This window comes from Aythya ferina, assembly GCF_964211825.1.
Source record: "Aythya ferina genome assembly, chromosome: 1".
NCBI lineage: Eukaryota > Metazoa > Chordata > Aves > Anseriformes > Anatidae > Aythya > Aythya ferina.
In genome coordinates, this window is record NC_140296.1 from 87,653,566 (window position 1) to 87,797,744 (window position 144,179).

At 36.6% G+C, this 144,179-nt stretch overlaps 2 long non-coding RNA genes across 2 annotated transcripts; one reads left to right on the plus strand and one right to left on the minus strand.

The window, feature by feature from the left end:
• The first annotated feature begins 60,216 nt into the window (after positions 1-60,216).
• LOC311439260 lies at positions 60,217-95,267 on the plus strand. The gene is made up of 2 exons (XR_014694626.1): positions 60,217-60,556; positions 93,788-95,267. It is a non-coding gene; the product is annotated as an uncharacterized lncRNA (long non-coding RNA).
• Positions 93,948-106,677, minus strand: LOC311439264. The gene is made up of 2 exons (XR_014694627.1): positions 106,407-106,677; positions 93,948-95,161 (listed from the first exon to the last, which is right to left on the minus strand). It is a non-coding gene; the product is annotated as an uncharacterized lncRNA (long non-coding RNA).
• Between the last annotated feature and the right edge of the window lie 37,502 nt (positions 106,678-144,179).

A 144,179-nucleotide genomic window follows, 5' to 3' on the forward strand; every position in this document is an offset into this window, starting at 1 on the left:
GGAGGACCATGTTACATTTTTTTAGTTTAGTTTAGTTTTGGTTTGGTTTGGTTTAGTTTGGTTTGGTTTGGTTTGGTTTTGGACTAAGCTACTACCCGCATGGTAATATAAAGCTGCATACAAAGATTCAGAAAAAATCTAACAAGGTCATTTTATGGGTGATAAGTGTCTACATCCTCTCTTAAAAACTGCTTATCTGTCACTCTCTACTGTGTAGTGGATGCTTTATGTTTCAGCAGCAATTTGAAATTAGGAGCAGTGGCCAAATGAAAGGACAGAGAATGAAAAATGCTCAACCAGTGCTGGCCTGCAGCCAACCTCCTCCTAAAACCTTTGTGCCATTACACTTATGAGAGGCACTCTCCCAACTGACCTCACCCTACTGCTGTGTCCTTGCCAAAAACATGTGGTCCTGATGCTTCAAAGGCAAACCATCTGTACCCAGCAGATGTGCAAACTGTTGGCACACCTGCAGTCAGGCATAGTACACCCTCCAGCTTCACTGAGATCGAGGACTGTGTTTCACAGGAACCCTGCAACCTCATGCTGTTATTCTGTTGGATAAGTGACCAGAAAGGTCTTGCCCTGCCCAGAACAAGGCTTCTTCCTCTCCAGGAAATCTATTTTCCCCTATATTTTTCAATGGGCTGTGAAAAAAAGACTGTGTGGGGTTGTAAGTGCATTTCTCTGATGATGGAGTAAGCATCATGCCCTGGAGGCTGATGTCTACGCTGAAAAAGGTCTAACAAAATAATGTTGATATGACCTGTTTGGGAAGCAGCTTGTGCAACATTATCATCTTTTCAGAGCTAGCACCACAAATAAAATTCTTTCTACCAGAAGGCTTCAAGCTAATATCACGTGAGGCTCAGTCTGCTGTCAGATGCATTATGCACATGCAACTGTAAGCAGACTTTCAAAGAAAGAGCAATGAGTAACTTTGGTAACCAATCTGTAACATTCTAATCTCCCCTACTGCAAATATCAATTTGCTTTTCAAACAGAAAATAAAACCAAATTGCTTATTTCCACGTTTATTATCCCTCTATGAGGTAAACACAGAACACATGCATGTTGAGGGATAAGATGATCTCAGAATACATCTGGCACATATATGCTGGTATTTTTCTTCATTCTTGCCATTAATTGTTGATAGAACATATGAAGTTGTCATCAAGCTGGAAATTAAAATGTCTCTGAATGTCCTCTTAAAGTTTTATATGGAAAAGTTTGGTACTAAACCACCATTTTCCCAGCTTAGTTTTTTTGTGGAGTCTGCCAAGGAGTTAGGAAATGACATCTGACATCTACTTTTTATTATCATTATATGTACATCTATTATTTTCCTTAGTATACAGATGCTTTTCTTTTTGAATGTTAATTAAATTAGTGAAATGGAGTTGTGGACACTGCATGTGTAACTAAGGAGTGGTGACAGGCAGATAACACCTGGATAGCATTCTGCAGTTTTACTTACCTCCCCGTACATGGCAGGATGGTAATGTAGGTACGCATGTAGTGGTGTATTGTACCTATTCATCATTTAGGTCTCATGTAGTTCAACCTTTCAGCTTCATCTCATGTTTGTCTTCGTTAAAGAAAAACATGAAATGGGGCTGATGAAAATAAAATTAGTAATATAATGATCACCCTTCTCAGTGGTAACAGTTACACCATTTCAATACAGCTGGGTGAAGGGAGATAGATATTGACAATCAGTCAATGCAACTTCCCGAACAACTGCACTGCAAGAGTTCTCATTTCACCCTGTTGCTACCATTACATCGGCTCTATAGTGTTTTATTTCTCATCGAATATCCTTTCTGCTATCAACTGGTATATTTTAACAGCTTTCCATATTTCCGGTGAGGAAATTAGCAAATAGGTTCTCACTCTGAAAATGTGGTGATGCATGGAGTCAGCTTTAGCAAATGCAGATCCTAACTCTGTTTTCTGAACTAATCTTAGGCAAGAATACAGTGCTAATCAGAAGATGGGATGAAGAAGAATATACACCACACTGATAGTGGTTTACAATAAACTCAGTATTCATGAGGTGACTAACTCCCTACTACATCTCTGCTCACCTCTGACACAGAAGGTCCCTGAAATCACCACTGGTGTTAAATAATTGTGTCATATGATTTGCTTTACCCCTCTGAGAACAGTGTTTGTAAAAAAGCAAATCTTTGTAGGATCCACTCCAGAATAAGGACAAAACAACCACAACCTAAATCCACTCAAATATTGCTTTATTTGAATTCATTTTAAATTAAATTTAAATAATGTATAGCATTAATTTTAAATGCTTTTTGGATATGATGTGAAATTCTAAAATTTTACTGTTTTAGTCTCAAACTATGCTGAAAAATATAACTAATTTTTTCATGCAGTGGAAAATTTAAAAGGTGTTTATATGAAACCATTGCAGTGACATTACCAAAATGTTTTTCTTAGCTACCATTTGGATATATTTCATAGTGACAAAAATTACAATACAATATACCCAAGGAAACATTTTAGCAATACCAGAATGAAATATTTTGACATTGGTAGAGTGAAAAGAGAAAGTTTCAAATGAGAAAGTCAAAAATAATTGCTCTGAAACTCATAAAATCAGAAAATCTGCTCTGACAAAACATTTTCATTTAGACAAAACAATATTTTCTGTCATGATATTGTTCTCTTGACTTTTTTTTTTCAATAAGCCCTAGGAATTATTTGCTTATTTTTTAAAAAGTAATGAAAGCCATATAAGTGGGTCTAAAAGCTTTGAGCTTTGATGTTAAGGTGAATGTCTGTTTCCAAAGAATACAAATAAAATCATACAACTTTTCCTCTCTCTCCTCCCACACCTATGCTTTCACAGACTAATGCTTAGCTTATTTTATGACCCATTTTCTCTGTATCCCAATGGCCACAATCTTACCCACAACCAAAGGAATGCCAGTGACAAATGTCATCCCACAGACCACTTGCTTGCTCTACGGACTGCTTTGCTGTGCCCAGGCAGACACCAGGTACGTTCTCCACTGCGCCTGGCTCTTGGTACCTCAGCATCCCACACACCTCCTGAAAGCCACCTCAGCAAGGAGGGAGGCAGGGGCCTCCTATCCACCAGATAGGAGGATTGCACAGTCTTTGTGTTAGTATGTCAAGATTACTCACAAGTTGACTATATATACACAAGGAGACCTCAGGAATCCAGGGAGTCATTTAGAGAATCATTGTCTGGAAGATCATTTTGGTTCATAATGTGGGCTTAAGCTTTCAGACTTCTTTTATTCAACAAAGAAAAAAAAATCAAACAGAGAAATAACTTTGCTTTCCTTACATTCAGGTCAATGTATTTTTAGAAACACAAATGTTTTAAAATGCACCAGTCTCACATGTCAATTAATGTCATCCTCTTTGACGATAATTAAAACAAACTAGCAAACATTGTTCCCCCAGGAAAATAACAAGAAAATACAAGGAATATATGAAGACAAAAGTGAAGATTAGCAGATATTTCTGTGCAAAACTTAAGACATACAGCTCTCTCAAATAATCAACCATGTGTCCAGGTCCATGAAATTAAAGGAATTAGTATTAAAGGCAGATGTTTCACAGGTGCAGATGGTAAATCACTTTAATGTAGCAATGTAAATTTGTAGTAATAGGAGATCTGTCCCAACATAAGTAAACTAAACAGGTTCCTAAATCCTTGCAGGACTGAGATTCAATGTTGCAACACTATTAGTATGGTTTTCTATGCTCTTTCTTTTTACCCTGTCAGTGGAAGGATGAAAGCCATCTAGAACAGTGGAAACAGAAGCAATGAACTTATTTTGCATGTCCTCTTCATCAGAAATGTGTCCCTTGTTAGTGTTAATCTGGAGAGTTTCTATTCAGACAACTTGCAACACTGACTTGGATGCAACTCCTGCCTGGATAAGGGTGACTTTTGTTAATGTCATAGCACAAACTGTAATGCAAACCTAGAGCATCATGGAGCCCTCTGGAGTGAGCTTTCAGTGTCCACATCTGCTGGGACACAAGAAAGAAACTGTACCAGGAGTGAAGTGGTTTGTAACACATAATATCATAGAATCATGGAATGTCTTAAGTTGGAAGGGACCTTAAAGACCATCTAGTTCTAAGCCCTTTGCATAGGCCAGGACGTCACCCACTAGATCAGGTTGCTCAGGACCTCATCTAACCTGGTCTTGAACACCTCCAGGAATGGGGCATCCATAGCTTCTCTGGGGAACCCGTTCCAGTGCCTCACCACCCTCTGAGTGAAGAATTTTCTCCTAAGCTTTAATCTAAATCTCCCCTCTTTTAGTTTAAAACCATTCCCCCTTGTCCTGTCATTATCTGATTGAGTCACTCTCCATCTTTTTTGTAAGTCCCCTCTAAGTACTGAAAAGCCACAGTGAGGTCACCCAGGAGCCTTCTCTTCTCCAGGCTGAACAGTCCCAGCTCTCTCAGCCTTTCTTCATGGGTGAGGTGCTCCAGCCCCTCTCTCTCCATCTTTGTGGCCCTCCTCTGGACCTGCTCTAACACTTCCACATCCTTCTTGTGCTGAGGGCTCCAGAACTGGATGCAGCAGTCCAAGTGGGGCCTCACCAGGACTGACTAAAGGGAAACAATCACCTCCCTAGACCTGCTGTTCAATTCCTCTTTTGATGCAGCCCAGGATGCAATTGGCCTTCTGGGCCGTGTTTATGCCTGACTGATGTTCATGCATTGGCATTTGAAGGAATATTGTCCTAATATGCATAAATGTTTTAATTCAGTTTCACAACAGGAAAAAAAAAAAAGTTAATTTTTGAGGAATGAAGTGCATTTCCCATGTTTTTAACATAACAGTCTCACATTTGGCTTGATTCTGAAGCATTTTGATCAAGCTGAAATAATTAAAAACAAAGAGTTATTATTTCTTGACTGTTGTGGCAGAATGAGCATCATTGCCACAAAGTATCTTTTTTAATTTTCAAGATAATAATAATGCAAACATTTATATGTATAAAAATAACATAACCTCTGTTAGATTTTCAGATGAAACATAAATTAACCCAGAAGGTAGACCTTCTGCACAAAGTCTCTATTTCTCCATGTGTAGATCTGGCTTAAAACTAACCATACCTTTCCCAGCCCTGGAGTGGTGCCAGGGGAACCACATTGCCTACATTTTGCTATCCAAACCCTTTAAAGCTAGTGCTGCACTATAACAGATTGCCCCTTACAAACTATTTCAGTGAGTCAGCTGGAAAAGTTATCAGGCGGAAAAGGTAGGGTTCTTTTCTAACATATTTTGTTTGTATCACAGCCACATAAAATTAACAGGGGAATCAGAGGTATCTGAATATATATATATATACAGAACTCAGTAAAATTGCTTTTTTAAACACAATCCTTTTTTCTTCTAGTCTGATTTTTGCTCCAGTCCTTCAGTGAATACTGAGTAGATGGAGTCAGTTGGCCAGTTGGAATCAAGAGGGACAGAAGGGAAAAGAGAGCTGCACCAAAATGCAGTTTATTAGCTCCTTTGCTATTTTTGGTTGACCTCATTAGAATTTCTGCTTCATTCATAAAGGCTTTGCTTCAGCAAAGTGTTCAGGGCCATACTAACAATAAACATTTATCTCAATGAATAAATTATATTGTAGTTAAATATGTGCTTTACTGTTTTCCTGAATGGGTGTTTTAACACTTTATTTTTTCTAATTAAAAGAAAAAAATAATGTAAGAGGGAAAAATGCAGTCATGTAATTCCACAATTACTATGTTGCACAACTCCAACAATAATGCTTAATTTAATCTTATCTACTACACTAAAAAACTTGCAGAACCTTCTAGTGACGGAGTCAATAAATCTTAAAATTGTAGGTAAATACTTGTTACAGATGTTCAAAACTAATTAATGATAAATAAACATTTCATTTACATAATTTATTTTAAATTCACATAATTCTTTCTCTATAGTGTCTATTCATGTAAAAAATATAAAGTTCAGCTCATTTGAATTATCCATTAGAAGAAGAACAGGGCAGAGAGAAAAAGAGAGAAAAGGAGAGAAATGGAGAGAGAAAGAAAAGAGTATACATTTTTCTTCTCAGTTTATTCAAATATAACCAAATAACTTAATTTACAGTTTGGAAAAATACCATTTACACTGAAAGGAACTATGGCATGTTTAATACCGAAGTGAATTTTTAAAACAAATGTAAGGGAATAATTACAGATCTGTGGTGAGACTCATCTTGTAGCTTTAGATAAAGAGTATTTAATATCATTACTGGGAATAAAAAATAAAAAAAATAAAAAAAAAAAAAAAAGGACATTCTTGCACTCCTTTAAGCCTCAGAACTTATTTTTTGACATTAGAATACCTCAGTGTGGCATTGCTAGCTTGGAAAAAGACAGAGAGCTTGACTTCAGCTCCTAGCAGGTGAGAAATTAACAGTAATAGTAGGTTCATTGAAATGGTCTTACTGGCTCAGAACTCCATTCACTTTTGCAGCATCCTGTCTCCAGCAATGACCAGGAATTAATTTTTAGAAACAGGGCAAACACACAGCAATCTTCCTCCTCACACCAGACCAAAAATCCATGGCTTGTGAACATCCAATGTTAGAATTTAGATTTTATTTTTAATATTTTATGATGGTTTTATCATCCAGTAATCTGTCTAATTTCACTTGGAAGCTACCAGGTAAGAGCTCCACAGCTTCATGTGGCATTATACTCCATAGCTTCAACTGTGTACCCTCATTTGTTTATTTGGTCTGTAGCTTTTCTTCCAAGTCCTCTTAATTCTTGAATTATGAGAAACAGCAATCAGTTTCCTCTCTGCCTTCTCAGTTTCACTCAGTTTCACTTGTGATTTTATGGTTCTGTCAAAAAAAAAAAAAAAAAGTGTCTCTTCTCCAGGCTGAAGTGTCCTTGTCTGTCTAGTCTTTTCTCTGGGAGCTGTTCTGTACCTTTTTTCATCAGAATTACTCTTCTCTGTATTTCTTCTGTTATGTCCTTGTAGAAGCAGACAGACAGGATTGCCAACAATATTCAAGATCCATCTACATAAAGTAAGTGCCATTATGTTTTTCAGTTTTGTTTTCACTTTTTCTAATAATTCCTAAACATTCAGTTTTCTGTTTTGACCATCATTGATTACTGAGCTAACACATTCACCAGTCCAGTTATAAGACTCCTGATATGTCTTTCCTCAGGGGAATTGGGTAGTTTAGAACCCTTCACTGTAAATGTAAATTACATTTTACATGGATATCATATCTTTTGCCTTTATTTGCTGGTGTTCTCATCTATACTACTGAGTTTTAACACACCCAGTAACTCAGTATTGACAGTTTTGTTGAGAATTGTATGAAGAACTTTTTCAGCCTTTGATGTTTCAGTACGAAAAGAAAAGAAAAGAAAAGAAAAGAAAAGAAAAGAAAAGAAAAGAAAAGAAAAGAAAAGAAAAGAAAAGAAAAGAAAAGAAAAGAAAAGAAAAGAAAAGAAAAGAAAAGAAAAGAAACCACTGTAATTTCACTTTTCAGTCTTTCTCTATATGATTTATGTGCATATTAAAAAATACAGGGCCTAACAACAATATGGGACTCCAAGAGTGATTTCTCTGTACTGATAAAGCTGACTATTTATACCTAGCCTTTCTGTCATGTTTTTTGAGTATTTAATTGCTCATGAGAAAATCTTAGAAAGAAACAATGATTGGATTTCCTTGATGAGCTGTTGAAAGTTTTTCGAAATACAAACATAGACTATCAACTGATTATTGATGCTTTAAAGGAATCCTAATGGATGAGCAAGACCAAGCTTCTCTATACAAAATTCACATTGATTTTTCTCAATTATATCATATTTTTCCATGTACTTACTGATTGTCTTCTGCATTTTATATTCTACTAACATGTCTGATTGGTAGTCTTCAGATCACCATGGGAACCTTTTCCAAAATTTAGTGGTTTTTTTTTTTTTTTTTTTTTTCCTTTTTCCTTGGTACCCAGCCCATTTAAAGAGAAAGTTAAGAAAACACTGTTAGTGGCATGCTATTTTTAAATAGTTTGATGCCCTATAGAACTTTGAAAATTTGTTCCTATGATATTAGCTTTTCCTGCTTTTATTCTATAAGATAGAGCCTCCAAAATGTCTTCCATTAAGTTTCTATCATGTTCTCCTCAAAAAACAAAAATGCAATGAACTGATTCTTCTTCACTCAGCTTTTACTTGGTTTCTTTCACTAATAGTTCTCAAGCTACTTCTCAAAAGAGATAAGTGCCATTCCTATTGTACAGAGGAGGAAAAAAATATTAAAAATAAAAAAAAAAATAAAAATTGAGAGATGAAGGACTAGATTCCATAACGGACTGACAGCAGAAAGTGCATAAATACCTCATCTCCTCTGATCTCACCCTGAGGTTTTTTAGCACAGGCCTACTTTGATATGAATGTCCAGAAACTGTTTAACATGTCATTGAGCCTGAATAGATGTACACTCCATCACTGGACGTAGAACCCATCACCTGGCTCCCTGTCTTAATACCATGATTGGAAGGTTTTACCTCCATCACATCTGAGCCTATCTTAAATGGCTCTTTTAGAATAATTAAATACAAAAGCAGGATTTACTTGTGTTTACCACAGACTAAAAGAGATGGCTGAAAAGAAGTCCAAGACAAGAGCAATTCTAATATATGCAGCTATTATTTCATAAATAATTGTAATCCAGAATTGGTCCATGCATATAAAGACACTTAAATGTGTTTCATGACTCCTGAAATAACTTTGCAGGTCACATAACAAATGTGACCTGCTATGCACGCACCTGAGGGCAACAACAGAGCATCTTTTGTTATATCTTCCGGATGGCTATGCCTTGTGCTTCATCTTCACTTTTGTACACTAAGTAATGAGCACACACCTCATCATAAATAAATACTTTCTTGTCTTGTATAAGTAGACTCCAGGAATTCTGTAACTGGCAAACAAGGAAGGCAAGTAAGGCTAACCAGGAATAGCAAAATACCAATGCATCCTCTTTAATTATATGCTACAATGAGTTCATTTTTGTTTGTTTGTTTGTTTGTTTTCAGGTGTGTTCTGTTGTTGTTGTTTGTTTGTTTGTTTTGTTTTGTTTTGTTTTGCCATTCATGCCTGATTAATCACATAAAGAGGGGGCTGAGACCTCGGACAGTCTATTCATTATCCTAAAGGTTATTATAGCTGGTGCTCTTATTAATCAGATCTTAACACGAGAGATGTAAGATCATCCATTGTCATTCAGAAAACCAGAGCTCAAGGAGATTACCTAGGCAAGTGCAGTTCATACTGCAAGGTCAGTTTTCTGGCTGGTAATAGTCCTATTAACTTGGAAGTGAATATTAACAGCCTGCAGTACTGGGTCATCTTCATTCTGTCTTTATTATACAGAGATTAACAAGTATGTACAAGTGTGTAGCATTAATACCAGAATTAAATGGAAGCATGTAAATTGGAAAGATTATTGTTAAGTGTTTAGAGGAAAGAAAAAAAAATAAAATTTAGTTCCAGATATCATTTAACAAAAACTGAATATAAGCCCTTGAAAAAAATTGCTTGAATGCAAGGTAATGATTTTGAAGTAGAAATTAAAAATTATCATTTAACTTCAAAAATAAGAAAGTAGAAATATTAATTGAATTTCCTTTGTCAGGAGTCCCTGTTAGTCTTGCTTAACTGCAGTAGTTAAACAGTGACTCTCTGAACTATGGCCAGGTCATTGTGAATATCCTGAATAGATTGTGGCAAGTGCAAACAATTTTCTGAGATGTTGAGTTTCCTAGTCTCATGGGCTTAGGTAACAGATAGTTGCTCGGTCATTCTGTGCAGATAAACTCTCTAGAAATGATCAGAGCAGAACTTTAGGCACTTAATAAACTTTACAGCTGAAAACTGAAGAGCTCTTAGCCCTCTGCTACCCAAGCAGTTTCTGCAGATTGCTGTCATAGACCTTGGTGTATACATTCTTCTTGTGTTGCTCTTCAAGTATTGCTCTGTAAGATTTCTTTTTCTTTGGAGTCATAGAAGATGCTCTGCTATAATTTATGTTCTATGTATTGTGTTAATAAAAATGTTAAGCAGAGCTGACATCAGTGGTGGCTGCAGTCCATGAGAGAATTTGTGGTCAAGGGAGCTCATATTTATTTATTTATTTTGTGACTTAATGTTTCTAGTATGGTATGTCCAGAGGAGTTTTTACACGTTTTCAAACAGATGGGTATGATTTGTCACAGCTGGGTTTATCCTACTGATTGCACAGCTTGGAAAAGTTCTGACTGGGTTGGGGTAAAATGAGTCATAGTTTCCTAAAATCATTTGTCACTGTTATAAAACTAAAGAACAATTGCTCCTGATTGGCAATTTCTGCTCAAAAAAGACATTTGCTTTGAAGGAGAAAGACTGCTGCAGATAAAAACGCTAGGGTCCATTTAAGAATTGCTTTATTTGAAGAAGCTTGGTCTATATTTTAGTAAATGGGAAACCTCTGTCTATTCCCCCAAAACCAAAATGGTTGTCTTCAGGTGGTCCTGTAAGACCTGTGGAATAATTCTGTGGAACTATTCCAGTGCCAGAGAATAAACACTGGAAAAAAAAATATTGAAAAAGTAACATTTTTACAGTAATACTTGGATTTGGCCAAAATATCTTCTTTGTCTTCATGAATAAAAGAGTACAGTAACAAAAATCTATTGAAGAGAAGGAAGGAAACACTCTGTATGTCTAGACTTACACCTCTGAATTCATACAATTTGTGCAAATCTTACCTGATACTTTCCTATGACTGCTGGGCTATGTCTGCTCTTGCATCGGTATCTTGGAGTGAAAGATGAAATGTGCAAAGAAACCAAGTGCAGGTGCCATATCTGAAGAGAGCTAGACCATGCTTAAGACTAGTCAGAATGGAGTTACGGTAGGAGACACCCATGGACTAAATTCCACTCCCTGCTGTTTCTTCAGAGGGTAAGTCAGGCTCCTATTGAGACTAAGCAGAAAGGAAAAATCTCCTGCATAGATGGCCATTGTTAGCAAGCTCCTGCTCTACAGAAGTTGCTACTTGCAATGCAAATTTCTTCTTCTTAATCCTGAATAAATTTTGCTGCACTTCCTCTACAGTTGTTCAGTCTTTCTCCTTAGGGAACTACAGCTAGAGTCCTCCCCTTACAAATTAAAATGATGATGTTACATAAATTAAAAAAAAAAAAAATAAATCTGGCAATGATTTGTTATCAGCTTTTCTGTCAAATAACTAATGACCCCTCTTAAGGTTCCCCTCCTTCACTCTGAAGAGGCTGGCCACCCATGTCTTTTTCATGTGGCATCCTAACAGCAAGATGTAACTCATGAATATTATTCTGAAATCAGAGTATTAATATAACACTGCTTGCAAGACAGATTCTACTTTCTCCTGCACTGCAGAACCTTGAAGAAGGGTATCATTACTGTGCATTTCTCTGTTTTTATACTTCAGTAGATTCTTGCTCAGACAGTCATGTTTGGTTGCTTTAAAATACAAGATTTATTATTTGATCAAGCAATCTATAGAAACCAGGATTTCATATGCATAAATTCATGTTTTTGTTTTTTTTTTTTTTATCTGTAACACATCAGCATCTGCACATCAAAAGCTGAACCACGCTGCACTTCTTACCAAAGGGAAAGAAAGTATACTGATATGTTTATGCAACAAATCCACATCTTTCTATTGCTGTCTTGATTAAAAGAGCACCAGTACTTTAGGCTTAATTTAAGCCTTGGTCTTAAAGATTCTGGTAAATGATATTGGTCTAGAGCATTCCACTGTGTAAACTATGATCAAATCAAAATGAGGAAAAGTAATTCTGTGGTTTTCTGAAACTAGTGTTTTGAGGGATTTTGTTTGTCTGATTGGGTTGATTTTTTTTCTCCATTAAACTAGTGACTCCCATCCTCAAATCTAGGATCTATGTTCATACAAGTCCACATAGTCCATATGAGGTTTAGGGCCCTATTAAACATATTTTGGCAGATAACAGCAGAACAACAACCCCATCCCACTCTGTCCCCCCAGGACATCCTGGGCCCAGCATTTATCCTCTCATCAGTGCTATTCTGGACTTATATTACTAAGGGCATTTAAAGCTGTAGTTGCTTATAATGGCCTTGGTCACATGGGATCTATTCAAAAAATAATTCAGGCCTTAACTATATTATGTTTTTCCAGATAATATTGGAATAATTTGCAGTAAAAAAAAAAAAAAAAAAAAAAAAGAGAGAGAGAGAGAGAAATTTAATGTTCTCAGATCCCTATTAAGTCACACACCCTTGCTCTCACATGGATCTAAATTTTCACAGGATGCAAAATGTGTTAGAGAAAAGTCACATAAGTTTTCTTGTGTATGTCTTTTGGGGTTGATATGAGCCATTATTATGATTTATTTGTTATTTGTTGTGTGCTGACAGGATGTTTGACTTTTTGCAAACAAGATGGATGATGTTACCATTATGTGACCTTGCAACCTACACTAGTAAGTTAACACAAGGAGCCAGGGACCCCAGCTTAATGGTATGCTTGCAGACTTGGGATGCCTCTGAATTGTTTGTGTTATTGCTCAAAGTCAATAGGTAGTTTTGTGATTAGAAGTAATCAGTTTCGTGGTGCTGTCAAATTGCTAAAATGCTTCTCACAATTACTTCCTGGGACAAGCTCCTACCTGAGAAGGATTTAGATTTTGCAGAGGTTTTCTATCACTAAGTCAAGAAACTTCTAATCAAGCTGTCATGTTAACGCAATTATATTGTATTTTAAACTGCATATATATATATATATATGTATTTATCATATCATTTTATCTGATTTTCTTTTTCTGTAGGATGTAAACATGCATAGCTTATCATCGTGCAGGGTTCAGTATGCTTGCTGTGAGAAGAAAGGTCCAAACTTGTAACCACTTCCCTTTCAACAGACCTGTAATGCTCAAATGACCTGGAAGTGATATTACTGGAGCTCTGAAAGTAGCCTCAGTCCTTGTGGGTGGTATGAAATGGTAAAGACCACAGAGATGAAATATCATGATATACTCTTTTATCATTCCACATCTTCTTATAGAACAGGAGACCAATGATCATTCATAAGGTCTTAAGTATAAACCTAAAATGAAACATAAAGAGGTTTCCAATACATCTGAAATATATAAATGAACATAAAAGTGTTTAAAATATCTCTTTTATATGATGTGATATATGAAGCAAGTATTCTTTCAGTATATATATTAAAAAAAAAAAAAAGTTAAGTAAAATAAGATATTTCTGTGGTGAATGTTTTATCCTAGTATTCACAGAACAATACAAGGTATAGTTTAAACTTTCTTTGTACTGATGTAGCTCACTGAAACTAATGATTGTGCCAGAGAACAATGAGGTCAAAATGTGATCAATAGATAATAAAAAACTATTGTGTTTCACTTAAAGCAGTATTTCTCTGCTAGTTTTTCTTCTGTTTAAGGTTGAGCATAGTTTCTACCATTATAGAAATGGGAACAAGTACAGTTATGATTTAGTATCATTTTGATGTTTACTTTCCTAGTCTTGATATAACTTTGTGCAATATCTTCATAACACATGCCTTATCTGGTTTCTTTTTCCAACAAAATGACCCTTCAAATTACCATTTCTCTGGAAGAAGAATTCATCAGGAGCCAGAGTACCATGTTCCCTACATGAAGGTCCAAGTCTTTGCATTTGGAAGCTTGATAGTCCATTGTTGATTTATTCAATATATCTTAATATTAATATTATCTTAATATTAAACTCAGCTGACATCTTCCTGTACTATCAATATCAAATAGATGCTTATAGTTTCAGAGTTTTTCAATAGTTTAATCAATTAGAAAAAAAAAAAAGGTTGTTAGATGGAGGTAATGACACGCATAGTGGAGCACCTTAATATATATAAACTTGTGCATTTCCAGCTAATCAATTAGGCACTGCTTCTTCCTTTTTTTTTTTTTTTTTTTTTTTTTTTCTCTGACTGTTAATGACTGCCATATTAAATATATTAAATAAAGTCTTAAATAGCTTGCTAGGATGCTCACTGGTCTCTAGCAGGCAGACTGAGTGTCTGCCAGCTCCTTTGCTATTACTTCTTAAGGTCTTTAGCTGTCTGAACAGCTGGATAACTGCATATAGCACTGGCAAGCAGCCATTATCCCCTCCAAACCCCAATTAAAACCGCTGTCACAGAGCTAAGAAAGCACAGGCTGCAGCTTTATTTTATGCAAAGATCGATGGCAGTCATTTTTTAAAAAATGATACAGCAGTATGGTAGATGTCTGAACAAATATTTTTCTATTTGCAACTGGTTAACGAACAGCCAACAATAGTCCCCAATGCCTTTGTCATTGTATTTTTTGCCAGATAACTGACATTAATGCTTTTCAGTCTGTAGACTGTGCAGCAGTTTCTTGCACATAGCTGATGTTTGGAATTTCAGGTACGTTTATTGGAACTGGAAAAAGAGTCCCAACGTGTTGGTTTTTTGTTTGTTTGTTTTGTCTCTTGTTAGGAAAAGTAGAGCTCTCGGGAGGTAAAGAGGCATCTTTAGGGTATGATTCACCAAGCCTATGTTATTATGGGATGAATCACCCCCTAAAAGTGCCTATTGATTACAGAAGGAGCCCAAATGATTGACTAATCTAGACACAGATTTCAAACAGTTGGACTAAGGTGATTCCTTCTTTTAAGATATCTTTCTGACAGACAATTATATACAACTGTAATGGTAGAGCTGTTAATGGTTACCACAGACACACCATGATATTGCATAACACTGTACACCTTTTGTCAGGGCCTGAATTTAACTAAAAATGTCTTTAATCCTGTCTCAATCAATAAAAGTAATATATGAAAAAATATCTAAATTTTATGAGCAGCATATATGTATATATTCCTTTGCTTTAACATTGTCTTTATTTTTCATAAGCTCTGCTTTCTTATCTGCCCTTGACAGTGCATGAGTCATATTCTAACCCGTTAGAAAAGTTTTATTCTGTGGAAAAATGCTACAGTCTGCATTGTCATTATTCTTTTGATTATATTTTAATATTCATATGTCTCTATGTCCAAACCACTTCCTTTGGCTCCTCTGATGCTGACAAAACTTTAAAGAACCTTAATATTGTTTAATCTAAAGTATCTTTCTTTTACCTAAGCCATTAAGATGACATCCTTCAAAACAATTCAAATAAATCAAAGATTAGTTGTTTCAGAATGCATGTTCTCTTTCTTTTCTGAATAGGTAGAACAACTATTTACACTACTTAGAATATCCTTCCCATTGCCTTTTACAGGAGCACATACATTTACCTATGACATGTTACTTATCAGAAGGTCTTTAAAATCTTCAGCCTCGCAGTTTTCTAGTAATGCCGTGAATAACTACTGCAGTAATTGTTGCACTGTGCCGATGGCCATAATAGAGTGGCCATTTTGAGTCTGCTGTAACTCAACATAAGCAGAATCAAGCAAGTGGTAGAGGAAGTTATTTTCTATAACATCACTAGTGTGACATCATCACACCCTGTTGTGAAGTGACTGTGTCACGACCCGGGTCAAGAGACGAGAGTAGCCACTTTGTGGGCATTCTAGTATCTGACAGCAACCCAGAACTACCTCCACAATTTTTTTCCAGTATCCTATAGTAACACAAATTACCTCCATGAGTAATATAGACATATCTATCATTAAAACAAACAAACAAACAAACAAACAAAACACGTATATTTTTAGTTCTGCTCCATTGTGTTATCACCATTTTGCCTCATAAAGCACCAGAATAAGCATTCACAGAACATGTCTGTGAAGAGAATAACAACAACAAAAAGGCATGCCTCTTGTGTGTGGACTACAAACACTATGAACATGGCACTGTTTCTGCTTCTCAATAGGATGTCAGTATGATTCATTGAATGCTGACTTTCTACCCATTGGAGAGGCCTCATTCTTATTGTCTGCTGTACTTGTTCGAGAAAAGATCCTTTAATAGTTTCTACAAACTTTTATATTCTGTTTCTTATCCTGTCTGTTTGGTATGGTACTTAATCTCTTCTGCTATATCTTTCACAGTTGTCTGTGTCTTGTGAGAAAGGTAAGTTGCTTGCCTTTTAGTTTTGTTCTTTTAATGCTTTTATTGAGAAACATGCCCTATGAATGAAGTAATCAATGATGCAGTCTTTTGAGATTAGTTATAAACACCTTCTATCACCATTCATTTTCAGGTAATTAACTTTGTAGCCAGACCTTCTCCCCGAAATACTTCAAAGCAATTTTCCATGCTTTATGTGTGACAAGAGAATGACCCTTTGGAAGTGAAAAGTTTAGCCAAGAACATTATCTGTTTTTCAGTATTAACATATTAGGAGATACTTAACGAGAGTGATGAAATGAGAAGAAACAGTACAGCTAGACTATAATGTGAACAGACTTCAGTGAAGCATTTTTTTTTTAATGTTCCAAAAAATGGTTTGTGTTACTAGCAACAAAGAGAAAAAATCACATTTTTCATTTTATGGAGAAGTTTTATCTTTTCAAATGTATTTAAGTGCTAAACTGGAACAAAAACAAAAACAGTGTTAAAATATTCTTATGGCCAAAACAGTAAAAAGTAGTTTGATAATATTAGTTATTATAACATTAGTTTGTTATTCCTTTATATAAATATCTTGTCTTTTTTTTTTTTTTTTTTTTTTTTTTTTTTTTTCTCTGTACTATCAGTATAAATAATAATGGCATATAATGAAATAAGGATATATTTCCATGCAAAAAAAAATATATATATTTGTCTCTGTTTAGAACTGATACAGTATTTCCTAACCTAGGATCTTTTTCTGGGAAGGAAATGTGGGAAGGAAATTCCACAAGACCAGACCTTTAGGGCAGCTTTCTGTTCCTTTTGTTTTTATTCAGACTGAAACCACTGTCAGAAGCAGAAGGGGTAATTCAGACCTTCATCAACAAATAAAAAGATGAAAGTTAAGAAAATAAGAGAAAATATGAAAAAACAAGTATACATGTTCTTTGAAATCTCAGGAGAGGGGGATATTTTGGACAAATGCTTCAAGAGTGGGTGTGGGATGCTGAGCTGAAATGCTTTCTGTTAACCATCTCTAATTTCATTTCCTACCTCACATTGTGATCCAGGAAGTCTGTTTTTCAGCATGAGTCATTTTGTCACATTCCAGATCTGAAATGAATAAAGCTATTAACATTTATGATGTGTTGCAGTTTTGCCATATCTTGCAAATGTCTATTTTTCGTAACTGTTGTCATTGTCAGGAGTAACAGCTGACAGTGTAAGAATATATGCCTGTTCTCAATATAGAGAAAAATAATAATAGTACCCTCTACCCACTTCATAATAAGAGCTCTTTCCAGTTTAATATTGGCTAAAATATAATTTAATCAAAGTAGGGGCTCAGAAATGTTAGTAGAGCCATTCCATAAATGTTTATGAATGAAATTTATTTATGGGGTTTCGGCTGGATCTGAGCATCAGAATATCCCGTGTGTTTTTTGTTTGTTTGTTTGTTTGTTTTTTGTTTTTGTTTTTTTTGGATACAACCTGTAGGAAAGCTTAATCCAAGAAGGTATTACAACTAGTGAAAGAAAACATGAACTAAGCTAACATAACTTCTCAGAAGAAATTATCTTGGAAGGATGCAATCTTAAAAGTAGAAAGCTACATGAAAAGACAATGCCAAATGCAGTCATTTATGATTAAAATTAACCTTCCCCAAAATTCCATACTTATATACGTACACAGTTATCTGCATACTTATGCAGTTATCTTTTTAACAGTGTTAATTTTTAACAGTATAATCATGATACTATGAATGCTTGAATTTTACAAAGCTTGAGGCTTTGGTGATATCAGCTCAAGTGTATTTCTATATCTACATGACAAGATCTGCCATAATCAGCCCTTCTCCTTCCTTCAGCCCCCTCCCCCCCAAAAAAAAAAAAAAAAAAAATCAGACAATCAAACCTCCTCTGCCAACCCCCACTTGTATCTACAATTTTCTTTATAAAATCTTCAAGCAGTATAATTGGAGGCATGCAAGCAAACATGATTTAGATTGGCATACTCATACCTGTCAACTGTTCATAACTGATTTCCATATCTACCTACAAGTTGGCAATTTCATCAGTATAGCAGTACGTATACCTTAACTGGAACCAATTGTCTTGATGCCTTCTATAATTTTTTGTATCACAGATATCATTTAATTAATATATATATAATTGTGTTTCTTAGCCAGTTAGAATACTTCTTCATTACAAGCATTCATTTCTCACATAGGGCTGACTCCAAGTGTGCATCATTTTTTATTTATTTTTTAATCACATCACAGAAAGATGGTGTGCTTTATGTGGCCAAATGGTAATGTCAGGTCTTTATTTATTTATTTATTTGTTTATTTTTACCCCCCCTCCATCCCCACCTCCATCCCTGTGCCTCCCCCTCCTCCTCGGAGAAGGAGATTGCCTAAACTAAGTGGATCCAAAGACATGAAAGATGTGATTGACTAATTGGAAAATTAATTACACAAGAAAGTGAAGGTAATGTTACTTCTTCACAGCAGTCAAAAGTCAAATAGCTCATACAACATTTAATCATTTCAAAAGCAAACTTAATACAATTCCTGCTCTCAAATCATAGAAGAAGTAGATCAAGTTGTTGGTATTAAGATATATCAAGTTTTTTTCAATGTTAATTGGTTAATTGATTTTTGCTGTTTTGTTGTTGTTGTTGTTGTTGTTTGTTTTTTGCAGGGTTTCTTAAGAACAGAACAATCAAGAACATGTAAGGTTATGGAGAAGAGAGAAAAGGAGACGAACATTTTAAGCTGAAGTTAAAAGCTTGTTGACCAGAGAAAATGGAAGAATCACTAAAAGATTAAATAATGATTAGCTTAAGAAGAAAGTAACTTCAGTTTTCATGATAGTAGGACTGAGAGGAGTTGAAAATACAAAGGAGAAATTCCATTTTTATGTCAAAGAGAAGGTCTGTCCAAGCCTAAATTGAAAAGAAGAGGAATCTGCTGCCTTGGTGTGTGACAGGTGAAGACATTGTACCACCAGCAGATGTCCACAGGAGGAGAGCAGAGGCAGAGCATGGTGTTCCACACATTTAATAATCACATGTTATTGCTAGGAGTCTCTTAGTGTTGTGTTCGCACATTCTGAGCCTTCCTCTACTCTGTAGTCTCTTCTTGTAATACTAGATTGATATGAGTGACACAGATGTTTCATTAACTGTCCAAAGTTCATCTTACCCTAAGGCACTACTGTATATCATTCAGATCTTGCTATAAAAGACTAGTCCTTAATTGCATAATAAATATAGTACTCAAAGCTATAAGTACCTGCATCAGCACGATTAATATTAGAATATTTTGTTTATACTTTAAAGTATAATTTCCATGCTTTTTGGACATAAGAATAGCTTTTAACTCAAGAGAATGTTTGCCAAGATAGCCTAATGTACTGCCAGATGACAAGAGTACAATACACCTGATACACAGCAAAAGTGCACCTATATTACAGAGATACAAATAGTTATAGCAAATGCAATGTAGCAGAACATCTGGAGTGCACCATTATAAATGAATGGATTTTAATGAGTGGTTTTGTTTACAGCATCAATAAATTATTAGTTTACTTCAGAAATTTCATATTCTGTTAAGATCAATACAAAACATTGTTTCTTTACTTGCCACTTTATAGGTAATCATGTTAAATTCTATCATTAGTGAATGATTCTTAATGAAGTATGATTACTTCCTACACCTGTAAATGAATATAGATAGGATATCTTACCTCATTGCACTTTGCCAAGCAACCTATGGTCAGTGAATTAACTGATAGAAGGTAATTGGTGCTAGTACTCTCACAGAGATGCTACTCTGTGTTATACCTGCTTGACAATCACAATGCCATGGATGTGGCAAGTGAAAACACAACTTGCATCTTCTCTGCTGATTTGCCTGAGACCCTCCTACAGGTCTCATGCTGAATAACTTCATCATCCAAATAGAACAGATGGGGTCTTTTCATCACTGCTGACCTCTCTTAGGTGGCCTATCTGTTTCCAGAAGTCTATTACAACTAGTGTGTTATTTAGATAGATTAAGCCTTTACCTTACTGTTACCAAACTGTAAACCTCTACTCCTAACTACTTTACTTTTAAGCTGTCCTCTGTGGTCTGCTAAATAGAAAACTTCATAAAATGCAAAGCTAATAAGATAGATGAAATGCCTTCTGGGGATTTTTGTGATCTGTCAAAATTCAGCATATGTACAGGACAGATGATAAATATAAATATGTAAAAGGGTTTGAAGAAGAAAAGAGGTCTATTTATTTAGCAAAGATGGAAATGTTAATAAATTTTGCTGCATGGGAGCATTATCTACCATGGATAGCTAGGGCTCAGGCTTGCACAACTAAGAGTGATAAATGAGACTCAGCTACAAAATAATTGTTAGGTTATGAATGTCCCTAGAATTCATGTATGGGTTTGACAATATTAAATCTATCTCAATTTCTTATTAAATCATGTATATACACAAGAAGGGAGAGCACAAGTCCTCACAAAAGTCTTTGAATACAAGCTATTTCTATTTGCAATCAATGTCAACGAACTCATTGCTGTAACAATAGTATTCTTAAACTCCACTAGCAGTGTTACGTTCTGAGACGACTTTCCTCATTCATTCTAAACCTAGGATTTTCTGCACTTTTCTTAATAATCCTTCAGTTGAAGTGGAAGCAGCAAACAACCATCTATCTGCCCTGTAAGGCCACACGGGGATTTTTATCTCTGTTTCTCCCAGATCTACAGCCACCAATCACCAAGTGGGATTAACCAAATACTACTGACCACTAACAACTAGATATAACAGGGGAGATATAAATATCTACCAATGCTGTATTAGTTGCTTTATCCCAATTAGTACTGTAGGCATTAAATATTCATTAGGTAAGTGTTCAAAATTGCCAGGGTTTTGAAATCTGAGTTTTCTTTAAATGATCCATATGTGGTATTGGGAGTGTCCCAGTTTGTACTTTAAAAAATTAAATCCCACAATGCTTATTGACATTCTTAAGGCTATGTTCTCATTTTATCATTTACCTGGTTTAGAAATAAATGCTTGAACTTCATCTTTCAACTCATGAGGTGAATCTGGCCATCATTAAGCATATTCTTTTTCTAGTCTAAATATAAATCTGTTTCTGGTGCAGCTTGGTCTAGTTTTAAAAAATTATGCTTTTTCATGTGCTCTCTTACTAGTGCTTGTTAGTACTGCTAGAGTTGGAGAAGCCTTCATCCTTGAGCGGTTAAACTGACAGGAAGCAGAATATGTGCTAATACCACCTCTGAGACTGCAATTTATAATTTTTATATCTGACTTAACTTGCTAGACTAAGAAATGGATCCAAGTCAAATGGTAAGTTGGAGAGCCAAGATAGCCTGGGTCTTTTTAGAAACATTATATTTCCTGGCTTCAAGACGCAGTGGGAACTTTGAAGACATGGCATATGTAGAAAGCTTTCAAATATTTAAATGTATGTTTCATCCTTCAGGGAATGAGCTATTTTGTGGTTAATGAAAGCCTATTGGCAGAGACCTGACATTGTAGTCTGTTTGCTATAGAATATCACTTTGGCAAATAAAATCCTTTTCACAGGACGGTCTCCTAGTCATCCAACTCCATCTTAGAAATCAGGTACTTAATGATCTCTCCCAGCTACTGAGTTTTAAGATTAAGGGCTGCCACTACTTTTTTAGTGACAGCTGACATGTCTTATATGAAGTTTTTATGTGTTTAGCATCTTCAGCCTCAATCCATTGTGCTAATAGAGTCAAATTTACCAATACTTTGTTATTAAACAGCTGTGCTATGGTTCTCTCAAGCTCCATTAAATGAAAGCACATCCATTTGTCAGAACTGGGACTGAGTAATTTAAAAGAAAAAGCATAAACAGTTAGCAGCTGAGATCAGAAAATCTTCAGTCTTTTCTGTGATGGTCTCATGATGTTTAACATAGTCATGTTTTGTTATGGACTCTAAAAGTGCTTCGTCTTCACCTTCCTGTCACGATGACCTGAAGACAATGGAAACCAGCATCTTGACCTTTTCATGTTTAAAATTCTTATCACATGCTGGAACATTTTTGCTTCCCCAGTTAATGAACAATGGGACAGAAAATCTGAGAGACTGACTAACAATGGAAGTAACAGAAATATATATATATATATATATATTTATATATAACAACTTGGAAAACAGAATGCATTTTTTGTACATGTTGCAGTTGAATTTCAACTCCGATTCCCCAGTTCTCTAAATAAATACATTGGTTTGGATCATTATCCGCTTGGGAGAAAGTAATAAAAATACACTGCTACTTGACTTATAGAAAGGAAAATATTACAAATTATAAACTGAGCACAGCTGGGCAATATCCTGGTGGGAACAATTATTTCAGCATTATGAAAGACAGAAGACTACAAATTCTGAAGGGAAGGAAAGCAATAACCTTTCTTCACTAGAAAAGTCTTGCTCAGTAAGTCTTGCCTGAGAAATGGGTGGTAACACAGATTGATATATCAAGCTGCAAACACCATAATTAATGTGAGTGACATATCTCTAGACTTCAGGGAATCAGCTGCCGTTAAAGGTATTTTGTCCTGTAGGAGATGGTAACTGAGGTTGGGGCTTTGAATGAATACTTTGCTCAAGGCATTCAATATCACCTTGGTAAGTACAATTCCCTTGCCATACAGCCTTTCACAAAACCTCTTTTATGCTTCCAATCATAGCCATCAGAAACTAGAAGTGGTACTGAGGGGAAAATATCATATTAATTCAGAGTCTCATCGTCTAATGTCTCACTATACATTTAAATGGATTCCTAATCTTTAGCGACATAGCCTTGCTATTGTGAATACATATTTTTTTAATATTTATTTTTAAATGGTTAGGGAGAACAAAAAAAAGTGCAGTAAGAAAAACATCATAGACAGTGATATTACTAATCTAGCTAAATTAGTATTACTACAAAATTACCATACCAAAAGTCAAGCTTTAACTCATACAGTACTGTAATTTTTTTTTCTGTAGTATGTGCTTCCATTGAGTAATAAAGTATTTCAGATTGCCTCAGTAGATGTGTTCCAGCAAAATTAAAAAGATCTCTGAGTACTTAGGCTATCTGCAGTCTTTCTCTCTCTCTTTTTTTTTTTTTTTTTTTTTTAATAACCTCTACTGTGACATAGCTTGGATACGAACTAATTCACTCCTAAGTATATTACATAAAATGAATATACACCTGTAGAAACACTCCTGGAAATTAATGTTTTAAAATGGAAAAGAAAACTTTAATCAAGGGGAAAGAAAGTACTTTCTCTGATTCATGGATACATAAAAACCTCAAATAACTAGAATCTTAAGCAGTATTAGCAGTATTCTGTATGTAACATACATTCCTCACAGTTCTGACAGATAATGTGTTTGGACTCTATGTAAAGGTCTACCTGTTTTTTGTCTTTGCTTAGAAACATAAATGTCAAAACATAGTATATCTGACTTCTCCTTGGATAACCATCCATGTCCAGTGTTACTTGTTTTGATGCAGGTAAGCATTTCTTAGCTAGCTATGCACTATAATTCAAATATACATTCAGATATAGATAGTATAATAATCTAATGTTTTGAGCAAGCAAGCAAGTGAAATAGTTGATTTACAGTCCCCTGAGAATATCCATGACAAGTGAAGTATGGAATAAGTAGAATATGTGTCTGTGTTGTAGGGTTTTCATACTTAAAATATAAAATCAGTGATACAGTATATCACGTTTCTTAAAGTACTTTATTGTTGTTGAAAGTAGATTGAAGCCGCCAGTTAAGCTGCAACTAGGGAGGGATTTCCTATATTCATTCTCCAATAACAAGTTAACATTGAGAATATAAGAAATACAGGAAATAACAATCACCAAAAGCTTTCAGCACAGGGCACAGCATTTGATGCTGAGATGTGGGAAACCCAATTTGCATCAGTGCCTTTCATTCAGCTAGTTCCTCCTTCCAGGATAGTTTGAGCTGTTTATCCACTATCAGAAGCTTTCACATTCTTGGCCATAGAACTTGAAATTCCGGCTCTTCAGTGAGATTCAGGCTTTCTCCTATTTGTCTTCTATCCCATGAAACCTGTCATAATAGTGACAACCTAAACATCAGTGTAAAATGTGTCCTTCTGTCTCCTCCTTCAAGGACCTTCAGTCTTGATACACGTGTTTAAGCCTCAGGTGAGGAGTAACTACTACTCCTAGGGTAGGAGGCTGTTCTTACATACAACTTCACAAAAGGACTGCACCATATCTTTTGGTTGCTTTTCTTTGGAAGACAGATAAATGGAGTAGAGCTTGCTAGCATTCCTTGTCATTTTCCTGGATATTTAGGAACTTCTTAGGGGTAGGATACTGGCTGACAAGGTTAGTATGGACTAGCATTGCCTGTTGCCTCAGGGAATTGAATTTATTCTGTTTCTGATGTCAACTGCTGGTGGAGTTGAGGGAAGACTGGTGGAGGAATGAGAACTGGTAGAGGACTGGTAGCTTCTACTAGTCCTTTCTGCGTTGTCTCATGTGGTAGGGTTGCTCCTCACAGCTGGGTTGTGAAAAAATGTCTTTTGGCTTTACTTTTCAAGTGTGAGGGGGAAAATGTAGTTGCTAGACCTGGTTCATCTGTCACATTCTTTTATTCCTTAATTCCACCCTGCTGGAAGAAGGATGAGAGTAAGAAACAGCTGGGACCATACGTTCATTTCCATCCTGTGTTTTGGCATGGCAGAAAACAAAACAGAACAAAAAACAAACAAACAAACAAAACACCACCTTGCTCTCCATCTAGGTTTCAGATTTTATGAGTGCCTTTTGCAATCACCAACTTCAACCCTGAAGGCCAGAACAAAATCTGCAATGACTTTCAACTTTAATTCATGAAGGTGCCCTCAGCTCATGAAGGCACCCTTCGAAGGTGTCCACAGATATTCATCCTGCACCGGAGGAATAGAGGAATTCTGTAGAAGGAAGAAGGAAGCAAACTATTTAATAGAAAGGGGAGAAGAAAGATCTAAAGTGAGTTCAACCCAACTCAAGGGAGAGAAATATATTTCTAACTTAAGTACACTGAATCTATGTGAGCTACATGGAGCTTTGTATTTGGCTTCACTGTCTATAAGCTTACTTTTGAAAGACTGAATTATTTCTCATATTTCTTAATAATTCAGTGGCTAACATATATATTATTTCACTAAGATAAACACACTGGATCCCACTCTTTCTTACTGGTAACTTCAATAAATTCTATGGATCTTATTCATGTTTACATCATGACACTGAACTGAAACAAATTATGACTATAACAGTGACTGCAGGTTAGGTAGCTTGTGTGCTTCAGAACACTGACTATGGTAGGTTAAAAAGGTTTTGGAGGTGACTTAAATTTCTCACTTAAAATTCCAGCTTGAAATTTTTGGAAGTGAAAAGTTTTGGAGGTGACTTAAATTTCTCACTTAATACTATGAAAAAGAACACCTTCATCTTCTGCCAACAGATATGGCAATGGTTAGTTGGCTGCCTGACCAGAAGTATTGCAGTCTAGATTTTTTATTATATGTTGTGTATTTCGTCTTCCTTTCTTCCTCTCTTCAAAATTTGTAAAGAAGAAACTGCAAAGAAAAACAGGTCTGTTTAAAAACAACAACAACAACAACAACAACAACAACAACAACAACAAAAAACTACCTGAATATTATTTTACCTATTATTATATTTATTTACTTTTGTTTTTGCTTGTTTCTGTGTTTGCTTGGTTTCCCTCTTGTTTGCTGATTAATCCACTTTATTTTCAATTCTGCTAACTTAAGGTGAATGCCTGGAACAGGCAATGTATGCTTTTTCTTTTTCTTGGTGTGGAGACCAGCCACAGAGCTGCTTCATAATAACATATGAAAACTCCTCTAAATCACCTATGGTAACCTAGCAAGCATTAAAAACAGCATTTTTTTCCCTTGATCTAACATTATGTTGCTTCCAGAAATTCTTTATGCTGGAAATCAGAGGCCAGATGGAATCTAATGGCAGAACTGGCTTCTGTAGAGCAGGGAAGCACTGAATTCCCAGCTCTGCACTGGTCAAACCTGATTACCCATAATCTGTTCATGCCAGGCACCACTGACACAAGACAACACTATAGGAAGATTGGAGCTGAGGGAAAGAAATCACTTCCCTGAAGTTGTATGAATCCTAATGAGCAGCTGTATACTTAAAGTTAAGTCTGTCTGGTGGGCAGGTAAGGAGCAAAGGCAACATTATCCTAACATGCTCTTCATTATTTTGTGAGAGCCTCTTGCGTGCTTTCAACTTAGTAATGTGTCTGCTTGGATCTGAACTTCGGTTAGGAGACTTGAATTTCTCTTGGGTAATCATGGGGAAGATATTATAGATGCTGTGGTAATATGTGTACACTTCAGTGGGTTAAAGACTGCTGAATTACTATTTAAACATTATCTGGGCTCTTTCTCCATTTCTAAACCATGCTACAGAACAGAGTGTAGGAACTGAATGGAAGGAGCACTTCAGGGGGAAAAAAAGAGAGAGAGAGAGAGAGAGAGAGATTAAGATAATAATGGTTGTGGAAATGAACCTGAATAGCAGAATCTTCAAGTAGCACATATGGAAAATACTGTTGATGGCAATGAAACTAAGAGTAGAAATGTCAGCAAGGAAAATGAGCAAAACTGAAGAGGTAAGAAGGGGAGTTGGCTGAAGAAGCATCTGTGAAAGAGTTGCAAAACCATTGATTGGTAAATTCACTATCTATTGGACATTGGTGGGTGTGGAAATTACTAATGAAATTGCTTTTTTTTAATATATTTTTTATACTTTTTTTTTTTTTTTATGCTGAAATTAATTACAATCACAAAGCCATTACTGTGAAAGTAACATGTGGATGTGACATTTTATTTTCCTGTTAATTCCACAGAAATTGGCAGGGATTCAAATCAAAATAAAATAAAATAAAATAAAATTAGATTCAAGGTCTTAACTTACATTGTTGCTTAGATGTCAGTGATTTTTTTGTTTGTTTGTTTCCACTGAACTGTAGATGTCACAGTTTTTCATGTGTTCATGCTAATTGCATTACAACCTACACTGGAGAAAGTTGCTTGCAAACCTCATCCATGATGCATTTTTCAGTCAGTGAGACTTAGGTAAGCTGTGTCTCTCCCCCAACCCCCCAGACAGACGATCTGAAAGATTTATGCAGAAATCATCCGTACATTGGCCTTTTTTTTTTTTTTTTCCCTCAAAACTTCCAAAAGGATATAGTCCAGGGAAGTGGACTATAAACTACAAAAAAAGAGACTGACAGCAAAAGACGAGCCAGTAACACAAGAGGAAAGGAAAGTTTATCTAATTTCTTGCAGTTCTTGATTAGTCTTAATAAAGTTACTGAGATGTGAAATCATTTTACTGATATCTGACTATACTTCCCCCTGGTTTCTCTCATTTTCCAGCTCTTTGTAAGAGGATTTGTGTTTCCATTTTATGTTTGTACTGGACTCACAATTGGGTTTCAGATCCTGAGTGTGGGCTCCTAGAGGGTGTTGAAAATTTGAATTAAAAATTGTCAGTGATGATGATGATGATAATAATAATAATAATAACATTATTAATGAATAATGTTGCAATGTTAGAACACTTAAAGAAATAATCAGAATGTATTCAAAAGGTACAAAACACTCACATATTACATACCTGTCTTTTTAGAAAACCGGCATCCCTAGAGGAGAAGAGTAGAGATCAGGTTAGACATGAGCACCTCCCCTCTTTCATCATTCTAGAAACTTATAAATGCAAAAAACCTTCTAAACACTAACAAACAAACAAACAAACAAACCCTTAAACAGCACAGCTGTAACCCAGCTCTCACATATATATATGTGATAATATATATATATATATAATATATATTATAAATATATATAATAATTTGGCATATATATATACCAGATATATCTATCTGGTGTATGTAAGTATATGCCAAATTATTTCTATGGAAGTATCTCTACCACTGTATGCAATCAAGTTTGTGAACTGGCTTTCAAGGGTTCTTGAGTGTGCATTACTAAATAGAACCTAGTGAATATGTGGGCAGGTGTATCTTAAATAAATAAACCTGGAATAGCTAAACTTATTTAAACAGTGTTACTTGATGCCAGAGACCTCACTTGTAAGCTGTGTGGAAAGTTGGTGATACAGTAACTGGAAAGTAAGTAAGTTTATCCATGAAAACACTGTGAAGCCCATTCTCTGAGAACGTTAGAAGTGTTTTCTATACATTCATTTTCTTTATATAATCAGGTGACACCACATGGAGGAAATAGGGTGTCCACATTTTTAAAGTGTACATCCAGACGGTGTCCCTAGATTGTCTCAGGGACTAACACAAAACCCATTTTTCAAGAAGAAAAGAAAGCTATTGTTTTCTTTCTTTGTGTCAATCATTTGATCTTCTTGTAAGCAGATAAATCCTTTGGTCAGTAGCATTGGCCCATGCATCACAGAAACACATTAACAGCAAACAGTACCTTCCAGCTCTTCAATCTGGGCACCAGTGAAGACTGTGATATATAGTATGTAAAGACAGACATGAAAAATTAAAGAAAGAAAGATGGCCAATCCTTCTTATGACTGATGTTTTATAGCTTCTATTTCATTTCTCTGCTTGACCTGTGATCTCTCTTTTAAAGTTTCTCTCTCTACACTAAACAAAACCATAATTCGTAAACTGTATGAAAGAGAGTGCCCTGACTTCAGATACCTAAAAGGCCACTTACATGTCTCAGATCAGTTAAAATGAACTTTTAATTTCTATTTTATTTGTTAAAGTCCTAAACCATATTTTCAAATTAATCTACATTAATGGCTCACCAGATTCATATATAGTATGCATTTAGAGTACGGAAACAACACAATGACAGCTTTTTATAAAGAATTATTTTGTTGGATCTCAAAAAATACTTGTTATTATGATTTTGATTTTATCCAATACAATGACTGGTAATCTTAATTAGTTATAAACTTCAAAACTCAGTGTGTAGTTTCACTTTTTTTCTCAGTGATGTTTATATCCCTTTCCATGTCCTTTCTCTACTTGCTTCCAGAAGGAGTAGCGGCCTTTTCTTCCAGGCCAGAAAACCATACAGACTTTGCAACATGCTATAAAAACACGTTGATTCCACATCAAAGGCTAACATACTTTAGACTAAATATAGTCCTGCATAGAACAGAAGGATGCAAGTTCCAGCATCTCTGCTATGGTCACTGTGGTGGAACTGCCCTTCCATATCATAAGATTTCAAAAGACCTAAATTTAATTTTCAAATATCTTTTATAGTTTTAATTATGGCAGATATTCCTGGCATCTTTCAACATTATCATTAAGGCATTAACATTCTTGCTTCATCTAACGTAACTCAGTATTAGTCTGTACTATGAGAAACACGTTTCACTTACATTTTATTTTATTTTATTTTAAATCCTGCAAGCTTGAGCAAGACAGACTAGCAAATTGTTAACTATTTCTTCTTTACTTTCACCTGTGAATAATCAATATTCAGAATTCCTTCCGCTTTTTCTCACACCTGTAACTCTTTCTTATTTATTTATTTATTTATTTATTTATTTATTTATTTATTTTTTCTCCCTTGTACTTTAGAGTAGTTCCTTCAGTGAAAAGGTATAAAGGTATATATTTTTATGGAGCCTGTTTTCCTGAGGTGCTCACCATTTACAGTCTGTGCTTCGTAGCCCATACTGCAGGTTTTCCATATATAAGTAACATGGATATGTACTCTTTTCCTTACCTGGTCATTTGTTTTCACAACATTTTTAGAACTTAATATATCTGAGATCACCAGATTTGGTAGGAACAGGTTAATGATTTTAACTAATAACACAAAAGTGTTACTATGAATGTGTAACACAAAAGTGTTACTGTGAATACACACCCACAGTTTGAGGAAAGAAGTTTCTTTCCTCAGGAAAAACATTAGCAAATACAAATGTATGTTGGCCTCGGGACTAGGTGATTCTCACTTTTCAAGTAACAAAAGTAAAAATATTGCCTTCCCTTACCTAGCAAGCCTGAAGCTGTGCAGCCCAATCCTGTTTCATTTTGTACCACATCAGCTGGACCCTCTAGAGCTTAATGCTAGTCAAAGGACCTCCATCTGGAAGCAGCAGGGTGTTCTCAGCTCTGATACTGTGCCCACCTTGGGGTAACAGCTGACTGGTTTGCTTAGTTGTTGAAGAAATTGATTATTCTTTTTATTCTTTGAAAAGACAGTGGGTAACTTTAGGTTTGGGCCATTATATTATTTCTAGCTTGGTTTCCTAAGAACACAAAGACCACAGTGTCTTTCAGTTCCTTGATAATGGCTCTATAGTCCATCTCCAGAGTGGTACAAGTTTAAGGACCTGTCTCTCTCAGCAGATTGTATTAATCGAACACTATAAACATAAAGCTGACTTTAACTCCCATATTTATAACTTTTCCCCCCACTGTGCTCTGATTGCTTCGGGTTTTTTGGCATAACTCAGCATGACCTGCCAGATGGCTTGCTCACAAAGATAATTTCATCTATATTTCCAGTCAGCTTCTGAGATTTTTCCCATGAAAACCATGTTTTACTTCTGAATATTTCTGGGCCTGTCCTGTTAACTTCCTATATGAAAAAAAATAAAAATAAGCACTGCTAAAATTTCTTAATTCCTCCTCCCCCCAAGACAAAACACAATGCAATATTTTGCATCATTCAGGTTACATAAGTAAATTGCACAGAGGTCTCTTTAGCAGCCAATCAATATGTGCTTCTTTTTTAAAAACACTAGCAACTAAGGGCTTATAAAACTTCACTTACCTCTAAATCTGCTTCTTCAGAGAAATAAAATATGTTTTTTTTTTTTTGTTTTTTTTTTTTTTTTTTTTCTAGAAAACTTAACATGTTTTTTACTTCTGCCAGGATTTCTGCCTGCTTTTTCTTAGAACTCACTTCCCTCTAAAGATTCTTTCACATTTACTTCTCTTTGAAAAGATAAATACTGTCCTTTAGCTGTATAGATTTTTTTTTTCATGATTGGAAAACTATGTTTGCAGTTTCATATGAATAGTTTTCTGGGCCACAGGAGAAGTATTTGGAAAGTGGTTGCTCCACAGTTTTGAATTTAGTCTCAAAATATGGCTTTTGAAGGTTTTAGTCTTCTTCTTTTATAAATATAAAATTACTTAGTATAGCTTATACATGCAACCTTATCATGTTTTTCTCAAATTCCGCTTTCAAATATACACACATGATCAGTATAGAATTGGGAGCAAGTTATTGAGAAAACAACTGGAAGAAGCAAAGAAGCAAGAGAAAATTCCTGTCAAACATCCTAAATGCTGCACTACTATTTTTTATTTTTTTTTTTTTTTGGGTTGGGCAGGATGTGTGTAAACTAAATCAGTCTGCTCAGAAACCTTGGAAAGAGACAAGCAGTTTCTAGAAGACAGGTTTGGAGTCTTCTACTTCTTTGATGTGCCTGTAAACTTGCTGAAGCTCAATGAGCTCTTCTAACATTTCAAATTTGCCAGTGGATGTCTTGTAAGTGTATCTTTACTCGCTTTCAAATTGGTACTCTGCAATAGATTTCATTGGTCTATCAGAAAATTCACGTTTGATTTTGTTAGGCACTCTTTCTTTCTAGAAGAGACAGCATGAAATATTGGGGGAGGGGAGAGATTGAAAACATAATTAATACTTAAATTCTACAGCTCAACAGTACTATCTGAATTATCTTCATTGATGCAATAATAATAATAATAATAATAATAATAATAATAATAATAATAAATCTCTAATGACAAATCTATCAAGCAAAAATTGAAGTGGAAATTACTCTTTTAAAAAAGTAGTAATAACAATAATGTCTTTCAGTCATAAAGGAGGCTCAAAGTCACAAAAGTCAGAATGATCTCTTAGTCTTTAACTATTGAAGGGCTACTATACACTATACAATTCCCTATAACATTTGAACAAATGTTCATTTTTTACTTTATAAAACTACCATTTTACCTACATGACCTCACCTTTCCAAAATGAATACTTAAGAAGGGGGTGGGGTGGGAATTACACCTTAGGGATTACAAATTACAATTATGGATATTCCATCAAAAAATGGTTGCTGCTTTCCCAATATCTTGCTTGGTCCAGGAAGAAGCAAACAGATGTCATAACAAAGACTTTCAAACATAGGCTGGTTTTACCTGCAGGCTGCAAAGTCTGTTCTACACCTATTCTAACTTTTGAGCTCTCATTCGTTGGGTTTCTTGTTTTACAAACATGTCTGGAGGCAGAAATAAATAATATGAGACTTACCTTGCTTCAGGATATCCACTGAGAACATAAAGCCTTTGCCTGAGGAACCATGAATGGTTTTGGTGGTGTAAAGGACAATCTTTTTTCTTGTCTCTCTGCAGGTACAAAACTACTTCTTGGCCTTTCCAAGGCCTGACGCATTCCTGGAAAGAAATCTGGAGGCTTTATTTATTTGCAGGCCTCACATCGTCTTTCAATAAGAAAAATGGTAAATTTGGGATTTAATAGTCCAAACAGTGACATGAAAAATAAAAAAAAATCAGGATAATTTTGTCCACTCAATTCAGAATATTTTTTTATATATAACATTTAGTTTAGAAACTAATTTTCCAGAATAAAGAAAAACAACAGCTAAGAACAGTAAATATATCCAGAAGAAACAAACAAACAAACAAAAAGTTAGAAAGGCTGAAAGCAATAATTGTTGTTTTTCATACCTGAAATGTGCATTGTGAAGATTTGTTCCCTTCCCCTGTTCTTAATATAGATATAGGTTGTATACAGAAATACCCCAAAACATATGCACACAAAATTCATTTGTAGTACTGGTATTAAAAAAAAAAAAAAGTCATTCTCCCTGACCAGTTTTGAAAATTCTGTTTAATCTGTACAACATTCTGCTTCTAAACAAATCAGTAAGACTAAATAAGATTTGGGGTGAAGAAATAGGGTCTGAACTAAAAAGGAGAATACAGGAATGGTTATGTCTGCATAAGATTGGCAAACACACCTTTCTGATCTAAAGAAATTCCACACATTAAAATATGATCCATCACAGAAGCATATAAAGAAATTATACACATGGTTGCTCTCTGTGTGAATACCCATATTTGCATGCACAAAAGTACAGTCATCTGCTAACAGGAGTGTTTCTCATCTGTCATTAATCTGTCCAAAAAGCTTGTATATTTCTAGTATGAAGAGCAAACCTTATCTTGTAAGTTTGGGGACCAACCCTAGATGAATAAGATTAAGTTTGGCTCAAAATTAGGTATAAACCTCTTCTCCTGAGCTCTGAGATGAGCAGAACCTGGGTAGCCAATTTACTGCAGGCCCTACCTTGAAATAATATGTTCTGCTTCTCAGATTTCACAAGCTCCAAATGTAACTTTTACTCTAAGCTTGTTTGAAAGATATGCAAGCTGACCTCGTGTCCTCCTGCAAAAGACCTAGGCAATGATGTCAGATTGTCTAGTATATACGCAAAACTAGCAGCTCTTCTTTGGATCTTTTTCATTGAATATGATTTAACACAAGTCTCTGTGTGTGTGTGTGTGTGTGTTTAGTATGCCAAATAAAGTTCACCAATATGTTAAGCAATAGCATCAGAATTGCCACTTGTATTTGGTGAGTACCTAAGATTATGTTAGCTCTTCTAATAGCAGCATGACAGGTTTCAATTGCTATGCTGGGCTAATTTTTTTTAAGGTGTCCTCCAGTTATACACATAGCAAGCTTATAGAAGAATTTCTGAACATTAATAATCAATCCAGTGTATGACTGTGTTTTTAAGTACAACACATCCATTTCTGTTGCTCCAGTATGCATTGTTTCTTATTTTGCATCACTAGTATTTTTAATAACTAAGTAATTATTTTTATCTTTATCAATCAAAAGATGAAGTGTGATCAGACCAATAATTGCTGCTTAATGAATTTAATTAGTGACCATTTTCAACACTAATATTTTATTTATTTATTTATTTTAGCATAACTCTTGGTTTTCCACTGTAGGTATTACTAACACTATGTCAAATGAATTTTTTACCAAATATTATTCATAACATTTTCTAGTAGCTAAGGAGAAGCCTTTTCTCCATCATCTGGAAATGCTTATAAACATTTGGACAACACTGACCCAAGTGTATCAAATATGTTTGCATGGCCAGTGCTGGGAGGTGGTGGTGGTGATGGTGGTGTTAGTTAATGTTTGAATGATACATAAACATAATCAGTAAAAACAACAACAATAATGAAACCCTTCCACCCCATCTAAGAGTGTGATGAATAGAGCCCATATGAAAGAACACTCTAAAAATGGCACTATTCCAATTTTATTTTTGCGATACCTCATAAATTTGAATCACACGGGTAAATTTGTTACCTGTACAGTCACAAAAAAGACAAGATAAAAAAAGTCTTTTTAGAAAAAGATCAGTGTTTTTTGATATCCTTTATTCAAATATGACATATCATTGCCTGACTCCTTGCAAAAATTCACAAATCATTATTATTGCTCTTACAGTAATCAATTCTAAGAAAGTGGCACTGAAAAAAAAAAAAAAGTGAGAGGCTTCATTATAGCAGGAACAAGGGCTAATAAAGTTTCCCCTTGTAGATTTGTTATTGTGCTTTACCTTTAATCTTGTCTCACATTATTTCTCTTCCTGTCTTCTCCCATGTTCAGAGAAACAAATCACCACAGACCTATATTTGAGGCTGTCTAACAGATTTTTTTTTTTTGTGCGTTAAAGAAAATCTGGAGTTTGGTATTAAGAAGAAAAAAAAAAAAATTATATTAATCTATTTTGATGGCAAGTCCAATTGCAGGCCTAAACTTGTGTCAGTGTTGAATATGTCACTCAGAATCCACATAGCTTATCAATTAACGTAATATATTGCCATTTCAGGAGAGAAACATGCCAACTGACCTAGCTACCAATTTGTATAGCATGTAAATGCAAATATTTTGTTCCTCCATCTTATGGCTGCACCAAGCTGTCCTGAGATTTCATAAATGTAAACTGATTTCTCTTACAGCTTAATCCTTTCTTGGACTCACTTCATTAACCATCTATAAATTGATCATCTTTCAAAGTATTATAGCATTAATTATTACACCTCTTTCTGCCCACTATGTCCAGAAAACAAAACCATATAGAAGTACTAATTATAGCTTTTTAATTAAGGCTGAATTGAGGATTTAGCCTCATTGTTATGTATGAAAAGACAGCATGTGTGTTGCTGAGTGCAGAATGAATTTTTTGAACATTTCTATGTAAATCCGTTAATTAGTTTATGAGTGAAAATAATTAAAAATATCACCTTTAAGAAATTTAACACCTGCTGTACTTATATCAGCATCACAGAAGAGATTCTTCAGCATTTCCTTCTTATTAAGTCTTACTAAAATTGTACATGATTTTTTTTCAATCAAGTAATTTGTTTCCTTCATGTTAATCCCCTTTGACTATTGGTTTCTTTGATCTAGCCAGCTGCATAAGATGTCTTTTCACCACTGCTGCTGGTATCATAGTGAAATCTTCTCCCCCTTTCAAAGAACAGGGAACACTGTCTTCCCTGAGCACCACAATTTTGGGGAATAACAGAAAGTTGCAGGTTTCTGGAAATTGCATTTGGGAAACAGTTTTGGGAGAAGTTAGTGCTGCCTGAATTTCCCCTATGGAGGGTGCTTTATCCCATTAGAAACACAGAGTATCACTTAACATAAAGTAATAAGCAGCAAAATGTGACCACCAAAATATAAACCACTTAGTTTCAAAACTTGTGACAGCTGAACCATGCAACAGGAAGGCCAGAGTGGAGACTGAGGATCTGTCATCTCCTTTTGGGATTGTGTTGAGAATAGAAAAGTGAACCAATATAGATCACTGGGGCAGGCAAGAAAGAGATGCAAGAGGAACTGGAAGTTCACATAAAATGCAAAACAAGTGTTCAGCCTGAGCTGTATGGATAGAGTTAAGCTGATGGCACCTAATGATTCTCCTTCACAGGAAATTATAGATTTTAAACTACCTATCTTTTTATTGAAGACCAAAGTTGGCTCTGTGTCTTTCCTTCTGAATGATGAGGCACAGAAGTTTCATACTTTTATCACTTTTAAGTGTTAATACAGTAGCTTAAAGTCCAACTGGCCAGGGCGCAGCAAGGGCCAGCAGCAGGGCAGGGACCTCCTCCAGCAGCCCCATCTCATTGTGTCCAGAGGTGGTAAGCAGGACAGGGATAGTGACCAGGATTCACTGCAGACCCAAGACCACTGGGCATAACCTCAGGGATGGGTTGGCTCCAAGTCTGGTGTGAGTGTCCCACTGGCAGGGCCAGGGATGGGCCTTATGGAGGTTTCCCAATGCTTTTCCTCCCCATCATGCTGGTTTCCTTGTAGCCATCACAGAGCTGGCCCTGGTCAGAGGCTTCTGAACCCCTGCTCTGTCACAATTTTCCACCTCTTCAAGTGTGCGCAGATTTTGTTAATACATGGATGATTTTGATCACCATGTACTTCTTCTGGCCTGATCACCTTTACAGAGTAGATGTATGAAGGCAGCTATAGTTAGCTGGGTAAGGAAAGAGCAAGTAACAAAGGAAAGTTTTGGAACAAAAAAATAATAGAGGTATTTACTGCTACATAATATTGACAATTTAGACCCACTGGGATGCTAAATCTGCCAATCAAACTAATTGGATTTAGCAGCAAATGATGGATTGAAGATGTATGAAAATAACCATTACTGTGACTGAAAAAATGAAATGCCAAATAAGTTTACAATAGCAGTTGTATCTAACATATCAGCCTTCTGTCTGCCTAACCTGTGTCAGTAGAGCATAAATTATGATTTTTTTCTCTACTGCCAAGATAGAAACATCAAACACATATAATCTGCAGGTCCTATTTTGAATAACAGTAACCGCTGACTTAATTTTTGGTAAAAGTTGCAAAATTGCATATGCCAGAATTAGGTTTGTAGCCAATATTTGTCCTTGTCACAGAAAACATGTCAAATACAATTACATTAAAGTGCTCTGTCAATCAAATAGTGTGTTTTTTTGATAGCTCAGAATTTTTGGGGTTTTTCTTGCTCCCTCACCATGCTACTGTGTATTTTAATGTGTTCAGAGAAAAGGAATTTCTTAGTATCATTATGAAGATAATTTTATTTTTAAAATGGTAATCATCAATTTTAATGTGACAACCATTACACATTTTTATGTTGAATTTCTTGTAGAGGTTCATTAGAGCAATCCTAATTATTACACTCTCTTCATATTTTCATCAGAAAACTGAAATGAGAGATGTAATTGTTTCTTTATGAGAAAAACTGTAGACCAACAATTGTTGAAGCATTAGTCTAAAACTACACTTTTGGTTCATCTCTCTGTCTACAAGCCAGTAGACCCTTAGTAACAAATTTAGATCTGTATAGGTATTCTAACTAATTTTTACTGAGTTTCCAACACAATGCTATTTTCAATGTCTTCAGTCTTATGACTAATCTACCTTTTATTACTTATTTTTCCCATTAGCATTATTTGATTTTTGACAGCACAGGAAGGCTTTTCAGAGCTTGTCTTAATTAACCATGTACAACTAAAGATTCAAGTGAGAATTCCAGGAATATTTTTACTAGAAAAAACACTGAAAATCCCAGTCTCTATTCTTCCTCCCTCCCTCCCTCCCTCCCTCCCTCCCTCCCTCCCTCCCTCCCTCCCTCCCTCCCTCCCTCCCTCCCTCCCTCCCTTCCTTCCTTCCTTCCTTCCTTCCTTCCTTCCTTCCTTCCTTCCTTCCTTCCTTCCTTCCTTCCTACCTCCTTTCCCCTTCCCCTTCCCCTTCCCCTTTCCCTTTCCTCAAGATCTTTAGTGTTCCATTGAAGCTTTTCTCTCTCTCTCTCTCTCTTTTTTTTTTTTTTTTTTTTTTTTCCTAAAGAAACTTCTAAAATGGCTGGAAGAACACCAGGTGTTCATACTACAAAATGTTTCTGAATAAAAATGTTGTTTCTTACTGGAGAAATCTTAAAATTTACTTTAACTTTTCTCCTAAAACTCCAACATGTTAATTTTCACTAAATTTAATATATATATATATTCTCAGTGTTTATGGGCCCTTTAGCAAAGTTGCAGATGTTCTTATTCATTTTTAAAAATATTATCCTTATCAATATGTTCAAGTAGATTTTGTTATATATCTCATATATATATATATATATATATATATATATAATGTTTTCTCATGGAAATAGAATCAAATGTCATGTATATTGCCATGCATTTAAAGTTAGAACTATATGGATACTATATAGTCCAAATATTTATTTATTATGCATATTATATAAATATGTGCATATGTTGATATGCTGTATAACATAAATATTCATACAATATATAGTATATAGTGTATGTATATAATGTATATGTAGTATATATAGACTAGCGTATTACTAGGTATGTACATACTATATATATTTTATGCATGTATGCACATTTTACTTGAATAACCATTTATGTTTAATTTGTTTCTTGAGATTAGGAAGACATAGAAACAACCAAACGTAATCAAACCATCAGCAAACACAACAGAAGTAAACCATGCCTAGTGTGAAGAGCTGCTGAATAACTCCAGTTTGGAATTTTGTGCATGGCTTTGCACTTACAAAGCAACAGCAATGTACATGACAAGTAATTGTTTTGTCTGGGATACAGTTAGTTTTCTTCATAGTAGCTGGTATGGTAATATGTTTGGGATTTGTGATGAAAAGAGTGTTGGTAAAACATCAATGTTTAGTTGTTGCTGAGCAGTGTTTGCATAGAGTCAAGGACTTTTCTGTTTCTCATGCTGCTCTGCCAACAAGGAGGCTAGGTATGCACAAGAAGCTGGGAGGGGTCACAGCCAGGGGTCACAGCCAGGATTCAAATAGACCAAAGGGGTATCCCATCACATATAGCATCATGCTCAGCAGTAAAAGCAGGAGGAAAAAGGAGGAAGGAAGGATATTCAGAGTTACAGTGTTTGTTTCCCTAATAAACCATTTCTTGGGAAGTGGTCATGGCACTGAGCCTGACAGAGTTTAAGAAGAGTTTAGACAATGCTCTCAGACTAGTGGTTTGGTTTTTGGGTGGTCCTGTGCAGACCCAGGAACTGTACTTGAAGATCCTTGTGTCCCTTCCAACTCAGGATATTCTGTTTTAGTGATTACATGTGATGGAGCCTTGATTTTGTGGAAATGGCTGAACATCTGCCTACTGTTGGGAAGTACTGAATGAATTCCTCATTTTGCTTTGTGCACACAACTTCTGCTTTCCCTGTTAAACAACCTTTTTCTCAACACATGAGTTTTGTCATTTTTATCTTTCCAATTCTCTCCTCCCCTTCAACCCTGGGTGCAGAGCAGGGCGTGAGTGAATGGCTGTGTGGTGCTTAGCTTCCTACCAGGGTTAAACTACAACAAGATGATATTGTGAAGGTAGTCATGTATTTACTGATTATAATGTATACATAGTATTTGAATGTCACAATTTATATAGTAGTTACTGGCCACATCAACAACTGACAGCAAATGAAATGCTGAAAAAAAAAAAAAAAAAAAAAAAAAGAGAGAGAGAAAAATAGCCAAGACACTTCTCTTGGATTAGTTTCTCATGATGCTATATCAGGTCTAATGACACCTGAATGGTGAGCTGTGATTTCCTGTGTCAGACCCATAGTTCACTTAATGGATATGAAAGCAGCAATGACAGTAATGAATGCTTCAAGAAAATAATTCTAGGCCACAGACTATGTTGTCACTAAAATTACTGCCAGGTCAGCTGCTGCTGTGTAAGGTGTCAGGATAGTCAAATGTCAAAGGCAGCCATAAAGGAGCAGCTATTCTTGCACTTGTCTCTGCTCTTGTGCTTCTCCACTTGCTCTGAAAGAATTTAAGAACATGTTCTACTCATCTTGGAATGGGTTCATCTAAATTTTTCTTGTCATGCATCAGACAATTTTTCCTCTTCTTGAATGGTCAGATTTTGAAACTGCAATGAGATCAGAAAGAGAGGCAGTAAACCACAGGCAAATGTGCTTTATATTTAGTGAGACAGATGGTCTCAATTACCATATCTTGTTTCTTGTGCACTATATTCTACACTTACCCTTTTAGACTCTTTGCATATTTCTAGTGAGAAAATTGGATAGATTTCTTTTTCAAAATAAATAAATAAATAAATAACTCTTTATTTTAATAAAGAATTTCAAATGATTTTGTTGGCAGAAATACATCATGGAACAAAAGTGGTTTGCCAGACAAGAGATGGAAAATACATCAGGGAAGCAATCCAGTATGTTACTGTTACTGAATAAAGTTTAAATATTAATTTAAACAGATTCTGGTTTGACTATAGAGTCAAACCACTTGAGATTTTGACTAACACCTTGTTGTAGCAATGTATGATCCTGATAAGAAATTTTATTTTCCTCTAGACACTTTAAAGTTTTGTAGGGATCGGGAAACTCTAATAGATTGCAGAACAATAATTTCACTAATAGCTTCAGAAAAGACATTTCCGAGTTTTGTCTCTGTGTGTGTCTAAATTTTTTATGACACTGTTTTTACCAAAATATTTTATTTGAGTCTAGCCCACAAAAAAACTATATTACAATTGCACTTACTAGAGTTAGATTGTAAGTCTTTAATAAAGTTCAAAACAATAGTATCAGTTCCTGGCTATGGTGAGGCTTTACTCCTCAATGCAAATTGAAGACAGGTGAGATTTGCAAGTACATATGTAGTCTCATGATTCTTCCGGTTCTAATTCACTCAACATTGTCACATTTAGAAAAAGAAAATAATTTGTATATTCACATTTATAGAGATATATTACTATAGGATTGCAATTTTAAAAATATGGGATGATCATAAAGTGATCTATTGTAGGTGATCATGTAGGTGATTTGTGTAGGTGATCATAAAGTGATCTATTTAGGGAAGATTATTATCAGAAAAAAAAAAAGAATTATGCAATAGTCATTAAAGGCCTCAGCTCTGGGGCCCCCAGCACAAGAAGGGCATGGAAGTATTAGAATGAGTCCAGAGGAGGGCCACAAGTGGACTGGAGCACCTCCCAGGCTGGGGGAGTTGGGGTTATTCAGCCTGGAGGCTCAGAGGAGACCTTATAGCTGCCTAAATGGTGCCTAGAGAAAAGCTGGGGAGGGACTCTTTGTCAGGGATTGTGGTGATGGGACAAGGAGTAATGGCTTTAAACATATTTCTGTTTTTCAACTTTTCTTCTTCCAATTCAGCAAATGCAAAATACCACAGATGTATTTATTATTATTACTATTATGGTAGCAATTAATATTGTATCTTTCAATTTTCTTCTTGTATTTTTTTTTCAATCTGAACAATGATGTGCCTAACTTTGTCAAAGGGAATAGAAAGTGAAATATTTCTACTTGTTAATTTTACAAGAGCAAAATTGTGCTAGGATGTGAAAGGGATCTAATACTGAAAAGTAAATATTTCAGAAGTCTTCAATGCCATAATAACTAAATGTTCATAAACAAATATTTGCAGGGTTGCATTATTAATAATCATATTATTATTATTATTATTATTATTATTATTATTATTATTATTATTATTATTATTATTATTATTATTAAAGTCTTGAAATCCCCTATCTATTTTCTTATTTGTATCATTAGAGGTTGAATGCTGTGGTATTTCCCAGTGTGCCAGATGGCTGGAGAAATGAAGATGTAATCACTTCTTCTAAAATTTACATAAAAATGAAAGCACAAACTGAAATCAAATTAGAAATAAAGAAAAACAAACCAAACCAAAACAACGCTATGACTTTGATGAACATGGAAAAATGAGAAGTGAAAGAGTTGGTAAAAAGAAAAAGCAAGTGATATAAGGGGAACTGTAAAAAGTCTACTGTTTAGATTACGACAATTCAAGAATTCTTCTATTCTTATTTGCATTGTTGTGAAATTTGATGTCTCTTGTGGATATATAAAACACAAACTGAGATATAAATTTGTGTTTATTCATTATATACTGTCCTCTAGTTTAAAAATAAAAAATAAATTAAGAAAATAGGTATTCTTTTGCCTTTCCTTCTATTTGTTATTAATTAGTTATTAAGCTATGGTTCTGACCTTCCTCACATTTATTGTAATACATGTTTTACAGAACTTGTCTTCATTTTGAATTAATTGAATAGAATAAATTGGAAGGACTCAAGGCACCTAACCAGAGCTCTGCACTATTATAGTTTAGTAGTCTTCAATATTTAATAGCTTCTGCTTTTCAGAAGTTTTCTTCAGAGGATGAAGATGAGAGCTCAGGGAATCAAATAGAATATAGAAGTTCTCGGCTTCAAACCACACAGTCAGAAAAATCCACCAACAGTAATTAATAGTAGTCACTACTGCTGAACATTTAAGGACTCTTCATGAGATGAACAAAATAATTACTAAAGGCCAAATCTGAGTAAACGCCTATTATTACTGCTCTTATTGCATAACTAAACATAGAAAGTATGGCTGGTTGCGTACAGCTCAAAATACAATTTGAGTAACTTTCTCAATTCTCGTCATTTTATTAATGATCAAATGTAGTAATGCTATTCATACCTTAGAGTTGGCTGTCTGAAATAAGAGGACCAGAATTCCTTATGCATCTGATAGTTATCCTTTAAAGAGTTTAGTTTAACAGCAGCAAAGTTTCACTTGCAATAGGGCATTTTGTACCACCATATAGAAAAATCATAACAACTTTTGAAAACAATAAGAACATTTATTGTAATTTTAAAACTTCAGATTCTTTTGAGAGCTTTTGACTTCAGCTTCTTCTTCTCTCTTTCTCTCCCTCTCCCTCTTTCTCTCTTTTTCTTTCTCTCTCTCTAGACAACACTGAATTCTCTGAGAGGTTCTAGATCTAACACTTACTCATTGTATAGCTCTTCAATTTTGTGTTTGGTAATTGCTCATGCTCAGCCTTGGGAGTGTAAGACATTTAGTGAGAGCAAATACATGTAAGCTAAGATATGAAGGTTATCCTTCATGACTTTTAAAATACACATAATGGAATTTCTATCTTCCCACTGGACAGACAACATCTCATCCAGAGGAAAATTTTCCCCAAACACTGTATTGGAAACATCGTCTAAGGGAAGTAGAAATTGGAAGGGAAACATCATCTAAGGGAAGTAGAAGTTAACAGCAGTTAACTGGTGGTTCATCAAGCCTGAATATGACTTTTAGAGAGGCCAGCATATATGTTTCAGAAGAATGACTTACGACAAGAGTCCCAAAGGGAATAATTTTTAATGTATTTATCACAGTCCTTTTTCATCAGTTTCTGAGGTAGGTTTGTGTTCAGAAGCTTGATGTGTATCTTCCTTCAAATTTAAGGTCATTGGCTAATAAAGGGATAACTTGGTAGTCATATAAATGTCCAGTATCTGTTTTCCATACAGAGAATTACATAGTTTGTAATTTGTGAGAATTAATGGACATAATATATTAAAGAATTACATTTTATTATTTCTATAAGCATCATCTTCAGTGTAATTAAATCTTCCTCACCTTTTTACCTTAGAAGGGAAAATTAAAATAAAATGAAACTTTAATTACTAATGATCAGTATATAATATACTCAAATCATCATCTCCAGCAACAGGTCTGTCCAACTTTGACATTCTGGAGAAAGTCATTTCTCCTGAGGTCTTTCTAAGTTAAAAGGAAAAAGTGATGGAGTTTGAGGATAAATCTGGCATGAGGATAACACCCTGGTAAATGTTATGAAGCAGGCACCTAACAGAAAAATAAACAACACGCCTGCAAAATAAGAAAGGAAAATTTCCAGAGGATAATCATGTATAGCCTACACCAACACATGCTAACACATGAAGAAGTTATAATTTGCTTGATAACTCAAGTGATTTTTATTTTATTTTATTTTATTTTATTTTATTTTATTTTATTTTATTTTATTTTATTTTATCTCTTATCTCTTATCTCTTATCTCTTATCTCTTATCTCTTATCTCTTATCTCTTATCTTATCTTATCTTATCTTATCTTATTTAATTTAATTTAATTTAATTTAATTTAATTTTATTTTATTTTATTTTATTTTATTTTATTTTATTTATTTCATTTCATTTCATTTCATTTCATTTTTTAGCTGAGCTTGAGAACAGCTGAAACTCCTGTTCTACTCTTCACTGGTGTGGCCTCACCTCAAGTACTGTGTGCAGTTTTGGGCACCACAGTACAAAAAGAATGTGAAACTATTGGAGAATGTCCAGAGAAGGGCTATTAAGATGGTGAAGGGCCTAGAGGGGAAGATGTACAAGGAGCAGCTGAGGTCATGTGGTCTGTTCAACCTGAAGAAGAGGAGACTGAAGGGAGACCTCATCATGGTCTACAGCTTCCTCATGAGGGGTAATGGAGGGTCTATCTGTTCTCTCTGTTCTCTCTGGTGACCAGCGATAGGACCAGAGGGAATGGGGTGTCACGCTGTGACAGGGGAGATTCAGACTGGATATCGGGAAAAGGTTCTTCGCTGGGAGAGTGGTCACACACTGGAACAGGATGTAGTCACAGTGCCAAGCCTGTTGGAGTTTAAGAAGTGTTTGGACTATGCTCTTGGTCACTTGGTCTGAATTTTTGGGTAGACCTGTGTGGAGCCAGGAGCTGGACTTGATGATCCTTTTGGGCCCCTTCCAACTATGGGATATTCTATGACTCTATGGTTCTATGAGATTGTTTTCTCACGTTCTTGGTAGCAGTTTCATAGGCCAGCTTAGGGTCTACCTACTATTACAGACTACAGCTTTTTCCAGGAGCAAAGGCAAGCAAGGTGATAAGTACACCTCACCAGGTTGCCTAGGAGGTGGGAAGCTCCTATGCATAGAAAGGAGAACAGAGTGGGGTAAAATTATATTTTCCCAACAACGATCCCTGGAGGACATGTTTTAGACACCCAGGCAGTAACAACTGCATGGGTCAAGGCAGTAACTATTGATAGAAAAAAAGAACATTAATGTCTGCCTTAAGCAGCACCAGGCTTCCTTCATGATTTGTCACTTGGGAATGGAAATGTGGGGCTGGCCATGTAGATGTATGTCTGCATCCAATGCAGACATACCAAGCTAAAGAAACGACTAGACCTCTGGCTCAACGGTGGTAACAGCTACAAAAGTGGTTTAACCAATGGATATCAATGAATTGGAATGAATTAATCCTGGATGTATCTTCATCATACCTGGAGGCCCTGCTGTGAGCCATAAGGGAAGTCTAGAGCTATAGTTCATTAGACTTATCCAAGTCTGTCATAATCCCTTTCCCTATAATTTTTCTTATATATTAGAATTAGCTTACTAGTCTGTTATCTTTCTAGTTAAGCTGCTTGAATACAATTTTATGGATTTGTTGAAGGTCATTGTAGTGGGTTTACGTGGCAAGGTTTTGGTAGCAGGGGGCCATAGGGGTGGTTTCTGTGAGAAAGATCTAGAAGCTGCCCCATGTTTGGGAAGGGCCCCATTGTTTTCCAGAGCTGAGCCAATAAGCAATGTTGTTTTGCGCCTCTGTGAGAGCATATTTAAGACAGGGAAAAAAAATGCTGCGCCACACCGCAGCCGGGAGAGTCAAGGGAATGAGAAAACAGCCTTGCAGGTGCCAAGGTCAGTGTAGAAGGAGGGGGAGAGGTGCTCCAGGCGCCGGAGCAGAAGTCCCCTGCGGCCTGTGGTGAGGACCATGGTGAAGCAGGATGTCCCCCTGCAGCCCATGGAGTACCACGGTGGAGCAGGGTTCCATGCTGCAGCCCGTGGAGGAGACCACGGTGGAGCAGGTGGCCCTGCACCGACGGAGGCTGCCGTCTGTGGAAGACCCCTGCCGGAGCAGATTCCGGGCCGGACCTGTAGCCCGTGGAGAGGAGACCACACAAGAGCAGGTGATCTGGCAGGAGCTGCTGCCCGTAGGGGAGCCAGGTTGGAGCAGTTTTCTCCTGAGGGATGGACCCTGTGGTACGGACCCATATCTGGAGCAGTTCTGGAAGAGCTGCTGCCTGTGGGAAGCCCACGCCGGATCAGTTCATCAAGGACTGCATCCCGTGGGTGGGACCCCACAGCACAGGGGACGAGAGTGACCGAGAAGGAGCGGCAGAGAAGAAGTGCTGTAGACTGACCATAACCCCCATTCCCCTGTTCCCCTGCACTGCTCAGGGGGAGGAGGTGGAAGAGGGTGGATGGGGGGGAAGGTGCTTTTGTTTTTTTTTTTTCCTTTGTTTTCTCACTTCTCTCACTTGTTAGTAATAGGCAATAAATCTTATTATCTCCTTATGCCGAGTCTGTTTTGCCCGTTACAATAATTAATAATAAATGCATGATTTTCTCGTCCTTATCTCAACCCTTGAGCCCCTTTTCACATATTTTCTCCCCGTTCCTCTTTGAGGAGGGGGAGTGAGAGAGCAGCTGTGGTGGAGCTCGGCTGCCCACTCGAGCAGAACCACGACAGTCATTGTCATTATCGCTCAATTTATCTTTAAAACAAATTCTATTTTTGAGAGTGCTTGAATTCTTTAATTGATCTTGTGCTGTTCTTCTTGATTTCTTTTCTTGCCCAATGGCATGAGAGTTATTTCACAATTTGTGAGGAGGCAAAAGTTAAGCAGTCAAATAACTGTTTGACATGTGAGCTGAAATGCTAAATCCCTTGCTATCTCTGGTAAGCAGTTAGGCTCACAAGTGAGTCAGGAGTGAAGTTAAATAGGATTCCAGCCAACTGTGTGGAATTGCTTATTGAAGTAGTTACTCAGATAGATGAATAAGGATCAAACACTGTCCCATAACGAGGAGTATCAAGATACATTTCTGACTGGATAATAAGCTTTTAGAAGTGATTTATGCTTTCTCGATGGACTTTTATATATTTTACTGCCTGGTCTGATGTATATGAGCTATCTTTCATAAAAAAGGAAAGTGGAAGGATGTGATCTCAGTTGCTTTTGATCTCTCCTTAAAGGGTACTGACATGCATATTCATAATGAGGAAGTTAATTCCTCTAGAAACTGTAAAATGCCTATCCATGCTCTTAAAAATAAAGAATTAAAAAAAAAAAAAAAAAAAAGTGTGTTCAGTAGATGGTACAATCAAGAACACTGTGAAAAATAAGTTGAGAAACATTTATCCATGCATACCTGAGCTTCCCTATATTTAACATTGACATAACCCAGAACAGCAACACATGAGAAGAAAATACAAATTAACAGATGGAAATTCCTTCTTCTTTTTTTTTTTCCTACCTTTTTACTTTATGATATACATTTATTTTGAGACAGCCACAATCAAATAGCCCTTTTAATTCTCAAGAAGGACTTGTGCTCCTATGTATTTTTCTCTTTTACCTCCCTGGGTTCAAACTACCACCTTGTTTTTATTCTGTTTTAAATTATTCCCCAATAATTCAGCTTTTCTTCTTCTGTCTCTTAATATACTGTTATTTTCCTGATCAACAAATTATTATGCAATTACCCCTGCTTCGCCTTGTTTTTCATCCTCTTTTCCATCATGAAATATATTGAACACATTACCAGTTTGCTTTCCTGAACTTGCTGTTCTGGATGCTTTACAAGTCTGTTTTTCCCAGAATTTGCCTCCCTGTCCCCAGTAACATGTAAAGGTTATTCTCTCTTCAATCTTTGCTATCCTTGATTGTTCTAGTTTATACAGATCCTCTCTCTAAGTCTTTTGCTGATGTGTAACATATGATCCTGCACTCATTTGCTGCTTTTGATACAATGAAATTATGACTTTGTTGTATCACTGGCTAGTAGTTCTTCAGAGTTTCTCTTCTGATGTGTATGCCACCATCTTACCTCTGGTAACTGAAACTTAGTCTCCTGTCTTCAATGCAATGAAATCATTTACAAGATACTGCATAGTCTGGGGAGGAGGGCGTGGGGTGGGGGGGAAGAGGTTCTGCTTTATTTTATTTTCACTGAAATACTTACTTTAATCAAAGACATGCATATTTATAAAACATTTTTCCTGAATTTTGAAGGAAAAAAAAAAACAACCATTAAACAGAGGCTTAATAACAGAAAATTTCAGGTAATACTACTTCACTGGTTCTGGTTGGCATGGAGTTAATTTTCTTCATAGAAGCCTGTATGTTGCTGTGTTTTAGATCTGTGACCAAAACAGTGTTGAAACACCAATGTTTTAGTTAAAGCTGAACAATGCTTGCACAGTGTCAAGGACTTCTCTGTTTTTTACTCTGCTCCCCCAGAGGACAAGAGGTCCTCTGTTGGAAGGGGACATAGCAGAGACAGCTGACCTGAGCTAACCAAAGAGATACTGCATAGCATATAAAACCATGTTCAGCAGTAAAACAGTGAAGGTGGTAGGGAGAGTTTTTCCAAGGTAGTGGTTGCCTGGAGACTGGCTGGGCATCAGTCTGCTGGTGGGAGGTGATAAGTGATTGCCTCTGCATCATTTGTTATTTATTTATTTATATTTTTTCCTTTTGAATTCCTGAACTGTTTTTATTCTTGACCCATTAGTTTTTCTAGCTTTTTTCTTCTGATTTTCTCCCCCAGCCAGGAATGAACAAATGACTGGATGGGGGCTTAGCTGCTGAAAAAGGTCAACCCATCACAGTCCTTTTTTGGCACCCAACATGGGTCATTGGGTGTTCAAGATAACAATAGATAACTAACAGGTGAAAATCAAATTATTGAAAGGAAGATGTTGGCTAGTACCTTCTATATTAAGAGATGTTAGTTTCATCAGCACATAGCAGTGGTGTTACTTCATTTCCATTTAGTCCATCACAAACTTTTCATATGTTGATCTGTCAACAAAGTGGGTCCAGAACCAAACATTTGTTTTACTTGTGGAAAACAAATCTATATTACTATGTAGATAAAAATTGTCATATATAAAGTAATAAAAATAATTCCATACAAAATTAGCACTGTTAATGAGTATGGCATTGAAAATATATTGAGGAATTGAATAATAATAAAAAAAATGATTAAGAATGATCATGGACATTTCAAAATAAATGCTTCAGTTTGGGTCAAATCAACCTTCCTCTTGCTTAATATATGTAATTCTGGATTTTTTGTTGTGTGTGTGTCCACCATGTAAGAATTTCTTTCCAATTAAATTGACTTGGTAAGTTGGGTCTAATGTGGTGTTATAATCTTCAACATAGTATGAGGTGCATAATTCCCCAGAGAAAGTCCTAAGAAAGGCCATTAATGCATTTTTTAAAGCAGTACAATATAGATTTTTTTTTTCCTTGTGGAATAAAACAAACTATTTTTGACTTCAAATCAGTAATGAGATATAAACTTTTTCTTATTTTCCTGATATTTCTTTAAATCGGTAAAACTGATTTTTTTTTTCAACATTTGTTAAATGCTGGCAATAGCATTTCCTATGAGAAGGTATATCAATGAAAAACTCTAAGCAAACTTTTATTCAGATTCTAGACCAGAATCATGAGGCAAACTTTAATACTTTAAATAGTAAAACTGTTCATATTTTCAGATTTTTATTTAGCCTTACATTACTAAATTATGTCATATTGTTATGATTTTCAATTATACTTTACACTCCTGTATAAACATGTATAAACATTTTCTTTTGATTGGAATAAAGCTTGGGAATAGCAATGTTCACTAATAAAACCACTTCATATTAGATGATGTTATTGCTTATATGACAAAATTTTATGTCAAAGGAGAAATGTTAGCAAATATTTCATTACATAATTCATGTCTCTGTTATGGAGGTTAAACACAGCAGAATTTTACTGCTTTCAGTTAGACGTATAGACATATAGAATATCTGAGTTAGAAGGGACCCACAAGGATCATCAAGTCCAACTCCAAATTCCCAAAGGACTACTTCCCCTCCCCCCAACCAAAAAAAAAAAAAAAACCAAACAAAAAAAAATCAGATCACGTGTCTCAGTGTGTTGTCCAAATGCTTGAACTCCAGCAGGCTCAGTGTCATGACCACTTCCCAGGGAGCATATTCCAGTGCTCAACTACCCTCTCAGTGAAGAACCTCTTCCTGATATCCATTCTGAAACTCCTGTCACAGCTTCAAGCCATTCCTATTGCTGGTCACCAGAGAGAAGAGATCAACGCCTGCCCCTCTGCTCCCCTTGAGGAAGCTGTAGATCGTGATGAGGTCTCCCTTAAATCTCGTCTTCTCCAGGCTGAACAATCCAAGTGACTTCAGCCACTTGGATTGTCTTCCCCCCTAGACCCTTTACCATCTTTGTTGCCCTCCTTTGGATGGTCTCTAACAGTTTTATAACTTTCTTATACTGTGGAGCCCAAAACTGCACACAGTGCTCAAGCAGATGTCACACCAGTTCAGAGTAGAGCAGGACAATCACTTCCCTTGACTGGCTGACAATGCCATGCTTGATGCACTCCAGGATATGGTTGGCCCTCCTGGCTATCAAGGCACACTGCTGGCTCATGTTCAGCTTGCTGTTGAACAAAACCCCCAGATACATTTCTGTGGGACTGCTCTCCAGCATATTGTACCTTAATCTGTACATACAGACAGGGTTGCCCCTTCCCAGTTAGTATTTTCAGACAGAATGTAGTAGCTTTTGTGACATTTTTGTATCAGTTTCTGTGATTCCTCCATCTGTAATAAAGGTTAACAATAAAACAGGAGAGTGCTTCTTTCTCATTTTCATTTCGTTTCTAATCCGTATTTGAATTCATTGGGGTACTCTTTGATCAGTTGTCTGTGCTTTTTACAATAGTAGCATCTGGACTGCTTTGATCTTGCCAAATTGTTTTTATTTTTTATAGCACTCTTTAAAGATACAATTAAAAAACAGAAGCAGATTGTACACCCTCAAAAAAAAAGTTATTCCTGAACAATGATAACAAGAATTTCCCGTGACTTCCTCCCTGATATTCACTGATAGTGTTTTATGCAAGAGTTCTTACCCCATCTTGTTAAGAAAGTTTAGCTATGCTTTTCTTTTATTTATTTATTTATTTATTTATTTTGCAAACAACCTCATAGACATTTCCAAAAGTCCCGTGGCTGCCTCCAAGCTCCCTTTTGAAGAAACTTTGTATTTTGAAGAGGATTGTTATCACAAGCTAGGACCTTCCATTCAGAATTATTCACATTTTTTGAATGTGTGAGTTATCATAGCCTCTTATTTGAAAATTCTATGAAGAGCCCTTTCACCTTGGAAAAGGCCAGTCATAGAAAATCAGACCGGAATATCATGCTAAAAGCTTGTTGACAGAGGAACGGTAGCTGTAGTTAAGGTGCTGCCTGGGCTGCTAGTATCTTTTGAGCTGTAATGCTGGCACATTTGTCTCTTGTTAGTACTGCTTATTCTCTGAATGCCTAAAGCACACAGGAAAGTTGGTCCCTTGTTAATACTGGGGGCATAATCTGTAGCCAAAGAGAACATTTTCAATTACAGACAACATCTCAAATTTTATAGGCAAAACAGTTATTTTCAAATTTGCTCCACATAGAGAGTATATAGTTATTCGTATGACTTTTACTTCCAGAAGATTCAGAAATATATTTTATGTTCACTATCATTCTCTTACAATTCCCTGTCTACATATTATACATGCATAAATGCTATATAATTTGTGTTTTCATTTGCTGTAGCTGAACAGTGTCTGTTACAGTTTGCTTCCTTTCTTTGGCAATGATGGACTTCACAGCTAAGAGGGAAGAAGGAACATTTTCTTCTTCAGTCCTCTTTCATTATTCTGCTAACATAGTTTGAAATACTTGCTCCTCTTAAACATTTTAATCTTGGATTTCTCAGCATCCTAGCATGCAAGAAAGCTGCTCTTAACTATTTTTTTTTTTCCACTACAATAAAAGCAAAATGGAAAGCAGTTTGGAAGCTTAAACTATACTCTACAGGCTTAGGATATAGTGCAGTCTGAACTGAAAGAAGGATTTAAAGCCCCCTAAGAAAAAAAAAAAAAGAAAAAAAAGAAAAAAAAAAAAAGATACTAATCAGTAGACAATTTTTCTCTCTCTCTCTCTCTCTCTCTATTTTTTTTAAAGGAGAACTTTATAAGCTTCCATGACTGAAAAATCCTAATTATCCAAAAACATAGGATATGTTATTTGGTTTTAAATGTGTTTCCTGAAACCATAGTTGCTTCAAACTGAATACAGTACCAGAGCATGCCTGAGCAATTCCAGTAACTTCTTCAGAAAAGAAATGTGAGAATTCCAGTAACTTCTTCAGAAAAGAAATGTGAGAATTATCAAGAAAACTGTGGACCAGCATTTAGGGGATGTCCTATAACACAAAGAAAACTCATTATAACTGCAGGGGGCGAAAGAAGCAAAGTCTGAAAACTTGTGGCTGGAATCTAGAATTTACTAGACTCTGATGATGTTTATTCTATGTTATTATTTCTACAGGGCACTTTTTAAGATTTTTTTTTAATTATTTTTATTTTTACAGGCTTTTTGCAAACATCAAGAGACACTGTACAGCTTAAATACTTTCTCATTTAAATTGATAACAAAAGCAACAAAGACAATGATTTTACTAAATTCACAGAACAAACCAGAGTGGTGAACAGAGGCTCTCTTCTCCAGCTGCCCTACATGTTTGAGACATCACATATAATTTTATTTAAACATTTTTGCAGGGTTTTCTTTTTGGAAGAAACGTTATCATTTTATAATTTGGTGAGACAGAACAAACAGGTTGGCCTGTGAGAAGCAGTAGCAAATGTATTGACTCTATTCTTGCTTGCTATTCTATTTCATCCATGGATGAAATGAGGAAACATCAGAGGCCATGATTTAGCCTAAGCAACAGCATAAAACTGCCTAGGCAATTCTCCTTGTAAGAGGAATACAACTTCTATTTTAGCACATCTCCATCAAATAAACCATATCTGTCTTCGAGCTTAGGGTAAATCAAAGCTAAAGGTTTCCTAACCACAGTGTTTTGAACATTCAAAGTACTCTTGTAAGTAAGACAAAGGGAGGCTTGATGGCAGAGGTAGCAACATTACACACATCTTGTGATTTTTGTGTGTGGACTTTTATGTCTGTTCCATGGAATAACTCCAAATATGGAGTTACTGTCGTTCAGCAATACCTGCTTCTTATACTTGTGTAAAATAAAGTGTGTAGATGAACACTACCTCACATGACCTTCACTTCCAGCTAAGGATACAGGAACTGAGCAAAAGGCTCAAGAACCCTTGGGGTTGTAAGGTAGATTGCTTTAAATGTGTGAAGTGAAGGAAGGTCTCACAGTTGCGCTGAGAGGTTACAGAATAGAGTTTAAACATGGATGGGAAAAGAAAACAGCCTGAATTAGAAATCTGAAAGTGGAAAACAAAAATGAGACTATACTGAGCTGGGCAGCAACAAATCAGAAGAGATTAATTAGATCCGATGCATCCAGATGACAAATGACTGAGAAAAGCACAATCACTATGACTTTCCCAGTTCTGCACCACATAGAGAATGAAAAATTCTGAAGGCTATTACTCGGCTTTCTTGAACAGTATGGGCTTCAGATTTCCAGATGACCTATGTAGAAAATGAGAAAATATCACAATGAAGTTTTGGTTTGCTTGTTTTTACCAGACTTAGTAAATAATACACGTACACACACAAACACAAAGATACATGTACACCCTCGGGTGAGTCCAAAGAAAATTAATACTGTTGCAAAGGAAATCATTCCAAATACCTAAATTCAAAAAACAAACAAATAAACAAGGAAATGCTGGAATAAATGTACAAATACCGTACAAATTTCATTCACACTCTCTACATGCAAACAGCAATAAATGGTGTGCAATCATGAAATTAAATATTGTATCATAGTATTAAGGTAATCATAAGAGAAAAGAATTAAAGTTATTAAATTTACATGGGCATCCTTTCAGACATATCAACACAGGATACTTTGTCACTACAGTCTGCATAATTTATTTTTTTTCAGTATTATAGCATGTATTAGTTTGTTAATTAAATCTTTGTTTTCTAATGCAGCACATATTAGTAAGGCAACTACAGAATAAAGCTCTTTTGTTAAAACTGTTTATATGATTTATATTGAAAAAAAATCATTTGCATCTTTGATTTCCAAACAGCACAATTTTTAAAGTTACTTTCATTTTTTTCTTTTTCATTTTTATTCTTTTTTAAACAATGTATCTTTTTGGAATAAGACACAAATGCTGGAGGAAAATTGCAAACCAATTTCACGTTACAGCATATTTTGTATATGACAGTGTCAAAAATGTCAGCATATTCTGCTGATAATAGTAAGCAAGCATAATAAATGTACATGTTGCTGTTCAGACATATCTGTTGACCAGAACACTTAGAAACCTGTTAGAAGCTCTACAACATGTCTCAAATTCCTGATTCCTGAGTTTCCATGCATTGAACTAATAATTTTTTTTTTAAGTCAAGTAACAAAACTACCTGTCTTGCAGTGTACATGCTGTATTTGAATTCAAGTCCACCTTCTTATACTTTCTCCATCACTTCTCTTTCTCCCCATCTGACAAAAAGATAGCATTTGGCTCTGCCTGTACCTTTGCTGCTCCATTATTACATTTTCCAAAATTATGAAATGGCATTTGAAGCATCCTGCTGTTTTCTTGTTCTTTGACAAGTTCAGTGACAAAATGAAAACTTAACTCAACAGTGGCAAGAAAAGTAATTACTTCCACACAAAATTAAATTAAATTTTATTTCTCATTTCAGAATTATATTTTTTTTTCTCTTTGTTGCCATTGTTCTCCACTGATGGATGAGTATGGATTTTTTCACTACCCAGTTAGTTATCTTTAAGTTTAGATCATGTTGGATTGTAAAAAGGAGAATTAATGTAAATTGTATTTAGAAATAAATAAAGGTCTAACATGACCTAATGGTAATGCTAACTGCAGTTTTCCTTATAGTTAATATAGCTCATCTGCCCAGTCAGACTGTAGCAGTCCATAATAATGTGGTTAGTCTTTCACAGGCCCCAAACTATATACATGTATAATGGTAAAACACGTTCTTTATCAATCAAGCATGCAGAAATTAAGACACAGGAAGTTAGGTTTCACAGTTTTGTCAGCAGGACAATTTAATTGGGAACAGGGCATAGATTAAGAACAAGGCAACCAAAAGCCAAAAATTCAGTTCATACTAAAAGCTTCAGACTGATGTTTCCTGATATACTTAAGTACCATATTCTCCCTTGGTGTCTGCTATTGTTATTGGAGCACAGATGGTGAAAACACGTACTGTTCAAATTTACTATGTTCATTCACAAGGGTGTTACATGGGAAAATAGTGTTAGTCTAAACATTATAGCTTCATTTATTCTCTTTTTCACTTTTTTATTTTTTATTTTTTATTTTTATTTTCATTAGTAGTCTAAATAAAACTGAATTTGCAGGTACCAGAACATTCCGTATACTTTCCAATGATGGGAAGTGCATGACGGCTGTTTTGCAGACATTACTGTCTATTACAGAACAAGCTAATTAAAGTTACAAACTTTAAAAACACATGTAATTTGCTCAATGATTCTTAATGCCCTCTCTAGAGTCATTACTACCATTGTGTAAGCATGCTATTATAGGGTTATTAGATGTGATCTTTACTTGATCATCACAAATTACTCTTCACTGACATGTCGAGTTTGATCTTGCAAAGTTCCCTCACTGAAAACATTTGGTGACTCACTGATTTCACAGATGTTAATAGCTACAAAAGAGGCTCCAGGTCCAAGTTAAAAAAATAGGAGTACAGTATCTTTTTATCAATCATTTAGGAGGTGGATAAGTGATATATTACTAAATATTTCAGGTGACATTAAATTATAGATCTAAAAAGACTAGCCAAAAGTAATACAACTATATCTTATTTTTATAAAAGAAACTAGAAGAAGAGCTTGACACAAAGTCAAATAACATTCCATAACAACAACAACCAAGGTTCCTGAAGCAAGGCTTTTAAACTTACACTTTGCATACCATGGTGTCATGGTTTAACCCTGGAAGGGGGATAAGTACCACACAACCAAAGCCATGACACATGGACATATTTTCTTAAGGGCTTTGTACCAACTGAAGGCATTATTTATATTCAAATATGAACTGGAAATAATTGAAGGTACATGTATTTGAAATCCTCATTACAATAATATATTTTTTTTCTAAGTTTATATTAAACTAGGTTGAAGGCAAATTTTCAACCCCTATTATATTCTGCTGAACTTAATATCTCATTCTCTCTCTGTTTTGTGTGTATATATGTGTGTGAGGGTATATCCTAATCAGTTCTTTCTTCTTCTGCCTGCTCCTCATTTTCATCTCCTTCAAACTTATAAGCTATTAATTGGGAAGCATTGGCTTAGGTTTGAATTCAATTATAGTCTTTCTATTTCTATGCTAAATACTGACAAATAGTTTGACACCAATTCAACTTTTGTCTTCCTCTTCAGAAAGTTCACTTTTTTTTTTTTTTTTTTTCTCTCAAACTGAATAAGGTGATTTTTTAAAATCAGATCATCCTCTTTTCTCTTACAATTTTCTCGTTATATGCTGTCTAATTTACATATCTCCTATTGAATTTCTGCAGCCTTTTACAGTACATAAAGACTACATAGAGATTTTTTAATCAAAATGAGACAAGTTCATAAGAAAAAAGTAATGGAGACTGATTTCACATTTAATCATTGTTATCAGTTGTACCATCTACTTTCCCTCAGATGCGTACTTTACCATACAGTCAACATACTGAAATCCAGTCCTGGGCATAGGCTAGCTGTCTGTAAAAACCTAATTACACACAATTCATCTTGAAGTAGAATTAGATTGCCTACTGCATTCTTTCTCCATTATTTGGAAAATAATTTTCTTCTATAAACCAGTCCTTAAACACAAGGATGTGTGGTGCATCTACATGTACACATCCAGTACCACATCCCCAGCAGAGTAACTGATCTAGGATTACAGAACAAAGCAAACATACTGTTACTCTTTTCTGCTTTTCAAGCTTGCACCTTGTAGCTGAGCTAGCTCTGGTAGCTTTGTGTTTATGACCATCCCTCTGCTGAGAATTTTTTTCAAAGGTAGTTTTACTATACAAACCTTGACATAAATAACATACTCAGCAAGGTGTTCTACAATTTACTTATGCACAATGCTTAAAATTTCTTGTCTTTAGTGAATCAAAAACATCATTCAGTTTACTTTTCCAGTTTCAGAATTATAAAAATAGTTTGCATTAAATATGCAACAGTTTCATAACTGCTTTCTTCCAATCACTACTGTTTTTATAACTCTCCTTTGTATCTCTCACAAACATCATTCTCCAAACTGTAGAGTTCTTAACTACAAAGTTGTCCTTTGCTCCATCTCTTTAGCCCTTCTCTACACACTTTCTGATTCTGTTATATGTAGTTTCTTGTATATCAGAAGCAGGCATGTCACAGGTCTTCGCAAAAGCCTAATACTGTTTTTATTTTGTTCCTCAAAGCTTTCTTAAAAATGTTAGATATTCTTTAAAATAGTGAAAATTAATGTAGGCCAAGTTTAGATTTGCTGTAAGCCAAATGGAACTCTGACTTACTACATGTCTAAAATATAACATAGTCTAATTTGTAATATATAACAAAATACATCTTTCAGAAAATGACATTTTGAATTTCAGGCAAAAACTATACATCATAGGTACTGACTCCTTTCATGTTTCTCCTTTCTTAATTGAAAATGTCCACTTACCTTCTTCCATCTTTCAGACTACTTCAGATATTCTGGAAAATAAAATGGCAAACCCATGAGGTGCAGAGAAGCACACCTGCAGTAACAGACAGATATTGATTAATCATGTGATCAGTGATGAGTTAGCATGTTCTCATGGACATTTGTTACAGCAGAATTCAGTTTTACTTGAGTTACTTGTCAAATCAGCTCTGTTTTGGAAAAAGTGTATAAATAAATCCATTATAGCAAAAGTGCTGACTCACAGACCTTGCACACCATATTATGGGAACACCATCAACACTGTATCTGTCATTGTCTCCCACAGTCTTCTGTAACTGACATCCTATTCATTTGGAAGCACAAGCAAGAGGAGCTGCTAAATTATATTTGCAACTTTTACTATAGTTTATCAATAGGGAGACTCTGAGACTATGGAAAGCTCCACAGATTTTCCCTTGGAAGCACCAGGATTTGTAGCTAGAACACAACTTTATCATTCCAATAACCCTGATATTTTTTTTTATTTTTTTTATTTTTTGTTCTGTATTGTCTGTGGCTTGTATCCTTCCTTTCTCAGTCTCATGAGCAGCAGCTGAAAGAATAAAAGTCACTTTCAAACTTCTAAAATAACAAAGCTTACAGAAAAACATTAGCAGCATGAAATTACGGAATATTGGAAACAACAAAGATTCACTAAAGGTAAAAAAAAACTACATTTAGATAACTTTACACATACACAAAGCCTTAGTCTGCAGACAATTCTGTAATTAACAGCAGAAATAATCCCTCTCTTAATGGTAATGTTGGCCCAAAATCTAATCTTTTGGGAACAAACCATCCTGAAAAAACATGGATTATTGTTACTTGCATTGTACTAGTGCTGCTCATTCTTTCTGTACCAAAATATTCCTCTGTGGAGCTTCCCATCTCTCATGGAAAGCCGGAGCAGCACAATTATTTACTAATCTGGCCTTAACAATGTTGGACTTGAAAGAACTAAAGACACAAAAACAACAAAACCTTAAGAAAAAGTACCCTTTTCAATCTTTGTTTTTTAGGTCAGAGAAACCTAAATCCTTACAAGTTCCAAATCAACCCTATAGCACAACATCACAGCAAATCTATGAAGAACACAAAATTTCTTAATCTGATGACATTGAACAAAAGCTGAAATCAATATAAGTTGGGTATACTTTTGAATATAAAATGAATACAAACTAGATGAGTTTTGCTTTTAAACTGTGATAAAAGAAACCAACATAATTGAACTATGCCATGCTAAAGAGGAGATCACAATGAAGAACTTGGGTGTTGAAACACCCCTGTGATTAACTTCTGAACATCTGTCTTAGTATAGGGTTAACAGGAACTGTTCAGCTGGCATTGTTGGTGTTGTAAAAGAGCAAGTGGAGATCCTAGACACTGTTATTATTAGAAATCCTATGGCACGTATTAAAAGTATAGGAGCGTTAACATCAGAGCTCCATTCAAATTCCCATTTAGATTATTATCATTAGCTCAGTTTTGACCTTTTGCTGTTTTAGTTGGCTGTCATACTCCTCTTTTAACCTTCCTAAAGACTAGTAGGATCATTCTTGTTGTGATCAAGTCCCTGGTCAGGTGCTGCAGGCATAAAACTTGCAAAAGTCATTGGTGCATATTTTAGCAGGAAAGGTTGGGTCAGGATTTTCAAACTTTTTACAGCTCCTGTCTTCAAACCTCCTTGGGATTGTCCTCTGGAAAGCTAAGCTAACACTGATAGCCTGTCTGGTGTCTCACAGTCCCCAAACCCTGCACTAGGACATGCCTGCAGCACAGCAATGTAGCTGCCTTCTGTCCCTGTGTGTCACTGGTGAGGGAGGAGCTCAGTGTGATGGCTTCCCAGATGGTAGTGCTGCCATCTGATATCAAATACATCTGACTGTGGCTGCACCCCGACATGCAGGCTATGTGCCATCTCCCCACTAGTGAGCTGTGTGTGCTGCGTGCCTGCCACTGCTGCAGCACTGAAACAACCAAGCACAGGATACCGCGCTTAGCAGTATCAGTTACATTTTAAAGATATGAAGAAAACATCCCAGGAATCCAAGAAAACAAACCCCACTCTGCTACTGTGTATCAGCCAAATTACCCTGGTTTCAGCTGACATAAAGTTAACTTTCTTCATAGTGGCTGGTCTGGAGTTGTCTTCTGGATTTAGGAGAAAAATAATGCTGGTAACAAACGGAGGTTTTAGTTGTTGCAGAGTAGTGCTTACACAGAGACAAGGACCCTTCTGCTTCTCATGTTGCCCTGCCAGTGAGGAGGCTGGGGGTGCCCAAGGATTTGGGAGGAGACACAGCCAGGACAGCTGGCCCAGGATGGCCAAAGGGATGTTCCATCTCATAGGGCATCAAACTGGGGGAGATGGCCAGGAAGTGCAGCTGCTGCTCGACGACTGGCTGGGTATCAGTTGGTGGGTGGTGAGCAATTGCATTGTGCATCACTTGGTTTGTATATTATTTTTATTTTTGTTATTGTTGTTGTTGCTATTATTATTTTTGTTCCTTTTCTGTCCTCTTAAACTGTCTTAACCTGTGAGTTTTACCCTTTTTATGATTCTCTCCCTCATCCCACAGGGAGTAGTGAGTGAATGGCTGTGTGGTGCTTAGCTGCCTGCTGTGTTAAAACACAATGTGTGGCATGAAGGGTTGAGATAATCAGAGTGTGTTAAAACAAGTTGTGTTATAAGCATTATATGAATTAGTTGCTTGCCACAATGCTATAAATTCATTTACATTGTGAATTTATTCATTCACAATGCTATTTTATGTGATTTCAGGGTTGTTTTTCTTGATTCCTTTCTTGATGTTTATCACCTCTGAGGACTGGCCTAAGTTTGCTTATGGTTTTGCCAGTTTGTATATAGCATGTGTTCATATTACACTGACCGTGAACTTAATCTGATATTTGTACTCAGTATGGTGATCTTTCTCACTCTTAGCAACCTTACCATGGAAACTATTAGCAAGTACAGTCTTTGCTACAGGTGACTTAAAATAGTTTTTGAAAATTTTGAATGTTCTTGAGATATTCAAACTAGCAAGATCCTATTGCTATGTTTCCTACATGTGTTTTGAGTTCGTTTATTATTAGACAACTATGTAATAGTACTACCCAGAGATCTGCCCTGAGGCAGGATGTTTATCAATGGAAAGGTGTGTGGCAGGATATGGTATCTATCATGTCACCTCCAATGGTTTTGGAGTTCACCCCTGAACAAATGAAGAATCCTAAAAAGCTGGCAGAATGTTTTGAAAAGGTATGCCTCAGTCCTGGCAGAGCCTGAGAGTGCAGCTCACTGCACTCTGCTGGGATCTGGCCTTCACGTATCAAACAATATTCAACACTATTTGGCACCTTCAATAAAATGCCTCTGGATCTTATCCAACTCTGGTGACAGGCACTGCAGCTCATCCAACCCCATGACAGGCACTGCAGCTGAACTAGAGAACCAACTTGCAATTACATTGTACATCACTTGTTTTGTATGTATTATTATTATTTTTTAATTATTATTATTTTTTTTTTTTTCTGTCATATTAATCTGTCTTTATCTCAACCCATGAGCTTTACTTTTTTTTTTTTTTTTTTTTTTTTTTCCAGTTCTCTTTCCCATCCTGCTGAGGGTAGAGAAGGGGGTGGGAGAAGTGAGTGAACAGCTGTGTGGTGCTTAGCTGCCTGCCGGGTTAAACCACAACACAAACAGATTAAAAACTACCCTTTCCTGGGCTTCAAGTGCAGCTGGCAGTTACTGGCACTGTCCCTTCAGAGGATGCAGTCTGATCCTGCACATTGATTTGCACAAATAATCAGGAACTTCTAAAAGTGAGATCAGCAATAACAATTAAAAAGAAGTCATAAGAAAAAGTTTGCTGTTTGTCAGCAAAGAAGTCACAAAATCATCCCTAGACTATTGTTGTCTTTGTAATAAATGGCTCAGTCTTCAAAATAGGACTGTAATCAAAGTTTACAATTTATTAAAGGAATAGAGGTAAGCAAACAGCGCTGGGTGCGCTGGGAGTCTCTGCTCCACCAAGACGCACACCAGTTACATAAAGCAGCTGATTTTTATGCTCCTAGGCTTATACATATTCATTAGTACTTCTAAAAAAAACAGGGTTATTATAATTAGTCTCTGGAATCCAAATCCTCCTACTGGAGCATGCGTATCAGTCTCCGGTGGTCCCTCTGGAGGTCTCTGGGGGTCTCTCGTGCTGAAGGCTCATAGTCTTCCTCCCTCTTGTCCTCCTTTGTCCAACTTGGCTGTATGTCAGAGACTTGTGCAACATCCCCTGCAAGCTTTGTCTTTTAGTTGTTCTTCAGCTCTCCCTGTCTCCTTAATCTCCTGGCCAGATATCAGAGACTTGTACAGTGTCCCATGCAATAGTCATAATAGTTAGCAGTTATTCTGAAACCCCCCAGATATCAGAGACTTCAAGGAAAAGCCTGCAAATACCTTTCCCTTCAAGCTCTCTATTGACATGAATTGCTAAAACATTCCTTTGCAAGATACAAGATTTATATACATTAACCACTCTGTTTTTCTTACACTTGTGGTTATACAAGGGTATATAAGACAGAAGGTCACATTCATCATACCATGCGGCCCTAGCACTGTTCCATACTGACACGAATCAGATGAACATATCTCACATCTTGAATACAAAAAGTGCAGCTAGCTGCATTTTCAGATTTTGAATACTACATACTTCTGTCATAATCTCGAGGAAACAATTTCTCTATTTTGTTGAAACAGAAGAAACTGAAGGCATTTCCCATCATAATGAGAACTGCAATATAGTTTTGGGGTAGCCTTCAAGTTGCTGCAGTTCTGCTTCAAGCTGAGAGTGCCAAACTACATGTGACTCATTGCAGAAGCTGAAGAAAAGAAAAACATCAGTGCTGTGTCTCAGCTTCTTCAGAGACAGACATCTGCTTTGGAGAATCAGTTAAAAGTTGGGATTTATACAATAAGAAAACTATTCCATCCTCCCTCCAAGGCAACAAGAAACTCCTCTCTTTTGCCTCAATATGCTGTTGTTTTTTCCAAGGAGTATCCTTCAGCAAATGTTTTATTCTTGGCTGCAGAAAAGCTTTCTTAGGTTTGTTATTTTACACTGAAGTAAGGAGCTCTGCTAAAACACATAAAATATTCCATGTACGACCATGAAATCAAGATTCACATTTTTCCAGAAGCTGCAACCCTGATTTGTCATTCTCAGATTGTTAAATATTATTCCACACAGAACATGCAAAATGTCAAAGGTGTGGAGGACACATTAGCTAACTAAAGAGGTAAAATAACATTATCTTTATTTTGTCTGGGGTATCTCTGAGAGATTGCCAGCCAGCATTATCTTTCTAGAGGTTTGTGAAGATTTTACTTAAAAGAGTAATTCTAGGTCTCTTGATGTGTTTAGATGAATATATAATACCTTTTTTTGTAAGAAATACTTTATCAAAAACAAGTAATTAGGTGTAATGGAGAAGAAAGTGAATGAACTGTAATAGTCTGTAATACAGAGGAAATCAGCCCACATCATCTCATGTGCATTCTATCCCTTAACCAAACTGTAAGCAATTTCTGTAGGCAGTAATGTATGCCATTACCTGAAAGATACAGTTCCACTTCTGACCAGCCTCAACACAAACATGCTACCTGACTGCAGGCAGGTAAACATCAAAGCATAACCCCCTGACAGAAATATGGTTCCACATGAGGATCAACAGGGATGTAGGATCTTCCTAAACAAGGCTCAGGGGAAGGAGACCACAGAAGTGATCAGTCACCATCTAGTCAGTCTAAACCTGAACAGGGCTTTAAGGATGTCAACAGGACATTAGGAAAGGCTCCCTGGGTCAGAACAGGATCCAGTTTGTGAGGTTACATCAGGTGGTAGAGGACATTTTTTTAACTCTTCTTGGATGGCCAAGATAAAACTAGGCCTGGATTCCTCCCATCACTTGGGAATATTTAACTTTATTATATTTCTATTTTTAACAGATACTACAGGACAAAGAGGATGGGAACATCACACATCCTTCAGACATGGCATGGATAGAAGTCTGCATGATAGAAAATAGTTTTTGATAAGTACCACATGAATCAAACTGTAGTGACTGTTTTATACAATGCAATACACAGTCCACTATAAGGCAAAAAGCACATGGCAAAGGAATTTATTTGTAGGCTCTCTGGACAGTATTTGACCTCAGGCAGCTACGCCATACAGGTCTCTTAATGTACTTCACATTCTGCAACATCGGGCGATGAATATCAGGGATATATGAGCTACATGATATTTCTTAATTTCTTTAACTGAAACATAATGTGAAGAAATTGTTTTGGGAACAGCCATTTACCCAAATTACATACATTTATAAAATTGGGTCTTATATTATGTACAGACAGATACCTGTGGATGCATTTGTGAGCCAAAATTAAATGCATAAGGAAATAATCTTTGCTGTGAGCCAAAATTAAATGCATAAGGAAATAATCTTTGCTACAACACTACACCTCTCTGTTGTGTATTTTGGATACTGCTTTGGTAATTAAAAACTTTATGAGCAGTTTATTGCAGAATAGTAAAAATGTGTTAAAATCCATTAACACAGATTGAATATATTCATGAAATGTTTCTTTGGTACAATAATGAAACTGACTTCACTATTTTTCTCCTTCTTCTAGTAAGAAATTATTCCATTGGAAAGACAAAATAAATTGAGTAAATTGTGAATAAAATAGAGTATAAATAAACAGTTATTTTAAACCAAGTCATGCAAGCTTTTTATGTATGCAGCAACTTTCATCTATTAGAAATACTGTGCCAATCTTAATTTTAGGGAAAATTCCCAGCAATATAGTAGAGTTAGATAAACTTATGTTCCCACAGAAGCATCCAGGAAGTAGCTATTCTAAATCCTAGTGTTACTAGAAAGATCTGATTTGGAGAATTAAGGAATCTACACAATGGAATTCAAAGTTTGTTTGTTTTTTTTTTTTTTTTTAATATATATATATTTTTATTTAGTTCACTTCTTTCACTGCTGATTTCATGCACATTTTCTAAGTCAACTTCTTTTTCTATTGCTTATGAGCAGGCCAGAATATACAGATAAGAAAGCGTTCTTCAGCAAGTGATTACTAAATGTAAAATATGGTGATTCCAGGCAGGAGCACAAAAATACAGACCTTGAAAGGAGGGAAGGTCACTGGGATGAAGACATTGCTATTGACATTGCACACTGAATGTTTGGAATTTTTCCTTAATTTTTAGTAAGTAGCCATGGTCTTGTTAGAATCAGTGCCAATTGCTGTATACATTAGAGCCAAAAGATACATAAAATTAAGCTATGAAAGCCAAATAAAAATAGTAAATGTCAACTGCTTTGTTTTCCTTGGAACTCAGGATCATGTGTAAAGCAATCTTGAAATTATGCTGACAAATTTCTTTGGAAATATTTTCCAGCAACCTGCAATGCCATATTTGTTTTTCATTATATGTTACATAGCCATTAAAATGAAAATTAGAAGCCTAAAGGGCAAAATAATCTATCATGGCAATTTGGTATATGGTATTTGAAACCAAATGAGCACAGACCAACAGTACTATAAATATGTTATTACTAAGCTCAATTATAATTGATATGAAAACCAGGTGAATAAAGGAATAATCTTTCCATCTACTGAGGGCATAGATAGCCTTTCTTATTAAAATAAAATTAATTAACTATGTAATTTTGTTTTTCTTCCTGGGTTCCTCTCTGTCTCCAAATTAGTTCTGAGGGACTCCACACCTTTATCTTACACATTAATTTATAGCCTTCCAAGTGTTTCAGAAGCGCTTCTTCCTTCCTAGTCATGACATCTTTCCTAGTTGGGGCAGTGTGTCTCTAGGTACAGGTTGTGCCTATTGGTCTGCATATGATACACAAATTTAGACCTGCAAAGTGTGAGTACATTTGTATGGAGATTTGTCACCTCGGGTCCAGCTGTTCTGTATCTTTCTTTCCATGATGCCAAACATCTGCAAGCATTCAATGTTCACAGCTCTCATTTACTGTTGGGCTGTACCTGATTCCTGGCCTGACTACGCAATATAGTGGGAAAAAATTAAAACAGGGTTGGAAGTGGAAGACCAAGAGGTAGTACTGTATCTAGAAGTGATTTCTCTCTTTGAATGTCTATATAATTTGGGAATAAGTTGCAGTTTTGAGTATGGGTACTCAAACACCACGTGCAGTGGGAGCAACACTGGAAGGTGAGAGGCTATCTCCAGTTCCAGGAGCTCAGCTGGCGCTACCTGGGGCAGGGAGGCTCATGGAGGTGTTCAGCCCCCACCATGCTGGCATGTGTTCAGCCTCCTCTTTGGTTCAGGTAATGTAAATCATCCCACGTTCCTTTATACTGCCTCTTGCACCGGCCACTAAGAAGCAGGTGCAACATGTATGGACAAGATTAACAAATGAGTACTTGTCCACATTTTATATAAGAACATTTATGATAGGTAAATTAATGTACACTTACACAATAAATATATTGTAAAAGGCAGACTAAAACATTTTGTTTCTTAAACAAAAATAAATCTTCTGTGCATTGCTGCAGTCCCTGAAACAATGCAAACATTACACAGAAAGAAGAAGACTTAAAACCAGGAGTTTCCAGTTGATCATTGTGTCTTGGTGCACATCAGTGTGGATTAGAATTGCTAATTAGATGAAATCTTTGGAGAAATTACTATGGCAAATATTTAATTAAATTGTTTTGCTTTACTGAAATAGCTAAACTGTAGATCTGATATTGCCTTATATAAATGGACCACTCTCATGACTGGAGTGCTGCAGTGTCTGTCTATAGGCTTTTCAGAAGGGACAGGCAGCACAGAAGTGGGGTGGCATGGCTCTCTATATTAGAGAGTTTTGGTGTTGTGGAACTTGAGGCTGGGAATTATAAGGTTGAGTCCCTATGGGTTAGGATCAGTGGGAAGGCCAACAAGGCAAGCATCCTGGTGTGGGTCTGTTATAGACCTCCAAACCAGGATGAGGAAGCTGATGAGGAGTTCTACAGGCAGCTGACAGAAGTTGTGAAATCATCAGCTCTTGTTCTTGTGGGGGACTTCAGCTTCCCTGACATATCCTGGAAGCACAACGCAGCCCAGAGAAAGCAGTCTAGGAAATTTCTGAAGAGCGTGGAAGATAGCTTCCTGACGCAGCTGGTTAGTGAGCCTACAAGGGGAGGTGCCCTGCTAGACCTTCTGTTCACAAACAGAGAAGGACTGGTAGGAGATGTGGTGGTTGGAAACTGTCTTGGGCAGAGTGACCATGAAATGGTAGAGTTCTCCATTCTTGGAGAAGTCAGGAGGGGGACCAGTAAAACCGCTGTATTGGACTTCCAGAGGGCCAACTTTGAACTGTTCAGGACACTGGTTGGAAAAGTCCCTTGGGAGGCAGTTCTGAAGGGCAGAGAAGTCCAGGAAGGCTGGGCGCTCTTCAAGAAGGAAATCTTAATGGTGCAGGTCTGTCCCCACATGCCCAAAGATGAGCCGGCGTGGAAGAAGACTGGCCTGTCTGAACAGAGAATTGTGGCTTGAGTTTAGGAGAAAAAAGGAGGGTTTATAATCTTTGGAAAAGAGGGCAGGCCACTCGGAAGGACTATAAGGATGTTGCAAGGCAGCGCAGGGACAAAATTAGAAAGGCCAAAGCTCATCTGGAGCTCAATCTGGCTACTGCCGTCAAAGACGACAAAAAATGTTTTTACGAATACATCAACGAAAAACAGAGGATGAAGGAGAATCTCCACCCTTTACTGGATGTGGGGGGAACTTAGTTACAAGAGATGAGGAAAAGGCAGAGGTGCTTAATGCCTTCTTTGCCTCAGTCTTTAGTGGCAAAACCAGTTGCTCTCTGGATACCCAGTACCCTGAGTTGGTGGAAGGGGATGGGGAGCAGAATGTGGCCCTCACTATCCATGAGGAAATGGTTGGCGACCTGCTACGGCACTTGGATAAACTCAAGTTGATGGGGCCAGATGGGATCCACTGAGAGAACTGGCAGAGGAGCTGGCCAAGCTGCCAACCATCATTGTCAACAGTCCTGGCTATCAGGGGAGGTCCCAGGCAACTGGCAGCTGAGGCAGCTGACGGAGCTAGGTTTGTTCAGCCTGGAGAAGAGGAGACTCAGGAGCGACTTTATCGATCTTTATAAGTACAATAAAGGAGACTGTAGTGAGGTGGAGGTTGGTCTATTCTCCCATGTGCCTGATGACAGGATGAGGGGAATGGGTTGAAGTTGTGCCAGTGGTGTTTTAGGTTGGATATTAGGAAGAACTTCTTTACTGAGAGGGTTGTCAGGCATTGGAATGGGCTGCCCAGGACAGTGGTGGAGTCACCATCCCTGGAGGTCTTTAAAAGACATTTAGATGTTGAACTTAGTGATATGGTTTAGTGGAGGACTTGTTAGTGTTAGGTCAGAGGTTGGACTTGATGATCTTGAGGTCTCTTCCAACCTAGACACTTCTGTGATTCTGTGATTCTATGATTCTGTGAAATAAATAAAGCCAAAATTTGCCCCTCAGAGTTCTTTAAATCTTCTATGAAGGATTAAGCTACAGAATCAAATAGCTTTGTTTCAAAAGCTATTCAGGAAACCTCACTTGTTGCACAAAATATAAGAAATATGCAAATCACATTTTGCTTTGGATAAAATCATACCTATCGTAATTTTAAAAGACAGAATTGGCCAGCTGAATTCTGGAAGCCATGGTAGCAGGAGCACTGAGATACTACAGAATATTTAGGATTAATTGTACTAAAAGAATGATGCCAGAATTTAACAGTGTTCTGCCGTACCATGACCTAGAAGTACAAGCTTTACGAATATGCATTATGAATGTTTTGTTTTTGTTGTTGTTTTTTTTGTTTGTTTGTTTAGCAGATCATCCAGTCATCCATGAATCAATATTTGTTATTCATGAGAATTTGCTGAATACAAAGGAATAGAAATTTAAAACAATGTATTAGGTCTTTAAAATCAGTGTGTTTATTCTGTGCTATTATAGTTTAGTAGTTCACCTGTGTTTTTGTTGTTTTTTTTTTTTTTTTCTTTTCTTTTTTTTTTTTTTTTTTTTATATATTTGTCAACTATTTAATCTTGCACTTCTAATAGGAGCCTCTGGTGGTTAAACATCAGACTAAAATTGATCTTAGAAAGACCACCTGTTGGTTTTCAGACTGCTGAAAGAGAACTCTGTGGTTCCATATTTAGTCTTTCAAAGGTAACTAAAGAGAATTTTTTTTATTTTATTTTTTGGGGGGGGTGGGTGGGAGAGGGGTGGGTAAATTTAAATTTACCATTAGAAAATTGCTAGGTATCCACATTTTATTTTTATTTTTATTTTTATTTTTATTTTTATTTTTATTTTTATTTTTATTTTTATTTTTATTTTTATTTTTATTTTTATTTTTATTTTTGTGGAAGAAAACTTATGGCCAAAGTGTAGTATGGCAACTCAATCCATAATTAACAGATCTTAATTCTTAATTTAAGTAATGGAAGAATTTGAAAATCAGGTTATAGATTTCCTTCATTTAGCTGTTAATTTTCCCCTCATTGATAGATGCAATATATTTGAACTTGTTTTAACATTTTCAAGTGACTTTTTGCATACTTAATGTGCTTAAAATACATTTTCAAAAGATTCTCATTTCCTGAAATGAAAATATTCTTCTTTAAGAAGACCTTTCCCTTTCTATTATGCTTGAACCTGAGGCTTACTATCTTTTCCCAGCATAAGGTGGTAACTTTTATTTGTTCATTTACAAAAGCAGTCAGTCATGTAGATAACGGCAATGAAAAGTAAGACTTTAGTAAGTCAGTGCCATTAAGGATTCTGAAAAGTTTTCATTAACAATATGTTTATTGTATTGTGTGAACAAAAGAAAAGCACACAAGGATCAGTAAAGCACTAAATATAGTTAATCTGCCAAAGGAAAAGTATTATATGGAAGAGTGAATTCCACAGTAGTAACTTAACAGTTACCCCACACATTTTTTCCACAGTTTCAGCAATAATGAATTTAATCAAATATACCTGAAGAAAATTATTGGTAAGAGTAAATTGATGTTTTAGAGGTTATTAGTAATTTATTTTCTGCAACTATGCATATTGATAGGATGATAGGAAGCTGACTTAGCCAAATATTGATTTAGTAACTTGTTTATGTAAAAGAAAAAACTTTGAAATACCTCATCAGTTATAGTCATAAGATTATCACCTTGAATAGCTAATGAAAGGAGGCAGCTATAAGATAGCCAGCATGGTTTCCTGTCTCAAAATCCACAGAGAAAGTTGTGACTGAACCAAGGAGGGAAGGAAAAACCAAGGTGAAGAGAATAAAAGCTGTGTGTCATTGCAGAAATATGTCCTAGCTCTGTAAAAGAACTTTTAAAGGTGGAATTCAACTGAATAGGGCATTTAAGAAACCTATTCCTGGATTTGATAATCAAACTGCACAGGAATAACTTTTGCAATCAGAATTTTAGGTATGGAAATAAAGCATTGAATATACAAAGCTGAGAAAACTGTTCTGCAGTTGAAACTAGAAGTCTCTGATTATGAACAGGAAAACTCCTGTACATGTCTTTAAAAGCCATGAAATTTCAGATTGAACATTTTGTGTGCGTGTGTGTCTTTTTCTTCAGCCTTCAGATCTATCAACTTAAGACTTCTGCCTGAGGAGTTACGTGTTGACCTTCTCTGGACATACTGGGTTGTTGACCTTCTCTGGACATGCTCCAGCACCTCAATATCCTTCTTGTAGTGAGGGACCCAAAACTGAACATGGTATTCGAGTTGCAGCCTCACCAGAGCCGAGTACAGAGGAACTATCACTTCTGTAGTCCTGCTAGCCACGCTATTTCTGATACAAGCCAAGATGGTGTTGGCCTCCTTGGCCACCTGAGGACACTGCTGGCTCATTGACCAATACCCCCATGTCCCTTTCTGCCAGCCAGCTTCCAGCCACTCTTCCCCCAGCATTTAACACTGTATGCGGTTGCTGTGCCCCAAGTGCAGGACACAGCCTTGTTGAACCTCATACAGGTGTCCTTGTCCAATCTGTCCAGCCTATACAGATCCATCTATAGAGCCTTCCTACCCTTGAACAGATCAACATTTGCACTGAATTTGTTGTCTGCAAACTTACTGCGGGTACACTTGATACCCTGATCAAGATCATTGATAAAGATATTGAAGAGAACTGTCCCTGCTACTGAGCCCTGGGGGTACCACTAGTGAGTGGCCTCCAGGTGGATTTAACTCCATTCACCAAAACTCTTTGGGCCTAGCCACTCAGCCATTTTTTAATCCAATGAAGCAAATAGCTGTCCAAGCCATGAGCAGCCAGTTTCTTCAGGAGAATGATGTGGGAACTGGTGTCAAAACACTTACCAAAGTCTAGGTAGACCACATCCACAGCCTTTCCCTTGTCCACTGAGCACGTCACCTTGTCATACAAAAAGATCAGGCTCATCAAGCAGGACCTGCATTTCATAAACCCATGCTGACTGGGCCTGATCACCTGGTTGTCCTGTAAGTGCTGCGTGATGGCACTCGAGATAATCTGCTCCATGAGCATAATGAGTTTCCATAGCACTGAGGTCAGACTGACAGGCCTGTAGTTTCCTGGACGCTCCTTTTGGCCCTCCTTGTAGATGGGCGTCACGTTTGCTAGCTGCCCATCTTAGAGCACAGTTAGAAACTGTGTTGTTTGTACTTAATTCTTCCCTCAGTAAGCATGGCTGTCTTACTGAAAGACTCCTAAAGTCATGGCAGTGTTTTCTAATTTGAAAAATGCTAAAGTACAGTTAGTTCTACATAATGACCCAAACTTTCTCAGAAGTAACATAGATTATCAACTCACGAGTTACAGATGTGTTTTCTTTCTTATTACAGAGAAAACTTCTTTAATCCTAAAATGGACTTCTTACAGAAACATTTTCTCATTAAGGAAGTTCTGTATAACTGAACTTGGTGTGGTTAAAGACATGGCTGTTGCCAGCACTCCATGAAAAAGACAATCAGTGGATGTGTTGCTCTTGTTAGTCTGAGCAACTCTGCCCAGAAGTACTCAGCAGTGTACTGGCTGCTGATGTTCCTTGCACTCGCAGCTCCTTACCTCCTTACTTAGAAAGTGATTAAAGAAAACCTGTACTTGTGCAGGTTTTTTTTTTGTCTGTGTGTGTGTTCATCATCTGATTTTAGCTGTTTTGTTTTAGCCATCCAGCATCTTGTACATCCATAAATATTGTTTGTGCGTTTTTTGGACCTGTGTTTTTTTCCAGACAGTTGCAATTTCTTCTAGAGATTCCATGATTCTTCTACTTTTTCAGTTGTGGCAGTTCGTGTTTCTTTCCTTTAACTGCATATATGTGCTGATTTGAAATACATCATGTGTCATCTGTCCTCAATATTTTTTGAAGTAGTTCCAGGACACCAATACCTTAGTAGCAGCAGCAAGTGATTTGTCTTCATAGGAAGATGCTGAGAAAGAGGGAGAAGTAAAATAAGACAGAAAATGTAGATTTGTTTTTTTTAGGCTTAATTTTGAGAGTGAATTAAGCTAAATGCCTGGAATTCTGCTTAAATTTCTCATAGCTGCATCCAACTGTTCATGACCAAATTGGAAAAATCTCATGATCCTTCTGACCTTATGCTACCCATGAAACTTGTTTTAGACATAATTCAAATCCTGAAAACATTTAGTCATTGTCAAGTATTCCTGAACCATCAGCAAACAAAGTTGTGTCACAAAGTTTCATTTTTTTAATGCTTTAGTAATAACCTTTAAGCAAATAGAAATAATTAAAAACAAACAAGCAAACAAAAAACACAAATCTTATTCTTGCATCTTTCATAAAATTCACTATGCCAGTTCTCTACAACATGGTTAAACTGTACCCTTTCATCTTGCAAAAATTACTGCTTCCAGAATGCAGTCTTTGATAAGGAAACAAAAATATTTACCTTGCATACATTTTGATACTTGATTTCAAAAAAAGAAACACAATGAAGTTACTGAAAATAGAGATTTTGAAAAAAACTTGCATGCTATCACATTTGCAGACTCTGTTTTAAAGCAAACATTGATTTACTCGTAACAAGGAGTAAATTATATAAAGCTGCCTACATATCATTGTATGTTACCTGAGATCTAAATCCTTTCAACTTTACTGTACAATGACATAGTAGACTCAAGGTAACGCTGACCAAAGTAGATGCCACTCTAGTATCAGAGACTGAACAGTAGACAGGGATATTCTTGAAGTCTGCAAGGTTTGTGAAATAATAATAAAAAAAAAATCATCTTTTTTAGGATGTATTATTCCTTCCTCCAAACATCCAGTTACCAAGCTGCTCACAAACCTCAAATCAATTTTTATAACAGACGACAGGACACAGAAAAAGGAATTTAAAGTAAGCAGTCAATAAAAGGTATGAAGCAACCTTGAAGTGAAATAAAAACCCAAAAGAATGTTAGAACTTCAAAACAAAATGAGCCTCCTCTTCAATGTGTGTAAGTGAAAAGGACATTTGATCCTTTCTACATCCTTGAAGTACCGAGACTGAAAGTAATGCTTTGCAATGTAATGCTTCATTAGTTCAAAGCACTGTGTAAACATTAGCTAATGAAATTTCATAGTATCTCTGCGAGGCGAGCTCTATTTCTCTTATATGGCAGGCACGAAAATGGAGATTTTTTTTTGTCCAAGGACACACTACAAGACATATACTGCACTGGAACCCTTATTTTCTAGCCTGTGATCATTTCTTTTACCCTACAGTGGGTTTTAGTCTTCTTGAAGTACATATTAAGAATGCTTGGACTGTCTACAAATTACATACAGAAAAAAGAAAGAGAAAGAGAAAGGGAAAAAGGAAAAGGAAAAGGAAAAGAAAAAGAAAAAGAAAAAGAAAAAGTAAAAGAAAAAGAAAAAGAAAAAGAAAAAGAAAAAGAAAAAGAAAAAGAAAAAGAAAAAGAAAAAGAAAAAGAAAAAGGAAAAGAAAAAGAAAAAGAAAAAGAAAAAGGAAAAGAAAAAGAAAAAGAAAAAGAAAAAAATAAACTTTTCCCCACTACAAATTCATGTTTTTTATTAAAAGTACTATATAAAATATAGAACTAAAATTATGGTGGTTTTGGAGGTTTTGATCCATTTAAAGTTATTTTATTTCTTCAATACATGCAAAATCAGAACTGTTAGCATAATAAATCATATGTATTGTTTTTGTAGTTTGGATGTTATTATTGTGCAAATATTGTGTGTGACTGTAGGTTCTTCACTTGATAGTACATACGCAAACCAAGTGTGGGCAGGTAAAATGTAAGATTTTGAGTTGATTTCACAGATTGCAAATCCAACTGTGAAACTAGAGGGACAAATGTTTCAAATCAAAGTTACAAACTCTGCAGTAAAGCTGCTTAGGGTACAGCCCATTTCTGCAAAGTTTCTGCATATAGTTCAGTGGAGTTGATTTTTATGGCAAACTTACACTACAGGGAAGTAGGCCTGAATAATAAGTTTTCTCTGGAGAATTTAGGTAGCTCAGCAACCTAAGACATGATTAATCCTGGGAAAGACTACAAAAATTATTTCCTTCTTTCTTAATCTCTAGTATATGAATTTTTCATCTGATCAAATATTACCATACTGAAAGGAACTGCTGTGTCTGCTGCAGTTGTCATATAGAAATACTCTGAGTTATTGCATGTGGCCTCAGGCTTTATTAGGCAAACATACAGCTACCTCTTAGCTATGAGAGCTTAGGTTAATTCCTCATATGAAAGCATCGCAACACCAGCTTTTTCCCTATTTCATCTGAGTTACATTTTTGGAGGTTTTCTATAATCATAATTCACATGATTATCTGTGATGAATCACCAGTTGCTATCACCACTCTTGTTGCCACTTGCTGAAGGAGCAAGGACTGAACTGATGCATCAACAAAACCACACCTTGCATCCCTGAAGTAGCTTGCACTTGCTGGGGTTGAGGCAAATGAGTGCATGAACACAGCTCCCTGCAGCAGTTGAATGGGTACAGTGCCTTGTGATGTGTTTTTCTTAAACTAGAAACACATTTTCAGTCTTACAAATCTTCGCATGTATCCTTGTACAAGCATAAAGTATCTGTGACTGCAATATCTGGCTCTGGGGAGGGCTGCATGGCCCCAGGCCACGGGGGAATCATGTGGTCATTACCCCTTACGTCATCCTCAGCCTTGGGCAGGGGAGGAAGGCTGAAAACAGGCCACTTCACCACTCTAGAGGCTCCCCTCACAGGCTCACGTCACTGGCAGAAACAGTATGTCCTAGCCTGTGTGTGAGGCTCTGCATACAAGTTTGTGATTGATTCAAAGATCGAAGCCGAAATTCCTTTAAGTGGTATATTCTTTATTGCAGCGCTGGATGCACGGGGGATCTCTCCACCTATCGTGCATACCCAAAGCAAAAAGCAGTCTTGAATTTATACAATCAATCTATCAATATTCTACAAGCACCTATACATATGCATTACCTATCCCCGCCTTCCCTCGCTTCTTATGCTAATTAGCCTTTTGGCACCTTGCGCCTGCGTAGAGCCTTCCAAGAATTGTGGGCAGGGGTCTTTGGGACGTGGGCAGGGGTCTTTGGGAGGAAGACCCCGAGTCTTCCTCACAGTGTACTTTTCACCTTTGGTCAGGAATCTGCTGAATTGGCAGGTTTCTTAATTGCAAGAGCTGGTTGTTACTAATTCTTCCATTTGTTGTATCTTTATAATGAATTCCAATGTCCAGTTTTGAGATTTATAGTCCTTACGTTTGTTTCTCTGTCCGTCTGCCGCTTCCTTATCATGAGTTCCAGTGTCTTGTTTCGAGATATACAGTCCATGTCTGGGGATTGTCCTTGCCTCCCCAATGCCTCCCCAATACCTCCTTAATCATGATATACACATTTATATATATACACATTTACACACATATACACTCTTAAAAACAAACAAAACTAACAACCAATTCAATGCTAACAAAAAACCTGCAGTGAATATCTACTAAAGTGCTCTGGAGCATGCTAGATTGACAAATTCACCCTTTTAAAACTAGAAGAGATACAGAGTCCAGTGGGATTTTCTGAAAGGAACATCATTAAAGGGTAATAGGAGATTGGAGATGAATACCTGGAAGAGAAAAGAAAATTGAATTTCAGTATAGCGAATAGTCAAGAGAAGAGAAAGTAGAATGAAATGAAAAAAAAAAAAAGATATAAAACATCCAGTCTTTACCCAGGACTCGTTGAAGATGCTGCGTATAAAATGTGTACAATGTCGGTCAGAATTCTTCAACAAACAGAACTGTTATTTTCATCTTAGTGCATTTTTATTTGTTTTGTTTCATTTTTCTTGCATTTCGTTTGGATTTTTTTTTTTTAATTATTTTTATTGGAACTGTTAGAAGATGCCATTCCACACCTAGATAGAGGTGACCATTTCCTATGAAGCAGGCCTTTTGAAATTAATATATTTATAAATCTTTTAAATCTTTAAGACAGGGAGGAAGAAATTTTTGGGAGGAAGAGAACAGGCATGCTACAGTGAACCAAAATATTAAACTTTTAAATGCAGTTTTTGTGCAGGAAATCAAAGGACCAAACCTGATGTTGAAAAAACATCAACATCTCTTCCTTCTGAGCTTTATGTACTAATGGCATTTGAGGATCTGTGTCATGAGCTATATGGTACACCACCAGAAACTTTCAGATCTTTGCCACCTACTGCAGGTTCAAACTATAATTAAAATAAAAATTGTTGTTTTGGTGTGGTTTACATCTTAATGGGACTTTTATTAATTTCCTGAATGTGTGACCTTTTCAAAACTGGCCATCCTTACTGTCTCTTTTGGACTACCTAGCCCTCTGAACTGCTGCACGCATGTATCTTCCTGATTCTTCTGCAGAATGCGAATGACTTCTGCTGGTTACCATGGGGACATAAGCAGGGACCATGAGATGCATAGCAACAATGCTCCTATTTTTTGCCACTTTTTCTTTTGTGACAAAAAAGAGGAACTGCAACACACATATCCTTTCTGTTTATTTTCTTCTCACATGCACACATACACAAAATATTTGCTCCCCTTTAGCTAACACGCATTAGATACATTGAATCTTTAAAGCATGAAATCAGATTACTATGTTTTCAGGTCGCTAATGGAAAAATAGGAAATGACTACAAGAAATATTATTCTTTTGAAATACAAACTTTTTCGACAATCTTGAGGTACTTAAAAGATATCTGAATTATGCCAGTATTTAACAAAAGCAAGAAGAAAAACTTTGGATAAAATCAGAAATACATGCACACACGAGTATCTTGAGAATGAAATAGTTTTTTAAAGAACACGGTCTATTCTACACTAGAGTTGCATAAATCAGACAGACAACAAAATGGACTGTCATGGTTTTGATTTGGCATTCTTTTTAGAATGGCTCTCTGGTAACTTTAAAAATAAGCAGCATTTACTCTAAAATTTTGCATGAGGATCTACCAACTGCACTCCCTAAATCCTTCCTTCCTCCCTCTGTTTCTCCCTCTTTTTTGCAATTAATTCTTGGCCCTCTCATGTCCTTTTTTTTTTTTTTTTTTTATCACTTGTAATGAATTTAAGCATTGTTACAATTTTCCAGGGAGATAAGTCATTCAGTAACATGACAGAAATCAATGTTGCTTAGTCATATGTTTATTCTGTTATATAATTAGTATGAAAACCTCAATTTTATTATATATTGTTATAATAGGTAGATCTAATTATGTTCTCAAAGGATAAAGACAACAAGACCTAAACTCTGCTACTTGCACAATTCAAATTGTCAGGCTGCCATAGCTTTCTGGTGTTTGTGGTTCTTCCTCCACTGAATCCTTAGATGAAAAAATGCTATGTCATTACTTTGTTTTGGTGCCACTATTCAGATGGTATCACTTTATAAAAGCATTTCATTCTCCAAGGACTAAGTTGCTCTAAAAAATTTTCAGACACAAAAGTAATAAATAACTAATTAGGTCAATAGGAAGATACAGCAGCTTTTAACTGCCTACATGATAATGCTGATGTAGAAATTCACTTACTTTCAATTTCTAGCCTGAGTTGGTTTAACAAAAAAACCCCAAACTTTTAATTTTGTTTTGAGAAATGAATGGAAGAAAGATATACACATGAGACATAGACTGAACATCTCCTGTGAAGGAATGCTGGGGACACAATCCTAGAAACCATCCCTTTGAGCACCTTCCTGTCTCCTGTAGGTCAGGGCTTCTCTTCCAGTGGTAGCACAAGGCAAAGGAAAAGCAAGAGCCTGAGGATGTTTGTGAACGTGTGGAATATATAAAGGGCAGCAGAGGGAGCATTGGTTGCTTCATGCCAGGGCAAATCTGATTTTTTTCCTAACTGTGTTTGGCTAATAACAGTAAGAGGACATTGTAGTAGTCCTGCTGGATAACCTGCCTATGAGTACATACGGGGCCCATCTAGTACTATAAACATTGGTAGATCAAGAAGTAAACATGTTACTGTGCCATAATTCAAGTTTAAAACAATCTTTCACCACAGGGTCTCTCACTGCCCTTCTTTCTCCCTGCCTTCCCACCCTCAAACACCCATCCAAGAGTTCCCCTACTAGCCATTAGATGATGGAAATTTTCAAAGCCAACCAAAGAAGATAGCAGCCTTGCAGCTCCAAGGAAAAGTAACAGCTTCCAGCAGTTGGAACTCAAACACACTTTTACAATTGAAATGTTTTCTCCATGTTCTTGTCCTTTATCTCATTGTCTTTCTGAGTGGAAGATTAAACCAGAGAAATGAAATACATTCAAAAACTTTCAGTTATCAAGAGGGAATGTAACAGCAAATGAATGAAACAATACAAATGAATCTGATATTACTGGGCAATATTTGATTGTAATTGTATGCACAACATGGATTTTTGGTAGATTTTCCATCTATTTATTTAAACAAGAGTTACATTTATGATATCCTATAGAGGATCATAAATATTCAAAGACCTAAATTTTCATTAGTACTTTAGCAAGTAAATTTTCAAAGTGATGCACAAAGATTTGACTGCATGAGTTCCATTAATGTCACTACTTTTCAAATTTATTTCTTATGAATTTCTGGAGACGATGAGGAAAAAAAAAAAAAGAAAGAAAAAAAGAAAAAGACTGTCACAATTTTAAGAAGACAAGGAAACCGTGTCATCACTTTGGCACTCCGGTATTTTAATCGGTAAAGGAATAACTTAAGTCATATCTTCAAAAGTAAGCTCCATTTTAGGCACAAACACAGATGGTAGTATTCCTTCCAGAGCTTCTGCTGCACATTATTAAGCAATGCATTAATAGGTCTTTCTTTTCCAGCCAATATTAACAGTAGGCCAATCCTGCCTGTCTTCTGGGAAGAGTTTAGTAGGAGCTCTTCATCTTAAAATTAGAAACTGGAGTATGCATTTAGGGTCTGAAATTACAAAGTCTATCAGTGGGATATTTATTTTTATTTTTACTTTTTTTTTTTTTTTTTTTTTTTTCATGCATAGCATTAGCAATATGGTTTGTCTTTCCCTAAAATATTTGTTTAAAACAAATTGTATATTATTGCCATATTTTTTCTATAGTGTCCATAACATATGAGAGCAGTCACAATTTACTCAAATATGTAGTTTTTCTCAAATAAAGTTTTGGATAGTGTAGTAATCTATCACATGCATCACTGCTAATTTTGAAGTTCAGTTAGGAAGAAAAAGGAAATTGTGAGAGAAGCCCTTGCACTGAAGCTAAAAATGTAGAGACTCAAGAGGTCAATATGTTTTGCTTGGGTCTCACTGGAAAGAAAGAGTAAATGGACTTTATAGGTCTGTTTCCAATATATAGACATGTGAGAAACTGCTGGTTGCTAGTTCAGTTGGACATAGGTCTTTGGAGCTAAAAAGAGCAATTACAGTAGATACAATGTTAACAGAGTTGTTTCCTTGCATCAGCCTCTGAATCAGAGAACAAGTAGCATTTTCTGTGTGGAGCTTGCTTTCCCTGTCACTAAAGATGAGAAGCTCTTAACGATTAAGTTATCGTATGCAAAGATACTGAAAAATACGATAATTAAAAACCTTCACATCACCAGTCCTAGACGATACCACAGAATTCAGAAGAAGCTTAGGTTTGAGGGGACAGAGCAGTTAACAAAGAGCACAGGCTTTATTTAAAAATGCCTACTATATCAATAAATTAGAGGGTGGCAAATTTTGTGTCTCTAATCAAAAAAGCCTCAGAAGTAGTTACAGATGAGTATACATTACATCTGTATCAGGGAAATAATTGAAATGATCATTAAAAATAGAATAATAAAACACCTGAAAGACCAGGACATGATAAAGCCTAACCTGCAGAATTTTTTGAAGAGTTTCACTGATGTACTAAAATCCAGTGAATGCCACCAAAGCAAGAGATACCAGGCAGTTCATTCAGTCCTTTGATAAGGTCCTGCATGGGAAAATTAGTAGGGAAAGTAAATATTTGTGAACCAAAGTATTATTGGGGATCAAAATGGTGTGAGAAACAGAAGAGAAAGACAAGAATTAAACAGGTTTTGCTCTGACAAAACACAGAATGCCTCAAAACCACATTGTGACATCAATTTTTTCTGGTATAGTCATGATTTGGAATATGGAACCTGTAAAACATGCAGGTTGTAAAAGTAGTGTATGTTATTGAAGAGAAGAGAGAACACTGAAGGAGATGAGACACTGGCCACCCAGAGGTTCAACACTGCCGAAACAAAGAACAACGCCACTGAAACAACAACAATAATTACAACAAATATATATATCTTATTATATGCCTTAAAGATTTTAAAATTAACTTTCCCCCTACTTTAAGGAGGAAAGTTGTGAACACAAGGAAAATGAGAGATGGCAGATTATAAATGGATAAGTGGAAATGTCTCTTCACAGTATTTTTAAATAGACCTCACTGCTTCTGAGAGTCATAAAGACTGATAATTTACCAAGACTAAAGAGGCTCTGTCTTGTGTTCTACAAAAGCAAATAAAGAAAATATTCCTCATTTCCTCATTTCCTCATTTATATGTTCAAATTGTAGAGAAGGGAGTGGCAAATTCAAGCGGGATTAGACAATAAAGATAAATCTTCTTTTTTTTTTTTTTTTTTTTTACTTTTTCACTACCTAACTAGAGGACAATCAATGATTGCCATCATAATTGCAACCACAAATGGAATACTGAGAAAGTGCAAAGTGGAAGATTTATTCTAAATTTGGTCTTAGAAGAGATATGGATATTACCAAAGGGATCTGTGTCTTAAAGTCTGTGGATGCTAACAAAATATTCTAAAGCAAGCACTAGTGCCCGGTGATAGTGGTGATGTGAAGACATGGGATTTGAGGGAAAGAAAGACAGAATTATGACAGAGAAGTACCCAAGACATAGTATAATGCATAGGGAAAAAGTTGCCAAGATAATGCTAAGTAGGTGCATTATAGATTGGGAAAAGAAGATTAGTCTGGGGATGGATAGATATACAGCCATGAGAAAACAAGTCTTTTAAATAATAGTTCATTGTCACTCGTGTCTTTGGAACCTTGATTTATTTTATTTTTGTGTCTGCTTGACATCTGAAGACTCCTAGAGCTCCCTACACCTTCTGTTCTGAGATTGTGATGAGTGTGGCAGGTACTTCAATTTGAGAAAAAAATGAGGTATAAAGCTGTGACTGTTTTTCTCCCTCTCATAGTGACTATCACATTTTAGGAACCCAAACCTGGGCAAGATGGGAGAAATGAAAAATAAGAAGGTGTTTTGAATATGTGCAGAAATATTCAGAACTGCCCTAGACAAGCAAATGAAAATTTCCTAACATTAATCTACACAGCAAAGAAGATTATTTTGCCAGTTTAGTTTTAAGTGCAAAATCTTTCATACACCTCCAGAGAGGCTCTGTACTGGCAGAACAGTAATGTAAAGACACTAATGTGTCAAATCAAAATGTCACTCCCCTCCCCCTTAAAAAGATTCATTTCTCTGCCTCTCTTTGGCTGCCTCCTTCTGCATTCTACAAGTTTAATCTGTAGCTTGACTTCAGATATAATAATTCACTAGCTCTGGACATGTGCTTAAAGGACTGTGTATAATTGTAATTCTGAAGAGATTAATACCTTATATTGATCCCTTATTTCTAAATCTATCTTGGTAGCATGTAGTATTTTTTAAGAAAAGGAAAAATGATTTGTTTCCAAAATAATCCTGGTTTATTGCCTACTCATTCAGCTGCTAGAACTCATGTGATCTCCTAAAAACACTGTGGTAGAGCATGTAGAGTAAATATATGTTTAGAGTTATTGGTTACAGTTGACAGCATATGGAAAAAGCTGCAGTCTAGAATGAAAGCCTGCAGCAGAAGTGTCTATTGATTGGAAAAGACAGATTTTATCTATTAAAAATAACCCTTGCTGTGCACACAGTTTTTGTCCCAGTTGAATGGCTGCATCTTACAAGAGATATGTACATCTTCTCTACCATAAACTCTGCTGGTGTTTCTTAAATGAACACAATTTTCTGGAATGTATAGTACGTCATAACAAAGCTGACCTATCTTTTTATTTGGTAAACAATTCTTTTCTCTGGGGCCATTTATCTGACCATTAGGCTAGCATTTGGGTTTTGTTGCAATATGCACTTGTAATGGAAATGCAAAACAACAGTCTTCATGATAACCTTCTGTACAGACAAAAATTTACTTGAAAATAAAGGATAGGGTAACACCTGAAGATACTTTCATGTGTTTGGCTTATATATGCCAAAAAATAGACACTGTAGTGTGAAACTAGGAACTACATGAACTGTTAATGAAAGCATTTTCTAAAAGGGTTGCCTTATTTCTGTGAAATGTTGAATGCCTGTAACTCCCATTTATTTAAATGAGAACTAATGAGAAGCAAGACCTTGCAGTATATTTAAGTCTTTCTCACTTGAATAGAAAATAGATCTTTAGTTGCATAGCATATATTTCAACAAGTGTGATGCTGGTGTAAAAATCCATATCTCAGTCATCAGTGAAGGAAGACATGTTTCAAAGCACAAACATACACGGCATGGATTTGAAAAAAATGATACTGATGGTTCAAGACCTTGAGAATTTAGGAATATATCACAGTAATAGATGTAGGCATACAAACAAATGTGGTCATTACTTAATATATTCTCTTAAGTATTTTTAGAGGTGTAAGAGAAAATCCACTCTTTCAGGAAAAAAACAAAAAACAAACAACAACAACAAAAAAGAAACAGAACAGAACAAAACAGAACAAAACAAAAACAAACAAACAAAAAACAGCACAGTAAGGAAAATATTTAGATTGCTATAATATACAGGTTCAATAACTTCTGTGAAAAATGACAATATTGCACTGCGCTCAAAATTCACACAGCTGCTCTGAATTTTATATAAATATTTTACATAAATAACTTGCTGTATGTGCATTGAAAGTGAAGTTCTGGAGCTCTGATTAATTATTCTGATTAATTGATTAATTGGGGTTTAACACTATGTCAAATAACACTTGGCAAAGTGTTATGTATTAAATGAAGTCACCCTTAAATTGTGATAGTGAGGCAGTATGATTTTGGTCTATGATTTGTGCATAGGATATCTATACTAGTTTAAGATATATTCAGAAGTGAGCATAATTTGAAATATCTATGGTTTTGTAAATTAAAACTAGTAACTTGTGAAGTTTTTCAGTTAACAAGATACTTGCAGTGAGATGAGAAAAAAATACATATTGTTGGCTGGCATAGGCTCTGACTGCATTAACATTTTGGAGCATTTTGCAGAGCAATTTTGGCACATGAAAAGTTTTTTTTTTTCCTTTTTTTTTTTTTTTTCCTCCAGATGAAATTAAACAGGAATCCCTGATTCAGGTGCAGATCTAATGCACTGAAAACTGTAATGGCTTTTAAACAGTGATATGTCCTCTGGACAGTTTCAAACCACATACACAGTGAGGACATCCAGTTCTGCAGAACAGGCTAAACGTAGCCTGAAGGAAAATGTGCAAATTGTATATAATATAACCTCCAATGGGTGTTTCAGCACCAACTACCTTGATCTAATGGTGTGCTGCTACTGAGCTAACCTGATTGCTAATGTAGGCATAGACATATATTTGCTTTCAGATCACCAGTGCCTTCCCTATTAAGGCCAGAAGAATAAATCAAATGAAAATACAGATTCAGAATTAAACAAAATCTTCGTAGTTTTAGCTACCTTTTTCTTTCATTAAAATTTCACAGAAGCAAGACCAGGTATGATTAATGAACAACTCCTTTCTCAGCCAGGATTTCTCAGCTGAAGTATAAGCCTGATTATTTTTTTTTACATTCTTCAACCCACTTCGTGTCAGTTTTGTAAAGTCAATGTCAAAAAAAATTTACTGTTTTTCCTTTCTTTTGAAAAACTGAACTACTGAGTTGAGAAAGCATAGGTTATATAGACCCAGAAATTTATATTCAATGAAGTGTTATATTACCAAAATTAAGGGGAGGTGAACTCTTAGGAAAGTATTAGTATGAATCTTACTATTCTTCACATATTGCAAGCTTAAATGAGAATGACAAAACTGAGCACAGAAACTTTCCAATGCAACATTGAACCAAGAGCTTTTTCTGTATAAGCCAATTGGTAATACAAAGTAAGAGAGAGGTGGAGATGTCTTGAGGCAGTAAATTAGATTTTTCTCACTGTTTCTTTTATGTACAGAACATTTCCAGTGTCAGTACATAAAGCTTTTAAACATTAAAGCACTGCAACCCCCTTTAACAACATTACTCTGTATATTTTCAAAAGACAAATGCCTGAATGATAAAGGCCTGCCTTTTTATTTTCAATTTCACTTCATGTTTGACTTGGCATGATGATATGAACCGGGGAACTAAATTTCACAGATGATAATAGTGACTAGCTCAGGTGTAAGAATGTATTACTTGCTTCTCTTCACAAATGATTTATACATACTGTAAGCTAGCATGGCAATTTGCTTAGTTGATGAGTATGCTATTAGCCAAAAGCAAATGTTGAAAGCATTTGATAGTCTTTCAGTCTTTAATGAGAAAAAGTTTTGCCATCCCATAAAAAAGAGTGATTCAGCAGTGATGCTTTCAACTTGCATTTAAAATATTTTCTAAATCTTCATTACATAAATTTAACTTCAAGTTTTTATTTGTTAACCTCTATTCTTTATCAACATATTACACTCAGCCCCCTTTTACAGATCATAAGGCCAACTGTATAACACCACAAAACCTTTTGTAGCTTGAGCTGTATCAATGCAGACTTTACTTCCTAATCCTTTTCACGTTAGTGTGGAAAGGTATAGTGACATGTGTATACCCTAGCTTTTGCCAACAGTCTTTATGAAAATTCCTAAGCTGGCCTGTATCTCTGGGCCTTAATATACCTTCCTGTAAACTTTATAGTTACACACAGCATTACTCCATTGATTTATATCAGTCTGCTGTATTTCTGTAGGAGCCATTGTGTCAAGACACTTGTCCTCTCCTAAGCACTATACCACATCTGTCTTTTATTTCAGATGTATCACACTGCTGAGAAAATACTTATGGTTGTCTTTGGTGAGCTGCCCACTGCATTTTGTATAGGATTTGTTTCTTTTCCAAAAATTCTGGTAAAGATCAAAGTCATGTAGAAATTACAGAAACATCAAATACCATTTCAGTCATTACACAGGAAACAAAGTGTTAAGAGTGAGTCTATGTTCTATATCTCAAAGTTTTAAAAATTTAGAAGCAATTTTGCAAATGGCTTAGCAAGCTGATGAAACCAGCAAGGTACCTGAGTGAGCAGACTACATAGCTATATTGAGAGATGTTCAGAGCCAAATTGAGGTGCACTACAAAAGGACAGAAATTTCCTTGCCATAGGCATAATCAGATTTGGTTTAGATTAATGTATCTGCTTCTTTTCAAGGCTTCTGTCTCAAAAAAATAGACAAAAGCTCTGTGAGTTTTCTTTAAATGTAATGTAAGATGGTAGTCAGTTATTTTATTGGCTCTCAGCATTTTGAACAACAAATGCAAAGGTGACAGGCTATCAAGAAGCAGTGGGATAGATGTTTACACAGCAGTGTAAACACTGTGAGTCAGAAAACCTAGATTCTCCTCCTGATCTTGCTCAGCAGCATTAGGGAAAGTAATTTCTCTGCCTCTGTGTTTTGAGCACTACGTAACTGATAGCTAATACTAGTAATAGGCAGAAACAGTAGCAATATACCTGAATTGTATTAGTACGGCATGGGGAGGAGGAAATGTTTTACTCTCCTCGGTACAGGGAGAGAAAAGACTGATTCAGCTTCAAGGTTCTCCACTTCCGAGAACAAGATGGGAAAAATATTCTTACAAACCCCCATGAAATATGTCATGTACAAATGTACAGTTCATGTTTAAGAAGTACTTAAGGGTATTAGATGTATATTTTTAGATGGCCTTATATACACACAAATTTTTCATTATTTTTAAATGACAGTAAGCTAATGACATAATGATGTGCAAGGAAAAGTGCCCTAGTTATTGATTAGAAAACCAAGATAACCACTCCAGATTATAGGCTCCCTTTTCATCTTTTCTCAAAACTCTGATTTTCTTTTAATCTTTGCCTATGAAGGCTGTAGGATGCAGCCAGAAGTAGTCAAAGTTTAATGTAACCACCTCTCTTTTTGTCAGTTCATCCATGTTCTAAACCTTTAGGGGGATGCATTGAGGCTTAATACATGTCACAGCAGCCAGACAAACTTATTGTCTCATCTGCTGTCAATAAAACTGATAACACATTTTCTGGAGTAGTCTTCTAAGGGGATCCTCAGTTTTTTTAGTTATGTTGTTTTTTTCAGGATTTTAAGAAAATAATTTTCTCTGCTCCTCTTGAATAACACCGTCAGAGATTTTATACAACACACAGGCAAAAAGCCCAGTGCCTTGTTCTAATTTATACATTACAAATTCTTTTATTTTGACAGCTAGCATATCTGCCATTATAATATCAGACAGACTGTTGTAAATTAGCTATGAACACACACATTTTAGCAAAGAGCAATGAAACAAGAGAATGGTATTTGTAGCTGAGGATACTCAAAGTCATTTTAAATAGTTGCAAGGTTCTCTGAGCTTCTCTAATCCTTGCACTTGAGGGACAATCACAGTCAAAGCAGATGGTTTATATGATAGCCAGACATGGATTATTTATCAGTCAATCAATTTTATTTTATTTTATTTTATTTTATTTTATTTTATTTTATTTTATTTTATTTTATTTTATTTTATTTTATTTTATTTTATTTTATTTTAATTTTATTTTATTTTATTATTATTTTTTTTAAAGGGTATGAGGGTGGGGATGTCTCTCACCTGCTGGAACAGAACAGGTTTGCAAGTTCTTTATCCATCAGCAAACTAAAAAAAAAAAGCATCCTATGTCTTCTAGCAGTGCTCACCATGGTTAAGGTAGTGTATGTTACTTTTCTGTTGCAGCAGACATTTTATCCTCATTCATATATGTGGAAAAAAAAAAAAAAAGTATATGGTATTGGAAATGATAAACTGACTTTTTTAATGTTTAGAACAAATTAAACTACATGTCAATGGAAAAGAAAACCAACCAACCAACCAACAACAGATAGCTGAGAAAGTGTCCCTAAAATAGGGGTTGTTAGGATGTGCCCTCAGCAGTCAAGAATAAATCCATAGACAGTTGAACATGAAGCACTGCGACCTGTAGGTCCAGAACATAAATCACAGACATGCTAGACCTTGCTAGAAACAAATGAGTTATGGTCAGTGGAGTCCAATTGTTCGCTTTGCTCTGTAAAGGTTAGCAGTGGAGCACAACTGAAGGAGGATGAAGCTATAAGAATTCAACTTTTTGAGATTAAATTTGTGAAGCTGTTTATTTATTTACAGGAATTTATAGGAGTGGCAGATTATTTTTCTGCTTTTTAAAAATTGAACAGCATGCATATCCTTTCTCAAGGTAAGAAAAATAAGACTTGCCAACTCATAGGCTTTTGAAAATGGCTTTGTAAGAAAAGCTCTCTCTCCTTGTTAGAAAGACTTTTATTTTTTTTTTTCCTGCCGACTTCTGCCCTTCAATGAAGCAGAAGTTACACATAAAAAATCTTTTTGAAAGGTTGGAAGTTGCAAAGTTTTCACAGTTGTTTGGAAACCAGAGAGAACAACAGAGTAAAGTAGAGTAAAGAAGTTTTTCCTCTGCATCAGTCAGCAAAGAAAAGTCCATCAATAGGGCTTCTAGGCTTCTGGTACTGCAGCAATTTTATAACTCCAGCGAGATGTCAGATATGATGGCATTATTGCTTTATTAAAATATTCTCTGCATGAGATAGCTTCCCTCTCTGCATTCAGGAGACTGGAGAGATGGTCTCAGTTTTGTGCAGTAAGTATGCCTCCAGGTTTCCCTAATTCACATCTCTAAATTTTAGGCCATGCCTGCTGCAATGTTACCAGTCTCAGCCCTGTAGGGCCTGACTGCTGCCTTTGGGCAGACTGGATCCCAGCTGAGACTCTCTTATGGCATCTGAGAGCTGAAAGGAGATGCTAAAACTACTGGCAGAGTAATGCTTTGTGCATGGTCAGGCTGTGGGAAAAGGGTTGAATACACAAATGACATCATGGAGGTTTTCTACACAGTTGAACAGGAAAGAAAGAGCCCTAATTTCCACAGTATTAGGAGGGAAAATACAAAGCACATGAAATTCTTTCTTTTCCATTTCTGAGCTTGTCTGTCAGTAGAATAGAGGAAAAAAAGATCTTGGAGATCATCACTGACCCACAGGACCATGACATGACAAACCAACGGTACTCTGCAGTGATGACAATGTGCAATTTGCAGTGCAAGGTTTGACATTGAATTATGGTGAACCATGAAGCTGGACAAAGCACTTTGTCTGTCAAACTACAATCAGTGCTTCTTTATGACTATCAACCAAGGGATTGGTTGATCCAATGAAGCCGTCATGTTCAACTACTGCAGTCTACAACAACTTGACAGTTGAAATAGTTGAATCCTACTGGCATTACAGAGATGACAAGTCATTTATGCATATATGATTTTGCTTTAAACCATTCACCACAGACACTGAGAGCAGAGAAGTGACTGCAGTGTCGACATTTGCTAAGTTAGATTTACTTTAACAGATGCAGTTTGCTGCCACATATCTTTCAAAACTTCAGCTGAAAGCTCATTGGACACAGGCTCATTACTGACTACCCTCTTCTAAAAATGAATGTTTGGACTTCTGATAAGTATTTTACCTGTTTGGAGAGCAGTGCAACATAAGTAAGAATACACATAGGAAATGTAATAAGGAAACACAAAAGTTATTTTAATCTAGCTGTTCTTTAATCATTCTGCCATTACAACTATAGAAAAATAAGGTTATATTCCTATCAGGTGAATCACGGAAAGCTCACTTCCATAATAAATCACTTTGGCAGAAGATGTGTGAAGAAAGCTTAGCATTCCTAAAATTCTGAAATATATATGTCAGATATCACTTAAATAGTATCTGGGATTTATTTTGAATAGTGGCAGCCAGAGACTTATATTGGCAAGAACAGCTGCAGAAACACTTTAGTCTTTGACCTTCAACAGTGATGATGATACAAAGCTGTTTGCTGTTTGTCTTTCTACTTAGCTTTTAGATCCAACTATTCCTTCTGTTTTCTTGTGCCCAGCATAGAACATTTTCTCCATCAATCTCTTCATATATTTTTCTTCTGTATCCTTCTGTATCTTCCCCTTTCCTTCCTCAATTTTTTTTTTTTTAAATCCAAGTCATTGTTTTTCGTTGCTCTCATACCAATTAAAAAAATACAGGATTCACACAGACAGTTGTACAGTAACACTCTGCACGCATATTACAGTTCTTCCTATCCTTACAGCGTAAGCTTTTGGGAGTTTGAACTATCTTCTCTAGTTTCCTTATTATACAGGGCTGGAATCAGGGCTTACAGTATTATGGAGTGTATAAATAAAAGCATATGCTGCAGTGTTTCAGAGGCTAATGAGATAAACCCAACTTTCATAAGTTCTAATTTAGTTAGCCATAACTAAATGCAGAACTAATATGTAAAATAACTTATATTCATAGTTCTCATTGCTTTACCACAGTATGTTATAGGCCTCTAAATATTTAGTATCTGAAAAAGATACCTTCTCTGTGAGTCAAATCCCAGTCTTTCTGAAAACAGCGTAACACTGTGCCTCAGCAGCCATTAGAGCCAACAGTAACCTGGAGTACATCAATCATGGCATTGCTAGCCGGTCAAGAGAAGGGACTGTCTTGCTCTGCTCTGTGCTGGTGTGGCCTCACCTCAAGTACTGTGTGCAGTTTGGGTCACCACAGTGTAAAAGGGACATAAAACTATTAAATAATGTCCAAAGGTGGTGAAAGATCTAGAGGGGAAGATATATGAGGAGCAGCTGAGTTCCCTTGGTTTGTTCAGCCCAGACCAGAGAAGGCTGAGGCCTCATGTTGGCCTGCAGCTTCCTCATAAGGGAAGCTGGGGGGCAGGTGCTGAGCTCTACTCTCTGGGGACAGCGATAGGACCCAAGGGAACAGCAAGGAGCTGGGACAGGGCTGGGTCAGGCTGAGTGTTAGGAACAGGCTCGCCAGGGCAGTGGTTATGTCACAGAAGTTCAAGTAGCATTTGGACAATGCTGTCAGATGTTTGGTCTGATTTTTGGTGGCCCTGAATAGACCCAAGAATTGGACTTGATCCTTGTGAGTTCCTTCAAATTCTGGATATTCCATGATTTTATAACACAGTGATTTGTTGTACTGGGTCTGGCTGGAATGTTAACTTTCCTGGCATCAGCCCATTCAGTGCCGTACTCTGTACTTGTAGCTGGAACAGCAGTGTTATCACACCAGTGTTGTGTCTACTGCTGAGCAGCAGTGGCACAGCATTGGGCCTTTCTCTAACCCTCCTAGGGGGTGGGCAAAAAGTGAGGAGAGAAACATCACTAGGGCAGCTGACCTAAACCAATCAAAGGGATATTCCATACCATGTGGTGTCACACTCAGCAATAAAAGGTGGAAACAGGAAGAAGAGGGGAGGGGTGGGCTCTCGTTGAGAAGACGTCGGTCCTCCTCTCGAACACTGGCTGCGTGCGTTGAGGCCTTGCTTCAAGGACGTGGTCAATCATCGCTCATTTGTGGGAAGTAGAGAGTAATTTCTTTCCTCTGCACTTCCATATAGCTTTCATTTATTTTGTTTGTTTGTTTTCCTCCCTTTTTCCCCTTTTCCCTTTTACTTCCCCTTAGTTAAATTGTTTAGTTCATGGTAGTCTTTATTTAATTATTATAATTATTTCCCTTTAATTAAATTATCCTTATCTCAACCCGTGAGTTGTTCTTTGCTTTACTTCTCCCCCTCCTCAGCTAAAGGAGGGGGAGTGAGAGAGCGGTTGTGGGGTTTAGCTGCCCAGCACGGTAAAACCACCACATTTGTAATGCTGATTGTTATACAACAGCTGCATTGAGACCCTTTCAAAAATGGTTTCTATGCCTCTGTTCTGTTTTCTAACATCTCTACTGGAGTTTGACATTAACCCAGTTGATGCAGAGCAGTGCTTACACAGAGCCAAGGAGTTTTCTGCTTTTTGTGATGGCCTGCCAGTGAGGAGGCTGGGGGTGCCCAAGGAGCTGGGAGGGGACACAGCCAGGACAGCTGACCCAGGCAGGCCAAAGGGATATCCCATACCACCTGGCATCATGCTCACAGTAAAAGCTGAGGTAAGGAAGAAGGAAAGAGGGGATGTTCAGATTGATGGTATTTCTTCCCAAGAACACATTAAGCGTGTTGAGCCCTGCTTTCCTGGTGGTAGCTGAACACCGGCCTGCTGATGGGAAGTAGAGAATGAATTCCTTGCATTGCTTTGCTTGCATTCATGGCTTTTGCTTTACCTATTAAACTGTCTTTATCTCAACCCATGAGCTGTCACGTTTTTACCTTTCTGATTTAACCCCCCATCCCACCTGAGAAGAGTGAGCAAGCACCTGTGTGGCACATGGTTGCCTGCTGGGACTAAACCACAACAGCCAATATGCACCATTGGAGCTTCATCTAATGCTGGTGCATGTCTGAACTCCGTGAGCTCCCCACATAGCAGCACCAGTTGTGTCTGACACAGACCACTGGTTCATCTGCACAGTTCTTACTGTGTGGGTGCACTGATCAGCTGTAGAAACGAAGAGTTAGAAGGCTGAAAGTGTACTACTCAGGAGCTATGCACATATACCTTTGGTAACAGCCTTCCCAAGCCTTACTCTCTAGCTTCAATTTAGAAAATTATTACGTCATTACTATCACAGTTGTTCATCCTGCATATTTGCGGTGAGACCACCCAGCACGGCAGGAGCCAGGCTGGACTATACAATCACTAGTACAGAGCTGGGTGCCTCTTGGTCCTGCTACTGCAGTGGCTGCACCCATGGGCATTTAAGAAGGCACTTAAGACATGTCACAGTCAAGATGTTTTGGAAGGTGCAATCATTTAGGCTGGCCCTGCAGGCTGGCAGGGATATCTGCAAGTAGATTGCAGGTGTTGGAGCATTCCAAGGCACGAGCTGTGCTTATGGTCACTCCAGCCTGGAACCCCAGCTGTGATCTGGGAGCCTCCCTGCAGCAGTATGCCAGGGACATCTGCCAGATATGATCTCCAGACTATCATTAAGAGACTGTGCAGTGACAGGTAGTGAGACTAAGCCTTTGTTCTGTAAAAGAGCATTATTTTAAGATACCAGAAATAGCAATAGCAGAATATGCATCCACTAAAAGGAATACCACAGTGGCATTTTTGCTGAGGCACAAAATACTTCACTGTATGTTTTTATAGTTTGAATAATTTAGGAGTGCAAAGTCCTTAGAATTTGCTTTAAAATTTCAATAAATTGTCAAGGTTTCCTCTCTACACTGGTTTATCACATACAGAAAAGCTGTGGTTTTGCTTGAAAAAAAGTTCGGCAGCCAGAAGCCCCTTGAATTATATATATCCATGAAAATTATTTGCAGTAGTTTTTTATGGATCTTTCTTGCAAAACTCTCTCTCAGAAATGCTCTGAGGTACACCAAGTACGGAAAGAAAGAAGTATGCATTGTGCTAAGCTCTGAAAACTTTTTTCAGAGAAAAAAAAAGAAAAAATTTAGAAAAAAGAAAAGTTAAATTTGAAGAAATGTTGATCTGGGAAATTAGTCTTAGTAGCAAGCAAATAACAAGGATAAATTTAATACCAGTATATGAACTTACAGGTCAGCTGAACAGAACTTAAAAGCCTGGCATGCTACACAATTTTTCAAACTGCTTCTCAGTTGACCCTTCAAGGTACAATGAAATGCTCTCCAGTACAGTCCCCTAGATACTAGTAAGATATTGTGCCTTCTTTAAATGTTTGAGAGGCTATTCAGTAATATCCACTTCATACATCAGTTTCTGTTGTGCTGACAGGTGGAGCAGGATGTGTGGACTGATTGTGACCTTGCATATATTTTCCAGATGCAATACTCTCAGCTTCTCCAGATCTCCATCCACCTCAACAAGACTGTCGTGAGCAGAACAGCCAGTCCCCCTATGAGGGTTCTCCTGCTGGAAAGACAGACCTGCCAAGGAGGACAGACTAGAAGAGAGAATAATGCAGACTCTCCACAAAAGAGGCAAAATAAAGTGATCTAGGGAAAAAGGGGAGAAAGAAACAAAATAACCATGAGGTTAATAATCAAGGGATACAGCAAGGATAAGTGCAAAAGCAAGAGGCTTACAAAATGCTGTGCTTTTTATTGCCAGTAAACAAGACACTTAAAGAAATCCAGCATTTCCTTGATTCAGTTTACTTCATTCACAACATTGAGTTGAAGAACAATTCTCCCGAGTTTTGACAGTTACATTTTATAAACAAGGAAGTCTATGTACCAACAATAGAAGCTGTGCTCATCTCAAGACACATGTTCAATTTTCTTAAAATAAAAAGAGCTTTTTAGATTTACAAAGAATGACAAATAAATATATGCATACATGTATATGTATGTGCATACATACACACTTACTTTCCCACATCATTCTTCAATTTGTTACACAAGCAACAGCATGTTACATACACTAATATCTGGGCTGTAGGAATTGGAATGTTTACTAATGCCAAAACAACAAAAACAATCAAAAAAACAACCGGACTTGTCTGACTTACATGACTGTATAGCAATTACAGGAAAGAGCTTGTAGCTTTGCTACCAGCCTTCCTAATACTTACTCCTTAACAGCAATTTAGAAATGTATTATATCATTATTATTATAGTTGTTCATCCTGCATACTTCACTAACCTATAATACATTATTGTGGGTCTTTATATATAAACTTCTGCCTCTTATGTATGCAACCCTCCCATGTATTAAAAGTTCCATTTCAAATTGTGCAAATTCATAGGTGCTTAAACTTTTGCAACACACTGGAGTTTAACAGATCTACAGTGCAGTAAAAAATAAATTAATTAATTAAATAAAACAAAAACAAACAAACAAAAAGAGGCCAAGAGCAGGAAAGAACTGTGAAAGTGGTTTTCCCTTCCATAAGGATGGACTTCAGGTTCAGGTCTTCTATGGCTCTGAAGCAGGAAGTGGGGGGATATCCTGGGTCCCACAGTCCACCAGGTTTGGCTACTTTGAACAGAGTCCACAGTAATCAACATATTTAGTGATCTTCATCAGTCATCACTGGCGAGTATGGTATACAAGGATGGCAAACTGTTCAGTCATGCTGGCTACAGCGGTTGGGTGCCATGACTTTTCTGCTACTTTCCTGTTGTCTTTCCTTCTGCACAGTGCATCAGCTCTGTCTTGGTGCCCAGAAATCTGTTCTCTATGTTTGCTGAAGAGCTGATGGGGAAGATTGAAGAGCCATAGTGGTCTGCTTACTTATTCTGACATAGCGTTTTGTGCTAAATATGCTAATAAAAATGCCTGTCACATTTTGATACAGTGATTTTTATTTTTATTGAGTTTTCAATGATCTCTGATTGTTGACAGTCACAAATTCAACAGCCATGATTATGGGCCAGTTTCTTCATCTATAAATGAACTAGAAAGAAAGTGATAAACAACCATTGACATATACAATGACCATGCTTGTCTGGGCTCACATTTTTCCCTTTCATTGCATCTGTGAAGGCAACAACAGTCTTAGGAAGGCTGTCTGGACCGTCATACCAGCAGTATTATGTTTCTTGTCCCCCAATCCTATGATTATTCCATTGGTTCCATAGTGCAGCATTTCAAGAGAAGCTGAAGCACAGGAACGTCATAAAACTACAAAATGATTGTGATGGAACTGGCTGAAGGACATTACTGCATCACTTAGGGAGAGCAAGCTTGCTGTCCTAAGGAAGCAATCAAAACAGGGAAGCAAGTCTAACATTTTTTGTCTTAACTGACTTGAAGACCTAATAGTCCTCTTGAGCTTTTCTTCCATGAAAAATTATGCTTTTCAAGTAGCAAAATAATCTCAGCTTCAGAAGTACAGTTTATCCAGAAGAGATTTATTTTTCTTAATTCAAAGTGAAGTAAAGATACATCTAACCCAAAGCTCCCAAGACATAAAAATCAAGGTATACATTTTTATAAAACCTATCAAGCAGAGGATGAAATACACACATGTGTATATATGAGATTAAATGTTCCTAGTCCACTAATCATAAGATTTTAACTCCAGTTAATTCACCACTTCAATTCCCGTTAAAGACTTTTGGGACAACAAAAGAAATTTGCTGAGTAATCAGAAGGCCAACTATTTTTGAATGTGATAGTCCAAAGGGAAGGAAACATTTTCAGAGAATATCTTCCATCCTTGAAAACAGTATTTTCCAATTTGATTAGGATGCCATTAAGGTGAGTGCCTCCATCAGTTTCAATCATTATGGTGTTCTAGAGAAAGACTGCTGAACTTAGAAGAATCCAGGATTTAAAGTAATTTATAGTGCTCTGGAGAACCATTGCAGATCCTTGATAAGACTAGCCAACACTTAATTCCCATTAAGTATTAATAGGTCTAGTTGGTCACATCTAATAACGGTAGATCTAACTTGCATTACATAATATTCCTACAGCACGATATAATAGAAGAGTTAGCATCCTAGCAACTTCTCTGCCTTCATTTAAATTCATACAAAATGGAAGGCAAGCTGAGAAAGGGATTTCTTTAACAGTGAGGCTCTGACAGACTCATAAACATGACTCACAGGTAGCACTGCTTCTGGGCCTGTCTGTAAGCGTAAATGGTGTGTTTGCATGCTCTTTCCATCTCAGCAGAGGGAAACTAAGCTAAGCACAGGTGCAAGACTGAAGGTTAGATTGGAAACTACTATTCAGAAATGGGAGAAAAGGCACTTGTATAGTGGCAGGAAGTAGAAAGGATTGAGTAGATACTTGTAGAGTTCTCCTTGCAGAAAAAAAAAAAATACTTTTTATGGTCAGTCCCTCTCTTGCTCTCTCTCTGTCTCTCATACATAATTTATATGCTGAAGAACTGCATCTCTGCCTGTTGCTGCTCCTCTGTGCGAGGAGAAAGAGGAGATTTGAAGGCTTTGTGCAGAATCAGTGGCAATCCACAGCATGTTGTGTGCACAGCATACTTGGAGCCCTTTTTTTGTCCAAGGAGACAAAAGCAAGCAGTACAAGACATAATTCTGCTCTCTGTATTCAGTGATGAGCAGGTGCTAACAATGTTTTTATTCATCCGTGTTGCTAAGCACCTAGGAGACCTTAACATAGGTGAGGACCTCATTGCACTGAATCACTGTGCAGTCTTAGAACAAAAAGATCCCTTTCCTTTGCCCAAGAGATAAAGGATAGATTCAGGCAGAGTGGAATTTCAGCAAAACAAGTAGTTACACAATTAGTTAACCTGTAAAAATGTGGTCTCAGCAATCTTACATAGTGGTGGTTACTCTGGCTTGGAAATGTTTTCTTCCTCCATATCCAAACCATCAAACCCAAAGCTGGCCTGTCAGCAGTTTGAATGTCAACAGTGATCATCAGGGACAGTCACGTAAACATTACAATTCTCCATTATAATGAATTTTGTCTATTATAAAGAAAGATCACTAACACAAAGTGCAGCAGTATTAGATAAATATATTCATAGAAGTTATTAATCAATGTAATAAGACTGCAACCTAATCTATTCCAAAGTAATCAGAGCAAAATAAACATAATTAAAAACATCCAAGCTGACATATGTCAAGACAAAGTATTTGTTAGTAGATAACTACCACTGATTGTGAGTCATATAACAAGAGCGGATATGAAACTTTTTGTTAACTTTAAGAGGTATCATACCTTCTTCTGATCATAATCTAGATGATATTAAGCTTGCAGCTTAATGAACTCAACCAGCAAACAGATGCACTAGGAGGCAGAAGTTCACAGAAGTAATGCATTTTAATTATTTGTTTGCTTTCTGTGCTTTACTGTACATCTGTGAAAGAAAAAGTCAGTTCCATGTGGCTCCTTAATCACTTATTACGTTTTTCAGGAAGACATATATTTTTCTTCCACCCAAAGCCTGATCTTCTTGATTATTATTTCTGAAAGAAGCCAATAGGGATCACCTTGCACTAGGCTTAGAGGTAAATAACCAACAGACAAACTATTTTTCTATCTCTTTGTTAAAGCAAAAATACAAATTTCATTTGTTAAGGAGATAGTTTCCTTGAAATGAAATTATCTGTTGAATTTTTATTTAATATAGAACAAGAAAGTACACTGCCTTTTCATGCATGTACCCTTTTCTGAAAAAGTGGTTCCAAGCTGGATGGCGACTCATCACTTACATGTTCCATGGAAGTTGCTTGCTTATTGGTCTTCTAAGGAGGACAAAATATGATGCTGTTGCCCAAAGCAAACATTGTTGCCACTTTGCTTGTGGCAACACGGGTTTGGAGTGGCTGAAAGCTAACATAGGAGTGGAAGGAGTCACACAGCCTACATGTAAGTCATATCTGGTCCCCACATCTGTAGGCCTGGATGCTAGCTTCTCTTTTCCTCCCATGTTCTGGGAATGCCCACAGAAGCCCTAGGAGGTGTTGCAGGTCCCAGGGGTGCAGGCTGTTCTGCAAAGAGCCTTGCACAGAATCAGGTTTTCCCAGATCAGATTGAAATCAAACTGCCACAGCTTCTGCAGCATCTGTCCTTTGGATGGTGACTGCAAACATCACGGTGCAGCTGTAATGCAGTCTGTGCTGTTCATGGGAAAAAAAAACTGTGGTCCCGTGTCTGCCTGTTGAGCAGAAAATGGAGAGCATCATAACATCTCTCTTACTCTCACCAAGTCCTGCTGAACTTGTATTCTACTATTGTCAAGGACAAATCGAGTAGGACTGGTTAACACCAATAATTTAGCAGTACTCTGGTTATGACAGCTTCTCCAAAATTCTCATGTCAAGCAGACCACTAAGTCTCATTTCTCACCGAGAGGCGAGATTTTCAGCTCATTCCCATGACTCTAAAAAGCTGTGCAGTGAACTTATAATGAAATCATATCTCTTATGTTGACATAGCTAAAACACAATTAGGACAGTACTGAGAATATTGTATATGGAAAGCCCTGTACTTGTTTCTCTTCTGAGACTACAATATCAGAAGGTGACAGTTATTTCAGGTATCAGAAAGGGAGTGAATTTTGAGTTTGCAGTGACACTTGGTACACAGACATGATATTACTTCTGATAGTATGCTAGATTACACTTCTGATATGTAGCAATGTATGCGCCTTAATAAATCCAAAACTTGTAAAATAATAATTCACTATGTATATTACTTTTGTCCATACGCCATGCCTTACTTTATTATATGAAGTAAAAATAATATTAAAAAATAGTTGCATTTCTGAGTCAGTTATGCCTCTGACCTGTCACTACAACTACATAGATTTTGGACCCTCCCCCAAAGGGAGGGATCATCCCCTTTTCCAAAGTTTGTGCTGCAGAAGATAGAAGTCCCACTGCTGTCTTTTATTTTCATCAACAAAGATGAGGAGATAAATAATTCTGATAGATCACTGAGACTTTATTGAAAAACAAAACAAAACTACTTTGTCTTTCCATGTTGTTATCTTCCACTGTATTTATCATTTCTGTATTCATCCCAATTAAACTTTAGAAACGGATTGCTTAGGCACAAATACAGTTTGCACCAATTAATTCTTCTTAACAACTAAAAATATCTGTTTTGAGTACTTGAATCCTATTATTTGGTCTGCCTTCCCAACAAAACCTTGCTAACCAAGAGAAGCCCAACTTTCCATCTTCTACTTTATGCTGGCCAAATAATAATAATAATAATAATAATAATAATAATAATAATAATAATAATAGCAGATTGTTAAAGCACAATGCCATGCACTTCTCTCCTTCCCATTTTACCAAAAAAGTATACTACGTTATGATTCATATAGTGAAATGCAATGTATACAAGTTTAAATGAAAAATATAGCAGTCACTTCTAGCAGAGCAGAGCTAATACAGAATGTCAGCTTCTTTCCGTAGCTATTTCCTTGATCACGTCAAATCACCATTTTTCTTGCACCTACAAACTCCACAGATTAATAGATGATAGTGTCTCCCATAACATTCTCATAGACAACCTCAGGAATTGTGGCCTATATGAGTGAATGGATGGGGGGATGGATTGACAATTGTCTAGATGGCAGAGCTCAGAGGGTTGTGCTTGGTGGTGAGGCCTCTAGTTGCAGGCCTGCAGCTAGCTAGTGGTGTCCCCCAGGGGTCAGTACTGGGTCCACTGCTGTTCAGTTTATTCATCAATGACCTGGATGATGGAATGGAGTGCACCCTCAACAAATTTGCTGACAACACAAAGCTCGGAGGGGTGCCTGATACCTCAGAGGGATGTGCTGCCATTCAGAGGGACCTGGACAGGCTGGAGGGTTGGGCTGAGAGGAACTTCAGGAAGTTCAACAAAGGCAAGTGCAGGATCTGCACCTAGGGAGGGATAACCCCAAGCACCAGTACAGGTGGGAGGTTGACCTGCTGTAGAGTAGCTCTGCAGAGATAGGCCTGGGAGGCCTGGTGGACAATGCTGACCATGAGCCAGCAATGTGCCATTGTGGCCAAGAAGGCCAGCAGTATCCTGGGGTGCATTTGGAATAGTATTGCCAGCAGGTCAAGGGAGGTGACCCTCCCCCTCTATTCAGCCCTGGTGAGGCCCCACCTGGAGTATTGTGTCCAGTTCTGGGCTCCACAGTACCAGAGGGACATGGAGCTACTGGAGTGAGTTCAGAGGAGGGCTACAAAGATGATGAGAGGCCTGAAGCACCTGTCATACAAGGACAGGCTGAGAGAACTGGGTCTGTTTAGCCTGGAAAAGAAAAGACTGAGGGGAGACCTCATCAATATATATAAATATCTGAGGGGAGGATGTCAAGAGGATGAAGCCGGTCTCTTTTCAGTTGTATCCAGTGACAGGACAAGAGGCAACAGGCACAAACTGAAGCACAGGAAGTTGCAGATGAAGATGAGAGGGCATTTTTTCATTGTGAGGGTGACAGAGCACTAGAAGAGGTTGCCCAGAGAGGTCATAGGGTCTCCTTCTCTGGAGATATTCAAAATCCAACTGGATGCCATCCTGCACAACGTGCTCTAGGTGATCCTTCTTAGCAGGGGGGTTAGAGTAAATGATCTTCAGAGATCCCTTCCAATCTCAGCCATTCTGTGTTTCTGTGACACTTAATGGCCTGCCTTGAGATGTGATCTTTAATCTTCAGAGGGAGAGAAGACCAGAAAATCCTAAAAAGTTGTTATAGGTTTATAAAGGATTAAAGGTTTATAGGTTATACCTCTCTGAAAAACTGAGGAAGTTTTTAAATTTAATTTTGAGAAATTTAAACAAACATCAGGTTTATGATATATTCTAAACTATGCCTGAACAGTTGAAATTAAAACCTATTTAACAAACATTCTTATTCTCACACAGGCTGGCAGAACAAAAGAGACACCCTTAGTTATTGTAATTCAGGAGTATAACATGGATAAAAAGCTTTAGTGCAAATACAGAAAATAACTTAAAAGCATTAATTTATAATTCCTACTTAGACAGTCAAGAGACTAGGTTCAGGTTCATCATAGATGGCAATATATATATATATTTATATATATATATGTATATATATATATTAAAAGGTGTTAAGAAAATGGGAAAATGGGGATTGAAATCACTATATAAATACTTTAATTTCAAGGCCAGTCTTAACACACTTCCTTTTTTTTTTTTTTTTTTTTCTTTTTAAGTGAAGAAGAGATTTAAAATCTTTGCAGTATGTTTGGTCACCAAAATAGTTCAATAAATGATAAATTAATGAAAATATTTGTTTTGGAGTTTTACAGCCCTTTATTGTTAACCGTTAAAAGGCAAATTGAATATACTAACTAAAAGAGTAAAAAAAATAAATAAATAATAAAAAAAAGTCTTTCTTTCAGAAAGCTGAAATAAAGCATTTTAACATTTCTAAAAAGAGAGCCCATCCTTAAAATACCTGTCCCACCAAGAGTAACTTCCTCCACTCTACCCACATGACTCACCTTGACTTTTCAGACTAGATGAAAAAGAGAGATAAAACAATAAGAGAAAATCTGCACAGTGGAACCAGAATGGTTTGAGGCACCTTCCCACCAGTTCCTAGGAAAGTAGGAAAGTCACTATCCTTCTCAAGGAGGAAAATAGAATAACCCGGCCATGAACCTCGAACACCTACTAGAAGCCGGAGAACAATCAAACATAGTTTTGTGGAAAAGGAATTGTATGCCAAACAGTAGGCACACATTTTACCCAGAACTACTCTTTAGTAGCTCACCTGTCTTCCCAGGACTCAGGTATCAAATCCTGCTGACTGCTTCAAAAGGAAAAGATTGAAAATGAACACAGCCTGTGTCTTCTGGGCTGTCAGAGACCCACGACCACTACAAATTCATGCAGAAAAAGGGTCATACCTGCTATCATTTTAAATATTTATTGATAGTTGATAAGCTTACCTGGGTTATGCCTGCTCTAGCTAACAACAATAGCTAGCTATAATTTTTAGGTAAAATAATATTGATATACATATTCAAGAACCACATATTCAAGAGACAGACCAATTTCCTCTGATTGTTCTAGGCTGGAAACAATGTGTATTCAGGTTCATCTTTGAAAGCCAGAAGTGATGAGGTAGCTAATCTCCTATTCTCAAGTACCGGTGGATATATGTTATATTGCTGGTTGTATCTGCAGCATTTAGATGCACTAACAAGGGTCACACACTGTTATCTGACAGAGTGAAAAGAATCCAGGCATAATGTATTGATGCCTTCTTTTTCCCCCTCCCACAGAAACAGACAAAAGAAGCAATCACAACAAGCTGTACCTCCAGCTCTACCTTATGGTATTGGGTATAAAACTAGTCTGGAGAGGGGAAGAACTTATTCCCCCATGTAAGCCTATACAGGAAAAAAAATAATAAAGGATTAAAGAAAACATCTGGTGGATATACAGCTCTGCCAATGCATCGCCATGTATTATCACAAAGACCAATTGCTTTACATGAACAATTCATGAATGAAAACCAGGCTGTAGGGAAGAAAGAAAAAAAAAAAAAAAAAAAACGGGCAAAAGGAAGAAGACTGATAGTTCAGGTAGAACATTTTAAAGAAACAGAGACAGTTCAGTATTTCTAGTTTGAAGTACACATATTGCATTTGGTCAATTTTGTATGCAGCAGAAAAAACGCACAAGATTTTGTACTAAGAACAAAAGCTGATGTGGTTACAAAGCACCTTGTAACCACGTGGCAATCATATCCTTTTATATCACCATTAATTATTATGTTATATTCCACCAGCCAGTCTTTAAACAGACCTGGAGCTACGATATACTTGAAGGTCCAGGTGGAATAATCTCTTTAATAACGTTACAATGACCCAGCTGAATTTTTTATTATTAAATAATAATAATCCAGAGTTGATTTTAAAGAGGGGAGAACAGTCTGCGACTGCAAAATCAAAGAAGATGTGAGTAAAGATTTGTGATATTCTACAACATAAACATATAGCATCAGGTACACTGCTTACCAACTCAAGATGTTATTTGAATGCTCCAAGGAGACCTGAGAATTTGGATGATGAAAATGTAAACAGGTCTCCCACAGACCTGTAAATGCATTACTTAATGCACTACTGGAAAGAACAATGTAATGTAAAGTATTGCAAAGATGAGCAGGGAATAAGAGTTTGCATGATAAAATACAGAATTTTTTGGTTTATCAGGAATTGCTGGAGAACAACTTAGGTAGTATTTCTTTATCAGGGCAGTAAAAAATTTTAACCACTGTTTTCACACAAACTTATTGACAACACAACCAGTTTTATCATATAGTATATTTGCTAATAAGGTAACTTTGAAAGAGATCTCAGGTTCCCTTTCATGTCATCAACCATAAATCACAGAATCACAGAATTTCTAGGTTGGAAGAGAACTCAAGATCATCAAGTCCAACCTCTGACCTAACGCTAGCAGTCCCCACTAAACCATATCCCTAAGCTCTACATCTAAATGTCTTTTGAAGACTTCCAGGGATGGTGACTCCACCACTTCCCTGGGCAGCCTGTTCCAATGCCTCACAACCCTTTCAGTAAAGAAGTTCTTCCTAACATCTAACCTAAAACTCCCCTGGCACAACTTTAGCCCATTCCCCCTCGTCCTGTCACCAGGCACATGGGAGAACAGGCCAACCCCCACCTCACTACAGCCTCCTTTAAGGTACCTGTAAAGAGCAATAAGAAAATAAGGTAATAACTGAATATTCCTTCTGTGTAACTTTAAGTTATTTTTCATTAAAAATATGTTGGCAACATACCAAATACATCTTATTTTTAATAATTACTTCTATATATGTTTGTGTATATATACACATAGTGACAGCATTGAATTGCCTAATGGATTGTAAGTTACCTAACTTTATTTCAAATACCCACAAATATACATAAAACAAAAGATATTTATCTTTTGTTTTAAAGATCTTTAGCACAGTGCATCAAAAGTTTGTTCAAATAAAGGCATAATAAAATTCCAAACTGAAGCTAACTTCACCTTATTCAAAATAGTATGTGAAAGTCTTGTGCAAATCATAGTTATTTATTTATTTATTACACATAACATGGTATGAGCTACCGATTTTACCCACAAAAAATCTGGGAATTAAAATTGGAAACACCACGTGACAGTCTATGTTATTCTCCCAGCTCTGTCTCTTAGACAAGATTGTAAAACAAATTTTTAGATTTTAGATTTTAGCTTCTTTAGACTTCTCTCAGGCTCACACACCAGTTTTTCTCAAGCTTTTCTCATCCTAAGACATCTTACACTTTGCCCCAAACAATACTATATAGAGACCCTCTGCCAAGATCACCAGATTTCCCAAGTAATTTTGCATCAGCATCAGTTTTGAGAGAAAGCATTTTTTTTTAATTGATCTGTTTGCTCCCTTGATTCAGATATGTTTAGGGTTAGGGAGCAGAAGTGTTACTCTCTAGGCAGGTTTAGGACACACTGGCAGTCTGGAAGGAAATATGATTTTAAAGGTAACCTTTGGGATTCCACAAATCCCTAGAGAAGCTTCTCTAGGAAGATTTAAAGTGTTGAACCCCACATATATCAATATATGCAGCAGGTATATTTTTAACTTTCTACTAAATAATTATTTCAGAATGCAACAGCATGACGTGGAGCATATGTGTAGCAAAAAATATTCTCTGTAGAAAAAATAAAAATAGCAAGAGATATGAATTTGTCAGTCAACTCATGTATTGCTCAAGTAAGGCATTGTAGCTTGGCCTAACTGCATATCCCCAGAAAGGCCCTAAAGTTCTTGCCACATTTAAAAACAGTATTAGTAAAATTTGTTTTACACTTGCTAAAAAGCACGGCAAGTGTTAACACTTCACAGCAGTACTGTGCAGCAGTCAAAGATAAGAAGGCTGTACTTCAGTTAAAGCCTTAGGACAAAATTATTTGGACAGAGTACTCTCACCAGCTTTACTGGCCAGAGACATCAGTGACTTGCAGCCTTCCATTTTTAAGTGCCTTAGGAGCTTTCACAGCAATCAGACACAAGACCAGATGTACTGTTCACACAGCTTATCTGCAGAAGATACCACCCTGATTCTTGTAAGGCAACAGTCTGCCCTCACTTTGGGGCCCTGGGGCTGGGCACTTGCTCTCATTCCCAAAGGGAAGCAAGAAGTGACCAGTGGCAGCATTGACCCTGCACAAACAATCTCAGCAAGACAAAAAAGGTGACTCTGCTGTGCTTTTGCTCAGTGCTGGCATCTGCATCACCATTTCTGCTTGGATCAGGAGCAGGCTTTTGACGTGCTTTCCCCCCCTTTTTTAGTTCTCAGTGGGCAGGGGCATCAGAGCTCACTGCCTGGGGCTCCTTTTGGATGAAACTAAACCAGAAATCATTCCCTGAACATGTACCTAATGCGCTTTAACTGATAATAGAGCTTCAGTCCATGAGAAGATACCAGAGAGCAAACCAATCACTCTGAAAGTATATTCTCCATGTCCTCAGAGTTGTTTAGCTCCATAAATCCAATTTTATTGGGTTGCAGAGTTTGCTGATGCAGATAGAGAAATTTGGCAATCCCAGCATAAGATAAACCTTGATCTTCTGTCTCTTGATTTAAAGACAACACTGATTTTTTTTTGTTATTATTATTTCAGAAAAAGAGATTATGTAATTTGAATATATGCTTTATTTTAATCCAGATGGTAGAGGATGAGACCTTTTGAGAGTATGGTATTTCAAAGATTCTTGGGATTTCGACTGAAATTTACACCTTCTAAAAGATTTGACCTACTCCTAGAGAAATTATTTCTTACTTGTGGCTAGCTACAGACTAGCTCTATATAAACTTGGTTTTATACCTCCATGGTGGTTCAGGAGCATTGATCTCCCAAACACAGTTAAGGAGTGGGCTGATAACAACAGCACTTACTGAACTGTGCCGTTTTGGAAATGTTCAAGGTGTTCCCTAGAAGTTTCTCTTCAAGTAATACAAATACCAGCTTCACTTACCTTATGAGGTCAGAAAGAGTCACAGAACAAAATGGCTTAGCTGATGGCATAGTGAATAACTCTCAGTTATTTGTCTGGCATGATTATGCTGCCTCTTCAGCCTCCTGAGAGAAGGTAAATGTCAAAGGCATCTTTAATCCAACAGCTGAGCATTACCAAGAACTCGTGTTCAATATATTTATGCCAGGCTGAAAAGGAAGGGTGACATGGGTAATCTGACTTCATCTGCTATGCCTAGAGACCATCTGGCAGTATAATGAAGAAGGGCAAGTTAAAACCAGATTACATTCACCTGGAAAAAAAAAAAAAATCACTGAAAGCTGGACCAGGCGTTCAAAGGGCAATCCTTTCCCTATTGACTTCAGGCCAGAATGACTTTATGAGTAGTCTTAATTTATCTTACTTCCCCTTCTTGTAAGCAGGAAAATAGAAACCCACATAAAGTGGGTAGTAAATACCTTTTGTAGTGTGCTGAGAGCTCTCTTTTCTCCTCTGCCCTCTCAAATATCTTTTGAAATAGAATTAACTTGGCTCCCAGGTTTCCAGGTTTCATGTGTCTCCAGAAAAAGATATTATGTGCTGGCAATGACATCTGCTAAAGACACCACTTCTTAGGGAAAGAAAAGTGGAGAAACTGGTGCTGATGTGAGGAGGACCCCAGGGACCCACCACAGCTTCAATGCCCCACACTTCAGCAACTGTTTTCCTGAGAAGTGAGAACAGAGAGAAAATGTGACCTGCTTCCCTTGAAGGTCCTCCAGTGGTATCCTTCGATACCACTGGCAAGGGAGAGATTTAGCTCCACATTATGACTTTCAGCTACATTCCATGCCATCTATTCACTCTTGCTTAACTAGTAAGGTTTTCATTCAAAGGAAATAATCTGTAATCAGTACAAACTGCTGTGAGTTGGAAGAAAATTGTCAGCACCAAGCAGGGCAAGGGAATCAGCATTAGGAAAGCCCACCACACTGACAAAGTTTTTTTTTTTTTTTTTTTTTTTTTTTTTTTTTTTTTTTGAAAGATGCACTTTAAATGTATCATCTCTAAATGGTATATAACCTGATCTCCTGGGTTTGAAACTTATTTTATACAATGCATTCTCTGCATTTCCAGGGGCTCCTTGAGAAGTGCAGAGAAGCAGCTAGAGGCAACACATGAAAACAGCAGTGAAAGTTTGGAGGATATCTTTGCTCCTCACATTGTTGTTAGATGGATATTAAGTGTTTTTCTTTTGCCACAGACTCTTGGGAAGAGAGCTTTTGTCCCTAAACTATTAGTTTTTTTTTTTTTTTTTACAAGCATTTATGTCCTACAAAGTAATAATCCTAATGAAGGAAAACCTTCATTCTAAATACTAATGAAAGCTGACAGAAATTGTATCTCCTGAACAGGTTTCAGGATTAAAATAACAGATCTGAGTGTGAAAAATGACTAGGACAAGAACTTCCAGAAATGGTATTCTGGGCAGAACTGATTCAGACCCATTACTTTTTCCTTCCATGCTCCTTAGTCTGTAAGGACATCTGAAAGCAGAATTGTTCTCTGTCTGATTTCAGAACAATCCAAACAAACAAAAATGGGTCATATTTTCTTTGTTTTTCCTTTGTGTATATATAATAATTATATTACATAGTTGTATAATATTCCATGTTACACATTGTAATATATAACACTTATATAATAATGGTATGGTATTATAATGTATATATGTTACAAAAGCTATATTATAAGCTATATATGTTATATATAAGCTTTGCAATCATATTATACTCTATACAATTATACATTGTTTTCATATATGTAAATAAATTTCCTAAAGCTATTGTTTGAGCTGTCTATACTGTTCTTTACGTTTAACCAAGTATCTACAGATGTTGAGTGCACTCCCATCCACAGAGTATAATGGCTTTTTCCCCAGATACCCCTTGGTTCTCAACTCTCAGCAATTGTAATAAGGACTGAGGTCATATATATATTCCCCTTTTAACTATTCCCCTCTGTGGAAGAATGGTTAACTGAAATAGGACACGAGGATGTTGGGCAGTTAAGAGGCAATGGGCTAGTAAAGTACCGTACTCAACTCACAAGAGTCTGGGCACGTACGCAGCTGGCTGAGAGCCAATCAGGCTCAAGGACACGATGCCCTTGAGCGATTGGGAAAGTCCCTAAGGCGGGACGGTGGCTAAAAGAAGGAGAAACTACCTGAAAAGAGCGGGAAAATGTTAGCCAATCCTGAGCTTAGTTTTTGCAATATGTATGAGTTGATTATGTTCAAACTAGATAAAAGGCAACTGAGCTATCCATTAAAGTTGAAGTTCACTGTTCACTCGTATTGAGCGTCTGTGTCTTTATTCTGTCGACAACACCCCTCCCCCTGCCACCTCCCTCAACCCCTCCCCCCCTGAAATATTCCCCTCCTGGAATATTTCAAACCATCAAAACAGATCACCAAATGACTGTAATCACCTACTTCAGACAGATGGTGTGAGACACCATGTAGCCCACGTTAGAGGAAGGAGCCATCATAGTCTTGATCTTCTTGTTCTTGAGCTGGTTGATGTGGGAACATGATATAGCTCCATTATTGGCAGTTCTTGACTATTTAGCCCTTGACTTATACTGATTTTCAAGCATGCCTGAAAATAACATATTTAACTTTAAATTTAAAGTTTCGTCCAAGTCAAAATAAGGGACAGAATTATTATTATTATTATTTATTTTTCTTTCCCAACAGCATTCTAGTCTGGCTGATGAATTGGAAAAATAATCATCTACAGCCTTGGATCTGTGCATGCTGAGTAAAATTGAGACTGCAGTGCTTCTGAAGAAGTCTGACTTAAAAACAAATAAATAAATAAATGTTACAAAGCAAAGAAATTCAGTGTTCAAGGATGTATTTAACACATAAGACATTAAGTTGTAATCAAGAGAAATACCACAGTCTTAAGCCTATTAAAGTAAAGAGAACAGCCTATAAGGATAGGAAATGGAAGAAAGGAATACCCAAAGTTCACTACACAAATTACTATCAAACTAAAACAGAGAGCTTGCAATGGAACATGAGACACGGGTTGTAAGGAAGTCCACAGTGTTACCATTTGTTACCATCTTATTTTCTAAATTAAAATAATAATAATAAAAAAAATACTTACTATTCCGTGAACTTAAAAAGGAGACACATTAAAAATATATTTTTTTCAAAAGACAAAATAGGGAATTAAACATTTAGAAAGTTCTTTGTGCATACTGTCACTCACATATGCACACATACATTTCTTAAAATATAGTTTACACTGTGCATGATATTATATATCTATTATATAATGAATACATTAACATATTTTAAATAATATAAATATTGTGTTATATACATACACACAAATATATTTTATCCATTCATATTTTTCTAAATTCTAATTTAGAAAACAATTTTCTAAATTCATAATTGTTTCTTTCCTCTTAACTTGTCCCTTGAAACAAATAAACTAAAATTGCAGAAAAGTTGAATTATAAATTTATTTTATAAAACTATTTTAAATCACAAAGCTTTGCACCTATTAGTATGTGGCTATGTCATAATACAAATAAGCAATGGATTCTAGTTAAATCACTTCCATCTTATACACTGCTGAAGAAAATGAGCAAAAATACATGATGAAAGGCAACATAACAGATTTCGAAGTCTAATTCATTAGAATGGACTTTAGTTGCCCTTTACTAAGTTAATTCACATCATTTTTCATGCATATAAATGACCATTTATTTTTCTGTAAAAATACACCAGGTACAGTAGTTTTTCCACTAATCTGAGAATTATAGTATGCTGAACAAAAACTCTGAATTTCTTCTGTCTTATCTTTATTTTAATTGAAAGAGACTGGTAAAGTAATACACATTCAAACTGCTAATATATGTGTAGTTTGTCTTCATTTAATGAAATGCCAGGCTTAGGAGAGAAGGAACATGAAATTTCCTAAACTGTGAGGAATTTTGGTATAATAAATGTCTTGGTTTCCAACATTGCCACAATCATTTGAATTTTCTGAAGAACTGAAAGGGCTATACATGAGGTGAAACATTTTGCCTCCATGTAATTTATTTCCCTTTGATTCTAAAAAACAATTCTGAAAGATGTGGTGTCACTGATTGGCATGTACAATTTGCAGTAAGGCCAGTGGGGGCTGATACACAAATCAGCATCACTGGATGTTCCTAAATGTGCCTTGCTCTCAAAATAATTGAAAAACATGTTTTTACTGTATAGCTCTTGACTACAAGAAGAAAAATATCCCCTTCTTACTACAATTTCTTTTTTCTCTCTCTTTTTTTTTTTTTCCTCTCAGAAAATGTCGAAAATGTCACCGAATGGCCTTGCATGTGGCAAAGCATGCTGCTGAATGCCAGGCTTAAGAAACAATGCTGTGCAGCTACCTAACTCCTACTTAAGAGGGAGATAAATTAAAAGACAAACAGGTCATTTGTAGATACATTGGGAAGAGGCTTGTCATTCTTTGCTATGACATTGACTTTAAACTTTTCTTCATATATTGAGGGGAGAATAAATCCCAGATAAACATCATGGTATCTTCTTCCTCTATTCCAGTTTTTTCATTTCAGCTGGAGAAAATTCAGCCTTTTTCTTTAAGAGCTGCAACAGATTCAGTCTGAACTGTGTTAATGGAAAAAAGTTGTCACTGAGAAGGAACAGAATAAGAACAGCTCCTACATTCTTTTTCTCAGAATGACTCTAAAGCCTTTTTCTTAGCTTTCTTAGAAAATCCTATATATGAAAGACAAGAAATGCGGTAGCAAAATTGCTGGCTGTGCATAATGCTTGGTCACATACAAAAAAATTACATATAAAGCTTCTACACTGAAGGAACAAAAATTCTCATGGTTCTATGGGACCTAAAATGCAGGAAGACAGCTTACAATTCTGCATTAGATTTCACTACATATTATTATTGTTTACTAATTTAGTGAAAAAAAAAGTGTCCAAAAAATGGATTATTGACCAACAAACACTTAAAAGCAAAGATTTCACACTTTAATAAGGAAAATGTACTTTATAGTACAAAAAACATCTTGAATATTTTTATTAGTATTTTTATGACATTTTTAGTATTAGATGTATTTCATTTTAATCAGAGTTTCCATGAAAAAAAATCCAATAGCCTATTTATTCTCTTGGGTCATAGGTCAAATTAATTCATTATTTTCTATATGAATTAATCCTAAATAAAAATATATGGAGATGGATTAATCATAACATGAATTGAAAAGTAGGAAAATATATAAAAGAAAGACCAGGTGAGTTACATTCATAGAATACATGTCTACATTCACAGAATATAGTTTTACATACTAGTTCAAGGAAACTATATTTCTTTCCAACCCCCATATAGCCTGTTTGCTGAAACCACTGAAGAGCAGAGCATTCTTTACAGTGGATGAAATTTAGGTCCCGTGGGAGTCAATGAGACTCTTCTTGTGGTTTCAGTTGTGGTTTCAGTTCAATTTTCATAATTTCACTACTCAGAGTCATCACTATATGTACCCATTTCTAGCAATATTATGGTAAACTGTATACATGGTAATACAATACATGAATTGAATACAATACATGGTAAACTGAAGCATTCAAGGTTGTTTCAGAATAAATTCCTTTTGTTGCTGTTGTTTTTCCGTTCCTAAGGCAGAGCACAGTTGTTGGTCTTTTGACCTTAGTATTCTGAAGTACTGTAAACATATCCTCTTAAAGTATTTTCTCATCTGTGAAAGGAGAAACAAAACAAAACAAAACAAAACAAAAAAACCACCAACACCACAACAAAACTGCATTTGAAATAAGCTAGAGGCATGAAGTAAAATGCTATAAATACAATATATTTTTTATATCACAAAGTTCATATGCTTCCCTTCAACACTTCAGAAGAAATGCTGTGGGGGAAAGCTATGAAACATTCCTTGGGTGGTGAGTAAAATACATCTCTCACTCTGATTTACAAGCTCAAATGGGACTGGAATCTCTCCAGTCATAAGACAATGAGATCCATATATGAAATGCAGGAGAAAGAAAAGGAAAAAAAAAATCCAGAAAGTTCTAAGTTTCTCAGACTCAGAGACACATAGATATCAAAGGGACAAAAAGAGAAGTCAATAGATGCTGGAATATAATAGCACTCAAGACAGAAAAACCCTTTGATATATGCTGATAGGAGTATATTGATCCTTTAAACTAAAAATTAAATCAGTATGTAATACTGTGCACATATTCTAATACCATATTTTAAAAGTGAAGGAAGATGTAGAAAAGTACGAAGGAGACATCCCAAGTAGTTGTTAGATTCCCTCACTGTTTGGGATCTTTCCTTTTACATCCTGATTGAATTGAGAAAAGTACTTTGGCTAGATATAGAGGGACCATCCTGAACAAACAAACCAGAATTGCTCAGTTTGAGTCTTTTGTATAAAATATGCCAAGAATCTAACATGCAACCTGCTTGATAACACTTGGAACTAGGTATTCTTGTACAGAACTGCGCTAATGAAAACAGCTAGCACCACTGAGACACTTTATGGTGTCTCACAGTGGTGTTATAAACATCAGCAGGCTGTTCATCCAGGGATGGGTCACCTGTGCTTTACCTCCATAGGAAGGATCTATCAGTACATAGAGGAGCTAGGCTGGTGTCAGCACCTAGAATGTGGCAAAGCAGGCCTATCTTTAAATTACAAACTTCTGATTAACATTTTACAATCAGTAAATAATTTTAAAGATGCTATTGCTCTGTACTTTATATCATGGGGTTTATGTAATGTTTCCTACTCTTTTTAAATTCATATAATTAAGTTCCACAAAGCAGTTTCAGACAATTTGCTAATTTCCTAATGAAAACACTGAAAGAATGTAAAATTTTCATTTCAATTCTACATTTTTTCTTCATTCATTAAGCTTCTTGCAGGGATGTTAGTTTTGACTTGAGCAGCTCTGCAGTGCCACATGTTGTGTATCCCTGGTATGGGCCCTTGAACTCCTTGAGCATTTTTTAAAGATCTCCATGTTCTGGATAATCGGACTGGGAACTGTGTCCTGTGCACTGGTTGCAGATTAAGGAAATTAAAGGGACAACGGTTACAAAGGTGCATTTCTGATTTAATTTGCTCTTTGGAATGACAGAGCTATTCAATCAATTTCTGAGCAATACAATTATTCTGGAAGACTGCCAGCCAGAGGAGTATAACTATCTTTTTAGATGGATTTGAAACAAATAGAACAGAACAGGGAAGCAATTGGTGCTGTTCTAATATGAAAGAACCGAAGGTCTGCAAAAAAAAGCTGACTTCAATAGGTGTTGACTTTTAATTAGAAAGGAATTCATTCTTTTAAAAAATGATTTTATTTTTTCAAGGGATCTGAAGAGGTGGACAACGATAGAACGAGACACATTATTTTTCCAGAAAAAGGACTGTGAATAAAATTATGAATAAAAGAAAGGAAAAAAAAAATTACAAGGGGAGAGTAGATAACTAAGTATAAGGAAATACTATGTTTTAAAAGATTGTTATTACAGAACATTTGGTATATTAAATAGTAGAGATGGACGTTAATGAGAATGAAGCTATTTTCTTTGTTCTCTAACATCCATAAAACTCTACTGTATATCGTTTGGAAAAGGAATTTGAATGAATATGTATTAGACATTTGCTTAGTCTCATTGATTATCTTCCTCTCTCTTTTATTTAAAAGAATAATAGTAGTGAAACTGGAGGACTGTATTAGTGGGTCACAGTCTTAAATACAGGAATGCTGCAATATACAGCATTTGCTCTCCTACAATTGCTCTCCTACTTCATACTAGGTTGAAGTTTTAACAACATGCAGCTTGCTTGTTGAAATTTTATCTTACACCAGCCATCAGTGGAAATAAAAAGTTTTTATGTTTTCCCTGATTTTCCACTAACAAAGTGAAAGACTATTTTATTTAAAATTCATAAATATTGAGGATAATCACATCATATGCTTTAAATTTTTATAAAGTCATTATGAATTGATTCAGTTTAAATTAAAATAATAAAAAAAAAAAGTGCTACATTTGGCATTCTGAAAAGGTAAAGTATTATAAACTAGGAAAAATAATTGATGCATTGCACTATGCCAAGAAGTGCAGAGATTTGAAAAACTGAGACACCAAATCTCCATGAGATGTAAACCCAAGGCTACCAGGACTCTTTGTGTCAAGGAAGGCGAAAAGAAATGAAGGAAGAAAGGACACCCAGCCTAATCACTCCAGTAAGAATATTAGGGATAAGCTTCAGGTTTATGATCAGGAAAAGCACCAATTAGCAATCTAAGTAGCAATCTATATCTTAGCTATTAAGAAATGGCTGAAGAAAGAAGAGCCAGAAGTCAAGCTGAGAGCTGAGACCTTGTGTAGATATAAACAGTTAAAGATGCAGTGAGTAAAGAAACAAAAATGGAAAGTAGAAATTAGGCCTCCTAAGCAAAGACTAAGCTTGTAAAGCCCACATAGCCTGGGCTACAGAAGTCAAAGGCCTTCTGTAGAAGGAAGAATGATGAACCACCCACTGTAGGAGAAGATCCAGTCTGAGACCAGCTAAGGAACCTAACAGTACACAGGTCCATGGGTCCTGAGGGAACTGGTGGATGTAGTTGTTAAGCCATTAACAACTCCATAAAATCTGAGAAGTCATGGTAGTCTGGTGAAGTTCCCACTGACTGGAAAAGGGGAAAAATAACCCCCATTTTTAAAAAGGAAAAAAAAAGCAAGACCAGGGAACCTACAAGTTAGTCACAATCATCTCAGTACCCAGCAAGATCATGGAGCAGATCCTCCTGGAAACTACGCTAAGGCACATGGAAAATAAGGAGGTGACTGGGGAAAGCCAGCATGACTCCACTAAGAGCAGATTGTGCCTGAGCAATCTGGTGGCCTTCTGCCATGGAGTTTCAGCACTGGTGGATAGGGGAAAAGAGCAACTGACCTCATCTACCTGGACATGTGGAAAGCATTTGACACTGCTGTCCCCCATGACATCCTTGTCTCTAAATTTGAGAGACATAGACTTGATGCATGGATCACTTGGTGGGTAAGGAATTGGCTGGATGATCATGCTTAAATAGTTGTGGTCAAAAGCTCAATGTCCAGGTGGAGATCAGTGATGAGAGGTGTTACTCAGTGGTCAGTATTGGGACCAGCACTATTTAAAATCTTTGTTGGTGATGTGGACAGTGGGATTGAGTGCACCCTCATTGAGTTTTCCAATAACACCAAGCTGTGTGATGTGGTTGACATGCTGGGGGGATGGGATGCCATCCAGAGGGACCTAGACAGGCTTGAGACCTGTGTGAACCTCATGAAGTTCAACGAGGCCAAGTGCAAAGTCCTGCTTCTGGGCTCGGGCAATACTAAACACGAATACAAGGTGGGTGCCTGTGGGCAGGAGAATTCAGCTCTGAGGAGAAGGACCTGGGCATGTTGGCTGACAGGAAACTCAACATGAACCAGCAATGTGTGCTTGCAGCCTAGAAAGCCAACCGTATCCCGGACTGCATCAAAAGAAGCATGGCCACCAGGTAAAGAGAGGAGATTCTTCCTCTCTGCTCTGCTTGTGAGACCTCACCTGGAGTGCTGCATTCAGTTCTGGGGCCCCCAGCACAAGAAGGATATGGACCTGTTGGAAAGAATCCAGAGGAGAGCCACAAAGATGATTAAAGGGCTGGAGCATCTCTCCTATGAAGACAGGTTGAGGGAATTGGGGCTGTTCAGCCTGGAGAAGATAAGGCTCTGGGGACCCCTTACAACAGCCTTCCAGTACCTAAAGGGGGCCTACATGAAAGCTGGAGAGGTACTCTTTGTCAGGAAGCATAGTGATAGGACAAGGAGTAATGGTTTTAAACTAAAAGAGAGTAGATTTAGATTAGATATTAGGAAGATTTTTTTTTATTCTGAGGGTGGTGAGGCACTGGCACAGGTTGCCCAGAGAAGCTATGGATGCCCCATTCTTGGAAGTGTTTAAGGCCAGGTTGAATGGGACTTTAAGCAACTTGGTCTAGTGGGAGGTGGCCCTGCCTATGGCAGAGGGGTTGGAATTAGATGATTTTTAAGGTCCCTTCCAACCCAAAAAATTCCATGATTCAATGAGTTTACAAAGATCAGGTAAGAAGCAAGGATGATCTAGATAAATCTCCAAGATCAAAAATTTTAGTTTATGTTATGAAGACATAAAGACATAATTCACAATGAGAATGAGGTTGTTGAAATAACCATACTAGATAGAAAAGAAAAACTCTAGGAATTCAACAGAAATCTGAAAGAGACAACAAAACAATTCTTAAATCTGGTAACAAAAATCTTGTCTATGGGATTAATGAATAGAGAAGAAGAAACTGTTTACAGCAAGTAAAAAATAACAACAACAATAACAACAACAACAAACAAAGATGATTCAGAAATTAACACACTTGGTAATCTGATGTCTAAAGTATGCAGATGTTTGGAACAAGTTTTGAAGGAAAAAATACAGACAGCAGATGGGGAAAGGGGATAAAATGTAACTTAGTTTACCAAAAAGAAATAGCTTAGCTGACTTTATACTTTAATAAGCTTTACAGAGAACAGAACATGAAAATTCCTCCCTCTCTGGGTTTCCATCATATTTGATTTGGTGTAAATTTGTGAAATATCAATACAATTGAAGAAAATGCAAGTTAAGAGATTAATTGAAAAGCAGACAAGTGCTAAAGGAAAGGAGTCTAATATGTAACTGTTCTGGTACCAAAGGGGAAATATCAAACTCAAGTTATTAGTAAAGATTTGATTCACATTTTTAAAGTATTTTTTGCAATGTTGTGATGAATTTTGCTGATGAAACATCGCAAAGTTCTGGCTGACCTTGAGACTAGAGTACTGGTTGAGCCAGTGAGTCATGAGGAAGGCAAATACTTTCCCAGGTTATATCATGAAAATTTTAGTTTTCATCAGTAAATTCAACTCAGAGTGTTGGAATTACCATTTTGTGCAATGGCATATATGGTTCACGCACCATTACTGGAGATCGAAAACTTTGTTTTTAGAAAATTTCCAGAAGATATAGTTTTTGTGAATATTAATGATGAAGATAAATAACATTGACAAAGAGCTACAAAATATGGTTGGAAACTAGCATGCGTAAATTAGAAATCCAAGGTCTAAAGTGCAAATCAAAAGCATGTGACTGATATGAAAAAATAAAAACCAAACCAACCAAACAAAAACTACCACAACAGCCACAAACAAAAACCCAGAAAGGAATATAAAAATCTGCCAGAGGAACACAGGCAAGCTTTTCAGTTAAAGTTCCATATGCTCAAGCAATTGAATTGCTTACAGAAGCAACTAAAGTCATGTGTAATCCAAGTGATATTTTCCTAACTACTAACATCTTAAATTTCATCTCCTGGGTCGAGTGAAAAATGAGCCAAGTCTTTTAAAACATACTCTTTTAATGTGTTTAGATATGGCATAAAAGAAATTAATTTCTTACTTTATGTGATTGGCAGGACCAATGAAATATATATTCTAATTTTTAAAAGAAATATTTCTTTCACTTGTAAAATTACATTTTTCAGTGTCTGCAGGTTTTTATTTAACGAAGTTTCTAATCTTAACAGTTACACCAAGTAAGTGGTGTAACCTGATTAAGCATGCTGTTTGCAGGCTTATGAAGACTGAATTTTCTAAATGCTTTGCCTCAGCTCCACAAATTCTTTGTTAGATAATCCTCTCCTCTCCTCTCCTCTCCTCTCCTCTCCTCTCCTCTCCTCTCCTCTCCTCTCCTCTCCTCTCCTCTCCTCTCCTCTCCTCTCCTCTCCTCTCCTCTCCTCTCCTCTCCTCTCCTCTCCTCTCCTCTCCTCTCCTCTCCTCTCCTCTCCTCTCCTCTCCTCTCCTCTCCTCTCCTCTCCTCTCCTCTCCTCTCCTCTCCTCTCCTCTCCTCTCCTCTCCTCTCCTCTCCTCTCCTCTCCTCTCCTCTCCTCTCCTCTCCTCTCGTGTATCTGTGTGATGATGGTGTTTTCTGATGTGGATTCACTTATGTTTAGTAAAGCTTATGTCATTTCTGCCTTTCCTTCAATTAAAGCGTGTAATACTGTCTCCTCCTTTCCTTTGGCCAACAATTCGTTAAGTTTGTGAAATCTGAATTCCTTTGAGACCTCATGCTTCTTTAAGATCTGCTAGAAATTATTCAGCAATGTTTTTTGCAGGAGGGTAATGACTGACAAATAGAAATATCTCATCTTTAAGAAATTGGTCTGTAAAGAACACATATAAAGAACACATAGTTCACATGTGCAGCAAACTTTAAACTCTGAATTACCTCACACTAAGGTGTTTTATCCATCTAAATGAAGAAGGAAGTGACATATGCAATATAGTTACCTTTGCTTTCTAATATGTTGTACAGATATTCTCAAAATTGCTAGATGTACTTGGGGTCTGTTTGTTTCATGAGTACATACTCCACTAATGAATCTTATGAGACTAAAAATGGAGTTTAAGAAAGTAAAGCATAAAAATTAACAAAAGCATTGCTGACAAACATTAAAAAATTAACAAAAGCATTGCTGACAAACATTAAAAAGTTGTGTACAACAGCTTGAGCTTTTCTCCACATGAAATTCTACATGCCTTAACACTGCTAGATGCCACAACAGTTAATAAAAGTTGAAGATAACAGTTATTTAAGCACTTCAAGTCCTCTTGCAGACCACATTCTGGAAGTTGTATACACATAATATTATGTTCTTTCTTATTTCAGAAGATTAAGCAAATTTTCAATGTCTCTATTCAGGTTATGAAAGCAAGGTCTTGGAGGGAAATGGGCAGAAGAAACTCCTCTCCCCAAAACCTTAACTAGCACTTTTTTCAAGTCTACAAAGTTCTAACCTTTGTGGTCCTTTAATATTGAAAAATAATAAATAAATAAATAGATAAATAAATAATAGCTTTTTTCTCAATGTCCAGTACAATACAAAATAGAGGTGAAATTAGGAAGGAAGGAAATACACCCACAGCGACCTGGATGTACTGACATGAAGATAAGGCAATATACATTTGGTGCAGAGCATGCATGGTAAAAAAGTGTTCTATGTGTTATAGGCATGAATTTAAAGACCGAAGACCGAAGGCCCTTTCATCTACTTCTAATTAGGAATATATTGATTCAAGAACTGAAAGGCCTAATGGTGCAGAACTGTTAAAATAAACACTTGTTCAGAAAGAGGATGGGGAATATGTCTTGCATGTTCTATTGTCAAAACATGAAAAGATTATTTTAATTTTATCGTCATATGTTTTCAGCTTTGCAATCAAATCAATAAAGCTGCAGAAGATCCACTCTGAGGAGCACTGAAAACTGGGAGAAGTTCAGAAATGGATCTGAAGGTTATATTCTTGGATTTGGAGTCTCTAATACACACATTCCTTGTGTCTTGTTTGAAACCTCTTCTGTTAAAAGTAGGGAACAGAGTTATGCTGCAAGGCTCTTCTCTTGTAAGCAGCAAACATGTTGTTCATCTCTAAATGAACTTGAGTCAACTCATTACCAGACTCTTCAAAATTTGTATCAGGAATATGCACAAGATAAGAGAATATGCCAAAAGAAACAAAATTAGAAATGGGACCTACATTATCATTATTTTTCATGCCTTTTAAAACATAATATAAACACTACCACACAGAGTAATTTAGATACCAGCTTTACTATGCCTGGCATTCTCAGAAGTTGTATAATCTCCTTTTTCACGAGCAACTATTGACATGGATTTTACAGAAAACAGGGCTGAAAGAACAAGATAGAAATCTACTACTGTTACAGATACTAAAATCTGTATATCTGAGATATCTGAGATATCTGGCAATAGGGGAGAGAATAGAGTAGAACATAATCTTGAAAATCCTGATACTTAGCCATCACTTTTAATAATAGTAAGAAAAAATGCTACCTGATCTAGAAAATTTACCCTGTAGAAATTATGGAAGTGGGGCAGGCTTCTTTTCTTTCTATATATTAAAATATTTTCTCAGTCATATTTATTCACAATCTTCATGCTTTTCTGCCTCTAGCAGTGAAAAAAAAAAAAAAAAAGTGACTTTTCACACTTTCACAGAGACCTTTTTTTGGCCATTTTTATCTGTTTCAATTATTTAACTCAAATTCCTTTCTGTCTTTTCTTCGTTCTGCTCAAATTTATTGACAATGTGCCATTGTCCCCAGTCTGCACCCTAACTGAACAAAATAAAGCAGATTACCTCTGCTCTAATATAGAAAGACTATGAGACTTGTGTTTATAGGAAAAGCAGTTGCCTACAGAAACTTCATTCTAAGTGCTACATAAACGTGTGCTTAGATTTCTCTCTGAAACAGAAAAAAACACTTAATCATGTAATTCTCTTTACCTTTAGTGGGATTTAAACATCTGTTCATTGCTCATGATTAAGTACTTTCCTCCATCTTGGTGTTTTCTTCCATTAGTGCAGTAGCACTTCATCCACAGTCACCAGATATACGATCTCTCTAGTGAATAAATGCATGAGAAATTTGCAGAACTTCACTACATCTATATTTACTCTGCAACTCTGCAGCATGAATGGGATATATCCTTCACATCCCTATGGTGTGCTATTCATTGCCTTTAAGTTGTGAAGTACTTATTAGTATAAATCAAAGCTCCTTCTTTCTGTCTTTCTTTTTCTTTCTGTCTTTCTTTCTTTCCTTCTTTCTTTCTTTCTTTCTTTCTTTCTTTCTTTCTTTCTTTCTTTCTTTCTTTCTTTCTTTCTTTCTTTCTTTCTTTCTTTCTTTCTTTCTTTCTTTCTTTCTCTCTTTCTCTCTTTCTCTCTTTCTCTCTTTCTCTCTTTCTCTCTTTCTCTCTTTCTCTCTCTCTCTCTCTCTTTCTCTCTTTCTCTCTCTCTCTCTTTCTCTCTCTCTCTCTTTCTCTCTCTCTTTCTTTCTTTCTCTCTCTCTTTCTCTCTTTCTTTCTTTTCTTCTTTCATAAAAGCTAGGTATGCAGAGAGATAGCAAAAACACAGTGTGCACATGGGAATAAGGATGCCAGGACACACCCACACCTTGAACATGGTTTCATTTTCCATGAAATCATTGGAACATTTTTCTGGTTGTAGTTGTTATTGTTGTTTGTATGTTTCCTGTTCACTTTTCTTACCTTTACGTCATTTTCATCTTCCATCAACATCACTTTTAATCCACATAGTAGCAACACTTTTGCACACTGCGCATATTTAGAATCAATAGACAAATCTCTCTGAAATACTTCAGAACACAGAATTTTTGAAAATATTATATTGACTTCAATTAACTAAAAAAAAAAAAAAAAAAAAACAAACAAACAAACAAACAAACAAAAAAACAGAAGCTTTTAATTACAAAGAGATTAAATACCAACACAAAACCTACATTTTTTTTTTATCCAAAGGTCACTTTCATCTTGTTTTCCCAGCAGTTACTCTACAACTCAAAATAATTAAAAAGAAAAATAAAAGTATTCCAAAGTTCTTGATGCTGGGCATGTAGAGAGCAGAACTGTCTTTAGAGACATACATAATTATAACTCATGAAAGACCATTTAAATTAACCTAACACAATTATTTGAAAGAGTTATCAAGCCCCTTTTATTACTTCAAAACTTATTCTGGCTGTGTTAAAGACCTGACTTCACTCAGTTTGTCTGGCTAATTTATAACTACACTTTGAAACCTGCAATTTCTAGACATATGTATTCTCACTGTGTTTAAATAGTGAGTAAAGTTCTCGATTTTCATTGTTTTCAATTTCTAAAGTGTTTGAGAATTATAACAATTTGAACATTTGAGACACACATGTTTCTTCAGAAGCAAGTATATAAGACATGACTCTTGAGTGTTTCCAAAGTGTTCCATGTACTTTCACAAAGTATAAGATCTGTAATAATGAATTAAATCCTATTTATACATGCAGACATGGATGTAGGATAAAAAGAGCTATATGTATTTTGCTCCTCAAGCAGAGCTTATAAGAGAGATCTAGTCAACAGTGGCTGTCTATGGGATGCTTATATGCAGAGGACCATCTGACAGCATTCTGCAGTGAGCTGTGTGGAGTGTCCCCAGCACCTGAGCTAATGTGTTTCCTGCAGTCTAGATGTTCCCCCAGGGAAGATGGAAGAAAGCTTTCTAGTGATTCATAAACATCCAGCACAAGGCCTATTTGTGAGTGTTGTGACCTTCCCTGGATTTCTAACAGTGATAAATGGAAGCTTCTAACAACTTAATTCATACCAGTTTCAGGCAGTCCACTGGATAAGAAAAAAAGTTGGTGAGCTAAAGGAGTTTGTCATTGAGTCCCCAATCTGCTGGAGTCCTTACATAACCTTAGAGAAGTCACTTAAATATATCAAAACTTGTTTCCTATCTGTATAATGGAATACTTCCTTACCTCTTATACGGATAGATATTAAGAATTTCAATGCAGTCAGTGATAATGGAAGCCATTAGTGCCTAAATCAGCAACTGCATTGATCTATGGTCCATCTTTTAAAAAGAATATCTTATAAAAAAAATCAGCAAAATATGTTTTGCCCCATTTTGGTAATGCCTTTGTAATTCTGAGGCCAAACTTGGTAGAAGATAATTATTTTTCCAGGTTAGGTTTTTCCTTAACTATTTCCAGATATACACTTAGTTTATTCCCCAAAAATATAACTGTTTTTATCTTTTTCAAAATAAAATGCTATGAATAATAAAGTATATTTGCTTATATTATCTACAAAGGAATCGAACTTATATCGTGAGTCACATGGGAGCTTTTCAGAGAACCTAGGTGCCTTCATAGTATCCCTTGTTATTTATGCTATATATTATCTGATTTATCTCAGCCTTTTAAGTGCTGTGATGTGAATTCTTTCCTGCCTTGAATCATTTGGTCAGTCCTTTGTGAAATCATTCCACTTTTTTTTTTCTTTGTTTTTGTTTTTTGTTTTTGTTTTTGTTTCTGAATTAAAGTGACCAGAGCTGGATGCAAGCAATGAATATATTAGTCTTCCTTCCCTCAGCAACAAAACATTACTGATCAATCTTTTTAAACATATCCTAATATAAAGAAACCCAAATTGTTCTATATAATACTTGTCCTTTGAAACAGCTCTGACACAACTCTGAAACAACTCTAACAGCTGAAAGAATGAAATGTAAATAAATTTTGTCTGATTACTTAAGGATGTTAACATATTTCACTGTGTTATAATTCCTCCTCCCTAACTATTCACAGCCCCTTTAACATAGCTCCCTTCTATGTCTTTGTCATCACACGTCTTGTACATGGTCTGCATTAAGCTCCTGAAAATCCAATGGTCACAGGAACCCTTTCTGTTTTTCCTTATTTCGGGTTTCTCCAAGGGCAATGGTGTAAATTAGTACAACTTACAAGAGTCCAAAATCACTAAAGTAATGCAAATTGCCTGGATGGCCATTCTCAGCCAAGCACACCAGAGTTGCAAATCAGCATGTGCACTCTGACAGAATTTATAACAGAATAGTTATAGTAAATGTAGTAATACACGTTTAGTTAATTAACTAAGCATAGCAGTGATTCCAGAGGGCACTGTCTCAAATTTGCCTGTCAGGGGAATCTTCAGCTGCTGGAGTATCATCTTTTTCTGTTTGCTATTAGATTTTTTTTTCATAGTGCCTCCCAGTACTGTGCACTACCTAAAGCACTATTGGAAATTAATTTTTGAGTCCTAGTTTGTAGTGAAGAAGAACAACACTACAGGGATCATGCTTTCTCAGCTTACTTCTGGTATTGCCTCTAAACATTCACACTGAATCCTCTTGTAACGATGATTTCCACCCCACAGCTGCTTTGAAAAAAAAGCTTTATCTCCACCTGAATGTATATTTTAGGAGTGTCAAGTATAAGCCTCGCTTAAGCCTTTCACAGACATCAGTACTTCACAGAACAACAGATTTTCTCAGATTTTGCACTTAACAATGATTGGGGCAAAATTTCATGTTCCTGGCAGGAAACAAACTTTTACCTGACAGTTAGGGCCATTTTCCACTGTGCAATAAGACATAGAAGACATGCCTTTCTGAAAGTATAACTTCAATATTTCATTACAAAACTGGATGACCTTTTGTCTAACTTACATTGTGGAGAAAACAATGAGAGCACCAAAATATGTACAGTGAAACTCAGTTAGGAAAGTACATATCCATCTAAGTTATTTATGTATCTTACAAACTTAGGGAACTTTGCTGAAATTTAAAGGTTACTTCTAACTACTTAGGAAATTGTTACATGTCTAAGCAGTGTGGCTTTGCTCCAAAGTACTTGGAAGCAAAGAGGCAAATTCCCATTGACTTTGGTTTTCAATCTGGCTTTATTATCTTTCAAATTTCATTTGTTTAAATTACCCAAAGTTAACAATAGTATACATAATTTGAATTCTTTAAAAAGTCTGTAATAGTCTGGGAGATGTTTTTGAGGAGCTCTTAAACTTAATTATTAGAGCTTGAAATCCGGAGTGTGTATGTGTATGTAATGTCAAAGTAGTACATTGAAAGCTATCAGTGAGAATCGAGCTCTGAAACCAACCAGATTTTCCTAGGGCTGTGGCCAGAATTTTTCCAAGAGAGATAAAAACTCATATGATTTGGAATATAGTCATAGAATATCTTGAGAAACCAAGATGCTTATAGTTATCTCTCTGTTTTTGCAGTGAAATAGATTAGGAACATTCACAGAAACTGCTAGGTTGTTACTACAATATAGATTATGATTTCTTAAACTCTTAGAGTGTTTCTGAAGCAATTTTGTGACCAAGTTCCTTTTCTCTGAAAGATAAAAGAGTTTCTTTGATGTCAGGCAGCAGTTCCCAGAATAAATATACCATGTAGATAACATGTACAATAACTAAAATCAAGATGTTATCTAAAATTCATAAGAATTTCAAATACTATGGTGTAACGGGGGGGGGGGGGGGGGGGGCAGAGAAGAGGAACAATTTGTGGGAGAGGTCTGTAGTATCCACCCTTACCTAGAGTCATGATCCATTTCTAGCCTGTTTTAAAAACTTAAAATTGTTCAGCATTACCATAATAAGTGAGAATGGAGTATTGTTTGGCATGAATTAAGCTGATTTTTCACTGCCATATACAATGGGCCATATTGTTTACATTCACTGGACTTCAGTCTATAACAATACAATTTGTGAGTTAAGTCCTTTTTGCATTTTAACAACTCTTATCATTAGCAATGATAGAACAACCCTCTGCCCCTTCAAACACAGAAACATTAGATTTATCTGAATAAAATACACTAAAGGTTAAACACCTTAGCAGTCCAAGTCCTGAAGTCAGCCAGGACAGTACACTGGACAGTCTCAATGCAGAACAGAGCATTGGAGAGAGCAGGTAAGATCTGTTGTCTAAAGCTATGAACATTTGCCTGAGTTGCTTTTGTGACACCATATTCCAACCCTTTACATGTCCCTAAACTCCTTGGGTGAGCCACAGACTCTCTGCTACATTTTCATTACCAGTGTAAGAGCTCCTCCAGTGCATCTACAAATCTTTCGAACTATCAGAAGTGTACTTAATTGTATGTCATTCTGGTCCAGTGAATGTACATGTGGTGGCTAACTGCAACAATTTCCATCCCCAAAGTCTTAGGCAATGGTCTGCTTTTTAGGCCATGAAAGGAAAGCAAACTGCCCTATACACTCTAGACCAGTTCCCAGGAAAACTTTGTGTTCTAAAGAAAATCCAGGCGTATCTTCAGCAGCCTGTAGTACCTCACGGGGGTTCCAGTAGGCACACTGAGAGAGAGAGAGAGAGAGAGAGACAGACAGAGAGAGACAGAGAGAGTGCTTTCCTTAATAAACCTTTTGGTTTTCCTTTGGCTGTATTTCCAAGAAAAGAAGACTCATTTCAGCCTCATGAGTGTAAAGGGCAGTCTTTTAAAGGAAGCTGAATCGTCAAGTACCAATTACAGGGAATGAAAACTCTGCAAAGTAACAGCTTTTCCTTCAAGGGGTAAGACAGAAATAACAGATGTTGGCATGCCATATTCAAAAAAGTGGAAAAAAATATAGAAATCTGCTTTCTCTTTGCTAATTTTTTGAATAAAGAACATTCACTTGCCACCACCAAAAAATAAAATCTACCTTACTAAAGTTGAAGAGTAAAATTGTGTGGGAAAAGAACAAGACCAAGGAAGCTGCATTTAGGAATACTGACAGGTCAATTAATTTTGATTATGTGAGTGACAGACCCCCAGTAAGAGAGGAAAAGAGCTCACTAGTCTATGCAAGCAAACTGAAACAAATTCCTTGACAATATGAAGAACTGGTATTGATGACATCCAGTGGGATGGTTTTGTCTTAGTTGACCTGATTTAGATGTGAGATATTTTAGCTGGCTTTGTACTTTTGTGGCATATTTGTATTACAATAAAACCTTATTAACAGATACTCAGCCAAATTTCTCCAGTCTCTTTTATGCATTCATGTACTCATCAGCACTTTGTCTGCCAAACTATAAAACAGCAGAACAACAAAGTCACAATTTTCTGTTTTATTGCCATCTAGTTGTATTTATCATATTAAAGACCATTCTAAAAGGTGGACAGTTAAATTCTTTTGAATTGGTCTTAAATTCAATGATCAAAATGTTACATGTATTTCATTTTCTTTTAAAAAACAAGATATTTTTCTCCACAGTCCCAGAGGCTTTATTTATTATCCTGCATCACTACAGCAGCTCCTCAGTACACATATGCACTGAAGAAGGCAGACAAACCATAAAGCAGCTGTTAATCATGTTTAGCAGCCCAACTGCCAGTTAGTTTGTTAATTCAGGGCACGCTATTCCAACTGGAGTTTTGTCTTCAGTCCCAGACCGGCAGTGTGACAATGCCATATTTCTGATTTTCTTTACCTTTTACTTTATAAATGTCCATTTCTGAGATAACTCCTTACAGCCTGACAGACTCTTGCCAAGGGCTAAAAGGTTAGTTGTAAATAAACCAACAGCACACATGCTACCTTGGTCCAGATGCAGTTTATTTTTCTTACTATGCAGAGCCCAGACTACATCCTCTAAGGAGTTTTTCAGAGTAAATGGGAGCTACAGGAAGGGTGGACCTGGTATTTCCTGAAAACTACTGGGATATAAAATAATCCTGACTAATCAAGCTGGAGATGTATGACAATAAAGGCTGCTAAGAGTAAAAGCAATGTTCTCTTTTCTATAACTTTAAAAAAACTATTCTTTCAGGTGCTCAGTCCTGCCACATTCTGGGTGGTGACTAAAGCAGAGAAACATCTGTGCACAAAAGAGTGTGCACAATTTGTGTTGAACTTCATTTCTTGGAAACAAAGTGTTTTTGATCTTCTTGTCTGACTCAAGAAAGGGAGAAAGCAGTGTTATCCTACAGTATAGGCTTGATCTTTCTGTTCTACCTGAGCAATAGTCTTCTAACTAATCTCCATGCAGAGGACCAGTTGGAAGAGACATTAAAGATCATCTAACTCCCATAGGCAGGGATGTCCAAGGCCCCATCCAGCCTGTCCTTGAACACTTCCAGGAATGGGGCATCTGCAACTTCTCTTGGCAACCTGCTCCAGTGCCTCACTACACTTACAGTGATGAATTTCCTCCTAATGTCTAGTCTAAATCTATTTCCTTTTAAATTCAAACCATTCCCCCTTGTCCTACCATTATCTACCCAAGTAGAGTCACAGAATCACAGAATTGTAGGGGTTGGAAGGGACCTCCAGAGATCATCAAGTCCAATTCCCCTGCCAAAGCAGGTTCCCTAGAGTCCTTCTCCCTCTTTTTTTATAAGATCCCTCTAAGTATTGAAAGTTCACAGTTATTTCTTCCTGGAGCCTTCTCTTCTCCAGGCTGAATATCCGCAGATCTCTTCATAGTAGTCTTTCTTCATAGGAGAGGTGCTCCAGACATCTGATCATCTTTGTAGCTCTCCTCTGGTCTCGCTATAACAGGTCCACACCTTTCTTGTGCTGGGGGGCCCAGACCAGGATGCAGCACTCCAGGTGGGACCTCACAAGAGGAACAACCACCTTCCTTGACCTGCTGGTCATACCTCTTCTGAGGCGGCCCAGGATGCAGTTGGTCTTCTGGGCTGCAAACTTGCACTGCTGGCTCATGTTGAGCCTTTTGTCCACCAGAACCCCCAATTCCTTCTCCAGATGGCTGCTCTCAGTGAGTTATTCTCCCATTTGTACTTGTGTCTGGGATTGCCCCAACACAGGTGTAGCACCTTGCACTTAGACTTGTTCAACCTCATGTGGTTGACATGGGCCCACTTCTCCAGCCAGTCCTCATCCCTTTGAATGGCATCTCTTCCTTCTTTGGTATCAACCACACCATTCACCTGGGTGTTGTCTGCAAACTTGCTGAGAGTACACTCAATCCCATCGTCTATGTCATTGACAAAGATATTGAAAAGCACCATTCCAAAACAGACCCCTGAGGGACACCACTGGTCACTGGCCTCTACCTGGACATAAAGTCATTAACCACTACTCTGCAGTCATCGAGCCAATTCCTTATCCAGTAGACGGTCCACTCTTCAAGTCCATATCTTTCCAATTTAGAGATTAGAATGTCATCTGAGACTGTGTCAAAGACCTTACGAAAATAGATGATGTTAGTCGGCCTTCCCTTGTCTACTGATGGAGTCACTCCACCGTAGGCCACCAGATTAGTTAGGCACGATTTACCCTTGGTGAAGCCATGGTGTCTGTCACCATCTTGTTTTGCATGTGCCTTAGCACTGCCTCCAGGAGGATCTGTTCCATGATCTTCCCAGGCACAGAAGTGAGGCTCGACAGTCTGCAGTTCCCTTCCCCTTCCTTTTTCCCTTCCTCTTTCCCTTCCTTTTCCCCTTCCCCTTTCCCACCAAACTTAACAAGTCTAAAAGCTAAGAACTCAACAATTACAAAGAAAATCCCTTCTGGACTAGAAGGTCTTAGGTCTCTCAGGGCTTTCTTTTCTTACACCTGTGTTTCAAACAAGCAGGGTGTTTGTTTCTGGAGAAGGAGACATTTTGGCATTTGTCCCTAGAGGATCCAAGAGGATTTCCTAATAACCAATCTGCTGCACAAGTGAACAGACAAATCTACAAGCCTTAGCTAGCTCACACTCATGCAGGAAAAAGATATTTTAGAGAATACAATAGCATTCACCTGTCCTTGCCTTTCATAAAGAAGTGATATGTTCTTCAAACAAATCACATCTGATGTGGCATTCTGTGTAAATTCAGGGTCCACTGTTGAAGAAAGGATGAAAGTATCAAGCCAGGGATATGTACATAGTCTGCTACATCTCCTATACCAGCAGTAGGCTAGTTGAGATACTTTCATTAACTTTGGAGAACCATGTAAAGAAGTTGTTAAGCAGTAAAGGAATTTAAGGCTGAAAACCTCCTGCTTTGGAACATCATATCTCCTTTTGCACTGCAGATAATCACATCATGCAATTGGTTTTATAGAAGAACTCGGACTCATTCTAAAATGAGGTTATTCACAATTTGTATAGAGAAAGTAAAAGGATCTTTACTCTCTCATGACAGGAAATTTACCTATTTCCAGCCTGAGTTCATTGACAGTTTAAGGGCCCATTGCTCTCTGTGCAATATTGTCCTTCAGTTAAACTCTCTTCTTTTGGTTATTCTCAAAACCTGTATTTGAGTTGTCCTGCCTTGTAAAATTAAGTCAAATTATTTTGGTGTCATCACATGAGATGGGAATTCAGTTAATGTGGTCACAGTTGCAGCTTTTTTTCTGAACCTGTTCCTGCTGAGATTTCTATCAAAATTAAATAAAAACAACCAGCATTTTCAGAAGATTCTAGACCCAGTTTTGTCCTGACCTTGTGGCGATGGCATCTCTGCTTACTTACATACACTGAGAACGTTTCCTTGTTAGTTGTATTTGTCCTTTTCATTGCACAGCAAATCCCCAAGTCAAACCTGTTATCTGGTAGTGCAGGCCCTTCCTTCCTTATTTCTAGAGAATGAATTCCCACACTACAAGAACAACCTTCACAAATTTGATGTTGCATTTTGTGCTTCTCATCCTGAAACATTTCCATGAGATGGCCAGGGATGGGATGAGCACTACTCACAGAGTTTCACTGGTGGTATGAAAGATAAGGTGGCTGTGTTTTTTGTGGTGGCAGATGCTCTTTCTTCAGAGACATAAACAGTCTGGGGGTTAAATAAGGACAAATTTTTCTGCTTAATGGTACAAAAATATTCTCAAGATTCTGTTCCCCTATGAATATCCTCTAAACCTGTCTTTCCAAGAGAGGGCTAGTATTCTTTCCAAACTTCTATTAACTGTCCTTGTGCATGGAGGAAGTTACAATGGGAATGGAAGTAAATAAGATCAGACATTTATTTCCAGTTTGATATTTGACTTTTCAGTAGCTTAACTGCACTGATAGGTGAATTGAAATTATGTGAAGCCCAGCATAGGATAGGAAGAAGTCTTCTTGCAAATTTGCTATCAATAAAGCTGTTACTGGCTGGACACACTGCTCAAATTTAAGAGAAAATAACTGTCTGCCTTTTAGCATGCTCCAGTACCAAATAGAATAATTGGTTCTTTGAAACAGAAATTAGTTCTTCATTCACAGATCTTGTAAGGAAGATAAATTTGGAAAAGTTTTCTAAAATAGATGAGTTTAGAGATAACATTTGAACAATAGTATCAACTCATTTAATTAAAATCTTGGTTGTCAGTCACTATTTTCTTTCTTGCTAAGATTACTTGGAGATTGAAGTGACACATATCACTAAAGATAGTGAAGATAGAGCAGTGCAAATAATGGTTTCCATTTCATCTGAGAAATGAAGAAAGGTCTTTTGAGACGGATAGAAAGTGTTGCTTAGACTCGTGTGCCTGATCTTTTTTTTAATTATTAATTAATTATTTTTTTTTTAACAGTTTGGAATGCAGAACTGATGAACTGTTCGAAGTATATCAAAATACATTATTGCAGCTTTTCCAGGCAGACTAGGGTTCAGATACTCATGCTGTAGAGCACACCAGCTGAAGAGTGTACCAGAGTTGCTTTTACATGTCATAAATCCAGCTTAAACCCACTGAATTCCCCAGAATAATTTAGAGGAGTACCATATGTACTAAATAGGTGAAGACTCTTGACCATGTGTAGCCATATCCTCACTCTGCTTGTGGCTTTCCTTTCTAATTTTTGCTAGAAATATTTATAATTTCTCATTACATGCTCAGTCCTCACATGAAACACAGACTTAGGTGACCTTTGGGGTCACAACACAGTTCACATATATCCCACACAGTCTGTGTTTCAGCTTCCTCCACAGCCTGTCTCAGACAAGACCATAGTGCTACAGCATTACTCTGATTTTCTTCTTTCTCGCTTTTGATTTTGACCCAGATTTTTTTTTTTTTTCTCCCCCCCACAGAACAGCTAGTGTCTAACGTGCTGCAAGTAATAACCTTAAAGTATTTTGGAAAATCACTAAATACTGGTATTTATTTATTTATTTATAATGGTCTGCAACCAACCAGTTTGAATTCTGAAAACTGCAAGTAATCACAAGCCCTTTACTTTCAGGCTTATGGCTATTACCCTTAACCCTCCCTTTCTGTAAAAGCAGATGTGTAAATAATTTACAGAAATATATTTCTTTCACTTGATCATTTTACACTTGAAGTCCTCTGGTCTATTCTTATATGCCTTCTTCCAACCCCTTGATTACAAATACATTGCTATTTTATTTTTAAAAAAATCTGAAAAATCCTTTTCTGACAGCAACCTGTCAGACTTTCATAGCAAATGAGGCAGAAAACAGTAGGCTTATTTCATTTCTCGTGGTCATAACTACTCTAAGAACAAATTCTGCAGTCAAAACTAATAAAAACAAAACCAAAACCCAAACAACAACAACAGCAAAAAGCTTCATTTGAAAAATTCAAAGATTTAAATGAAAAATGCATAAAAAGTATATTTTAAATGAAAGGAATTAAATACTAAAAATAGTAACACTTGTCTTTTACAACAGAAGGACGAGAGTAGGGAATTCATTAGTGCAAGACTGTTTAGTTCAATTAAACTTATATTTCCTTGTATATATCATATATATATTTCAGGTATATATCATAAAATATATAAATATATATATTTATATAAGTATTCATATATAAATATATATCGTATATATATTTCTTGGTATATATCATAAAGACTCACACAACAGAAACCACTATAATTTAGTTTGCTCTCTCTAACTTGATTATGTTCTTCAATTCTTGCAGCTGTATAAAAATGTTAGTTTACTTAAAAAAAAAAAAAAAAGTTTCTTGTTAGTTTTTAAATTGAAATTATAAGACTGTTTATGCCACTGTATGTAACTCAGTTATGCCACACTTGAATTCTGAAAACTAATCTATCCTCAATGAGGATAGAATATAAATATGTGAAGATAAAGATTCCTTTTACTTAATTCTACAGTGGTTTGTTAACTACTTAAGCGCTGCCAAATGAAGCTGCTAATTCCTTGCAGGAATCATACAATCCTGTAATGCCACTAACATTTAAAAGAAAGCTGAAAAATATGATTTTATGCACAGAATAGCAGTACTAAAAAAAGCAATGTAGACCAGAGCATGCAGGACAAAGTGTTGTATTTATTATTTTTTTTTCCACACTTTCACTATGATGACTATTTCACTAGTATAGCTAGCATGTCTAGCCCTCAATGAAGTATTTCTGATTTTTTTGCCCTACTTTTTTTACTGGGTCTGGCTGGAATGTTAACTTTCCCAGCAGCAGCCCATACAGTGCCGTACTCTGTACTTGTAGCTGGAACAGCAGTGTTATCACACCAGTGTTGTGTCTACTGCTGAGCAGCAGTGGCACAGCATTGGGCCTTTCTCTAACCCTCCTAGGGGGTGGGCAAAAAGTGAGGAGAGAAACATCACTAGGGCAGCTGACCTAAACCAATCAAAGGGATATTCCATACCATGTGGTGTCACACTCAGCAATAAAAGGTGGAAACAGGAAGAAGAGGGGTGTGGTGGGCTCTCGTTGAGAAGACGTCGGTCCTCCTCTCGAACACTGGCTGCGTGCGTTGAGGCCTTGCTTCAAGGACGTGGTCAATCATCGCTCATTTGTGGGAAGTAGAGAGTAATTTCTTTCCTCTGCACTTCCATGTAGCCTTCATTTATTTTGTTTGTTTGTTTTCCTCCCTTCTTTTTATTTTTCCTTTTCCCCTCCCTTTTCCCCTTTCCCTTTTTATTTCCCCTTAGTTAAATTGTGTAGTTCATGGTAGTCTTTATTTAATTATTATTATTATTATTTCCCTTTAATTAAATTATCCTTATCTGAACCTGTGAGTTATTCTTTGCTTTACTTCTCCCCCTCCTCATCTAAAGGAGGGGGAGTGAGAGAGCGGTTGTGGGGTTTAGCTGCCCAGCACGGTAAAACCACCACATCTGCTCACTCATCCTAGTAATTACAGGATGTTTATAGAGACACTTCTAGCTCTAACCTTTTAGATAAAAATATCTGAAGCGTTGGAAACCTATGGAGACAGCAACCAGCAGGTGTTGTCACCAACATCTACATCCATGGCTTTGCTTGTTATACTATTCCTCTGTCTCTCCCACTTGCTCCTGGTGGTTGCTGTTTGTGGTGGGAGCGAGAAGGCACTTGTGCACAGGATCGTGCACAGGAGCGATGTGGAAGTGACTGCAGCCTACACATTGTGAATGGACACTGTGCTGTTTGCTCTGAACACTTGCCACAATTTAGAGCCTAGTGCTGGATGAGTTTCTGTAGCCAGGTGCTGTGGTCAGCAGCCAAAGTGGATCCCAACAGATGTGCCAGCACCATTGGACAGCTGTCCTGTTCTGGTTTGTTCTTTGTTGATTTAATGAGATTTTGTTACTTGCTCATGTCTAGCTCACTTCTTAAACAAGAATATTTTTTGTATTTTTTCTGTTCCTCACATGTATGTTTAGGAAGAGAATTTCCTGTAAAGGTTGAGCAAAGAGAGAAAGAGTGAAGAGCAGAAAAAAGTTCTTCACCATCAGCAGAGCTTTGACATAGCAGGTGAGTATTGGCAAGTTCTTCTTTCCTGGAAGGCTAGATGGAATTAGGCCCAAATCTACTGTATTTAGTTGCAAAATAAACTATTATGAGAAGGTAAATACCCTAGCATGCTAAATATACCGGCTGCTTGAAAGTAAAATTGCGTGGAGCCAGTATCTGTTAAAGATGTTTAGTTTTTATGTAAAGACATGAAGACCAAAATTGTGTTTCAGACTATAAACCTAATAAAACTAAGGTACGTGACAATGGAAAACATTACTTGAATACATGGAAAATAGCGCCTCAAAGAAGTACTTCTTCCTTCTGTTTATTAGCATTGCATTTGAGAAACATCATTCTCTGTGCTAGAGTGATAACTTATGACACAATCTCACCATAATATTGCAGCTTTATTTATTTATTAATTTTTATTTATTTTATTACAGACAGATCTAGAAGTATGACAAAACTAATTCTTTTCAGTCTCAAAATTTAAAATATAATTTGAACACTCTGCAAGAGTTGCACAGAGACATTCAGTCTCAGATTCTCAGGCTGTTTTTCTCTCACATATATTATATTTTTATTCCCATGATACTTGATGTTCTATTCTGTCTTGGACTGAAGTGAAGAGTGGTTGGCTAATTAGCAGATTACATTTATGTCGCCTAACACAGGTATCCTTACAATTACACTTGGGATCACATTTGACTGTCTTCTTTATCACAGGTTGCAAGTATGTATTTCAGAGTCACTACCTGCATGCCCTCCAGAAACTGCACATGGCATGATCTTTGCTAGGCAACCATGTAAATAAAAGACCGAATGTGGAGACCTGCCTTCCAAAGTGGCATAGACATGTTTTAACTGTTTCATTTAAAACAGTGTAGTGCCTTATATCTTCAAAACTAAGATCCAATACTAGCAATCAGTCCTCAAAAGAAGGAAAAAGTTGATTCTTTAGTACAGGTAGAGAATTAAAGCAAAACATTAAGTAATAAATATTTAAATAATGTCTGTAGGCAGAAAGGTAGACTTCTATATAAACTGCAGTTGAACACTGGCTAGTAAATATTGAAAGATAGACCAGCATGATAGCCAAGGGGATTGGTAAACTGTGAAGAACATATGTTTCTAAGTAGCCTGTAATTAGCATTCAGAGGTTTCAAAAGGACCCTGAAAATTGACAAGGATACCCTTTTAAGAAAATAAAAGTCAGTAAAAGAACTGGAATTCAGAAGCCCTAATCCAAAGACACATGCATGCCTTCATAATTGTTTGTTCACATTAATGTAGTGTATTTGCATAGCAAGAGCAAAAATAATTAATTCTTGAAACACAGATTTCAGATGTATTTCAGGAAGTCACACTAAGACTGCTTTGGCAGTGCTGTCTTGATGAAATTTTGGTTTGATTTTAATGTCAGGAAGTGTAATTCAATTTGCAGACAGAAAGACCTGGAACTCTATTCTGCTCCCTGGCCTGTAGCGAGGTCACATTGGGTTGCAATTTCATAAACCACAAAGAGTCAGCAGAGATCAGAATTTGAGAAAATGAGCATTAAAAGATTTAGAAGCGGTGCTCTTCATTTCAAGTCAGTAATGCCCCAAGATGGCATTGAAGGCTCTGTTCCATGATGAGGCTATCATTCAAACTGAATATAAACCTGATGTTTTGACAATTTTTATTTATTAAAGATCCAGGCTACTTTTCAGTGCATACAGTCCTATCCAATTCTTCAGGCTGACCTCTGTGTATTGCTGGTATGCCATCCAACAAACTTTGAAAATGTTTGAAAATCTCATCCTGTGCCTAACACAGGATCCTGTGCCTAACAGGCATTTGGATAATGCTCTCATTAATGTGCTTTAACTTTTGATTAGCCCTGAAGTAGTCAGGCAGTTGGGCTTGATGGTCTTTGAAGGTCCCTTCCAACTGAACTATTCTGTTCTATCCTATGCTATGCTATGCTATGCTATGCTATCCTAGGTGCAGCACAAAAGATTTGAGTCCTGTTCTGTTTGGCTTTTCTTACAGCTGACCTGGATGCATGGATGCCTTTCTCCCACTGAAAGATAAACAACTTAAAGAGGGGTGATTCCTGTAATACAATCTTAGTCTGTGAGTTGATTTTGAAGTAACCGAAGTAGAGCTTGAACTAAACTACAGAACTAGAACAAGACTATTCTGATTTGTATATCCCTTAGTGTTTCAGTTTTCATTCAATATTACACAAACATTCAATTTTCAGTAAGTTCAATATTATACATTATATGTCTCAGTGTGCATTTCTTCTGATACCTCTGACCCATATAAGTGAAAAAGAGATATTTTAAGTACTAAATCCATGTTATAATTCAAGTCACATATTCTATCTTATGATTGTATGAAATATAATTATTGCCTGCAGATGATAATTCAAAAAGAAAACATGTCCCTCTTTGCTATTGTGTTGTTCTGAACACATTATTATAGATATTAGTGTATCTAAACTATACTCACTATCATTCAGGAAGAAAAAAAAAAAAAAAAGGAACAAGGAAAAACAACAAGGGAAAATGCTAGGAAAGCAGTTCAATTTTTAACATATAGTCATTCCCAACTCTTGGAAGAAAAAAACAAACAAACAAACAACAAAAAAACCAACAACATTTATCACAAGCTAAAATATGAAAAAAAAAGCAAGGCTGAAAACAATAAGCTACACTACAAAATAAAAGTTTGCAGAAAATGATCTCTATGAGGATGTTAGAAGTCTGATAACTCTGGGGGCATTTATGCTAGACAGGGCAAAAAGTTAGCAGTGTCACGTAAGCATCAGCTATATACCAGGAGAAAAAAAAAAAGAAAAAAAGGATCCAGCATTCCAGCATTGATAAACATGAATAAATAAGTGCATAAATATCATATCTACTAAAAGTTACAGTGATATGAACAGAAATTTGAAAGAAATAGATATACTCTCTACAAAGAATGAAGTACTGGGTCTCTCTGTGAAAGCATTTGGGGAGGTCACTGATCTTTTCTAGTTCATCTGTGATGATGATGTATTTGTCTCACTCTTCTTCAGAGTGAAATTCTCACACAAGAATAGGATGAGAGAGAAAAATCATTCACCCAGGGCCTTTCTTCTTGAGTTGGTTCCTATATTGTTTTCTGGAGAGAAACAAAGGGATGTATTTTCCACGTGATTTTTTTTTCACTATAGATGGAACAGATTGCTTTACAAATGGTGAAATAGATCCTTTCCTCCAAGGAAGCCTGAAGTTTACTCCTATTTTTGTCCATTTTCGTAGCTTGATCTCCAAGTCTGTTCAGTCTATGATCCCTAGAGTGCAACTGCACCTCCTTCAAAGCCAGCACTCAATCAAAAGATGCTCTCAGCTAGCAAAGAGCTTCAACACCCGAAGAATGCCCATTGACTCAGGAAAATAAATAATACACTGTGAAAGAGGATTAAAGAAGTAACTACTATATTAATAATGAGATTCTTCATGACTGAAAACTGATCACTGAAATGCCATACAGCCAAAAACAGCGCCAGAAAACCAATCACAGCTAACAGCACGGGCAAGAATAATTTCAGTGCTGAAAGACCAAACATATCTGGTGTTAATGTACAACTTGGTGATACACAGTAATAACATTGACTTAACTCAATGTGTTGGCAGAACATATAGACTAACAATGATCAAGTTTTGATTCAGTGCAATGAAAAAGGCCCATGTTTCCAAATGAATCACTGGCAGACAAAAACCTGATATAAGAGAAATCAGGTAAATCTTACCAGTGAGTGGCTGAGAAAGATAAAGATTTATTTATTTATTTATTTTCCTTAAGATTATGTATATATGTCGAGCTATTGCTCTCTGTACTGTCTGGTTTAAGATGATTACGATCAAACATGAAACGTCATCTGCATGTAGACCCAATTCAACAATCCAAAATCATGTCAAGCAATTGCTAGTGCACATAGTCTCACTGAAAATCACTGAGTGCAACTGAAATCGATTGACTGTGCAACTTACATAGCATAATTGTCATATGAATGTGCAAGAAAACACTATAAATACAAAATAACCTACAATAAGCTTTTTGAAGTATTTATATATATTTCTAAGGGAGACTATGGAAAAAATAGATTTAAAGAAAAGATGCAATGAGTGGCTTTGTAGATCACAGAAAAGACTCCACAGCATACTGGAAAAAAAAATATTTTCACCAATGGGACACTATAACTTTGTATCTTCTTGCAGCTCTCATGGTGTTTGCAATGTCACAGAGATTGTTAGTGTCTTTACTAAAATGTCAAGGAGTAAGATTAATACACTTAAGTATATATATATATATATATTTAAAATTGAAAAATTTAAAGCTTCAAGACAATTTCATTTTGGTTTTAATCAGTTATATCTTATTTTTGGGTTTTGGTCTTAATATGATCTTTGAGGGTTCAGTTTTTCCCCAAAAAAATATTTTGACATTTTGTCTTTTATCCTTAGATAATTATATTAAAGCACTGGAAATACCTTGAAGAATACCCTCCCTCCTATAGCATATGCTTGAAAACTTGTGAATTCATTCCTGTCTCTTCATTTTTTTAGTCACAATGCCAAATAGGAATTTTCAGTGGTGCAAGTAAGAAGCTACAAGACCTAAATTTCTTCATGCAGGGAACATATCACTGCCTCTCAGAATTTTTTGCCATGCAAAGAAATAAAACAAATGTATTCCTTATTTAAACATTTTCTAATGCAATTAAGTTACTGAAAATGAAGAAATTACACATAACTGCTTTACACTTTGAAATACCAAAAATGGACTAGGAAAATGCATTTTTAAAATCAACTGTAAAGAATGCATATTGGCCAATCCTACTCTATTTCTGAGTTTTTGTCCCATAGTACAGGTGTTTTTGAGGATATTTCACTGTCTCCAACTACCAGTACTCCCAAAATATAAACAGAGTGGGTGAATGATGTTGGGCTGGGTAAATTAGAGAAATGAGAATATTCAGAAGTAGAACAGCTATATTTCATGGCATCCTTCATCAAAAACATTCCCAAGATATCACAGTCAAATATTCAGCTATTGAAACAATCTAGTCTGAAAAGCAAAGCCATAATAAAACTGAGCAAGCAGATCAAAGTAAAACAGAGAACATACCAGATGCAATTGTCATTGGAGCAGCAGTCAGAATATCCATCTCTAAATATGAATAAACTACTAATAATTATTTATAAGCTAATTACAAGAACAATTATAAACAGGTAGATTAAATAAGAGATGATCTAGCAGGAAGATCTGTAAATCAGTTTCCTTAAGAGACAGCAAATGAACAGAGACAGTCATTTTATTGTCAAAGCATGCTGTGATAAAAACAATACACACCAGCCTTTCGTAAAATTTCTCATGAGAATCCCAGAGAATATAGCTTTTGAAAGAAGTTTTACAACCTCCAAGCACAGACACCATCTCCAACATATGAAGAACAAAACCTTGTTTTCCTTGGACTAATATTGGTAAAAGTTACAGCCATTTGAAAGAATCCTGTTGCTAAAAAGAGTTTGGAGAAGGCAATTTTTGCTATTATGGGAAAAGCATGACTCTTTTCTGTTTGACTTTTGAAATCACTTTGCAAAGCTCCAAAAAGCTGTGTCTATTGGATTTGTATCTAAATATTAATCCTGTGAGAGAGACACAAAGGAACTGCTCTTTCTATCCTTTTTTCTTCAGGACCAAATTGCCTTCTCATCCAGCATTTCTCATAATCCAAAACTGTAAAGGGAGATTAAAGTCCCTCCAGCTGATTTGTGCATGTACATATCTATCAATAATTGCATCAGTGATCCCTTCCATCTGTTTACATTTGCTTATACCTATCTGAATATATTCACACAATTTTATTTATGAACTGCAATAGTCTAATCCTGCATCATGCATTCTTGTCTGCATTCACATGCATGTTTGTTTGTTTTTTTTTTGTGAATCTAAGTATGCAAATATATGAATTTGACATAGATTTCTGTTGTAAGTATCCCAGGCAATTAACACGAATATTCAAAGCTAGCTGTGCACATTCTTTGTTGTGCCAAGTTTCTTTCCACTGCTGCAACTGAAAAGAAAGGATGACAGAGTGGAAGATTCTTAAATTCAGGACTGAAGGCTTAAGGAATATTGACTATTCTAGTTCCCACTTCTATAGTTTTTATACCTGGTACAGTCACACTGCACATCATGAAAACCGTACTGCTCCTGTTTCTAGCTGGCAAAATTCAGTGGTAAGACTTCTTTTTGGATGTGTGCAAACAAAAAGCCTGTTCAGTATTCTTAGATTTTGTTCTTATGAGGAGAAATTTGTACTTGACTAATCAGTGCTGATAACATTAGGAAGACTTCTGGCAATTCACATCATCACAGAACAGATGAGGCAGGAAAGTGCCTCTGCAGATTATCTGGTTCAACTTCCCTGGTCAGAGGAGGGCAAGAACAATTTTCTCCGAGTCGAGCTTGATTTTGAATATCTCCAATGATGTCCTCCTCAGTGTTTGGATGTCTTCTTAGGATTTTTCCCCCTTATGTTCAGCGAGAATTTCCTGTATTTCAATTTGATCCCTTTGCCTCTTGTTCTGTCACTGGGATCCACTGAGAAGAGTCTGGCTCTGTCATATTTACTCCCCCCATTAAGTATTTGTATACATGGTTAAGATCCCTTAAGCTTTCTCTTCTCCAGCCTCAGCCTTTCGTCATATAATAGATGCTCCAGTCCCTTAATCATCTTTGAGTTTTTTTTGATAGACTCATCACAGTATGTCCATGTCTCTCTTGCACTGGGGAGCCCATCACCACATATCTTAACATAGTTGAGTAGAGAGGCACCATCACCTCTCTTGACCTGCTGGTGTTGATATGCCTAATGCAGTGCAGGATGCTGTTGGCGTTCTTTGCTGCAAGTGCACACTGCAGGATCATGTCCGTGTTGCTCATGTCCAAGGACTGCCAAGGCTTGGATCATGTCCAAGGACTGCCAAGGCCTTTTCTGCAGAGCTGATCCCAGACAATCAGCCCTCCTCCCATACTGGTGCATGGGTTATTCCTCCTCAGGTGCAGGACTTGCTAGTTCACTTTGTTATCTTCACAAGAATCCTGTCAGCCCATTTCTCCAATCCACTAAGGTCCCTCTGAATGGCAGCATGCCTAGGTGGTGCATCAACCACTCCAGTTGCAGTTTTACATCATCTGAATCAGCAATCAGAATTGCCGAAGGTGGTCTGTCATTTCAAGATGCAGAAGTTACCTTATCTTGATTTTGGTCTATAAAGCTAGGAGACCTGTTCACTGTTACTCTTTACGAACCAGATCCACAGGATGCAGAGCTAGTTAGTGTGTAAACATAATCACAGACTATCGCCTTATCACTAAGAAAATATTCTTGCATGAAGTACAAAATCTGTCCCAAATGCTCTATATTTGATTTTAATTTGAAACAAAGATTTAAAAAGTCTGTTTGTTTAGCATCTTTTGGCAATTCACTATTTTCCCACAAATGTACAATCTGGATTAAGAAAAAAAAAAAGGCATAATTTTAAAATCTGAGGCCCTAATGGTAGGTATTTAGTGTCATATTAAAATCTTTAAAGAAGTTAATGGATTCTTAGTTGTGTTGTGTATCTCCTATTCCCTGTGAAGGCTGTAAGGATTAAGACCAAGCAACTTATTAAGATGCAGAAATATGAATATGCGTCCATCTTAAGGACTTTTTGTATTTTTAAATAGAGCTCTGATTAATATTAAACTGATGTGATGAGCTTAGCTGAAGGCTGCCAAAAACAGCAGTTGGAAGGGGATGAACTTCCTATATGGTATATATCTCAGAGATATCACTGAAATCTTTGAAATGCAGAAAAGGGAAAAATGAGCATTTACATCAGAAATACTACATGTTTTGCAAAATACATTTTTAATGTTCCTTTTTTTTTTTTTTTTTCATGCAGTAAGAAAACTACACTACTAGGACATACTTAATTTACTTGTTTCTTGCCTGCCACATATTTTCATCACTTATATAGGTTGCTGAGTATCTAACTAAATGATAATAAAAAGCATTTCCTTCATGATATGTTTCTGGGAAAATTGTAATATGCTTTATTTTATATGAATGGAGTCCATGCTCCAGTTACTGTTTGCAATAATTCCTGTATTCCTTAGGAAGTTTCTTAGAACCAGTAGGGTCCCTTTACTGTTACTCACATCATTAATTGCTAGTATTAATAACTGTTATTGCTATTATTTCTACAGTTTATGTGTAAGGGAGAACTCAGAAGTCTATTTTTTGGAATAGTTGCTATCAACAATATTAAGAGAAAGGCCTTCAAAGAGAAGTAGCCCCAATGTGGTAATTATTGTTACTACTCTCAGATCCCATTCTCATAGGGATTTTTTTTTTTTATTACATAAGTGTTTGCAAACTTAAATAAAAGTAGGCTTCAGCTTATGAACCAATTTCTGCTTTGCAATACAAAGGTATGTATGTGTGAAGTTTTCTGTGCTTTTGAGGAGAAAATGTGTGTTGTTAGCTTCATATCATAACATTAGAATCGTATATCACAAAAAAAAAAAAAAAAAGATACATTTTTTTCAATTCTGTTGGCAGAATAAAGGAAAAGAACAAAATCCACGAAATGGATGAAACATCACAGAATCACAGAATCACAGAATTTCTAGGTTGGAAGAGACCTCAAGATCATCGAGTCCAACCTCTGACCTAACGCTAGCAGTCCCCACTAAACCATATCCCTAAGCTCTTCATCTAAACGTCTTTTGAAGACTTCCAGGGATGGTGACTCCACCACTTCCCTGGGCAGCCTGTTCCAATGCCTCACAACCCTTTCAGTAAAGAAGTTCTTCCTAACATCTAACCTAAAACTCCCCTGGCTCAACTTAAGCCCATTCCCCCTCGTCCTGTCACCAGGCACGTGGGAGAACAGGCCAACCCCCACCTTGCTACAGCCTCCCTTGAGGTACCTATAGAGAGCGATAAGGTCGCCCCTGAGCCTCCTCTTCTCCAGGCTGAACAAGCCCAGCTCCCTCAGCTGCTCCTCGTAGGACTTGTTCTCCAGACCCCTCACCAGCTTCGTTGCCCTTCTCTGCACCCGCTCAAGCACCTCCATGTCCTTCTTGTAGCGAGGGGCCCAAAACTGAACACAGTACTGGAGGTGCGGCCTCACCAGAGCTGAGTACAGGGGGACGATCACCTCCCTAGCCCTGCTGGCCACACTGTTCCTGATACAAGCCAGGATGCCGTTGGCCTTCTTGGCCACCTGAGCACACTGCTGGCTCATATTCAGCCGACTATCCACCATCACTCCCAGATCCTTCTCTGCCTGGCAGCTCTCCAACCATTCCTCTCCCAGCCTGTAGCTCTGCTTGGGGTTATTGCGCCCCAGGTGCAATAAAACCAACAACTTCCTACCCTCGAGGAGATCGACACACGCACCTAACTTGGTGTCATCTGTGAACTTACTGAGGGTGCACTCAATGCCCTCGTCCAGATCATCGATGAAGATATTAAAGAGGACCGGCCCCAGCACCGAGCCCTGGGGGACGCCAC